At 49.8% G+C, this 141715-nt stretch overlaps 1 protein-coding gene across 9 annotated transcripts; it reads left to right on the top strand.

The window, feature by feature from the left end:
- The first annotated feature begins 24197 nt into the window (after nt 1–24197).
- On the top strand, nt 24198–123056 carry ZNF532 (zinc finger protein 532). Of its 9 annotated transcripts, none has more exons than XM_036010072.1 (12): nt 24198–24467; nt 26051–26132; nt 26228–26337; nt 45854–45857; nt 71052–73412; nt 84168–84349; nt 88689–88865; nt 94549–94711; nt 98725–99006; nt 116529–116641; nt 119004–119151; nt 121011–123056. In XM_036010072.1, exons 5-12 carry the CDS (start codon nt 71064–71066, stop codon nt 121500–121502), a joined length of 3906 nt encoding a protein of 1301 aa, XP_035865965.1. In that variant the 5' UTR covers nt 24198–24467; nt 26051–26132; nt 26228–26337; nt 45854–45857; nt 71052–71063; the 3' UTR covers nt 121503–123056. The 9 variants fall into 9 exon arrangements, with proteins under 9 accessions (XP_035865965.1, XP_035865967.1, XP_035865960.1 ...); XM_036010074.1 differs by lacking the exon at nt 45854–45857 and adding an exon at nt 30447–30630 and having other exon boundaries at nt 71047–73412; nt 121116–123056; XM_036010067.1 differs by lacking the exon at nt 45854–45857 and adding an exon at nt 30447–30630 and having other exon boundaries at nt 71047–73412.
- Nucleotides 123057–141715: the final 18659 nt, after the last annotated feature.

Here is a 141715-nt window from a genome sequence, read left to right as displayed (position 1 = left end):
TTTGTCTGTCTCATTAAACAGCTAGCATTGCGGGTTTTCTGTCTCTCACAGCCAAGCTGAATCATTACTAATTCAGTGGCAAATGGTGTAAGTGAAACACTCAAGGAGGCGGCATTTAATGATAAAATTGATAACTCTATAGCTTAGTTGAGATCGCTTCCTACGGACAAGAAAGGTGGGGATAGTAAAGGCTCGCTTTTCATAGTACTTTGTAATTCCAAAGCATTTTCAACTGTATTTTCTCTTTTTGTTTTTATTATAGTTGATATTGGTAATGGTGTTTTAAATATACCCTCCACCCACTTCCCCCTCCCCCCACAACTATTTTAAAGCAGGGCTGAGATACCGTATCATCTGCAAATATTTGACCACGTATCTCTTGAAGATAAGGATAGCTTTTATAACTATCTGCTTACATTTCTCTGACCCCCACAGTTGATGAGCTCTGTGAGAACAAGACTTCGCCCTCTTCTTCTTGTTGTCTTCCCAGAGCCAAGGCCAGGGCTGGCTCCCCGTGTGACATGTGTGTGGTTTCCCAGGGCCCTGGGCCTCACAAGGGTGCCAGGCCTGGTTTAAGGCTCTGCAGTCATCATCTTGACATTCTTAAGCATTTCTGAACAGGGGCCCCGCATTTTCATTTAGCCCGGGGCCCCAGAGATTATGTAACCGGTCCTGGCTGTGGCCTCACAGGGCAATAAACATTTGATGATGAAAGAGAGGCCCGGTGCTGGGCTGCGCTGGGAATGCAGCGCACTCGGGAGCCCCTCCCTCACCCGGCCTCCTTCCGCATTCCCCAGCGGGTGCGTGGCCACGCTCGCCTGCTGGCTTGCAAGTCTGAAACCTAGGTGTCCTCTCTGCCTGGTCTCTCTCCCCCTACCTCCCAGCCCCCCACTCTGCAAGCTATCACCGTATCCTACCTAACACTGGCAACTCCAGAAATTCAGGATAGGGCAGGAAAGAAAGGGAAAGCTAGTTTTGAGCTCTGACTTTGCAGGTCGAGGAATTTTATCAAGTTATCCGAAGGCAACCGGATTTACCGCTGCCAAATCGCATCAGATCAGTTCATAAGCCAGAATGCCGAGGTGCTCATGCCCAGTAATAGCTTAAGTGGTCAGTCAAGCGGACTGCCATGAAGAGTCCGCCGGCCAAGTCGCCAGTCTGTTCCCACGGTAGACACACACGGACGTGTTCTTGTCCTTTGCCACTCCCTTCAGAGAGTCCACGGGGACCCCCCTTTCTACAAACCATTCCTTTTTGAGACAGATCCCAGCACAGGTGTTTATGTTGCATGCTGTCCCTTGCGAGCACTCAGGCCCTGAGGACAGTCCCCTGGGCCTCCACAAGCACAGCCACGAAATTCTACGAGGGCAAGAGACCCGTGCAGGGGCTCCTCCCCTCTCGTGACTTTCGTTCCCCCGGGTGACTTTGAATCCATGTTCTGGAGGGAAGGGCATCAGACTCAAACGTTTGCAGGAGACAGACATGTAAAGGAGTAAAGCAGGTTGAGGCAGCAGGGAGTGGTGGGGACTGTAGCAACTTAGAGCTCTCTGGTCCCCACTTAGGAGACACCAACTCAGCTCCCACCTGCTGTGGCCACGCCCAGGTGCAGGCTTTGCTTCACAAGTTCTTTCACCTTCACACTGAGAAGTCAGAAGTCCAAATTATTTTATGCGAAGTATCTGAATTTCTAAACATGGGTGTTCTCACAATGTCTTTTATTTTCTGTATTTCTGAGGCTTTGACACCTAGGGCCTTGCTGAGTGTGGAGGGACTGTCCTTCTGGTCTTAGCCAATTTCCAGGAGAGGGTGGGCACGCTTTCAAATCCAAACAGCCAATCCAGGGCCCACCCCCAGCCACCTGCTTTATGGAGGCTCACCTCTGTAACCGTTTACCTGCCCTAATCACCCCAGGCAGGGACCAGACAACCAAGGACACCCCCCTGCACCATGCCCCTGAACATGCTGGCATTAGTCAAACTCGCCAATCCTAAACCTGCTGCCCCAGCCTGGCCTGCTCCTGCCTGCAGAAATCACCATCAAGGCTACCGCCCACAGTCACGCCCCACCCCCACCCCACCCCCACCTGCTGACGTAACCCACGGCTTCCTCACGCTCCTCCCCCCACCGTGGCGCAGGACCCCCCCTCCTCTTGGGGACTGCTGTAAGGTATCTTTTCCATGGCAGTTGTTTCCCGATCTGTTGGTTTTACTACACTTCAAATTTGCTGTTGTACGACTGCACTACCTCTTCTTAAAACAATGGGCAACCCTGCTGTTTTCCTTCTTTTAAATGGCAAGGACAGTGATGTCTATTCTGACGGAGGAAAGAGACAGACATCTATTAAGCAGGCCCAGTACCACTGGCCCTCGTGCCGGGCTGCTCTCCGAGACTTCATTCCATTGACTTCTCACATCAATCTTGTATTGTAGTGCAGTGTATCATTAGTTTCTTACGGATAAGGAAGCCGAGGCCCAGAGAAGTTCATTACTTGCCCAAGGTTACTGAGTAAGTGGCTTAGATGGAAACTGAATTTGAGTTTTGAAGTTGGAGACGGGAAGAGTAGGGCAGAAGGAGAAACAGAAACTCCTGAAACAGAGAAGACGAGGACTCAGTGATATAATAGGGGCCAAGAGGAGAGATTGTCCAAAGGAGGTGGCCAAATAGTAATTTCCATTTCTAAGGACATTAAGAAAATTTTTTCTATTAATGCCCATTGGTGATGGTTAAAAGTTGAATAAGATTTGCCTTGGTATAAGGTATGTGTCTTCCTTTGAACTGAAAAATATAAGGACTCTGTCAAATCGCAGATTAGCTATGGTGGAGGAGGAGGAGGAGGGTCCAGCCTCAGGGGGGGTATTACCCCAAGTTCATGAATCACCTGCTAGCCCTGAGCGGCCTGGCTTGGTGGGAATCCCGGCCAGGGCACAGGCCCGGGTTGCCGGCCGGGTCTCCCTGGTTCGGGGTATGAGAGCCAACCGTTCGATGTTTCTCTCCTTCTCTTTCTCCCTCCCTCTACCCCTCTCTAAAAATAAGTAAAAATAACATTTAAAAAAACCTGCCTGCTAATGCTAGCCTAACAGACCTGTAAGGAGCTGTTGTAGGCTCAAAGTCATGGCCGTCAGTTTGTACCAGGTGATGCAGACGTGCTGAGGTTGCTCAACGGTACCTTCGGAGTTTTCAGATTGACTGTTTGCACGCACAAAGAATGCATGTTTATTTTAAATTTTTAAAAAGATTTTATTTATTTATTTTAGAGAGATGGGGAAGGGAGGGAGAAAGCGAGGGAGTGAAACATCCATGTGTGGTTGCCTCTAGCACACCCCATACTGGGGACCTGGCCTGCAACCCAGGCATGTGCCCTGACTGGGAATCAAACTGGCGATGCTTTGGTTCACAGGCCTGCGCTCAATCCACTGAGCCACACCAGCCAGGGCCGAGAATGCTTGTTTAGGTTGGATTGTTATTTAATGCGCTGCACAGATGCCCTCTCAAAACAGAAGAAATCTGAGGCATCTCATTTCGGGGTTATCACTGAATTTCCTGCCAGGTAAAGTCTAGTTTCACCTCTCTGACATGACACCACTAGGGTCACGGAGTGGAAAGAGCGGTAGCGGTGGGGTGGGCCCTGAGGAGACGGGAACCCAAGGACGTGCTGAGCTGACCCTGGGTCTCCAAGCACGGCTGCCACGTGGAGACGGTGTCTGGGCCCCGGCCTTTCCCGTGGGGGTGGGGGTTTAGCCCCGTACAGCATGTTCACAATGTCGACGGTAAAACAAAAGCCAGTTTGGTATTCTGTCACCAGTAAGGATTTTCTGGGGACAAGGAAAGGATGGCAATCCTGTGCATGCAGCCTGGGTCGGCCACTCGGAGGTCCTACCCAGATGAAGATGGAGGAAGTACGGTTCGGAGGAGAAGAGGAAACGAAGGGAGGCGCTGTTGCAGCCACAGCGCCAAGTTGTAATGAACAGAGTTCTTTCCGTGGGCTCCCGGGTCAACATGGGGGGTGAGAGAGCATCTCCCCATTCCCGGCGGCGCTAAGGTCTCTGTCACAAACCTCGCCAGTGATGTTCACTAAACTGTGCTGTGGCTTGCTAGAATGAGTTCCACCGCTGTCTTCAGGTTGGAGGGGAGACATTAAACCCGAGAAATGCAGATGGGCTGACATTACCTAACGCTATTTAAAAAAAAAATCCCAGCCCCTGCAGTGTTAAATCAGGAGGCCGAGTCTAACTAAGGCTTTAACGTCAGCTTCCAAGCCCCTCAGGTCCCCTCCCCGGGACCCTGCAGATCCCAGTGGAGACCTCCAGAACCTGTCCGTGCAGAGGTATGTCAAAACAAACCCTCTGAGCTGTCCTTGGCTGAACCTTCCTCCACTCCCCCAGGCCTGCTAAGCTCTATTTTAAGAGCTTGCAATTTAAAGAAGTCAAGAACCAGCAAAGACGTAGGCTTGAAAATGAAAACCATTTTCTCCAGGGCTCAGCCAAGTCCTGGGGTTAAGACTTGTTAGTGGAGCCCACCTGCTATCTTTTTTAAATAGATAAAAGAGTTTGCAGGCTCTTGCCGTGAAAAAACTACATCCCCGCCCCGCCACCCCTTCCGCTCGCTCGCTTACACCCCGTCCCCCCAGCCCTCAAACCCTGTAATTAAAAAGGCTCTTTTCACACTGGCACACAATTCGAGCACAATCATTATGAAAACCCTGCCCCGTTACTGTGGTTACTGACAACTCCCTTTGTGTGAATCTCATTAGACCAAACAAGGGGCTCCCGGTGTTGCCACCATTCCTAGGAAGAGGAAGCTGTGTTGGTTTTAGAAGTAATGTTGCAAATCTCAGGTAGGAGACCTCTTTGGGTTAGGGAATGATATTATTTATCTCCCTGAAACCGCCAACAAATCAACCGTGGAAAATGGACAATGGTTTGGTCAGTAACCCCCACTTCCTCTCGAGGTAGCATTCTCTGGGTGTTTCCCCTTCCACGAGGAACCCGAAGGCTTTCCGAGACCCGCCGTCTTCCTTTCATGCCTTGAGGGAGACAAATGAAATAAATTACCCCGAGTCTCCCTTTAGAAAGTATTTTCCATTCACTTTCTTTCTATCCATTTTTGCTACTGGGGAGCAATTTGCTTCTCGTTTGGAGAGAAAAAAGGATTCTTATTTAAACCTTAAGCAATCGTGGGTTTTCCTTATTTCCTAAAAAGCTTGAAAAGTAAAATGGTTCTCATGTAAAATTAAAGGCAACGGTGAGATTTCCCTGTGTCTCACAGGGTAGCACACAACATATGGGACTCACACTGTTGGTCTGCGTCTAGAGGTGGTATGAGCTGCTATTAGCTTATTTCCCCCCCTCTTATTTTATTGTTTCCATTCCCATTCTAGAATTGCCTAAGCCCTCAGCTGTAAAAATGTCCCTCTTCCCTTGTGTCTTTCCCCCTCAAACGAGATGAGCGGCTGAGCCGCTTCCCTTCCGTCGGATGAACGAGCCGGCGGCCAGGCGGGGCAGGACGGGGAGAGCAGGCGGGTGGGACCGGCCGGGCCCCGCTCTCCGTGGGCCTGGGAACGCTCACGCCTCTCTTCCCGTGAACTAGGTGGGGCTCCTCCTCACCACCGTGCCAAGTCCTCGGGACTGTGAGAACCCGCTCCTCGGAGCTTCATTTAGGGATTAACTTCCCCTGAGTCACCGCTCCTGAAAGGCTGTTCCTCATGATTGGCCTTGCTGGAATTCTCGCCCATGTCCTAACTCTGCCCACGGTTGCGGCAATCGCCGGCAGATGGTCGAGTTAGGAAAGCGGCCGACAACCGAGATGAGGGTAAGAGACCTCGCGGGTAACTGTCCAGGTGCACAGCTGGACTGGAGGCTCGGAATGCCCCTCAGGCCTGAGTTGCCCCTCTCTCCAGGCTCCCCCGACCCCGCTCCCTGGGACCTTCCCCTCCCCCGCAAAGATGCTCCCAAGAGCTAGCTTTTGCCCTGTACTTCTTGGTGCGTGTGATTACAGAGCGTTGTTTCCTTTGTCATTATCCTGCGTCCCACTGCAAGGTGTTCCTGTTCTGGGGGGTTGGCCAGGGCCGGCACACTGCCCCCCCCCTTGCCCCAGGAGGCCCATCTGTAAATGTGAAGAGAGGCTCTCATCCACTTGGCGGGGGAGGGGAAGTATGGGAAGTACTGATGCTGGATCAGAACCAGCACCGTCTTTAGCTGGAATGAGATCCTGAAGACCTGGGAAGACCTGGGAAGACCTCCAGGGCCTAGGAGCAGGGGGAAGAGTACCCGACAGAGGGAGGACAGAGGGGAGGGCAAAAGGGAAGAGGATTACAGAGGCACGCCCTCTTGTGAGATTACACAGTGATTAGCACGGTGAAAATGAATATGTATGAAGGCGACACTGATTATATTATGGGGGATCATTTGAATAATCATGAATATGTCTCCCTGCATTCGGACCTAATGGTACGGTTTTCCATCTTTAATGAGGCATCGGTGCCTTTTTGAAGAGCCAGGGAGAGCGGAGCAGGAGCAGGGAGAAGGGAATGAACAGCATAGGTCACAAGGTGTCAGCGAGTATTTTTCTCGCCGGCCGTGCTCTCCTCCCTGCAGGTCTGTTGCAGATCTGGGGGAAGATGTCTCATCATGCACTGGGTGCCTGCCCGTGCATGAGCTAAAGTGGTTTGCTGTTTCTTCTAAACCTACTCTGCACTTCACGAAGGGGGGAACTTGACACATTGTTCTTAGCCGATTATGAAACTGATTTTTAGGAAGTTTTCCAAGGCCACACAAGCTATAGGCCAAGGCTTCAGAACCATCCTTCAGATGCATTCCCAGGTGCATAAGTGAATATATTTCTCCTTTGTCTGGTCAGGTCTGGGTTATGCCCACTCTCCTGGCGTAATTACTGATGGATTGTTCCTTTCATGCGAAAACTGTAATAGTTGCAATATTCAGTGGTTTGAGGAAAGCACCCCTTCACTTCTTTCGTCCCTAGCAGGATGCCAGGTGCCCCTAAATGGCAGTGGTGGTTTTGGAGGGAGAGAGCCCAGGAGGGCAGGTGGCAGGAAGCAGGGAAGGCACCCAGGGGCGGCAGCATTTATGGGTCCTTGTGGATTGTTTAATGGGCGAAGGAGGAGGGCTTCGGAAGCGTAGAAGTTTCAGTCTCAAGAAACCGAGGTGGACTCGCTTCTCAGGGAAGATGTACGTGAAATCAGCCCTGCACAAGGTGGGGGCATGCCCCAGAACGCCAGCTCGTTATTGTCTGCAAAGAAGAACAGAGCTGTCCTCGGTCCAGACATGCTCCTGCAGGCGGTGCAAGCAAGGGAGGGGAGAGGTAATCTTGCGCCCAGGAGCTGGACAAGCCTGGGCTCAAACCAGCTCCTTCTCCCCCTACCCCCGTATGTGCTGTTTGGCCTTTGGCAAGCCCCCGCGCTCTCCCAGACCTGGGATGCTCAGCTGGAAGCTGGGCGGTGAGGCTGACATGCAACAGGGAGTGTACCCGAGGTGCCTGGCACAGGATGCCTAGCAATCCACGGGAGCTATTATTAGGTTCTCCCTGTGGGCTGCAGCCCCAACCCTTTTCGGGTTGCTGGCTGGGCGGGAACGGCAGCAGGAGGGGGCGGGGAGGTGTGATTCAGCTAGGCGCCCTGGCAAGGCTGCACCTTTCACATCAACGTTAGCGGGCACCTCCTGCCAGGAAAGTTCTCCGGGTCAGGCGCTAGCAAAGCAGCATTCCCACTGGAGTTCATTTTCCCAAGCTTCCAAACGAATGCATCCCCCTTCTGATTGACGTATCCTTTCTTTATGTATGCTAATACCTTAATTAGATTACAATCCGGTCTTGTCTCGGCAGGCTTTGTCTCTTAAGGGGACTTAGCCTATTTCAGGTCTTTTACATTAGACTTTAAAACTTGAATTATTAGGGTGACACTGGTTAATAAAATTGTGCAGGTTTCAGGTGTAAGGTTCTACAACACATCCTCTGTATATTGTGTTATGTGTTCACCACCCCCAGTCGAGTCACCTCCAAGGAGCCTAACTCTTACCCTTATTTTCCAAGTTCCTGAAGCAGGGGTTTCCCCAGTCTGGAGACCTCCCACTGGGACCAGGGTCCCTTCATTTATCCATTCAACAAAGACATATGTAAGTGGCTACTGGGACGTTGGATAATTTCTTTTTTGGTAAACAGAAGCAACCACATTTTACTTTCCTAACCTATGGACGGGCTTGTTCAGTGAGTTGTTGTGAAGGTTTGATGAAGTCATCCTTGGGGACCATAGTGTATGGTCTGTGGTAGGCACTCAAACCCCGAGTGAAGGAATAACCTTGACCTATGATTATCTTTGCTCTTGCCATGTGCCAGGCGCTTTGCTCCTCTGTGGGGACATAATGGCGAGCACCACACATGAGATCCTGCCCTTGTCCCACCGTCCACGAGGTATAGGGACTCACGAGTGACCCCCTGAGGGTTTGGAATAAGGCAGCTACTGGGGAAATACAGGGTGTTATGGGAGATCCTGGTCGGGGGGGCCCTGAGTGCCCCGGTGCAGAGCCCTCCAAGCAAGAAAGACTTCCTTCCAACATGAGACCCTGAAGAAGCAGTGGGATTGTGTCTTGCCAAGGGATTGGGGTCTGAGAAGAGGCTGGGAGGTAAGCCATGGCTGGGTTTGGAGGGCTGAGTTAGTGAACCACATGAAAGAGCCAGATTTTATCCCAGGGGCCCTGGGATGTTTAGGAGACGGGTCCACGGGCTTGATAAAAACCAGAGTGTGGAGGAACAGCCCGAGAGGGGCTGTGGTACCCCAGGGCTTTCCAGTCTGGGCCCCACGTGAGTGGTGGTCAACGGCCACGGCATCAGACCGCCTGGAACTGAGTGCCGACTCCGTCCCAGAGGCTGCGTGCCTGAGAAAGTGACCTAATCTCACACGTCCACTGAGATGATCGCAGGACTCAGCTCTTGGGATTGTATGAAAAGGTGGGTCCAATGAGAGAATGGGTACAGAGCAAAATACGCAGAACATTACCTGGCATAGAGTAAGTGCTCCCTAAGGGTTGGGCACTGTCCTTGCCCCTACGGCTCACACACCAGGAGCCCCCGATCCTGTGGCCAGCTATTCAGGATGCATCTGAAGAATGGAGGGGAGGGGAGGGCTTACCAACCGCCAGAGGATGGACGGGCACTCCGGAAACCTGGTGCTCCTCCTCCTCTTAGTGGAGCCACAGTTCTTACAAGTTCAGTTACTCGGTTTCAATAGCTGATTGGAAAAGGAGGAGCTGCCCACAGCAGGTCCCCTCGGAGGGGACAGTTGAACTGCTGGCAGTTCAAGGAAAATCGAAGTGCCGGGAGAAACAGATGCGAGAACCACAGGAACAGAGCAACTTGTGCTGGATCAGCACAGAGGCTAAGAGTCCTGTGCACCCAAGGCACGCTAAGGCTTCGCGATGTTCCAGGGCAGCTCCGGAGAGCGTAAAGGCTCTGTCCAGAACACGGCTCGGCCGTGAAGACTGGAGAGTGTTTTAGGCGCTTTAGGAACAACTCGGTGTTGGGCAGAACAGAGTAGACTCACAGCCCAGGGGTCGGCATCTCATTTCTGCACCTCAGCTCCAACCTGCCTGGCTGTCTGGGTCTTGCACCTGCTTTGATTTTTCTCTTCCAGTGGTTGGTTTTTGGATCTTTACCATTTTCTTTGCAGATTTTCAGTGGCAACCTGTCCTCATTAACCTCGCTGTCTTCTTGTGTCTCACCCCTGTGTTGTTGGGATTTGGTCATTTACTTCAAGATGTAATGACGTATACATGGCTTGTAATTATGAGGTAGGGTTAAGGCAGGGCCAGGCCTAAGGAATTAGCAAGGTGGTGACGGAAGGAGACTCGACTTGGGGTAGGAACACGCAGTACAGTACACAGATGATGTGTTCTGGAACTCTACACCCGAAGCCTATGTGATTTTATTAACCAATGTCACCCCAGTGAATTCAATTTAAAAAGTAATTAGCAAGAAAAAAAGCGGGGGAGAAAACTGTACTTGAACAATGATTGAAATAAAAAAAAAAACTTCAAAAAAAAAAAAGAAAAAAGCATATATGGCCATTTATTTGTATAAAGGTAGACGTTTTCTAGGTTTTTTGTTTGTTTATTTCCTCCAGCGAGATGGGAAGTGGGACAGGCTGAGTAAAACAAAGCCTTGGTTTCCTGCTGGGTGAAAACAAAGGTCACACCTTGGCAAGAGCCCTGGCCAGTGTGGCTCAGTCGATCGGAGCTTCATCCCGTAACCCTGGGCACATACCTGCCAGGGCACATACCTAGGCTGTGGGTTCAGTCCCTGGTTGGGGTGTGTACGGAGCCAACCAATTGATGTTTCTCTCTCCCTCCTTCTCAAAAATCAATAAACATATATCTTTAATAAAAAAAAACCCTTGACAAAAGGCACTTATTTTCTGCTGCTGGGTAGAAAAGTTGTGCTTTTCGAGCTTCTAAGCAACTTTCTCGCCTCCTGCATCTGGAAAAGACCCGTAAGAGGAATGCCATGGGTCACGAGAGTCACTTAGCTGAGTAAACACACACGAGTGATCAGAGGAGAATTACAAAGACTGCCCTAAGTAACCGAGTCAAAACTAACCGTTCTCAGTTGTCGGGACAGCAAAGGAAGCTGCCCAAACTACCATCCTTGGCACGTCATCCACGTATTTTAAAGACTAGCTGTTGAGGACAATATTTGATGGGAATAGTTTTGTTTTCTAACTTGTGGGAACGACAGCTTGGTGGAGGAATAACTGAGTGAATGCAGTTGGGGAAGAAATCTGGTAACCATAGATGCAGGATACTGGGGAAGACAAGGAATGGACAGGGTGATGTTAAAAAAAAAAAAGAAGAAGAAGAAGAAGAAGAAGATTCTGCCCTGGCTGGTGTGGCTCAGTGGATTGAGTGCCAGCCTGTGACGCAAGGGGTCACTGGCTCAATTCCCAGTCAGGGCACAAGCCTGGGTTGCGGGCCAGGTCCCTGGTTGGGGGCGTGCAAGAGGCAACCACACATTGACGTTTCTCTCCCACACTTTCTCCCTCCCTTCCCCTCAGTCTAAAAATAAATAAATAAAATTGTTTTAAAAAAAAGATTATAATTACTGCCAAATTTACGGCTCAATTCTGATTTGTATCAGTTGGATTTATAAGCTGTCCTTTGCCTGGGGTTTGCCAATTTGGTACGTACTGGTGGTCTTAATCCAGTATCTGGACCAGAAAGCAAACGTTTTCATCCTTGGAATCCCCGTTACAATTGAAAATTTTCCAAGGAGACGGCGGAGGCCAGATGGAAACACGGCATGCATTGCCCTGTTAGCGCTAAGCCCTTAGTTGGCGCTGCACGGCTGTGCTCTTCCTTACTTCACTCCTGAACACTTGAGCGTGCCTACTGTGTGCTGTGCCTGACACGGCTGCAGCGCACTAGAGCTCAGGAGTCCAGAGCAGTGAATCCGACAGGCCACGCCTTTGCCTCATGGGGTTTGTGTTCCAATGGGAGGGAGAGGAATTATAGATGCAATGTAATCACAGTTCCTAGATTTAGCTAATAAAAATAAATAAATAAATAAAGACACTCAAATTAAATCTGAATTGCAGACGAACAGTGAATAATTTTTTAGTGTAAGTCGGTTCTGAAGACGGCATGCATTGATTTGGCAGCCTTCACTACCATGCTGGGTAGTGGAAGGTGCTCTGGGCCAAATAAAGCAGAGTGGAGCTAGGGGGGGATGGGGGGCACTGTTAGTTAAGGCGGTCAGGGACGCTCCATCTGACGCTGACCACTGAGCAGAGACGTGACTGCAGCGAGGGAGGGGACCGGGCAGGTAGGTAGCGATGGAAAGACGGTCCAAGAAAGCAAGGACAGCGCTGCAGGGACCCCGGGGTCAGATTCCAGGATTAAGAACCTGGACTGTGCACCAGCAAGCTTTCCATAGCTGATGTTAAAAAACAAATTTCGACCGAGTACATGTAAAGATCAAATGGGCTTTGTTCAACAATTCATGAATCAGGCAGCAGCAGCCCGTGCAGCAATCAGGAAGAAGCTCTGAGGAGCTGTGCAGAATGGAAAGCCCTCAGAGGAGAGGGTGGGGAGGGGCGGAAAAAGGAAGTTGCCATCAAAGAGTGGATTGTGCCTGGGAAGGTCACCACTCTCTGGGGGAGGGGTGGGAGCCATCCTGCAGATGACTTCACTAGTGCCGGTCAGGTAATTCCAGATCCGCCAGTTCAAGGTCACATTCCTGGGAGAAGCTGAAACTACAGTCAGGTTAGATTTCAGGTCTTGGTTTGCTGAAGTGTGGCTTGGCACAAGCGACTCCATGTTCGGCCTCTTGTTTCTCTTTAGTTCTTCAACACTGAGACGGGCTGGTGTGACTTGTGGGTCAGTCCACATTTCCAATAGCCACACGTATCAGATGCTCATTCTACAATATGCTTATCAAGGTTTTAGGTGGTCAAGGGTGGAAAAGGACAAAGAATGGGGAGGAAGCAGAGCAGTATGGGAAATTGTTGTGTGCTACATGAAAATGGGCTTTGGCCTCCAAGCTCTATACCCCGGGCAGCAAGGGTTCTTGGGGACCTTATGCTACCACATTGCTCCGTGCTAGAGAGCACTGCTGGAGTGTCCAAAGGCAGGTGAGCCTGTCAGATGGAAGGTCTGCTTTAAACCCCAACCTGCAGGCATAATATGGTATCAGTGTGAGTACCCCTGTTATTTCTATGTGTGCACGTACACCTCAAGGCCATAGCATCCACTGGCCTGGATGCCGATGAAGGATGATTTTCCAGCCCTGGCTGGTGTGGCTCAGTGGGGTGGGCATCGTCCTGGGAACCAAAAGATCAAAAGGTTGCTGGTTCGACTCCCGGTCAGGGCACATGCTTGGGTTGCAGGTCAGGTCCCAGGTTGGGGGTGTGCGAGAGGCAACCAACTGATCTTGTTTCTCTCCCTCTCTTTCCATGTCTCTAAAAAAATAAATACAAATATTTTTTAAAAAGAATGGTTTTCCAAATGCAACCTAGAGATCCACAGCTCTAAGACAAGGGCGTTTGCTTTTTAGTTCTTAGTGCTTACATATTCTCATCTTAGCTAAGTTTTTTTTTCTTGTGTGACAGTTCCCTAGCGGAAACAATAGAACTGTTTTAACACAAAATAGACAGGGTGAGAAGATGAAAACCCAAGCAGTTGTTCTCCCTGGTCTGCCTGTGAGTCCCTCAGCCCCTGCCCGTGTGATCACGGCGGCGTCTTGCAGTGGTCTTGGGGTTACAGGTGGCAAGAATTCCCTCCTCTTTCATGGCAAGACTGGATTCGCTCAGGATCAAGGGATCGGACACTTTTATCAGTAGTTTTCTCATTCATCCCAATGCTTTATTATTTAGTAGGTTCCAGGGAGGCAGCCTTTGGGATACTTCTGTGTATGTTCTCTCTTTCCTCTCCAGACACCTGGCTCTGTGGCCTCAGGCAGGGTGGGTGAGGTGGAAGATGAGGCTGGAGTCAAGTCAGCAAAGCCTCAGAAGGGGCAAAATCAGCCACAGCCAAAACTGGCTACCCTCCCCCCACCCCACTATGGCCTGGGCATGGAAAACCTAGACTACACTTTAGGATCCACATTCACATGACTTTGCTCTTCTATGATCTTAATTAGTATGTTCAAAAAAAGATTTTATTTATTTTATTTTTAGAGAGGGAAGGGAGGGAGAAAGAGAGAGAGAGAGAGAGAGAAACATCAATGTGTGGTTGCTGGCGGCTGTGGCCTGCAACCCAGGCATGTGCCTTGACTGGGAATTGAATCTGTGATTCTTTGGTTCACAGCCCGAGCTCAATCCACTGAGCTATACCAGTCAAGGCAGATTTTATTTATTTATTTTTAAAGAGAGGGTAAGAGAAGGAGAGAAACATCAATGATTGGTTGCCTCTCACATGTCCCCTACTGGGGACCTGGCCCACAACGCAGGCATGTGCTCTGACTGGGAATCGAACCGGAGACTTTTAGTTTCGCAGGCTCATGCTCAATCCACTGAGCTCCACCAGCCAGGGTTTAATTAGCATTTTAAAATTCTTCCAGAACTCACCTGCCCAACAAAATGGTTTGTTGGTGGTTCTAGAAACTTCTCCAAAGACCCATCAACTCTTCAATGAAGAAACATAATAATGCTATAGGGTTCTTTTTACAAAATGTATTTTATTGGTTATGCTAATACAGTTGTAGTGCTGCAGGGTTCTTGACATCCTGCACCTAAAAGTCCTCACCCCGCTGTTCCTACCAATCCCCTGGCTCTTACACCTCCTAGCCAATTTCACCTAAAACCCAGTGTCTACTTCTCAATAAATTCTGACCTTACCAGACTGCCTCTGAGACGCTGCCTAAAGTTTTTGACCTTCCTGACCACAGTAAGCCTTCAACACAACCTTGCTATATATCACCAAGTTGTGAAGATCCCATCTGGGGGGACAGCTTTTGAAAGGTGGGCCTTTTTCTTTCAGCGGAAAGACACAGCGTGGTTCATATGCAGTTAACGTGATCAGCCGTTGCTCAAGGGCTGCTTGGTGGGAGAAGCTGGTGGAAAAGTGGTTAGTGAACAGCTGAGGAGTGTCTGTAAGGGATCAGGTGGGAGGTCATGCTCCCACTCAGACATCCGTGTGGGCAGGCACGGAGGGCGCGCTTTCCGAGAAGGCTGTAGGGAGAGCTGGCAGCCGTCTCCTCCGGGCCCGGGTGTGGGAGGGGCAGTGTGATGGGACAGGGTGGGAGGAAGGACCCCGCCGTGGAGGATGGAGTGGGAGGAGGTATGTTTTCGGGCCTCCTGAACTGGAAGCAATTGTCAGTCCCTCGGCAATTCACTGGGATCTGCAGCTGGGGAGACATCAGGGCCAGATTTGGAAATCCAGAATACAGAGATACTTGAGCCCTGGCTGGTGTGGCTCAGTGGACTGAGTGCTGGCCTGTGAACCAAAAGGTCATGGGTTGGATTCCCAGTCAGGGCACATGCCTGGGTTGCGGGCCAGGTTCCTAGTTCAGGGTGTGCAAGAGGCAACCACACATTGATGTTTCTCTCCCTCTCTTTACCCCTCTCTTCCCCTCTCTCTAAAAATAAATAAAAATATCTTTTTTTAAAGAGAGAGAGAGAGAGATACTTGGAGCCCTGAGAGTTGAATCTGTTTTCCTAAAAAGTGGAGATTTAGAAAAGGTCAAAGATAGAACCTTGAGAAAGTCCCTATGTAACAGGGATGCAGAAAAGTCAGCTACGAAGACAGACTGAGAAGGAATGGCCTTCACGGATGGAAAGGAGGAAGGTGTGGAAGTTAAGGGAAGAGAGAACTTCAAGGAGGGGGTCACGTGGGGAGCCCCCTGCAGAACCCTCAAAGTAGGGAAAACCTTTCAGACTACAGTTTCCCTGAAGGCAGGCAGCCAGAAAGGGGCCAGAGGGTCTTTTATGGCCGCAGGAAAGGGGTCTTGATACCTTCTGACTCACTTTGTGTTTAGAAGGCGGGAGTAGCATGGACTAGGTAAAAGAGTCTCTAGGCAGGTGGGCAGCGCAACAAGACACACTCTACCATTTAACGCTCTCTTTGCCTGGCTGCTGGGTAGTGTGCCTAGTGCCCGAGGCAGCGTCACGGGTTGTGGGTCATGTCCCACGTTTCCCACGTGCTCCGGTGGAGCTGACTCCACTCCTGTGTGGGACGGACTGGGGTGGACAGGGTGGGACAAGGTCCCAGAAGAGGTGCAGCCGGGAAGGGAGGACCCAGGAGCTGGAGCTAACTGTAAGTGACGCAATCTGGTCCAAGGTTACATTTGGGGAGAGGCCTGAGGTGGAGGCTCAGAAGCGGTGTGATGATGCTTCTTGACCTGATACTTGGCGTGGGTTCATTCGGTGCCAGTGCATTTGTTTGACTTCCCCCCACCTGGGCCATCCGTGTGGTGAAATGAAGGAATATAGGTTTTCACTGCGTCCAGCAAAAGTTGAACCTGTCCACTCAAGGACATTTTTCATACTCGGTAGCTTTTAGACTCTTGATGAATCACATCTATATATTCACTTACAAATGAAACACAAGGAGGCCTATTCCAAGATCTCATGCACAGTACAAATCATACACAGAGTGGGTGTCAGAGATGGTCGAAATGATGATTGACTAAGAAAAGTCATCAAACTTGTAATTTTCTTTATTAGCAGAGTAAAGTATTATACTCTTGTTTTAGTTCTTAATATTCAATATGCATTTTTTGGGGGGGATCTTGATATCACATTGTAATAAAGTGATTTGAAGATTTGTTCTAAGTTGAATTTTCTTTTTCTAATTTTGGTTGTTTCAAATGCTGTCATAGTGGGAAAAGGTGCTTCCCAAAGTCAGGTGCCATCGGAAGGGGTGGGTTCCTTTCACTGCTTATGTAATGCTCATTTTTAACCCCACCTACCAACTATGCCAGCGGTGTCGTTGAAAGGTGGGTGAAAACTCCCGGTGTCCTGATGTCAGCCCATTGTTCCTGCCAGGTAACCCAGAAGATGTTGTATCGGATGGATATATTTTAGACAAATAGGCTCAAATACACTGAAAGTCTTCATCTGGAAGGTTTTTAATTTTTAACAGTTTAGAGAATTTTGTTTATGATATTTTGAGTGAACGTATCTGATACGTATGGAAGGTAATATGGTGACTTCACAGCATCTGTTTCTAAAATGCTCTCTCCATAGCTGGGCTTTCTCAAAAAAAAAAAAAAGAAGAAGAAGAAGAAGAAGCCCTGGCTGGTGTAGCTCAGTGGATTGAGCGCGGGCTGCGAACCAAAGCGTCGCAGGTTCGATTCCCAGTCAGGGCACATGCCTGGGTTGCAGGCCACAGCCCCCAGCAATTGCACATTGATGTTTCTCTCTCTCTCTCTTTCTCCCTCCCTTCCCTCTCTAAAAATAAATAAATAAAATCTTTAAAAAAATAAAAAAATAAAATATTTTATTTATTTTTAGAGAGAGGGAAAGGGAGACACACAGAAAGGGAGAGAAACATCAATGTCTTACACCCCCCCCCCCATCTGGGGATCTGGCCCTGAACCCAGGCAAGTGCCCTGACTGGGAATTGAACCGGCAACCCCTGTGGTTCGCAGACCGGCACTCAATCCACTGAGCCACACCAGCCAGGGCTTGACTTTCTTCCTAAACGCAGCCTTTTTTTGTAGTTAAATATTATCTTTGCCTCAAAAAGACACACTAAACATTTTTTATTCTCATAAAATATCTGCCAGATAGCATATTATAGACATTTACCAAAAGCAAAGGTCAGCAAGTTTGAAACTACTTTTAAAAGACAGTGAATAATGTTAAGTTCTTTACTATAACATAACCAGCAAACCACTGTGCGATACAAAAGATCGTAATGGTCACGCCTCATCTTTCAAAGTGCAGCCGAGTTTCTCTTGAAGGGACTTGTTATGTCCTTACGCCTCTGCCCCCTAAAAACACAATTAGCCTCGCTGATGAAATTCTGTAGCCATCTATGAACTTCTGGCTTCAATACAGTAGCTTATTTGTGAATGATTCAGGGAGAACATTTTTGTATGTGTGTTGGAATTTTTGTAATTTAATCCCAGAATGTTAACTTCCTGTATAGAAGCTGCTTCTTTAGTTGTTATTGTTACAGAGTAGATTGTTCTGATGTACAAAAACCATTTACTGTTGAGAACATATACTTTCTCTGCTCAACTTTTTTATTTCGTGGTTCATAAAAACTAAGTTTTTTCAGGTATGTCATCGTTGGAACAAGATCAAGCATATACCCTAAGCAACGGCATGTTAGAAATAGCTACACTTTTCTTTCAACAGCACGGCAATCCTCCCACACTGTGTAATTTATTCTGATACATGTTTCTTCAAATCTACAGCAATATTTCCTAAGCGTCTTCCAACTGTTTGCTGACAAATGAATGTATTTTATTTTGCAGTCACATTTTTCTGGTTATTTTCATATTTTAACATTTGTTTATATTTGTGTTTTCTACCTTTCCAGAAATAACCAATGTTTCCCCAGTGCCATGTGGCTTTTGGTCTTTTGGCATTTAATGTATCATTCAACTTAGCAAAAATTATAAAAGTATTTGATAATATCTCATCTTCAAACGCCATTGAAAAAAGCCCCGTGTAGTTGTTTAATCAATCTTGATGTTCTGAACACCTAATTTTTGAATGTCTTTCTGTGCGTGAGGACACTGGGGAGGCTTCAGTGAGCCCAAGTTCTCCATTGCCCTTGACCTCACAGGTTTCTTGTCTCACGGGGAGGGACTCAGATAAACATTCTGGGAAAAGAACAGCTTCGGGACACAGGTCGGGGCACCTGCACGCAGCTTGTATGAGGTCAGGGAAGGCTTCTCTAAGCGAGTGCCATAAATTCAGGCCTGGAGATAAATGGGAGGTAGGTGAAAGCAGCTGGGGAAGGGTGGGGAGAGTCTTCCAGAAAGAGGAGACAGCCGGTGGCTCTCACCGTCAGGAATTCAAAAAACAAAAAGTCCAACAAGACTGTATCTTAGAATGTGAGGAGGGAGAAGCCGGGCACGTGGCCGGGCACGTGGGTGGCATCATGGAGAGCCTTCTAAGTCACTGTTGCGGAATCTGGACCTTCTGTAAGGACAACAGAGAGATATGGAAAGGTCTGAGCAGAGGGCTGGCAAGATCTCTCTAGAGAGGTTCGTAGAGGGTTCACTGTGGAGGATGTTTTGGATGTTGACCAGGCTGGCGGCCTGGAGATCAGTGAGTGACCGGTTCCAAACTGAGGTGACAGGCCAGAGGGTGAGTCAGGACGATGGACATGGAGAGCAGGGGTCAGAATCAGCAGATCCTTGGGAGGTGGAACCTACAGAGGTGGCAACGGGGCAGATGGGAGGGAGTAAATGCCATTAGGGAGTGGTGCCAATGGGGAGATGGATCGGCTTGGTAGAGTCTGGGGCTGAGTTTCCTGGAAGCAGGCTCTGGAAATCCAGCTGTGAGGGAGGCAGAATTAGACAGAAGGAAACGTTGATGCCCTGGCTGGGGTAGACCAGTGGACTGAGTGTGGGCCTGCAAACCAAAGGGTCGCTAGTTCGATTCCCAGTCAGGGCACAAGCCTGGGTTGGGAGCCAGGTCCCTGCAGGCGGCACGTGAAAGGCAACCACACATTGATGTTTCTTCCCTTCTCTTTCTCCCTCCCTTCCTCTTTCTAGAAAACAAAAACAAAAATGTTGACCCACAATGCTATGGAGATTGAAACCTCAGCCAATTGATAGGGAACTCGGGAGCTCGGGTGGCCATTCAGAATTGGCCCAAATAAGGCAAGAGGGCCAAGCTTTTGTACCTTGGCACAGCCAGACATTGTGTGCTGCCTGGAAGGGGAATAAACTTGGGCAAGACAGGTCCCAGGAACTGACACAAGACAGTAGCCAGTTTGCAGGGAGGAGCTCAGCTGTGAGTAGTCAGCAGCTAATGTTCCCAGCCACTGGGGCTTGGGTGTGTACACCCTGAAGAGAGGGTCCGGACAAAGCACTACAGTACACACTACAGTGGCGGAAGATCTTATGTTTCCCTTAGGACATACTTATTTTTAGGGGTCTGGAGGTTTATTATCCATTCCCTAGTTTGCAAACAACTAGTTCATTTCAACTATGGGGTGTGCAGGGCGTTTTGCTAACTGGTGGGGTCTCGTGCGGGGTGGGGGGCGGGGTGGGGTGGGTGTTGGGGGCAGATGCAAGGATGAATAATCACATACGCAGCTCTCAGGCAGCCTCCTTACTGCCGGGGACCAATGAGATTCATTCTCAGGTGGAACTGAGTCCCCATTTCCTGTGGATTCTCTCCTTCTCCTCCTACGTTTAAGCCCGATTGCCTTTCCTTTTCTCGGGTACTTTTCTAGCTTTCTCTTCCCCTCCCTTTGGAATTGAAAGAGCCGGAAATTAGCCCAAACCCCAGTTCCTTTCAAGGAAGCCCGGATATAATGTGAAAGTCACGGAGGGTTCAAGAACCTTACAAAATTCTCAAAAGGCCTCGTCCTTGGCCCATAGCACCTGAAGAATCCTTTGTTGACCTCCCAACACCCCCACCCCCCCACACACTTTCTGGTTCTTCTGTGATTCTCCCAAGTTCATAAAGTGAGACTTTGGCTCGGTCCCTGCCCTCCTCTTCCCAGCATGTAGGCCTCTAGAGCTATAGGAGACAAAGAATCCTGGATCCATCCAGCAGCCGGGACCGAGGATGCCATTGAGATGCGCCTGACTCTGAACAGCTGAATTAATTAAACGAGGAGGCCATGAGACTTAGGTGGCTTTGGCGTCCTGGTGACCACCGGCAAACCAAACTCTAAGCCTGGAAAGGCTTCGAGATTACAAAATCAAAACGCTGAGGACAGTCACCAACAGCCCACAGGGCTTTCAACTGCAGGCAGTCAAGTAAGGCCCTTCCTTTGTTTCTGCGCCTCCTCCCCGTCCTTCATTCCTCGGCTTATGTAGGTGGAGCGCTCCAAGCCAGGGGTCCCCAACCCCAGGTCGGGGCCTGTTGGGAGCCAGGCTGCACAGCAGGAGGTGAGCTCGAATGCAATGCCCTTGCAGCATCCGGAAACCATCCCCCCCCACCCAGGGCCTGGGAAAAATTGACTTCCACGAAACCGGTCCCTGGTCCCGAGAAGGTTGGTGACCACCGCTGCTGCTCCTAACCACTGCTGGCTTGGCAACGCCTCATTAGCATAGGTTTTTGCTCAAATAAACTCTTAAAAAATTTTTCCTGTGCTCGGTGTATCTTTGAACAGAACACAACCCCCACCCCTCCAGGCAACTGAGGGAAAGGCCTCGGCATGCATTTCCAAAGTGAGGCTCAGGAGCAGGGAGGAGTCTCTGCCTCGGAAAATCTCCTGATGAAACTGACTAACAAAGGAAAAGGAAAATCCTTTCCTAGATCCCCCCTCTGTTTATTTCTGTTAGGCAAATAATAATTTAAATCTTGTTATCACGTCTTTCAAGGGTACAGTTGGGGGAAATAAAGTACATCCCCATAATACTACTGTTTTAAACTACTATGCTAAACATAAAAGATTGATTTTTTTCTCTTTGCTGACCACTCAGCTACAGATCTTTACATTATAATTCTAGTGTTGAACAGTGTAGTAATTCCCTTAAAAGCACGCCAACAAATTGGACATATTAAACTCTCTATAAACGCCTAGGCCTAGCCTCATTTAGAGCTAAAAAATGTGTAGTTCAAGTCACAGGGCGGGGCGGGGGGGGGGCTGTTGAGGAGGGTTTTCAAGGACTTTTGATGGTGGGATAAAGGCTTTTCTTGTTTTTCTATTCCTTTCCCTCAAGGAACGCACCTTTGTGTGCTCTGCCTAACAAAGGAATCTCCCAATTTCATAGTGGAATTTGAGGGTGGAGGGAATGTGATGTGTACACTGATATCTATATAGCCTGCAAAGCCGGCTTCAAACCACAAAAGGATTAAAAGAAAAAAAAAAAAAGCTGGGATTTTGCAATATACCGATTGGAGGAAAAAAAACCCCAGACTTACAGAGCTAGCAATAATAACAGCAAGGACCAAATCCGAAAGGGTTTGGAATGCCTTTAGTTTCTATTTGGTGTAAGAATAATATGATTTCTTTGTTCCGTCCCTTCTTATCTACAGCACTCCAATAATAGCTTATTCCATTCTCACAGTTAGCCCAGTTACTACTTCTGCTGTTGTCCAAAGCTGAGTGGTGCCCAAGATCACTTTACATATGCAGAACAACAGAAAGAACGTTTGCACTGATTTTTGGGGAAGTGGGGTAGTGGCATTTTTAAAAAAAACATTTGCACTAAAATTTTTTTTTTTTTTTTCTGCTGTGAAATTGAAGGATTTCCTCCAATGGACTAAGATGCATGCTCTGCTTTTAACTCTTGCTCTACCTGGCAGAGGGGTTTCTCCGGAGAAATCTACAGAGCTGAGACAACTGGCAAGAAATGATCTTTTACTGTGGGTTGTTAATGGTTTTTAAAAGTAGATGCCCTGTTATCTGTGGCTGCTTTTTTGCAGATGATGAATAGAGCTTTCAAGCTGACTTCCTCCAGCCTAGGTTTGACCAAAACACTGGGCTTTGCACCAAGCTCTGCTCAAAAAGTATTTGGCATTATGGAGCCTCCAGGCAGTTCTACACTAAGACACTTTATGCTAAGCAATCCAGACTTTAGTGTAATGCTAACCATTCAAAACGCTGCTGAGCTGTGCTTTCAACTCTTAAGAGAAGGGCATGGGGGAGGGGCAAGAGAGCGTTTGCAGTAAACAAAGATTCCGAATCCAGGGAAGCTAGGATTGACTCCAGTATGCCTATTATGAAATTCCATATATCGTAGTAGTAGTAGTACGGGTAGTGTTATCAAGGTTTCTGATAAGCAGGCCTTTGGATACTTTTCAATGCATGCAATGTTTTCACATGCATACTAATCAGGGCCCACTTCGGGGAGAAGAAAAAAAGGCCTCCTTTCAAATGAAATCAAGCCCAGGTAAAGCTGAAACTCAACCCACAGAGTACCCGCACTGTTTTCAGGCTAAAAGAAGATGAGTTTCTATCTCATCATCTTGCAACACTGATAAACGTGAGGCCGTGGCTGGCAAAATTTGCAGATTACATAGGTCTTTCTAAGCACGTGGAAACGTTGTGTCCCCGTTTACGTGCCACTGCAAGCAGGTTGCTGTGTCAAACGAGGGACCAACAGCTCTCCTGTTCGGCAATCATTTGGCTCATTTACATGAAAAGCCTTAAAAAGCAAAAATGGTACTTCAATTTACATCACACCGTGTCCCCATAACAGAGAACAATGGCTTCCTCCGTGGAAGTTAATGCAAAGGAGAGGCACACTGAGATTTAAAAAAACAACAAAACCAACTTCTCAGCACTTTGCAAATAGTAACCAATTAATCTCATTTAAAATAAAACACAGAACCGCTTCCTATGCTGGGAGTTTTCACTGCAACAGGGGCGAGCCTTTTGAAGAGGTTAAGGTGACATTTTTCAGATGCTTCTGTTTTGTGCTGCTCCTAGGGACGCACAATCAGTGTGATAGGAGGGTTCTCTCTCCCTTTAAAAGACCTGTCCACTGAGCGCAGGCCCGTGAACCAGGTAGGAGCCAGAGCCAGGACGCAGGACTGGATAAATAGCATACCTGAGGGGGGGGGTCAGATATTGTCTCTGTCGGATGTGTTGACGATGATACATCTTTGTGGGCTTTATGGGGTATGTGTATCCTTTTGTGTTCTGCAGGCCAGGACCACCTGCTGTATGCTCAATATGTGCTTGCTACCTTTGTACGCCACCTCCCCTCTCGAATTTAAAGACCTAGTTATTACATGTTGTTTACTCAATACCATTCCCCTATTTAAAAAAAAAACCCAACAACACCGCATAACAACCCCAAAACCCAAGCACATGAACAGAACATGCCATGTTTCAATTTGGCCCCAGAGGCTTTTTCTCTGCAAGCAAAATGTGTGTCTTTTACACCAGGGCTTTCTGCCCACCCTGGGGGGGTGTCTTCCACTCTTTTGTGGCTCAGTGGAAGGCGAGGAGGGCTCCAGACCACTAACTAAACCGAAGAGAGCCCCTTCTTGCACCTCCAGGGAGAATTTCAGATTGACTTTATCTGCAGATAGCGTGCTCTCTTCTTACTTATTTGCCACCGTTACGAGGATAACAAAACACCACCTTGGCTTCAAGATCCCGGGTAGAGGCTCACGGTCTTTCTCAACCATCTTTGGCGAGGCCTTGCTTCCTTCCACTCGAGTAAGTTGCGGCTTGGGGCCATGGAGAGGACTGGGTGAGCGCCTGAAATGTCGTTTGAAAAAAAAAGCAGCCCTCCCTCCATCCCCTCACCACCACCACCACCCCGCTCTCCGGGGCGAAGCTGCAATCCAGCAGCCCCAGATGGGCGAGACTTGGCAGGTCTGCGGGGCTCGTCTTCCCTCCGCGCCGCGGCACCGGCCGGCCGCGGGGCTTCGCGCTCTGGCTCCCGAAGCCTCCCTCCCCCCACCGGCCGCCCCCTCCCCCTCTCCCGCGCTCCCTTTTGTTCGCTCGCCGCTCGGCCCGAGCCACCGCCGCCGGGCACGCACCTCCAGCCGTAGGCCCCGGGCTCCGGGGCCGGCCCGTCACCGCCGCGCGGCCTAGAGCGCGGCGCCCGGGGAGGCGCGGGGCCCGGGCCGGGCGCACGGCGAGGGCGCACCGCGAGGCCGCGGCGGCGGCGGCGGGTCGGCCCGGGAGCCTGGGAGGCGGCGGCGGCGGCAGCTGCGGCGCGAGGCCGCTCCACCACACACGCACACACAGACCCCGGCAGCGGGAATGCAGATGACACGCCCGTAACATGGAAGCCGCCGCCGCCGTTACGACGACAGCCGCCGCAGCTTCAGCAGCAGCCGCCGGCGGCGCCGCGCTCAACAGAGGTCATCCGAGCTGCGGCCCAGACGCCCGGGCTTGACCGCTGTGAAGGCCAACCCCGGGAAGGGGGTGGGTGTGCGCCTGGGGGGCGGGGGCCGGGAGGGAGCCGGCTAGTGAGGGGCGTAGGGCCGTGGAGGAAGGGGCGCGCGGGGGCCCCGGGGCGAGCCGTGGGCGCGGCTCTTCGTGCCACCCCGCGGCGTGGAGTGAGCGTGTGAGGTTCAGGCCGTTTCGCCTGACTGCAGTGGCCTGTCCTATGCTGGCCTTGGGGAGAGCCAGCCCTCGCGCCCGGCCGGCTTCCTTGGGGGGCCGAGGACAAGCGGGTTCTGCTAGGCCCCACAGGTTCAGAGAGGGGGGCCACGTGAGCGCAGGAGCTTGCCTGCTCCCCCTCAGGGCGGGCTGAGCATAGAGGATTTTTAAAGGCCTCTGTGCCCCTCTTTCCCACTGCCCCCTTCGCTTGCCCCCCACCCCCACCCCAGGCATCTCTGCTCCTCTGCCCCGAGGTGAAAGGATTTGGACTTCTCCCCCCAGGTGCTTGAAAGAAGAGAAGGTTGGAGGAGGAGGAGACTGGGGGTGGGGGGGTTGCTGGTGGTGGTGACAGGGCTGGGAGAGGGAGAGACAGAGAGAGGGAGAGAGGGAGAGAGGGACGGGAGGAGGGGGCTGGGTGGGGTGGGGGTGACAGGCAGAGAGGAGCCTGGTCAACAAGCCAGCACCACTCAGCCAGGAGGCCGAGGCCGGCCGGCTCCCGCAGCCGGCGCATCCAGTGTGAGCAGGCACATAGATTGCTTTCTTGGGGGCTCTTTGTCAGCCACCAACACAGGGAACACACACTGACACACACGTACACAAAGATCTGAGCCAGGTTGTGGGAGGTAAGTGGGGGAAGGAGAAGGAGGGGGCACCAGTGTCTGCGGTGGGCTTTCGGGTGGAGGGGCGGGGGGATGGGCCCTGAGGGGCTCTGGGGTGCTTGGGAGGTGGGCATTTCCAAGACTGTGTGCTTGTGTGGCGGTGGGGGACACACGATGACCTTCCCCTCCTCAGGAAGACCTAAAAGGGAAAGGCAACCCCCAGCGAGATCCCCCTGTGCTGCTGATTTTCAGGGACTTGTTGGCAACTCAGCGAGGGTTGCCATAGCTTTTTTATGTAGGGTGACCAGAACCGGCTGAAACTGGTTTGAGGCAGATCAGCTCCTGAACACAATGCAGTCACTGAGCTACTACAGTGGGATAGCAGCTTCCTCCCTCCATGGCAGCCAAAAGCAGAGGAGCTTGCAGGAAGGTGCCATCCCAACACAGTATGTGAATGCACACTAGACACCACACAGCACTGGTATGTGGCTAATGGAGTCCTACAAGACTCTGTGTAGAGAAGATGGGGAAAATGTGCAGGTTTGCAAGGTCTGAGATTACTTGGGCTTTTCCTGCCTTTTTCTTTTGCTTAAGGGATGGACAGGGAGCTGAGATTTATGACCCTTATTAAAGAAAAAAAAATGTGACTTGCTAGGGTGGGGACACTGGTTTATGCAGTTTCTGTCTCTCTCTTTTCTGCTTTTAACAAAACCAAACCAAAATGAACTGATGGATTTGTAATGGTAGTTTGTTTGTTGCTGGAGATTGCTACTTTGCATGCTTTTTTTCTCTCTCTCTCTCTTGCAGGGTATGTTCTGTGTTGTGCTTTTCCTTTTAGAAGCTACTAAAGGGTGTTGGGGATACTTCTGACTATTATGAAGGCCAAAAGGTAACAGTATTGTTCTAGGAAATGAGCAGGAATGCTTTCCAGTGATGCTGTTAAGGCATACATGCTGTCTTTTTTTTTTTTTTTTTCCCTTGTAGGCCTGTTGACTGGGGCTGCTTTTAACCCTTTCATGTTTGCAGAGAATGCAACTGTGTGACAGTAACTGAGCACTGGTCCAAAGTCTTTCCCAAAGGTCAAGGTTCACAAGGTGAGATACAATATTTTGAGCATGAATTTAAGTATTTATTTGAAGATCCACTCAGACACAAACTGACAGTGGATTGGTACCATGGAGATAATACTGGGTTTGGAGTGGAGAAGAGAAGAAAGACTCTCTTAATGTTACCCACGTTTGATGGGATTAGGGCGACTTGACCACGGTTTTTTCTGTCCAGGTGAAATCAGAATGACCTCATGAAATCGTGTGTGTCTGGTCACTGGGGAGAGTCAGGCCTGGAAAGGAGCGAATTGCGAGGATGGTAGGCGGCAGGGCCTGGTGGAGAATGCATTGTTTTGCATAAGACTAAAAGCAATGCACAGGGAGCCTTTTCCTCAACGATTACAAAAAAGAAAAAAAAAAAAGCCAGGACTTTGCCAAATCAAGACAGCCTTGCCACCTTTTTGGGGGTTGAGGGGGCTGCAGGTAGATCCGTCCTTTGTTCAGTCACCCCCTTTCTTTTCCTGGGCTCTCTGTGTTAGCCTGACAGGTTTCTCACTCCGAGTCCAGTGGTGGAATGGCTTTTATTGATTTGGGGGGCTGCTGACGGGGAGTGTGCCACTGGATTATTTGTGGCATACATTTTAATGTGGAATCCTAATGCAACACCCGGAGGAGAGCGGGTGAATCTGGCTTCATCTGTGGAGATGCCTGTTCACGCAAAGCCTTACAGCCCTGGATGGCAGAAAATGTCTGATGCCGTGCGAGACTGCGGTTCGGTTTGAGCTGGCTTTTCTTACGTACACCCCCCAGAAGCAGAGGTTTTGGAGAAGGGAGAAGGAAGCAGTCATAAGTATAGCCAAGGGAAGAACAAAGGCAGTGAGAGCTTACAGGGGAACACTAAACATTTTGCCTTGGGGTTCCTTGTGAAAAGAACTTCCACTTCCCCAAACAGGAAACCAGCAGCTCCAGAATCCCATCCAACATGATGTCATCAGCAGAGCTGGGTCTGTCTTCTGGCTTGGTAAAAAGGACAGTCAAGGGGAGCCCATACAAGACGGGACTGAAAATAAATTTCTCCCCTGCTTTGAAGAGGGTATTTTGTTCCCCTTCGCGGTCAGCAGGACTGAGCCTTTTCAGAAATGCCCAGGATCTTAGAATTGGTTGTGTGCAGGCATTCGGTGGGCGCAGTATCTGCCCTGGAGGGTGACAAGTAGGCAAGGGTTTTTATTGTTCAGGAATGTTGCATATGATTGCAGAGCGTCCAGCGTGTGGGAAAGCTGGCAGAGGGAGGCTGGAGTGTACATGGTTAGCTCAGAGTACTTTGTGTAGCATTTAACAGAGAGGTAAATGTGATCTTGGGCTGGTATACCAGTTCATAGCTTACATGCGGGGACGGAATTCTTTACAAGTCCCTGCCGCAGTTGGTTTTTCAGTTCTACGACGGTTTGGACGGCCAGGGGTGCTGTGCCTGAGTGTGGGCAGGAATCTGCTTGCAAAGCAGGTCCTGGTCCACGTTGCATGATATGCTGCTCCGGCTTTTTCGGTGCCAACGAAAACTCAGATGGCTAATATGATAAACCTTCATTAGCTGGGTACAATAAGCTGTTTTATAATTGAGTCCTTCACTCCCATCTTTAGAAAGCCAGTGGCTTGTATTTAACTTTGACAGCTAACCCTTGGCAGGGACTCTTTCTTGATGTAACATGTTTAAAAGCTCTTTTTGTAAAGCATTGCATGTCACAGAATGTTCTGGTTTACTCTCTCTGTGGTTTGGAGCTTTGTTCCTCCCCCTCCAGCAGAAGGCTCCTGGAAAATAGCATTTGTTTTGCATTTAGGCCGGTCTTACCAGCTGCAGATGCAAGTGTGAGGCTGGAGAGCTGGTTCTCCGGGGCGGCCATCGGGCAGCTCATCTTGGATTGAGGGCTGGCTCAGGTGGCGGCCTCCTGCTGAGGTCTGACAATGGCAGCCCAGGGCCCCGGGGGAGAGGATCAGAGTTTTCTGAGCTTGGGAATGTGAATGTGAGTGTGGAGGGCAGCAACGGCATTAGCATTTTCTTTCCTGGAGGCGCTGGGAGGGAGCAAACCGGGTGGCACCCACACTTGGGGCCGGGGGCCTGTGTGTGTGGCCGACCCCCCATCCCCTTGGAGGCAGCCACACCTGGAGCCCGGAGCCCAGCGCCCGGTCGAGATTGCCTGCGGCAGTCCCCAAGGCGACCATTCCCTCTGGAGCAGGAATGTGTGGGTTTGGCTGAAGAGGGTGCACTGGAAAGAAAGTGTCACTGGGTGTCGAACCTTTGCTTGTTTTTGTCATTTGCCTACTGAGAATGATTTTTCCCACGTGAAAGAACAGGGGATCCAGGGCTTTTAGAGCTCTAGCATCCTGGTTCAGAGGCCTCTCCATCTCCTTTTTTCCCCTCTTGCCTCACAAAGAGATTCCCTGCCTCCCTCCACCCTTTTTTAAAGGAGGGCCTAGGAAGGAGGCAGCCAACAAGTCAATGGAATTTTCTGCTCACACCTTTGACCAGGGTGGGTTAGAATTTTAGGGTTTCTAGACGCCCAGCCCCTGGATTTTCTCCTGCTTGAAATGCTTTCTGGAGCATTCCTGCGGGGTGTCGCCTGTCTTCTGCTGGTGTTGAGTAAGCCCCCGCACGCCCTTGGTAGGATTCCATCTGGCCTCGCACAGCTGCAGCAGAGGTTACCTGAACTGGGGAGCCTCACCAAGGTGGTCAACACGCGAGAAACTGAAAGGATCTGGGAAAGACCTGGGATTGCTCCCTCCTCGAGCACCCAGTAGGTCTCTTCCTCATCAGTACAGTGCAGGAGCAACAAGACACTGACTGCAGCCACCCCTTTGTGTCCATTACATTTAGGGAATGGTCTTCCAACAAGTTATGATTGACTCATTCATTGTTTCAATTTCTAAATTTCCACACGGTAAAATTGACTCGGTGGTGGACAGTTCTCTGGGTGTGATGAGCGGATGGCCCCGTGTATCTGCCACCACTGTCCATAATAAGGAACCGTTCCATCGCCCCCAGAATTGTCCTCCTGCCGCTGTCCCTTTGCAGTTGGACTCTGCCCCCCGCCCCAGCCCCCTGGCAGCCCCTGAGTGGTCCTGTCCCGGCATCTGTGTCTGTTCCAGAAGGGCGTACCCATGGCTTCTTTCGCTTGGCAAAGCGCCTCTGAGGTTCACCCATCTTACTCTGTGTATCCATGTTTGGCTCTTCTTGATGGTCACGTCGTGGACCTCTCTGGGGGTGGACCTGGGTTTTCTGTCCACTCCCCGACTCGAGGACATCAGGGTCATCTCCAGTGTTGGGTGACTGTGAAGAAAGCTGCTGGAACCTTTGCCCACGGGGCTTTGTTTGAACGTACGTTTTGATATCTCGTGGGTAAGGACTCTGGCGTGAGGTGGCTGGGTCTCATGGCGAGAACGTAAGGATGAGACGTTTGGATGAACATACGTTCCGCTCTCTCAGCTCACAGAACAAGACCTGGCCTTGTCAGCTGGGTCCGGGCGTTCCAAGGAGGAGGTCGTAGCGAACATTATCTGAAGACAAATGAGAGATGTGCGTGATAATAGACCACTCACTAACAGGATGACATGCTTTATAACCCAGAACTAATCGGAATTAGCCAAAAGTGGAAACAAAAAACGGCAAGTGGTAAAATCTCCTTTATTTCCCTCAGCAATTATTTTCAATCTCCCCAGAAACGTTTGGCGGTTGGATTTTTACATTTGCCTTCAGGTTCGGTGAGACGCCAGACCGTGATTGAACCAGAATTGTGGAAAGTGGTACCAAAGATCTCTGTTGAAAATCTCAGTCGTACAAACAACTTAATTACAATTTGTCCGACTTCCTGCCTGCCAAAATATTGGTTGTGTTTTAATATTTGAAGTTATTATTCAGCTTTTATGCCTTTTAAGGAAGTGAAAATCATTGTGCAATATCAAAGCAATGAAGTGGGTAGATTTTGGAGGCAGGTGTGTGTGTGTGTGTGTGTGTGTGTGTGTGTATGTGGATAAAATAGTGTTAAAGACCGGGAGAACCCGTAGGAAGAACAAGCAGACCAAAGTTGGGGTGATGTAGAGGGGGGAGCCCAGAAAAGAAAGTGGGGAGCGATGTTTAATTGGGGGTGATTTCACCTACGTAACAGATGCTTATGGAGCGTTAGGCACTGGGAGCACTGAAGGGAGAGGGATCCAGAGGAAAATGAGTGGGAAGTGGCCTCCCAGGTGCTGTGACAGGCATGTGAATGGGCCACCCGATGCCATGTGTCCGGAGAGGAGCCCTTGAAGAGGTGGCTTCCCGGCTGGACTGGGAACGGCCAGTGAGGACAGGTAAGGCAGGCAAGACTCGGGGGGAGGGGGGGAGGAGGGTCTCTAGGGGCAGCGTGTGGAGGGCACTGAGGGAGTTGGTGTGGCCGGCGGTTTGGGAGGGTGCGGTGTGGGCGAATAGAGGAAGCTTAGGAGACGGTCAAGGGCCAGACGACTGAAGGTCAAGTCTGTACAGTCCATCTGTGCGTGGACTTCCTTGTCTAGGCAGCCTCGGCGGAAAGACTTAACTTCTAGCCCGGGCTGGGTAGCTCAGTAGGTTAGAGCGTCGTCCCGATACACCAAGGTTGCAAGTTTGATCCCCGGTCAGGGCACAGACAAGAAGCAAGCAATGGATGCATCAATAAGTGGAACAAGCCCATCTCTGTCTTCCTCTGTCCCTTCCTCTTTCTCTCTAAAATCAATGTTAAAAAGAGAGGCTGACTTCTAATCACAAAGGTCCTGGGTTTGTCCCTGGGAAGGTGAGGTGGGAGCGGTTCAGGCTGGAGGCAGGGAGTTCCAGCGATGGGACCAGGGCAGATCTGGAGGGCAGACCAGGGCCTGGTCCAAGGTGCAGGCAGTGGGGATGGGGTGACTGCTTTGGGGGCAGGCGTGCGGGTGGCGGTGCCTGGTGAGGGACAGGGCACGACAGGAAAGGGTGGCTAGGGGCTCTCGGAGGTGACCTGCTGGTGTGGTTTCGTGGCCGAGATCCGGAATTCAGAAGGCAGAAGAGATTGGGAGGGTGGAGGTGGTGGAGGGGCTGGATGCGGTGAGTTCCGGCTGCGGTTGGGTGGCCTGTGGGCGTGGCCTTTGTCTCCCAGATCTGTGTGGGCGTGAGGTCTAGATTGGGAGGGATTTGCATAGGCCAGAGATGACAGAGGAAAGGTGGCAAACGGGTTGAGTTTAGGGTCTCCTAGATTAATGGTTTCTGTGATAAAAACCATACGTGAAGTAGAGGGGTGGCCAAGGAACTTGAGATGCACGCTTCCGGAAGCTGGAGGGCCCGTCCCCGAAAGGCAGAAAGGAGTGGCTGATGTCTGCAGAGCCTGCCGCTCGGCCCGGGGGGCCTTCCCAGGTATTCTGTCATTCATACGGAGACCATGAGGTGAGCTGCGTCCCGTTGTCCCCTGTGGTGCCGGTGGGGAAACTGAGGCAAAGATCCCAGCCTGGCCAGGGTGTGCCAGCTCATAAATGGCTGTAGAGGCAGAATTTGGCTCCTGCCCCTTACCACCGGGCTCTTCAGCCTTGGGGGAGCACAGTTGGTGGACATGGGGGACCGTGGAGGGGGTGCAGGGGTGCAGGGGTGGAGAGAGGGCCCGGAGAGAGCTAAGCACGCCGGTGACGTCCAGGTGAGAAGCGGTAGGTGGTCAGGGTGAGAGTGTATAATGGACCCGTCGGAGCCCTGGGAAGGGCCCTTGTGATGAGCGGGTTTTCCTGACGAGTGTCACGCAGAGAGAAGCTGTGTCTATACCAGAGACAGTGCTGGGAATAGCGTGTTGAAAAGGCAGAGGTTGGTACCGGGACAAGGATGAGGATATACATTGGAAGGGAGAAGGAACAAAGAGGTGCTTTTGGTTTATTTATCCTTTGAAAAGGATGAGAAAATCAAAGTAACTCTGAAAAGTGGTGGCGAGAAAAACCTTTTGTTCTGACAATGAACGAACACAGGTTAAAGGATTCTTTGCATGGTCTCCGTTCTATTTAAGAATGAGGGGCGGGAGCTAATTCTGCTTAATCTAAACCTGAAGACTGAAAGAGCTATTTTTAGGCAAACTCAGTGGCCTTTTTCGCTCTCCCAAGCAGGCTTTGTATTGTTTTGTTTCTAGTCAAACATTATTACAACTTGACATAATTAGAGATTCCAGGCATCTTGAAGGATTCGGAGGCTTGAAGATAAAATCAAGGTGGTGCAGTTCTTGAATGTTTTCTCAACTCAGCCTTTTCCTTCCTTAAACCCCTGCTTCCCAAAGGCTGACTCAGAGTCTAATAATGGGTATTGATTTTGATAGTTTTCTTCTGTGAGGAACACATTCTTTCTAGGTAAGAATTAGATTGCTGGAAAACTTACTGGGTTAGAAAAGTCAAACATTTACAGTGATCCTCTCTCATTTCTACAGTGAGCCACGGTGGGGTGGAGGGGGAGGGGTCATCCAGGGTTGGATAGCAGGTCATCCCGGGGTGGAGGGGTCATCCCGGGTGGGACTAGAACTCGGCATTCTGGGCTCCCAGTCTAAGGCTGTTGGATCATTACGTTCTCTCTGCCTTCCGAAATTTATCACATGTGTTTTGATGGTCTGTAAGTCAGCTCATATTACAATCTTTATATCACGAGAAGCTGAAACCATGAGTTATTCAAATTAAGCCTGATGCAGGTAGTAGGTACTCACTGATAAGCCGGTCCTTAACACTTTTGCTGATTTAACCTAGCGAGTGTGGGAGAGGTGGTTTGAGGTTTGTAGCTTGAGAATGGATTGTGCCTAGTGTTGCAGTTAAATCCGGGGGGTAAGGCCACAGAGGTTTTCGGTTGCCTTTGTCCTCAATGACACTGACCTCTGTTCTGCCAGTGACCTTGAGCAAGGTACTTACATTCTGAGCCATACTTTTCTTGAGGGGTTTATTAGGAACGAAGGCATATAAAAGCACTTAGCAGAGTGCCAGGTACATGGCGTGCGTCCTGTAAAACCTCAGCTATTCTGTCTTCTCCAGCCCCGTTCTCAGAGAAGGGCATTTTTTTCCCCTGTCTAGAAGTGAGTTGTTTCTCCTGGCGTTCCTTTGATCTCATTTAAAAGTGGGTTTATTTTTTGCGGGGGGTGGGCACCGTAGAAACACATACAGCGAGTGTCCCCCGCCTGGTCTGCAGGCCTTCAGTTCCGGCTGCCCTGCATCTGGCTGAAGTGGTGAAATGTGGGCAGGAGGGTAGCATGCTTGCTCCTACTTGGCAGTACCTTCGTTTGTAGGTGGGAAATCTTGCATGAGTTTTGCGGTTATAATCTCGTTCTTCGGTGGTCTTTGCTTCTAGGGAAATGCAGCCCGGTCAGTGAGTGGCTGTAGTCTGCATCGCCTGTCTGTTGGTGTAAGGTAACTTACACTGCCCTGAGTTTTTTTTAAACAACTGGATCGTGCAGGTGTGGCAGGTTGGCTACCCCCTTGGATCCATCCCTTCCCCCTGGCACTTTGCTCCCCACGTTTGCTCCCTGGGACCGGGTAGTGATGGAAGATTGCGTGGAGAAGGCACCCGAGGAATGATTCCGTGTCTAGAACTGCTCCGCCCATGGTGGGCGCCAGCCACCCAGGGCCGTTTGGTTTGGGCACGTGCAGGATGGCTGGTCCCAACTGAGATGAGCCGTGAGCGCACAGCGCACGCCGGATTTCGAAGGCTTATACGACAGATAGAACGTAAAATATGTCATTAGGAGTTTCTGGTACCGACTACGTGTTAGAATGCCACACCGACTGGAAAGTAGGAGCTCCGATGGCATCCTGCACTCGGTGTACTCGGTCCTTCACGGGACACCCAGCGTGCCCTGCGTTGTCTCGGTGCCTGTCCCTTGGTAGAGCTAGGGTCCCTCTCCCGTGAGAGTGGCTGTCCCATAGCCCTTATATTTCCATGCCCGCCTTTATTTATTTATTTATTGTATTAAAATTTATTCATATATATGAAAAAATTTTAAAAAATCAGTTTGCCCCATGTTATTTAGTGTTAGTGTTGGATGTACAGCAGGGTGGCCAGACACTCACACACTTTACAGAGTGTCCCCCTGGCGTGTCCAGTGCCCAGGAATCACCACGTTACCGATGGTATCCATGTCCTCACTGAAAGCACGAGGAGACATCACCTGTGTGCCTCAGTCCCCCTTCTGGTTCTCAGGACCGAAAAGCTCCTTGGTCCTGGTCTAATCAGCTGTGGCTTTGGGTGGCAGGGTCGCTGCTCACCCTACACAGTGACAGTTCTCACTGGGCTTGTGAGACACTCCCCAGGGGGGGTCTGTAGAGTAGGGATCGTGCAGGCAAATGCTCCTAGCCATCTCCAGTGTCGAGGTATCCCGTATTTTGCAATGGGATGCTTTCTGGAGGGCGTCTTGCGGTCTGAGCGAAGTCTGGTGGCTGCCGTTGTTCAGCATCCTCAGAGCCGTCGAGGGAGGGAGTAAGGGCAATGAGAAATGATTTGTACATGTTCATGAGTGAAGTTGAACAAGCCGGAGGCAGTGAAAGAGGGGGCCGAGCTTGTGTGGAACGTGCTCCCGTTCCTACGCGAGAATGGCATTGTTGCCCCGTGGGAGAGATGGATTTCCTCGGTTTGTCTCATCTTCCCTCTCTTCCCCTCATGGCCCGGAGTGCAGCGTCTCTACATGACCACGCTGTTTGGGGGTGGGGCCTGCGGCTGTGCCTTAATTCATTATGCTCAGAAAATAGCTTACCCCTTAGTGAATTGAATTTGTGTCCTTCGTTTTTATACTGTTTTCTGAGATGCTCGCTTGGATTCTAGGGGTAGAGGTGAAGGGAAGAATCCAAAAAAAAATTAAGATTGACTCTAAGTAGAAATTTTGATAAAGGTAAATTTGGGGCAGAATTGTTGAAAAGAAGAGGGATGGACGGTGGAAGGAGGAAACGATGGGGAAGTTAAGACACTTGGCATGAGAAGAAACTATACGGAGGACGCTGAGCACAGGTTTCTGGCGAGGACAGGGATTCTGAGCCGGACACAATGAAACACAAGTCTCGGGGAAGATGAGCTGAAGGGTGGCGCAGCCGCCCTGGGCGAGTGCAGCGGAGGAAATGGCTCGGAGCCACTTTTGATTGCTGAGCAGTGGGGTCTCACAGCCACCCTGACGAGTGGGTGCTCCGGACCCCTCCTGTGCCTGAGGAACTTGAGGCTCTGAGAGGTGAACAGATGTGCCGAGGCAGGTTGCCAGTCTGTGGGGGTGGGCGTTCACACCTGGTCTTTCAGACCCCAAAGTCTATACCTCTTAACCGTTCTTCAGCATCGTAGCCAAAGGAACTGAGCTCTCGTGAGTGTAGGAATGGAATTTTTTCTGTTTACTCAAAATCACGAAAACAATGTTGAGCTTTTGATTTTTGTTTTGTAAATGCATATAGTAAGTGCTGATGGTCTGAGGAATGCATTGGACTGAGACACTGGGGGTAGGAAATTTGGCCAGACAGAGGGGTAGTTCATGCATAATGTTCAGGGTCTCGCCCATACACAGATGTGTATTTGAGGCCTCTTGTAGGGAGGGATGAGTGTTGTGTGTATGTATGTGTGGGCCTGTGTGTATGTTTGAGGCCCCCCGCAGGTACATATCCTGCTGGCGAAACGCAAGTCTGGTTTACGTGGCCAATGTTAATTTTGGGAAAGATTAAACACATAGCCCAGCAGTTGAGTAATAATAATAATTACACTTGAGTGGTTTTGATGTAGATGACTCACAGAATTAAAAAAAACTTTCTGTTCCTCTAATCTCGAGCGTTAGGATATTGTTGACCTCTGTTGGCGTTTCAAATTTAGCTGTAAGTTCTTTGGTTACAGGATGCTCTAATTTCAGGTCGTAGAGGATGGGACACATTTGTCCTGCATCTTAGAAGACCTGGCCAGGCTGCCTTTCTACAACAGGCACTTCGGGGAAGGAAACTTGGCATCATGCCCTGGTGGTTGTTGGGAATTCTGATGGCGTCTGTCTTATCGTCACCACTTTAGGAGCAGAGTTGTGGCTTGGTTTCTTGTAGGGCTCTCTCTGTGTTAGAACCTATTGCTGACCTTGTGTTGATGATATCATAACTCCAAATAATAAATATTTACTGTCTTCCCAGGTCCTGTGGTAAGCAGCTATCTGGATTGTTTTCTTTTCTTTTATGATTTATTTATTTATTTCTAGACGGAGGGGAAGGGAGAGAGAGGGACAGAAACATCAGTGTGTGGTTGCCCCTTATGCGCCCCCTACTGGGGGCTGTGCCCACATCCCAGGCATGTGTCCTGACTGGGAATTGAACCGGCGACCCTTTGGTTCGTGGGTTGGCACTCAGTCCACTGAGCCACACCAGCCAGGGCTGGATCGTTTTGTTTAATGCTCATGATAACTCCATGAGGTAGATCTGATTTCCATTTTATGCTGGAAAAATCCAGCTTGAAGAAGTGAAGGAACTTGCTCGGAACCAGGTAACTTTTAATCCGAAGAGCCAGGACTCGGTCTAGTGTGTCTTACTCCGAAGCCCGTGCTTTCAAGCAGGGCTGTGCACTGCGGGTTACAGGTATCGTTTCTGCAGCTGGTCGGCCGCGGGCTCGGGTGTCTTGGAGGTTCAAAGCCTCTGCTTCTGGGTCCACCGACATTCCCCCTGCTGTCACGATCCAGGAGGCATTTCTTGCTTGGTCAGTGCCACCGATGTGGCTGTGGCGACAGAAGATAGGTGAATGTGGAGAGACCTCCCGTTTCCTCTCCTGGTTTTCCTTCCTTTACCAGATGCGTGTGCGCCTGCTTCTGTGTGTGTGCATCTCACACCACAAATGGCTTCCTTTCGACAGTGCTCACTGACCCAGCCAAACCAGGTTTTGGACTCATTTTCACGGCATCCACGTGAAGGCAGAGCCCCTTTAGAAATAAATACCTCTGTGTTCTTCTTCCTCCATAGTGGGCCATTTGTCCCCTTGGGCTGATGGGGAGGTACCCCTGGGGAGGCACCGCCAGGAAAAGCGTGGAGGTAGAATTGTTCACACGCTCTCTTCCGAAGGCTTTCCTGCTTCCTGCTACCATTTCTCAAGGAAAACCCTTTCTTAAACCTTGTTTCAAGAGTCTCCTGAAAGCGTCCAGCCTCAGATAAGCTTGGGTGGCGCCCTCAGCAGGGATCCCGGTAATGAGATGAGATGCATGTCCAAAGTTCAGGGAAGCCTCGAGGAAAGAAGTGTGGGTGTATTGAGCCCAGCATTTCCCACATTCGTAGCCTGTAGTCACCCCTCTTCCCTCTTTCCGATGGGAAGTTGAGTAACAGGAGGAGCACTCCTGGGCCAGCGTTGCTCCAAGCGGTGGGCTGTCTCGGATGAAATAAATGACCCGCGAGAGGACCTTAGGAGGAGTACCAGCGAGCGTCCCCCATCCCTCCCCTTCGAAGAGAGCAGTGGTTGGTGGGATGACGTCATTAATTCTCTTTCTCTGTGTCATTTTGTTTTCTATCTACTCCAGGAAGAGAACTTTTGTAGGGGCTTATTTGTAACCAACAGCCAGGGGGCATGCTGTAAACGATAACCTGGAGGGGTGCTCTCAGTGGTAAAAGATGAAAGAACCATATTTCATAATTCCAACCACGTGGGAGGTGGAATGGGTATCTGGTGAGAACTGTGTAGTGATCAGGCGATGGCCTCACTTGGAAATGTAAGGAGAGTTGTGATGGCTGTGCAGGGAGCCCACTCGTCCACACCCGTCGCAGTTGGTGGGAGGGGCCAGGGGCGGGGGCAGTGAGCTGCTGCGGGGACTGGCCGCCATCTCCGCACTAGGAGGCTCTGCTGTGGGTGACCAGGGGGAGTAGTGGGTTTATCGTGATGGGGAGAGGACAGGACGGTGAGGAGGAAGTCTGTGCCTGCAGAGCAGGGTTTCCAGCGTCAGCCCCGCTGGCATGCGGGGCTGGGCCATTCCTTCTCGTGGGGGTGTCCTGTGTGCACGGAGGATACTGAGCAGCATCCCTGGCCTCCCCTCTCTCATCCACCAGAGGCCGGTAGCAGCCCCTTCCCCCTGCCACGTGGTGACAACCCAAGAGGCCTCTGGACAGTGCTAATTATCAGTGGTGGTGGAGGGGCTAAATCCCCCTCTTCCCACCCCTCCCAGTTGCTTTGGAGCAAGAACAATACTTGTAAACTGGGTAGTGAAATTCCAAAAGAAAGACCTCCCAGGGAAGCAAGCAAGCAAGCAAGCACGCACGCAGGCACGCAGGCACGCAGGCACGCAGGCAAGCGTCTTTGAGCTCTGAAATCCCCCAAGGAGTGGAGAAGTGCCTTCAGCAACTCATTTTCTCCTCCACGTTTTCTCATGTTGGAAGTCTCAGCAGTGCTTGCAATTATTTATTGATTAAATATTTTATCTATTTTTAGAGGGGGGAAGGGAGGGGAGGGAGAGAAACATGGCTTGCTTGCCTCTTGTACCCCCGACCGCGGACCTGGCCCACACCCCAGGCATGTGCCCTGATCGGGAATCGAATTGGCAGCCTCCTGGTTTGCAGGTGGGCACTCAGTCCACTGAGCCACACCAGCCAGGGCAGCTTGCAAATAGTTTAAATTTCGTATGTAACACCCAGAAAAATTCCTGGTAAAGTGAGAAAGAAAACAGCAAAAAGTAGAGCTGCTGGTTGGATTGAGTATTTCAGGGACAAAGGATTTAGGATTCGTGCACAGAAATGTAGAGAGGGCTTACTCAGGTGACAAAAGGAAAAATTACTTTGAAGTTCCCCTTTTTGTACTCAAAATATCACTTCTTGTTTAGGAAATCTATACTTTGCTTCCAGCTAGAACTGTAGAGATGCTACTATAAACTGTGGTGTTGATAACATTCTGACGGAAGCTTCTGTAAACCCTTAGGAATTTTCCTCCTAAACTGAGAATGCTATGCTTTTCGTCCTCAAAGGCATAGGTAAGCAGTTTCTTAGTTCTGACATACTGGAATTCACCAGGCATGCTTCGTTTGAAAAGGCAAAAAAAAAAAGAGGCAATTGACATCCAACAGTGAAGGAATTTAGACATTTTTTTCGGCCTTTCTCATCGTGAAGCTATTTGAAAACCCCAGTTCAAGCGGAGGCAGTCATGAATTTTCCTGGGGTTTATTAACGGTGACACATTCCGCCCAGACCCTTTTCAGAATTTCTCGTTGACGAATTCGTAAACCGCCAGCACAAGGGTCTTGCAGTTAAAAGAATGTCTGTCCTGTGGGAAGTGGAGCTTGTACAAAATCACCTCTGACAATGGCCAGGATGGATGGTTTTGACAGTCTAAATCCATGGGAAATTTAAACCTCCATCTCCTGCCTTGTAGATACAAGATTCTGAAAATATACACCTGCACTTAGGTGGATGAAGTTTGAAAAACATTTTTTTTCCTTGTCAGAATGTTTGGTGTTCATCCTAAGCCTTTCTGTGAATTTTACATATAGCAGTATATTTTATCTGTCTACATATAAACCTGTGAAATGCAGTGTACTTATTTTTAAAAATTTTAATGTAGTGTGTGTGTGTATATAGTTTTATGACCTGACTTTTTCTCACTAAGTGGTATATTCTGATTGGGCCACATCAGTGTCTAGAGTAGCTGTACCTTACTGTTAAGGTAGCACTCTGTATACCTTAGTGTACACATAGTACTCTGTAAAAAAGATGCACCATAAACAAGGTAAGTGTACTCAACACAATGGGATTGTATGCTTAAAAATGGTTAAGGTGTGCCCTGGCTGGTGAGGCTAAGTGGATCGAGTACCAGCCTGCAAACCCAAGGGGTTGCTGGTTCGATTCCCAGCCGGGCACTTGCCTGGGTTGCAGGCCAGGTTCCCAGTGCAGGTGGTGCGTGAGCGGCAACCACACATTGATGTTTCTCTCCCTCTCTCCCTCCCTTCCCCTCTCTAAAAATAAACCAAGAAACATCTTTAAAAAATATAAATGGTTAAGGTCCATACACTTTATATGACATGTATTTTATCATAGTTAAAAAAGGAATGTACCATAACCAACTGACTCATTTCCCTGTCGGTGGACATTTGCGTGCGTCCCAGTGTGTAGCTGTGTTACAAATGAATAACCTCACCACACACTTTATACGCTGGCCCCCCCACTTTGGACAATTTTGTTTCTTTGGTTGAAAACGTTGCCCTTGTGCCCTAAGATCAACACTGTCTCCAGACACAGCCAATAGCATCCTTGCCCCTTTCTCTTTGGAGTAACGAAGGAAAAGGCAGGTTTTTTCCTGGCCTTGAGTGTATGGGTTGTGGCGGTGTGGTTGGGGAGAGAGAATTCTGCAGTGGTCTCCTTAGCCGAGTGTTTCATTCCAGTAGCTCACAAACTCGCGTGGGGCCTGGCCCATTCCTGCTCTGAGCGCCTTTTTACTGCCCCAGACCAGGTGTCCACAGAGATGGTCAGCTCAGGGAGAGCACCCGCGCCCCAAAGGCATTCCTGGAGGTGAAAGGAAGGACGCCCCTAGGGAGAACACAGCCAGATAACCGGGTTAGGCGGCCTATCCCGTCACCCAGTTGTGCAGGCAGAGGAGGCTGTGGGCAGGAGGAACTCGGCCTGCCTTCGGGTCCGCCTGCAGTGGCTGCCTGCAGTTGAGTCAACTCTGAACTCCTGTTTTCATTGGCTTTTAGCGGAGCCATCTTTTGACTTGCTGACCTGAGGGTAGTCCTGCTACCCTCACGTTTACTTTCTGCTTTCTGAAGAAAAACACGGGGGCGTGTATTTTGGGAAGCTTTGTATATTCAGTAAGTAGATGCCCCACTGTTCAAGAACCCTAGCACTCATGGTAAGTCAGCACTATTCTATTTTCAGCTCTGCAGCCAGAAAAAGAAAACAGTGGTCACGTGGAATGACTGGCGTTGCTTAATTTGGGGATGCTGGATGCACGTTTGGTCACAGGCTGATCCAGGATGTGCCCTGCGTGTCACGGGTGAGGGGGTGTGGTGGGAGGAGAGGACGGTAAAGAAACTGTCCCGTCTGCTGGCAGCAGCAACCCCGGGACCTATCCATCATCTTCCATTTGGGCCAGAAAACCACAAAGCAAAGCAGAACCCCCACGCTCGAGCACTCAGGAGTGCCTGTCCTGCTCGACTAGCTCCTGTCCATGGAAGTGTCCTCTTCCAAATCCAAGCCCCTCTCTGAGAGCTGGAGACATGCTGAGGCCAGAGGGGGGGGGCGAGCTGTGGTCAGTCCCACTTCCTGAGGAAGTGGCCGCCTTTGTGAAAGCCGTGTCACCCGGGAGTCCCACAGGGCCGAGAAGGAGAGATTGCATGCAAATTGATTTTCCTTTGAGCAGGGGCTTTGGAAGGGAAGGAGCCCTCCACAAACGGTCTTTTTTGTTAGGTTAGTGCCTTTTCTCAAAAACGGTTTCTTACTGCTCTGCTCTTCTCTATTCTCGTTGCCTTTTGTGGGTGTCTTGCACTCCCAGAAATCAGAACCTCGACAGAGAGGACTTTGGGTCTTCTGTTAAGACCTTTTTGGAATTACGCTCTGATGTAAGTTATGAAAAGCCTAATGTATTTTAGGGGAATCTAGTCACTTGAATGATAAGACACAGTCTTTATGGGACGTTTAATTTTGTATAAGCAGACTTAGGATAAAAACTCTTGAGTAGTTCATTTATTAATAGAAATTAATAACTGAAAATACCAGAAAATTAGGAATTTGGAACTTGCATGTGATTTTAGCAAACTGCAAATGAAAATCAAATAGCAGTCACCACCGGGGGAATGTCAAGAAGCACTTGGAATGCACCCTCTCGTGGCTCAACATCACGGGTTTTCTAACCAGATATTTTCGTTTTGTGTTTTCTTTTTTCTTTTTTAAAAAAGATTTTATTTATTTTTAGAGAGAGGGGAAGGGAGGGAAAAAGAGAAGGAGGAAAACATGCATGTGTCGTTGCCTCTCATGCACCCCCAACTGGGGACCTGGCCTGCGACCCTGGCATGTGCCCTGACTGGGAATCGAACCAGCGGCCCTTTGGTTTGCAGGCTGGCCCTCAAGCCACTGAGCCACGCCAGCCAGAGCTTGTGTTTTCTTCTTGAAAATGAGCATGTATATGATTCATTCCCCCCTCGCCTTCAGCATATTGAGGGCCTGTTTTCTCTTTCCTCCGTTCTCCTTCCTTTCTCCCCCACTCTCTCTTAACACACCGAGAACTGCAGGCTCCAGAGGCAGCCAGGTAGAGGTGACCGCACTCCTCCTGGGCCTGTCCTTCCAGGTAGCAAATCCATCACGTGGTCGTGGTCTTTTTTCTTTCCCTTCAAAACAGGTTGTCTTTCTTGAGCCATATACCATATACCCATGTTACATCTTTTGCTTTTTCTTCATATCAGTCTTACTCTCCTCTCACGTATATTTTTTCATTTTAAAATAAAATCCAGTCATTAAGAAAACAGCATTCAGAATAATTTGTCCGCTGTACTTCAAAGGCCGTTTCTTCAGAAGTGGAGCAGGTGCTTAAGAAATCCCAAGTCAGATGAAACGGTCAGGACCCTGGGCTTATCTAAATTGCTTTCCTTCTCCCCAGAGGGCAGTTTCTGTGCTTGGGGCTCCGGTCGCCTCCCTGCTAGAAAGGGTGGTTATCACGTCTTTAGTGACTCTGGTTACTTTTTGACCTTTGAGTGTACCTAGTATCTGCTTGCTGAAATCTCCAGGATTCTGAAAAGTACTGTTAGAGGAATTCTTGATTCCTCTCTTTTTTGAAAATTTAAAATGTAATAAAAAGTATGGTAGAAATGACATGTCAAGTACTACCTGTATTCTTAGCAGCCACAATTTTAAATGTGAATTTTTTAAAAGATTTTATTTATTTATTTTTAGAGAGGGAAGGGAGGGAGAAAGAGAGAGAGAGACAAACATCAATGTGAGGTTGCTGGGGGTCATGGCCTGCAACCCAGGCATGTGCCCTGACTGGGAATCAAACCTGCGACATTTTGGTTCGCAGCCCGCGCTCAATCCACTGAGCTACACCAGCCAGGGCAAATGTGAATTTCTTTGTAAGCACAACTGTTCCCTTATCTTCCCCCTCTCCTCTTCCTCTTCTTGGGACCCCTCCCTTCTTCTAGTAGGTAAAGGGCTCCTTCCTTTCCTTATTGGGAAGGGACCTTATCCCTTATCCCTTATCCTCAGGGACCTGGGACCCTTGTACTTAAGAACATTTAAAAGTCACCAGGTAAAACAGATTATGTTTCATAAATGGGGTTAAAAAGGTTTCTTATACTTGGCTTTGGTCTGTGATTTTGCATGTTTTAAGGCTTTTCACTGAAAATGAGAATTTATAACAAGTTTGGCTAAAGTCACCTTGGGAAGTTGACCAGCTTCCTCATTCTGCACTTCTCACCAGCCCTCTTTGTCTTGTTGGCCACGCCGGTTTCTTCTCATCCCAGCACGAAAGGGCGTTGGGTGCCAGCCTATGTCAGGTTGCCTTCTTGAGGAACTTTGAGGTTCACACTTGCCTTGAGTTGGGGAAAATAATTTATTGTTTAATTTTTTTTTTAAGATTTTAAAAATTTATTTATTTTTAGAGAGGGAAGGGAGGGGGAGAGAGAGAGAGAGACAGACAGACAGAGGGAGAGAGAGAGAGAGAGAGACATCAATGTGTGGTTGCTGGGGGTTATGGCCTGCAACCCTGGCATGTACCCTGGCTGGGAATCGAACCTGGGACACTTTGGTTCCCAGCCCGAGCTCCATCCACTGAGCTATGCCAGCCAGGTATTGTTTAATTTTTTTAAAAAGTATTGACTTGAGAGAGAGAGATCGATTTGTTGCTCCCCTTACCTTATGCATTCATTGAATTGGTTGATTCTTATATATATGCCCTGATGGGGGTTCAAACCCCTAACCTTGGCATATTGGGACCACTCTCTAAACTACTGAGCTGCCCAGCCAGGGCTGTTTATTGTCGAGATAGGATTTCTTCCAGGCTAAGATACCTTAGGACAATGAAGCTAGAAGAGGACTGAACTATCAGGCAGATGGATAGTAGGTGAAAGCTGTCCCCCGGCCAGCCACGTTTACCGTGAAATCAAGGCCGTGGAGTTTGCTGATGGGTGGAATGACCGAAGTTTGTCTTTGAGACATGTTAAGTATAAGAGTTATGATTTAAGAGCACATAAGTAAATGATTTTAATGTCCCCGTTTCCCTCATCTTTCATTTTATCCGATGAGTTAAAAATACATCTTCAGAATTTTAAAGCAAATGGGTGAAACTCAACACTGTATGCCTTTAAGGTTATTTTTTGAAGTGTTCTTATTTTTGCAAGGAATCTTGAAGGAAGGTCTCTGGTTTCTTGCTTTGGCAAATGTCTTTGGAAAATACCACGATCTGAATTTCAGAGGGCGCTCTTAAACGAATGTGTGTGGTGAGTGAACGTGGTGGACATTATGGGACATGATGGAAACATGGGACGATGTCTGTGACATGGGGGAACATAGACAAGTCTAGTATGTTAAAATTACATATGTGTATGTGAATTTGTGATTATGTATGACTTTAGAAGTGTACACCCCGAAGGTTATCAGAGCTAATCTCTGACGAGTGGGCCTTCTGGAGACTTACTTTTTGTCGCTTATACTTCTAGGGTTTAGAGTATTAGCAGAAAGCATATACTATTTTTAATAATAAAAATGTTAAAAATCTATAACGTGAAACGGATCGTGAATCAATGGCAGCCTTTGGCTAAAATAAAGCTCTTTCCCTCGGTGCCGCATGGGCATCGAAGAGCGATTCTAGTGGAGTAGCAGCGTTCACGTAGAGATTGTGGGCACGCTGGCGAGGACGCCCCTGAATGGGGGAGTGAAACAGCGCAGCTGGGACGCCGTCACTGCAGCCGGACTCCACGGAACTTCTGCTGCTGGCGGACGGGATGATGGGGTTCTCGGCCTTCCCTTTCTGTCGTGTTCGGTACACAGAACGTCCTGAGAAGTGCTTATCAATAAACGGAGCAAGTGGGTCATTCCAGGTTATCAAGTCAGCAGTTTCTGATTTGTACTTCAAAGAAAAAGAAGGAGAGCTAGACGTTTCGGGGAGTTGCTGAATCTCGCCTGTAATGGGATAAGTTAATGATAGCTTTGAGACAGGAGGTAATTGGGAAGCTGTATGCCTTTTTGGACCTATGTGCTTGTTACTTAATATACTCGAACTGCCTGCGGGCCTAGCTCGCCTGGGAAGGGGTTGGCTGTGACATTTTGTTTATCTCGTCAGGGTTTGGGCTCTGCTTCTCGTGTGTGTAAGCAACGATGGTGTGGAGAGGGGCGGCTTGTTTTAACTTTACCTGTGGGTCAGCTGGGTGGTTCCAGAATATCCTGGTCCTTCTGGGAAGCCCCCAGAATGTTCGCTGCGTGTAAGGTGGCTTTTTCCTTGTCGTGTCAGTGCCTTTGGTAGTGACATAGAGGAGCCATTTCCTCTGGTTCAGATTCTAACACTTAGAGAAGGGCAAGGGCGAGATGCCCCCTAGCCTGTCTTGGCCTAGCCAGGACCTTGGTAGATTTCCGTGGTGGTCTCATCATTTGTGTGTCCACTGTGTGCCTGATCATCCCCAGCACGTTTGCAAAGACATATAAATGTGTGATTTTCACCATAGGAAGCCTTTCCTCTGTTTAGGAAGGGTTGAACATTAGATAAGTGAAAACGATATTCTTATTATCAAATCTAACAGACCACGGCTGGTGCCGGTGTTGGGCATTCATTTGCGAGGCGTTAAGATTTTTGGCCTCCTTATTCTTCCCCAAGGAAGGAATAAATCATTTGCCCTTTCTGCAGTTTTGATCCTCCCTTTTTACCCACTTTATTTCCACCTGACTTGAAGCCTTCCTCCGTTGTTAGGTGCTCCTCGGCGTTCTGTGAACAGAGCAGAAGTAACATCAGTGTTTCTAGCTATGCTGGCAGTTTCACCTAGGTTAATGCTGTGCCCTACCCAAGATATTTTAGGGTGCATGTACAGTAAGGTTTTGGGGGCTACTGGAATCGTAAGAGATGCATTGTGGGACTTGGAGAAGAGTCAGCATCCCCGAGGAAAGGCCAAAAGAAATTATGTCTCTACTTCCCCTGTCCTCCCTGTGGCGAGGAGCCCATGGGCAGAGGCTCTGCTGGGGTTTTCTGTGTTGTCATTCAAGCCGGACCCAAATCGGACTGCCCCGGTGGAACAGGACACACCAGCTGGTATCGGTGGCCCTCTGCAGAGGAGTCGGCATCTTGCGGGTGTCCTGCCATCTCTGTTCCCGCGGAGTGTCTGCGTATCGGCTGCAAACGAGTAGCCTCCTCTCTCACAGGTGGTGTTCCCCAGTGGACACACAGCACCTCTACCTGGAGGTCAAACAGATGTGGTGGTGGGCGTTAGGTGATTCAGAGTGCGTATCACTATAGCAGAGGTCTCAGAAGGGGTGAGGATAGAGATTTGGGGTAGTCTTATGGTAAGGAAACGAGTTAAAACTTCAACCATTTCTCCCCAGACTCTTCCTTCCCTCCTGATCTCCATGAGCAGGGACACATTTTAGGGGTGTGGTGGTGCAGAGGTGATCGGGGGAGTTGGCACTGCTTCACCTGCTCACCAGGTCACTGCAGGTACCTGTCTCAGCCCCACCAGCGACATGCTTTTAGTGGCTTGCAATGTGTCCTGGTGGGAGTGTTTAAATCACAGGCACCAGGTTCCCCACTCCCAGACTGCTGGTTCTTAGAGGTTACCAGCACTCCGCCAACACCTACCAGCCCAGTTCCCTAAAGACGTCGCAAAAAAAAAAAACATTAGAATACATTTCCGAAATCCACATTTTAAAATTCTGTGTAATGTGTCTTCCCTCTTCATTATAGCAGGTTTAAAAAAAACCTGTTAAAATCTACGCAACCTAATAGTTTTCATATCACCCATTCATTCATAAGTGTATGCTTCAGTGGTATTGAATACGTCACCCTCAACAAAACAATTCAGGACACCCCCCAACAAAAACTCTGAGCCATTCAAACAGTAACTCTCCCTTCCCCCTCCCCCAGCCCCTGGTGACTTCTCTTCTACTTTCAGGCTCCACGAACGTGCCTTCTCCGGGCACCTCACAGGACGTCTTTATCTGGCGTGTCCGGGCGTCTGGGGTGGGCAGGGGAGGAAGCAGGCGGAGCACACGCCTGCAACATTTTTCAGCCATGAGCCTCTGCGTGCGGATGCCTTTGTGTTCCTCTCCCGTTGCACGCATCTCGATCCTTCCGAACGAACGCCCTCCAGTCCTCCTTGATAGGCGTTACATATATATCCATGGATAAAACGACATGTGATGTGCATAACTGTTGACAAGACCAATACATTGGACGGCTGGGATTCATAGGTTAGAGAGGCATCTTCAGGAGGCTTTGCAGGGGAAGAAGGTAGAGTGAGGAGTAGAGCGTGGGAAGATACATCAGCAGAAAAACAGGTCAGAGGCCAAGGCCCCTGGCCTGTGCAGCCTGATGGTTTGGCATGGGCAGCCCAGTTCACGGGGCACAGAAGGCTGGCCCGACCATATTCTCCAGAGGCCGCGGCTCTGCCTTGGGGTCAAGTCTTAGGTTGTAAGCCTTTTTTCTTCCTGTTTCTCCGCCCCATGGGACCCCCCCCGCCGCCTGCCCTAGGGTTTGAACAGAGAGAAAAAAATGCTGTGGGTTGGAATTTCTCCTTGATATTGGCCCTGGTCTAAGGGAGAGTTGTTAGTAACATTTCATTATGTCTGCTCTTAGGTTTGCCGAATTTGACCCCACAGTTGGCTGTTTCTGGGTTAAATAATCTTATAAGCCGTGGACTTAATATAGGTAGGTGATACAAAAATAGTTGAATGCTGAAAGGTTTTCTCCACTCTTTTTTTTTTCTTTTATTTTTAACCCCGACAGAGTAAGGGTCTTCTGACTGCATGGAGGTTGGGCAGAAGAGACCTAAAAAAAGACACACACATTTAAAAGTTCTTCCTGAAGACTCATGGAGCCTAATTTTGCAGTCAGAAAGGACTCTTCCTGGCTTTCAGTTATGTAACATTTTCTGACAGATAATGGGATTTGCTGTATTCCCCTGTAAACAGCTTTGGACCGCACTAAATGCAGTAACACCCTAAGGGTTATAATTAGTGAACTATTTTCTTACTGTGACAGATTTGCATTTGCATGAGGAAAAGCCGTGAGTATGTCTTCGGCAGTTTTGGAAAAATGAGACTTGAGAAGCAGAGTAATTTTTAAGTTGTTTACACTGGGGAAATAGATACGGTGGTTACTTATCCACCACGGAGCCACACCAGCTGGGGCTACTGATCTCTTTTTAACAATTTTGACTTTTTTTGTTGAAGTCATAATATGATATGTACATGGGCGTTTAAAGCTATCAAATGGTATTTTCCAGTCCTCTTCCCTGCAGGCAGTTAATTTCAACTCTTTGAATCGTTCTTCTGTTAATTGACGTTCTTATTTCTAAAGTAATGTACTTTTACTAGATTTGGAATTTTTAAATTTGAGCTACTGTCTCCCGACTGTGTTCGTATAGCGCTTATGAGCTGGGCTGTGGAGGCGGAAGGTCTGGGTTCTGTCCCATCCTCTGCCACTTACTGGCCATATGTCCCTGGAGCAAGATACTTAAGCTTTCTTTGCCTAACATATAAAACAACAGTCATAATAACAATAATGGCTCAGGCCTGCCCTTAATGTTGCAGGGGCAAGAGTACAAAGGGAGACCAGATGGCTAAATATTTAAAAGGCATAATGAAATATTTAAAAGCTACATTTAAATATTTAAAAGGCATATACCATATGCCTAAATATTTAAAAGGTTTAAATCAAGCTGTATCTACAGCCTGGCCCCGGTGCCCTCAAAGGGCCCGGGAGCCTCCTCCTCAGGCGTCTCTCGATACCTAGAGTCTGAAGACACCCTCATCCTGGGCCCCACCCTGTGAGCTGAGGGGCAGCGGGAATCCAGCCCGGCGGGGAGCCGGGCCTGGACAGACTGGGCCCAGCTGCAGTCTGAGCAGCTCAGGGTCCCCAAGGAGGCTGGATGGGTGGGTGGTTTCTCCCTCCAGGATGATCTCGAGCTCCTCCCCCACACCTAATGTTTCTGATGAAGGACTTCCAGGCAGTTGTAAGCACCGCCCCAAACCTGTGCCATCTGTGCAGGGGGCCGTCCGAGAGCTCTGGCACCCTGGGGCAGAGTCTGGGATCTGCCTGCACCATCTCCCTTCCCGTCTGCTTTTCTGTAATTCCCACTCACTCAGCCCGCTTCCAAAATGAAACAAACAAACAGAACTTTTCCTTCCGTGAGACTGGAACGAAAAAAAAAGTCTCTTGTGTTTTAGCCTGTTGGACTGTTGTTAGACAAACGGGTTGTCTACGTCCCAGGCCCAGGGCACAGGCCGAGGCGGCTGGTGGGCCCCGGCTGTGGTGAGGATTCCCAGGTAACAGAGGCAAAGCTCTCCGCGCTGTGCCAGGTGCCGCGAGCCCTGACCCTTGCGCCTCTGCGTTTTCTGGTGGTGCCGTTTCACTGCGGTGTGGGCTTGCTTCCTCTGCTGTGCTGGGCTCTCAGAGGTGGAGGGTGGCCAGATTTAGCCAACAAACCAAAAAAAGTTACAAGATGCCCAGATAAACAGTGGAACACACACACAGGAAAAGATCACCACCGTAATCGTCGTTTATCTGAAGTTCAGATTTAACTGGGCGGCCTGGGTTTCCTCTGGCGGCCCCGGGAGGGCCCCTTCAGTCGAGACCTGGCTCCCTCCCTCGGCTTGTCTTGGGAGATAGTCCTGTGCTTTTTTTTTTTCTTTGATAACTTGCTCTCTGCGTTTTCTCTTTCTGAAATGCGATTAGATAGACGTTGGACCAGCTGGACTGAACTTTAAACTTTTATGCCGTTCTCTCCTATTGTCTAGATCTCTTTTCTAGAGATACCCTGATTTCCTTGACTTTTAAGAACATTTTATTTATTTACTTTTAGAGAAAGGGGGAGAGGAGGAAAGGGAGAGAAACATCGCTCGATTGCCTCTCGCACACCCCCAGCTGGGGGCCCGGCCTGAAACCAGGCATGTGCCCTAACTGGGAATTGAACTGGCAACCTTTCAGTCCGCACGGTGAGCTGCACCAGCCAGGGCTCCCTTGACTTTCTTTTTCTCTTACCGCTTTTATCTTTTATCTCCATTTTTAATGTTACCGCTGTAAGTTTCTTCTTGTGCTTTGCGTTCTTCTTCGTAATAACTTCCTCTTCTTCTTTTCCTCTGAGGATACTAATTATATATATATATATATATATATATATATATATATATATATATATATATATATTCTTTCACTCTGTGGCAGCCCTGTCGTTTTTTTGTTTTCCTTTTTTGGCTTATTTTGCTCTGGTTCGTGTGGGAGGCGTTCCCGCAGGCCTGGCGATCTCACTTAAGGATGAGGCTGTGAAAAGCTGATTGGAAGCTCTGCCCGTGCAGGTGGGACCTGTCCGCTGGGGCAGGCACTTCTCTGTGATTCTCCATGGCCTTCATTGAAGGACTCCCCCAAGTCAGCATATAGAGTTGTTTCACTGGAGCTTTTGCTTCTTGGGAGACTCGTCCACTCTCCTGCCTGGGAAGTAAACTTGGCTTGTAACTTCAGGGCTGGAGAGAACTGAAGGCTGGGCTTTCTGCCTCCTCCCTCCCTGCGGGGGCTCGGAACCCCAATCCTCCCTGGCTTGGATGACCCGGAGGTTTTTCCTCCTGCCTGTTCCTGGCTGTCCCAGGTTGCATAGGTGTAGGGGATCACACCTGTGGACTGACTCCTGTCCGTCCCTCTGCCCCCAGCTCACTGCCTCCCTCCAGGCCCGGCTACCCATCCTCCCGTGTCCGCGGTGCCTCCTGCAGGACCTTGGGACGCAGCTGACTTCTCCACACTGCTGAGCCCGCTGCCACGCCACTGTCCTCTTCCTTTTCTCAGAACTGGACCGGTGACTCAAGTTGGCTATGACTCTCTTCTCAGTGCCCTGTCCTTTGGGCAGATAGTATTTTGTGGCAAGAGCTGAACTGAGATATAAGCCACAGACCGTACAGTTGGCCTCTTTATAACCTGCAGACGCGTGGTTTGCTGTCTCTACTCAGAGTGGTGTGACTGTCTCTGGTCAACTGGAGGGCCTTTCCATCACCTTAGAAAGAAGCCCTGTTCTCCCTCCCTACGTCTGCCAGCCCACCCCCCACCAGCCCTCAGCTACCACAGATCTGTCTTATGTGTTTGCCTATTTTTATCTTTTTAAAAATACTTTCCACATCATCTTTGTAGAATTTCAGGAGGGAAGGGAAGGGAGCTTGTGAATTCGGTCGGCACGCTTCATGGGGAGCTTCTGCCCCGCGTGGAATGGTGAACCACCCAGAGCTCCGTGCCTGTCCTCTGCCGGCGCGTTCTGGGGGCCGGCTGAGCGCACACGTGGGGCTTTCCCTCTCTTCTCTCGCCCTCTCTCCTCCTCTCCCTCTCCCTTGTTTAACATCTCTGCTGGACTTGAACTTCGGATGTTTTGGGGCTGGGAATTGCCAAGCCCACAGCGGTGGCCATCATGTCCTCTTGGCTTCTAGCAATTTCCAAGTGTCTGAAGGGTGGTCGTACGTTGACTTGGGGGCCGGAAGGCCTACCTTTGAGCCCAGGCCCCTGGGTCTTGAGGACTGAGGGGGTGGGGGCTGTGTGCCGGGAGAAAGCAGAGGCTACTGTCAGTCCCCCCACAGCTCTGACTTGCGTGCATTCACGTTTTGTCAACACCTGCCCTTTGGAGAGTGTGGCCATGGCAGTTTTAGAAAACGGGTTTTTGGGCTCTGGCTGAACCAGTTAGGGGGAGAAGACAAACAGGAGCACCTGTTCTAAGTGATGATGACTACACCTGCGGGAGTGGAGGCAGACGTTACCGTATTTTGCTGAGTATAATGCGCACTTTTTGGGGCCCACATTTTTGAGGGAAAAATAAGGACGCACATTATACATGGGTAGTCTGTATAACTGTTTTAAATTATTCTATTTATACTTCAACATATAACTCTAGAAAACAGTGATACCCATATGTTCAAAAATAAATGCTAAAATTCCTTTACAATATAAAAAACAAGTATCTGAATATAAATAAATAAAAAATTGAAACTGGAAAGTCTGGGCCAAAAATGTGGGCGCACATTATACACGACAAAATACGGTAGTCCCGAATGAACAGTAACCGTTCTGGGGCCTGCTGCTGGGAGCGCTGTCCCCCGTTTCCCCTGGACCCCCAGGACTCCTGTGTCTGCTCTGCACCTCACCCCCTGCTTTCACAGCCCTCCAGGCTCTGGTCTCGCCCTTCCCTTCCTCCGGGGCTGCCTCCCTTCCCTGCAGAAAGGGCAGGATGGCCGCGGGTAGATCCTCCTACTCGACAAGGACTTCATAGCCCACTTTGGCTTTGCCTTTTCTCCAGGCCCAGCCTGTCCATTCCTGGTTTTCCGTAGCTTCTCTTGGCCTGTTGAGTGAGGAGTTGCGGCCACTCCTGCTGGCAGCCAGCCGTTCCGGGGCCTGGTCCGTAGCTGCCCGTTGGCTGTGAACAGGCTGCCGAGGTGTGGGCGGGGCCGGGGTTAGGCGCGGGGCCCTGGAGAATGCAGCCAGACCTTGGTTACGCTTGGCTGGAAAGACAGTTTCAAAAGTCAGAGAAAGGGTCATGGGACTGTCAGAGGCATTGAAGTATTTCACATTGTGAGTTGAAACTTTACTGCTGTTTAAGAGGAAACTGCATTCCTTCCCATGTGTGAACCCCAGTGACCCTCCCGCTGGCGGCTCCCTGAGGAGGCCTGGAGACACAGCCGGGGTAGGACAAAGGCCACGTGTTTTGAAATGGAACGAGGTGTCATTCGGAACCAGTGCCGCCACTCTGGAAGGAACCCAAGAAACTGCCTTCTCCTTTTCCTTCTGGCAAACCATCATCGCCTCGAATGGTGTCACTTTCATTTTGTCGTTGTTAAATTCACCTAATTTTTTTAAGTTTACTTTTCAGTCACAGTTGACCTATAATACCTACTATAGGAGTTTGAGGTGTACAACATGGTGATTAGATATTCATATGCCTTACAGAGTGACCGCCCTGGGTAGGTCCAGCGCCCACCCGACACGGCACGCAGTCACTCCAGTATTGTTAACCATATTCCCCAGGTGACACTCTCCATCCCCACGACTGTTTGTAGCTGGTGGTTCGTACTTCTCAATCTTTCCGCCTTTTCCCCCATTGCTCCGTGCCGCCTCCCAGTTTGGCGACCCACCTCACTTTCTTGTTTCAGAAACATTTTCTTTTTCTAAGATTGTTTTAGCATTTTAACAAACGGAGGAAGAAAATAGTGTTTTAATGCCTATGCGTTTGGCGCTGTCCATCTGTATTACTTATTTTCATTTCTACAGTAACCCTATTATATGGCAAGTATTTGTTCCCATTTCATTTATGTACTTTTGAGTTCCTGTTTTAACAAAAACTGTGGCTCTTCCTTCAGAAAAACCTGAGAAATGGGCTCTTCATACTCTGCTAATGGAGATGGGCGTGTGTGTGTGTGTGTGTGTGAGAGAGAGAGAGAGAGAGAGAGAGAGAGAGAGAGAGACAGTGGGTGGGTGTATATGACATTCTGGGTCAAGAAATAGCGTGGCCCAAGAAGGAAAGGGGCACCCACAAAAATGCTTGGAGGATGGAGGCAAAACCACGGCAGGCTGGGCTCCGACTGAGCAGGGTCCTGGGTCTCAGGCCGTGGAGTTTGGACTTCATTTGAAAAGTGATTCGAGGATGTTTAACGGAGGGCGTGATAGATGTGGTTAGAATGGAGTTGAGGAAGACCGATGTGGCAGTTCTGGGCGAGAGGGCGGAGAAATGGAGGACAGGGTGTCGCACTTGCCTAGATGTCCGGTGCGGTGGTTTAACACTCGCGGAGGGACGGGAGTCGCACGTGGAGGGACACACACCCCGTTGCCGCGGAAAACAAGTGGGCGGGACTTGGCGACACGGAGGAGTCGGAGGTGGAACCCTTGGTTTCAGTGACCGAGAACAACAGTGTGGAAAGAGGGACTTCTGGTTCTGAGCAATAATAGCGGGGTGAGTTCAGACGAAGGTGTTTGAAACAGTTGTAGGATGTGTGGCTGTGAATATCCCCTCGGCACTCTAACTAGGTATTTGAGGGAAAACAGAATTTTGTTGGAACCTCTCTGAAGCCAGAGACTGCTGTATGATGCAGGGGTGTGCAGTGAATATCTGTCTACACACAAATATCAGAAGTCTGAGGTCCTAGTATTAGATGTGTGTATTGAGGAAGGGCCCTTTCCAGGTTTCTAAAGAATTTTCAGCCCACCTTTGGGGACAGCACAACTAATTGTTTTTGATTCCTCTGCATCTCTTCAGTTAGGAATAGTAGGTGGCCTTTGTGCTGTTGGTGTTTTGTGTACTCTTCATCTAGAAATAGATTGTATATAGTTAAGATGGCAGATTTTATGATGTGTGTATTTATTATAACTAAAAAAAATTAATGTATATCTTGCTCTGTTTTCCTGTGCGGAGGCCATTCATTACGTTGGTTTGGTGACGTAGGTGGATGTTAGTATGTGGTTGGGGAATCACACAGGAAGCCAGGAGTCCCCAGTCACCTCTGCTTGTGTTTTGAATGGCACAGGCCAGTTACGTTGCTATTGTGGAAGGAAAGACGGGCCTTGTTAGGAGGTACGTGAAGGATGGCGAGAGGGGGAAGCGATTCATTTCCTTCCACCCGACCTGTACGACCACATCTTTTGGAGGGACCTTTTTATTTATTTATTTATTTATTCATTCATTCATTTTTAGAGAGGGAAGGGAGGGAGATAGAGAGAGAGAGAGAGAGAGAGAGAGAGAGAGAAACATCAATGTGTGGTTGCTGGGGTCCGTGGCCTGCAACCCAGGCATGTGCCCTGACTGGGAATCGAACCTGCGACACTTTGGTTCGCAGCCTGCGCTCAATCCACTGAGCTATGCCAGCCAGGGCTGGGAGGGACCTTTTTTTTTTATGGGCTCTTGTTTTATAGATTTAACTGTCAGTGTTCCGGTTGCCATGTTGCCCACCTTTGGGCAGAAAGAGAAACCAAATAATCATTTATCTTCTCTGGCCCCAGACTGCGGCTGGCTGCCGTGGCTGAGGACCCTTTGCATCCCTTTGTGTCCAGAAAGCATGGAGAACGCAAACTTGAGGAAACTCGGTTTCTAATAAACTTCGGTTTAAAAGTTGCTAAGTCGTTTGCATTAGTCAGTGGCTGACCTTGAAGCAGCTTATTGGTAAGAGGATAAAATGGAAAATTAATCTCTATGTATACAGAGTTGTCATTTAAACATTTTAGGGATCACTCCTTGTTTGTAGTGGGTATTCACCAGTCTTCCTTGGAAGCAGAGGGGTTGCAGTTCCCATCTCCTGCTCCTGACAGCTCTTTTTTTTTTGCATTTTTTTCTTTTAAAAATATTTATTTATTTTTTAGAGAGAGGGGAAGGGAGGGAGGAGGAAGGAGAGAAACATTGATGGCGAGGTAAACATTGATTGGTTGCCTTCCTCACGTCCCCAGTTGGGGACCTGGTCTGCAACCCAGGCAGGCGCCCTGACTGCGAACTGGTGACCTCCCAGCCTGTGGGACGATGCCCAGCCCACTGAGCTACGCCAGTCAGGGCTTTTCTTTGCATTTGAAGTCTCCCCGCCGTCTTCCCTGTTCATCGTCTGTCTTACGTACTGTTTGTAACACCCAAAACCCATGCTTTTTTAAGAGTTTCAGTTTTCTCCTAACATCCTTCGTTGGTGCCAGCACCTCATTCAGGGTATCGTGTCAACATCAAGCCCTCGGGTCTCCTGAGGCTTCTCCTGGCTGTGACAGTTTCTCAGGCTTCCCTGGGTTTTCCCGCCTTGTCCGTTGTGAGGATACCTGGTCAGGTGTTTTGCGGAATGTCCCTCAGTTGGGGTTTGTCTGATGTCTTTCTGGGGTCAGGCGGGGTAATGTTTCCAGGATGACATGTGCTGACATCACATCAAGGGCACCTGCCCTCCGTATGACTCATCACTGTTGGTGATGACCTTGGTCCCCTGCTTGAGGCAGTGTATGTCAGCCTCTCTGTAAAGTGACTCTCGCCTCTCCCCTTTCCACACTATCCTCTTTGGGACGGAAGCCACTGAGGAGCGGGACATTATTTTTCGCCTCCATGAGGGTGGGGCATCTCCACAAGCTCTTTGGAATTCTGCTGCACGGACTTGTCTGCCTCCCCCCATTTATCCAGTCATTTCCAGCACGGATAGCAGTGTGCACGCGTGGACATTTATCTCAGACTTTGGATTATAATCCAGTACTGCTTTGTTCATTGCTCGGTTATGTCGGTGTTGGCCATTGGGGGCTCTTTCTGTCGACCTCTGTGTCCCTTTGACCTGTTTTTTTTTTTAAGATTTTATTTATTTTATTTTTAGAGAGGGAAGGGAGGGAGATAGAGTGAGAGAGAGAGAGAGAGAAACATCAATGTGTGGTTGCTGGGGGTCATGGCCGACAACCCAGGCATGTACCCTGACTGGGAATCGAACCTGCGACACTTTGGTTGGCAGCCTGTGCTCAATCCACTGAGCTACGCCAGCCAGGGCTCCTTTGACCTGTTTTGCTTGTTTGTTTTGGAGCACTTTCTTATTCTGGCACCACAAGATGCCCCAGGCTTACTTCGTGCGTTTCCTGCCCATTCCTAGAATCCCTTTCTCGGGAGGAGCCCTGGCGCCTTGCAGTGGGGAATGGTGCTGGGCAGCCCCCTCAGTGTCTGGTGTTTGCTGCTTTGGGTCTCGGGACCGACGCCGGGTTCACCTTCTCACACGACTCCCTCTCTTCTTTTTCTTACTGGCTCTTTCCAGTAAAGATGGCCCGGATTTGGTTCCTAGAGCTGACAGGTTTTTAGAAGGCTAGATGAATGCAAAGTTACAATTCCTTAGATGGGGAATGAAGGAGGCTTTTTTTATGCGGCTTGAGTTCTAGCATTGACACTACACAGGACTCCTGAGTATCAAGTTAGATTGAATTGGGTTCCGTGATATTTTTGGTCTGTGATTTGTCTCTTTGACGACAGTTTTCAAGAATTTTACAGATTCACGAACCATAGGGAGATGGTTAAAAACTTACTCCAGTTCAATTGTGAGCATGTGGTTTTATCAAGGCCGAATAAGCAGAAGAACTGAAGCGGACTGGGAATTAGAGATGCGCATTTGATCTTCACCCGTTGAAGGTGCCGCTGAGATCGCAGAAGGGGCGGAGGGCCCGGAGACCCTTCCACGAAGGGGATTAACTACCGTGCGGGCAGCTGGAACAGCGTAGCAGTCACATCTTCAGAATACAACATCTCCCCTGTACTTGTCTTTTTTAAAAAAATTAAATGTATTGGGGTAACATTGTTAAGTAAAACCCCATAGGTTTCCGTTAAACAGCTCTATGGTACATCTGTATGTTGCCTGGTGTGTTTACCCCCCAAAGTCAGATCCCCCGTCGCCCTATATTTGACCCCTGCTACCTTTTCACACCCCCCTTCCTGTTCGTCTTTCATGGGAAACCCTACTTGAGAACCATTCCCTTGCTGTTACATGGGAGTAAACTGTAAGCCGACATGAATACACTCTTAACTCTGTCTCAGAACAGATAGAGGCACCGTATTTTCTTTTCTGTTTCTCATAGCATATTAATGATGGATTGATTTAAAAAATCTAACCCGAAGACTCAAAACTTAAGAGTTTGATACAGTTCTCGGGCTCCCTTGGGGACGGCTGACTTGCCAGGGTTCCGAGGATTGGAGGAGGCAGACCTCTCCGGCCTCACCTGCTCGGGCTCCCGCCCACCTAAGGCGGGAGAGAGCTCCGCCTTCTGCAGGGCTGGAGGGCGCCGGGCCTTCCGGAGGTGATTCTCAGCCCGAGCTGCTGCTGCTGCTGCTGCCGCCGCAGAGGCTGCATGTGGTGGTGCGCCCCGAGCAGTGCTGTGTCCGGGTAAGTTTTCAATTCTGTTGTCGTTCGGGGCGGTGGAGGTCGGGGGGCTCTGGGGAGCCTGGTGCTGTTGTGCCTCCCGGTTGAGCAGCTCCTCCGTCTGCCTCTCTGGTTCTGGCCCCTCGTGGGTCGTTCGTGTCTCAGCCTCTGCTTCTGATCGTGACCGAGGCGCACGCCCCGGCCCATGGGTTCTGCGATGGACAGTGTGAGCCCCTGACCTCCCACCCCAGGACCCTCAGTACCGGCCACCCCATTCCGGGAATGTGCTGCCCATGTAGCTTCTTTCCTGCTCTTCCCCAAATCCGCACGCCCTGGAGTGAGGACGGCTAATGATCACAGACTCCTCTCCAGAACTCCGTCCCCACTGCTCGGCCAGACGAGACTCCGGGCTGGTTGTGGCATGAAAAGAGTGGGAACCTTCTCTGAAATTCTCTGACCGCTGGTCAGTCCTTGTTTGAATTTTACGCTTTCTCTGCTTGTTCTGTGGTCTGTTTCATTATGACACGGTTCCCTCTAAATAGCTGAGGGTCAGCCCCCACCCCCATATGCCTGGAGTTGGGTGTACGCTGTTACCCTCACTTTTTTGGGTGGAAAACCTACCAATGCAAAGAAGCCGGGGGGCAGAGGGCACACCGGGCTGGACTGGAGGGGTACAGGAAAGACTGTTGTGCCCTCCCAGCGACTGTCAGTGTCTGTGTGGCCGGCACTTTGGGGGCTCGTTCTCTTCCCCAGGGGCTGTCTGTGGAAATGCGTTCATTTTCGGCAGCTGTATGGATGAGTTGTGTACGCTCTTCCGTATCACGAAGTGACAAGAGCGTAGGTCAGTAAGCTACTTCACGGAGCTGCAGGAGGAGGAAGTCAGTGGGGGACTCACCGTCTCTCTCCTCATCAGTCACTGCACTGGTGTTTCTTTTTCTTTAAGTGTATTTTGTTGATTATGCTATTACAGTGGTCCCATTTTTTACCTACCCATTATCCCTCTCTGCCCCGTGACCCTCCCCCTACTCTCTGGGGTTCCTCCCCACACCTCTTAGTTCATGTCCATGGGTCATATGTGTAAGTTGGTTGGCTTCTACATTTCCTATGCTATTCTGTTGGGAGCTGCCCTGACTGGTTTCAGAAGCTGTAATCCCCCATGGCTAAGGCTGAGTAAAGGACCTTGGGACCAAAAGCCACCCAGGAGACAAAGCTTATCTTCCTTGTAGGGGCACCACCTCTGCCCCCTTTCTCTTCACTCTGCCTGGCCCTGGGCGGATCACTGGTTAGCCAATCACGGGTAAGATTCCTGAAAAGAGGACAACCTAAGACAGGCACAGTCTTGAAGGGGCTCTCAGGGAAGGACATAGGGGGACATAGAGAAAGGGGGTGATGGACCCTCGCCCCTCGGCTTTGACATAACCTGAGTCCTCATTCTGTCTGCAAGAAGTCTTCTAGTCTCTTGGCTGCCTTACTTCCCCTGTCTGATTTAAGCCTGAAACAATGCTGGAAGTGGGTGGGCCCTGTGCTGGAAAGGGCGGGTTTCCCTAGGGCAATCAGGCCTAAGAAAGGATGCATAAAATCCTATGAAACCTACTTTGCTACTACTCTCAATTTAAATGATAAGGGTGGAAGCAGAAAGTGAGTTTGTCCCCCAAAGTTTTATGGCCATTTAACTATCTGACCCTCACTTAGAATAAGCCCTCAGAGTTCTTGGAATGTTATGTGTTGTTTAATCATTTCTGCCTGACAATGACTGACGAGCTTTAAGTATACACCCTGTATTCCTGTGTGAATTGAATGCAGTAAAAGCTTGTCAAGGCAAGGGTCGAGGTGCTCTCCTCTTGAGAGAGTGGCTGTGCTGTCCCTTTCCCTCCACAGGAATCAGTAGTCTGTGTGACTTTATCTCGTCTCATTCATAACGCCTCGGACCCCAGGGACAGGGATCCGAGTCACTATTCTTAACCTACACCCATCTGTCTTCTACCTACCATTTATGCGTCTCATTCCCTGTGTGTTTTTCCCCATTCTCCTCCCTCCTCCTCCTCCCTGCCAATAACCCTCCATGTGATCTCCATTTCTGTGATTCTGTTCCTGTTCTAGTTGTTTGCTTAGTTTTGTTTTCATTGTTTAGGTTCAGTTTTTGATAGTTGTGAGTTGTCATTTTACTGTTCATAGTTTGGATCTTCTTTTTTCTTAGACATGTCCCTTTAACATTTCATAGAATAAGGGCTTGGTGATGATGAACTCCTCTAACTTGACCTTATCTGGGAAGCACTTTATCTGCCCTTCCATTCTACATGAAAGCTTTTGCTGGATAGAGCAATCTTGGATGTAGGTCCTTGCCTTTCATGACTTCAAATACTTCTTTCCAGCCCCTTCTTGCCTGTAAGGTTTCTTTTGAGAAATCAGCTGATAGTCTTATGGGAACTCTTTTGTAGGTAACTCTGTCCTTTTGCTGCTTTTAAGATTCTCTTCTTACCTTTAATCTTTGGTAATATAATTATGATGTGTCTTGGTATGTTTCTCCTTGGGTCCAACTTCTTTGGGACTCTCCAAGCTTCTTGGACTTGATGTCTGTTTCCTTCGCCAGATTGGGGAAGTTTTTCTTCATTATATTTTCAAATAAACTTTCAACTTCTTGCTCCTCCTCTTCTCCTTCTGGCACCTCTATGATTCGGATGTTGGAACATTTAAAGTTGTCCCAGAGGTTCCTAAGCCTCACCTCATTTTTCTGAATTCTTGTTTCTTCATTCTGTTCCAATTGAGTGTTTAGTTCTTCCTTCTGGTCCAAACCGTTGATTTGAGTCCTGGTTTCCTTCCCTTCATTGTTGGCTCCTTGTACGTTGTCCTGTATTTCACTTTCTATAGCCTTCTCTTCTTCCTTTATTTTGTGGCCATTCTCAACCATTTCTGTGAGCATCCTGATTACCAGTGTTTTGAACTCTGCATCTGATAGATTGGCTATCTCCTCATTGCTCAGTTCTTTCTCTGGAGCTTTGATCGGTTCTTTCATTTGGGCCATATTTCTTTGTCTCAGTGTAGCTGTTACGTTGTAAGGGACAGAGCCTTAGGTATTCGCCAGGGTGGGGCAACCACATTGCTGCATTGTGGCGCTGTACGTGGGGTATGGGTCAGAGAGAGAACAGTGCCACTTGCTCAGCTCTTCCCCCGCTGTCAGTCACTTCCCCCACTACCCACAAGTGAATTGGTCCCTTTGGTGCTGATTCCCGGATGGGCGGGTTTGTGTATGTTCTAGGACCCTGTGGGTCCCTCTGGTAGACTGTCCTGTGAGGCTGGGAGTTTCTCCCACTGCCACAACCCCTACAGATATTTACAGCTAGCGATTTTGAGGCATTATTTCCTCACACTGGAACTCTGGGTTGCGTGGTTTGTGTCGCTCCCCAGTTGTTCCTCCCGGTTCATCTGCACGTGAATGTGGGACCACCCAGTCCGCCAGCCGCTGCCTTGCTGTGCATTCTCTCCTCCCCGGTGCTCCTTTCCACCCCTCCTACCAGTCTGGGTGAATGTGTTTTCTTTGACTCCTTGGTTGTCTGGTTTCTACACAGTTTGATTTTCTGGCAGTTCTTGTTGCTTTGTATTTTTGAATTGGTGGTTGTCCTTCTTTCAGTTGTGCAAGGAAGCAAAGTGTATCTACCTACACCTCTGTCTTAGCTAGAAGTGGCCACCAGTATTTCTTTGACACCTTGTAAGCAAGTCATAGGGGGAACAGTTTAAACTTTGTAATACTCAGTAATGCAGAAATTTGTATGTAATGTCACCGTTTTGCCTCCACGGATGTTAGGGGAGGCATAATCTGCTTACTGTATAAAGATGGCCACTGAAATTGGCGTAGCCTTTGAGGCAGTCATTTTGGCGTTTGTGTTCATGGATCAGAGCAAAGTGACCCGTGGTCAGGTCAACTTTGGGAGCTGTTGCTTCCCTCTTCCCAGAGATTTATCTGCCTGAGCGCAATCTGTTCATGGTAGAAAAGTTCAGCATTTCCTCTGTGCATTTTCGTCCTGTGTTGGTGGGAAGGCTAGTACGACCTACAGAACTAGTATCTCTGTGTTGCAGTGTGTGAAGCGTTGCCTGAGGGTTTTTAATATTTTTCTAGAGGAGGTTGAGGGTCACTGACGTCACACAGCCGGGACTCGGAGGAAGAACTGGTTGGGAGGGGGAGGGAGGGCTTTTGTGTGGGTGGGACAGACGGGCGAGGGAGTCACATGGGAAGCACAGCCTGCTTCCCAATTGGGAAGGGGGCTCTCAAGGTAGAATTAGGGCCGACTGTAGGAGTATGTGACTTCCGTGAATACTGATGATTGTGTGACCTTTGGAGTGGCTGGGGTTGCCTCGGCACGGGGGTAGGCAACAGTCTGAAGGGGGACCTCCACGGGAGAGGGGGACGAGCCAGGGAGACGTCGGCTCCCGACAGACATGCGGCGGCGGGCGCGAGAGGAAGGACTCCTGGAAAAGGAAACTCGGCTGAAAAGGCCACGGGCGCAGAGAAAGGCCACAGGTAACAGCACAGGCGAAGGGGACAAAGGTTGGGAATGGACACTTTGGGGAGTGTCCTGAGACACTTGCTTTATTTCATTTAGTAGCTTGACCCTATTCCATAGCATTTAACTTTTTATTTTGAACTCATGGGAAAGTTGCAAAAAATAAAAAAGTTTGTTGCCATGTTCCCTTTCCCCAGCTTTCTCCCACCACCTGATGGGATGGTAGCACAGTTAGCGGAGCCGAAAAGCTGGCGGGGGCGCCCTGCTGCTAAGTGGGTCACACACTGTGTGTGGGTTCTCCTGGTCTCACCGTGTGCGTGGTCACAGCGCTGTCTTCCAAAGTGGCCCGGCCCGTTCCTCTCTCCCCAGCTCTCGTCAGCCTCGTGACGTCACTCCCTGGTGACATGGTTTCGGTGCAGCTGGTCTCTCAGTTTGGGCCTCCCCTCGTTTCTGGTTGCCCTTTTTCTTGATCTTCCTCCACTTACATGCAGTAAAATTCCCTTGGTTTAGACAAACGCAACGAAGTGTGTGTCTACCCCCACGGTTGTGATAAGAACAGTTCGAGCAGGCCTCGAAATTCCTTCTTCCAGCCCGGGTCAGAGGGTGCATGGCCAGGGGGCTGGGGAGGAGCTGGGGTGGTCAGGGTGTGTCCCGGTGGACTAAGGGCAGCATGCTGGTGAGACCGCAGGGGAAGGTTGGGGGAGGTCTCTCCGTGCCAGCCGGCAGGGGGGAGCGGAGTGACCGAAAGCACAGGAGGAGGGGAGGAAGGCCTGCTTGGCCGGGCCAACTGCAGGACCGGGCAAGATCTGTAGGAAGGAAGGGCGTGGGGAGCGGGTTTGCCTGTTATCTGGGAGGCTGACTGCAGAAAGAAAAAGGCCCAGGCGTGGTGGAGTAGGTAAGGGGAGGAGATTAGAAACAGCCTCTGTCTGCTGGCAGGGTGGGAGTTCATGTGAAGGGAAAGAGGATTGTGGAGCTTAAGTGACACCGAGGACCCCCCAGGGAATACGGAGCAGGGATTTGCTCAGCCTTCTCTTGGCAGCTGCAGAGCCCGAGTGGGAAAGGCAAGGGCTCTCTCTCTGTGGCTGAGCTTTTGTTTTGACCTTTGAGCGCTTGGAGCTGGGGCTGGGGTGGGTGAGAAGGAAGCCGGGAGTTGCAGGTTGAGCTGAAAAGGCCGAGGTGTGTAGGGACCATTTGGTCACGTGGTAGCTGGGTCCCCAGGGTCCCCAGGGTCCCTAGGGAGTGATGGGTGGAGGAGGGCAGGGAGGACTTGTGGGAGGAGGGTAAGAATAACCACAGGGGAGGTCTGGGGCTGGTTTTATTCCTGTGTTTCCCAGGGTTGTGCCCTGATTACGTGACTCAAGTTTGTATTCCCAGAATCAGCTTGAACTTCCACGTAGGTTACAGTCACATCAGGAATATCATATGTTCACCGAAGCAGGAAACACACTACTTTGGCCGAAGTGTCTGTGTGTGGGTAGATGCTACCATCGGGATTTAGTGAAACAAGTCAATATCTATTCTGGATCATAGCAGTTGTATTTACTAATTTCTTGTTAACGTGTACAGAATTAACGAAATGTTTGCCTGCTGTTCACTTCACCTGTGTATGAACTGTTTGCATGCAGCATGATCCCCGGTATGTGCCGTCCGGCAGAAGTTCTGCCCTCCTGGGCGGTGTCATCAGGGCCCCCACCCACTGGAGAGGAAGTGTGAGACCTACAAGGCGCTGGCTTACTGTCCGGAGTCACACGGGGTCTGACTTGTGTGGAGGACAGAGGATATAGGGAGCCCTTTCTTTGGCCTTTGTCACTTGCTTGGGGCCTTCCAGTGACATGGAATTCTTAGATTCCTTCTGTGGTTCCATTTACTGTTGCTTATTTTTCCTCAAAGCTATACGCACTTGGACATTCATATTTGTGCATATATGCATTTGTGTTGTTATTTATTATTCTGAAACGTACGTGTCTGCCAGTTTGGGGGTCCAGTCTCCTCATGTCCCACCCACTTTCCCAGAGACAAGCCCAGAGGCGGGCAGAGGTTCTGAACACGTCCCGTGACGGACACCTTCTGACCCGATTTCAGACAAACACACAAACAGACCCCCTCCCCCCAGCTGGTGTAGGAGACGTGGAGAAGCAGGAGGCAGACCTCTCACTGCACCTGCTCCGTGTATCTGGAGACAGTCACGGCGACAGAGCGGTTGCCCTTAGGAACAGGTCGGATGGAAGCAGAGTAGAAGCAAAAGGTCAGCTTGGGAAAAAAAGATGTGGTTCCTCCCTCCCCACTCCACTCCTTCCTTTTTGTAGTTGGAGAGATGTAACGATAGGGGGCCTGGAGCTGCCAGAGATGGAAACGATCAAAGGTCTGCGTACTGGTGTGACGGGAAAAACGAGAACTTCCCAGGTCCCAGGCCAAGAGAAGCCCATCCCAGGAAGACGTTCAAAAAAAGTGGGGGCACTGGAATCACTTTCTGTGAGGAACAAAATAAACGGGAAACATTGCGTAATACTAACGTGTCATAACATTTCATATTTGAAGGAAAGACAGTAAGCATCATAAATGAGATCTATTAATCTGTTGAATTGTTATTCTTTTTTTTTTTTTTTTTTTTGAGAGAGGGAAGGGAGGGAGAAAGAGACCCATTAATCTGCTGAATTATTATTCTTTTCTTTTTAGAGAGAAGGGAAGGGAGGGAGAAAGAGAGGCAGGGAAGCGAGGGAGAAAGAGAGGCAGGGAAGCATCGATACAAGAGAGAAACATTAATTGGTTCCCTCTCCTATTTGCCTGACCAGGGGCTGAACCTGCAGCCTAAGTATGTGCCCTGACTGGGAATCAAACCAGCGACCTTTTGCTTTGTGGGACAATACCCAACCCACTGAGCCACACCAGCCAGGGGGAATTATTTCTTTAAGAAGGGCTTCAATGGCCAGATAGTGCTAGAAAATGGTGATAAGTAATAGTCCCCAAAGAGAATAACAGACCTTGTATTATTACCACTATTTTGTGGCAAGTGTGTATAATACTGTCCAGGTGGTCAATAGACTTTGATTTGTTTTTCTGTAGGATTATTATAATTTAGAGTTTAATGATTTTCGTTAAAGAAAATGTTCGTTTCTCCAGGATTTCCTTGGGGGAGCTGATGTGTTTTCACTGTTCAGATTGACCTTGCGTACGTGTTGGAGACGGAGCCTTGGCTGGGTCCAGGCGTGTCTGGGATTAAGTTGGCGTCCATGGTTACGTAACGCCTGGGCCTTTCTCGCTGCCTTCTCTGGTTGGAAATTGGGAAACAGCTCCTTGACACAGTTGTTTTTAGGTTTTCTTTTTTAATTGCAAAGCAGAAGTATGAGTAAGGGGTGAATAGGTTTTTCTTAAGGTTTTCTTTTGACTCGAAAACTTTTGACTTTTGCCAACAAAGATGAAATAGCTTTCTGTGATTTTAAGAGGCTTTGGTAGGAAAGGAAATGTTTTGTCTGTGTCATGGGAGGGAATACAGTGATCATGTGACACACCAGAGTTCTTTCAATTTCCTTTTCAGTAAACAGGCCTTGCTTTTCCCCTGAGATATTCTCAGGGCCTTTGGGTAAAAGGACATTCTCCGTGAAGCACAACTGCTCTTAGTAGAGTACAGGTCATCAAAATGGGTATAGTCTTAAATGAGAAGACTCTTAGTGCTTTTGAAGGAAGATGTATTTTACAGTGAATAAATGACATGAAAGACATTGTTACAATAACGAAAGCTAATTCTGTTTGAAAATCAAGCTGTTGAGGCCAAGAGAAGCTCAGATTTTGACATGTTTTTATGTTATCTTTTAGGAGAGAAGACAGATTTATTTTTGTAATGTTTTGAAGCAAAAGGGTCTAATTTTAAGAGAGCGATACTTAGAAATTAGGGGAAAATGAAGAAACCTTGCAAACATACACATTTCTCCCTGTACGTCACATAACTGAGCAATGAAGTGAAAGTTAAAATATCCCTCTCCCCCCAGTGGAAACTTTGTTCTCATCTTCCCGAATGTGGGAAGGTCATGGGTAATAGGACGATGTGATTGTGGGTATGAAACACATTTCTAGAAACCAAAAAAGAAGTGTGAAGTCACGGAGAGCGGTGTTTGTTAACATTAATTACACAACCCAGAGAGGCGAGGCCGCCTCCCCCCGCGTGATCTTGGGTTTCAGGCAGAGTGACGTGCTGTCGACAGGTCCCCCGCCCGCGCTCAGTGTTTTATGCTCACTGGGCATTTTCCACTCGGTCAGGATTCCACCAGGTGAACCGGGAGGGCTGACTCACAGCTAAGACACCGCTAATTCCCTCTTACCTCGAGGGGTGTCTCACTGGCCCACCTTTTTCCCCCAAGAGAAAGCATAAGGGGATATGGGGGGGTGAGACAGCAGGGTGTGTCGCTGGATCTCTACAGAGAAGGAGTTGCCCCCGAGTCAGCGATGTCTTCTCCCCCCTGGGGGTTTGCAGGCGGGCGTTTCCCCAGCCTTAACTCTGCTTCGCTTGGGCGGGCAGGAGAAGATAAGGGCAGGGTGGTGACTCAGGATTTGCTAGCTGCTCTGGGGCACCTGTGCGTGGACAGGCCAGGCAGGTCCCCACTGTGTAAACGGAAGGAGATACTAAGAGTCACGTGTTAATCTTCCAGGTGTTCAAGAGAATACCTGCCTGTTGCACTGCTGATCTGAACTGCCAGTCATTGAAGGTTTCACCTGGCGACCTTTTAGCATTTCCTGTGGTTGCATCTCGGACCTGCCACAGATGAGTGCTTGAATTGTCTCATGATCTTTTTGCTCCTTGTCTGACGGTCCTCTGGGACATGAGCGATGTGAAACTGGATGATGTCATTTGCTTAGAGGGAGGGCAGGTGACACATTCCATGTATCTGTAGAGGAAGGATGGAGGCACTTAGGAGGAGCCCCAGTCCACTGTGACTTCCAGAGCCCGGGTACAAGCTGTGAATAAGCTGTGGCATTAAGAAAAAAAAAACACCTTTACCTTGGCCAGTGTCGCACAGTTGGTTGAGCGTTGTCCCATGGACCGAATGGTCGCAGGTTCCATTCCTAGTCAGGGCACATACCTGTTGCGGTTTGGTCCCCAGTTGGGGTGCATATAGAAAGGCAAACAATCAGTGTTTCTCTCTCTTATCAACCTTTCTCTCTCTCTCCCTTCCTTTCTCTTTAAAAATAATGAAAAAAGTCCTCAGATGAGGATAAAAAGGAAAACCGCCCACCTTCAGCCCTGATGGTGGGGGTTGGGGAGTGGCTCTTGATTCTGTGTCCTGAGTTCTCTGAAAACAGGGATGTCCCCACTTGGATCACATCACTGTGGTTGGTGAAGACAGGCCATGGGGATGCTGTGCTAACTGTGGTTTTGTTGTGAGTGTTCGATTTAGAACCACACTGCGATGCTTACAAGGCAAAGTGGTGACATTCAAGGATTATCCCTAAGTAGGCGGACCCTAAAGTAGACATATTATCTGACAGGTGGAGTTTTCATTCCCCATCTTTTGTAGGTTAAATGTGCAACTTCATTTTGAAAAGAAAACCCTGCCCTGGCTGGTGTGGCTCAGTGGATTGAGTGCCAGCCTGCAAACCAAAGGGTTGCCGGTTCAATTCCCAGTCAGGGCACATGCCTGGGTTGCGGGCCAGGTCCCCAGTAGGGGGCGTGTGAGAGGCAACCACACATTGATTTTTCTCTCCTTCTCTTTCTCCCTCCCTTTCCCTCTCTCTAAAAATAAATAAATAAAATCTATTAAAGAATCCCTCATGAACTTCTGCTCTCAGTGGGTTCTTGTACAGGTACTTTCAGATCGACATGAACTTAGAAGTGTTGTCTAGTTTTCTCTGACCCTTCTGTCTGAGCGGTGGTTCGATGCTGAGGATACGCTTTTCTCTGTCTGGTTGTAGACACCTGTCTGAGGGAAGAGTGGCTGTGGGTGTTTTCTCCGAGTGAAGTAAACCGTTTAGAGAAAAGTACATGGGCTTGAGTTCTGCGTTAACTGAGATATGTTCACGGAGGGTGACTTTGTTTCCCTCTAGCTCCCACTGAACTGCGTGTATTTTCACCTTTAACAGTAGCTGTGCCTGACCAGATTCTTCGAAGTGTTTGGCTGTGGTCCAGAGGGAGTGAGTGTGCTGAGGGTGTCCCAGCAGCTGCTGGCGGATTTGTGGCCTGAGCTCTCATTGGTGTGTGGTCACCCCAGTGAAAGTTCAACCTTGACCTTGGTGTTGGAACTTTCCTGAGGAATGTGTGATCCTTGACAGATCGGACAAGAAAATAAATGATTAAATCCATCAGCAAAATGTGGAAGGCCACTTCTTAGGGATTTGAAGCAGATTTCAAGGAGGCATAGCAGGAAAATGGAAGAAGAAAGAGGTTAAGAATATGTGTCTGCAAACCAGTTCGGCTAAGTTTTCCAGTGAAAGTTGCCCCAAATCAGCGCTAACCCTCCCTTTCTCCCTTCTGACACGATTGTTGCCTCTTGTTCTTTCCTTTCCTGTTTTTTGTCCTCCCTCTTCTCTTTCCTTTTCTTCCCATCTGCTTGCCTCCCTCCCTGCGGGAAGCAGGGAAGGAACCGACCCAGAGAGACTCCCTTGCTCCCTAGGGTCTCAGAGCTGGCTCTAGCCCCTCCCTCTGTTAGAAGTCCGGCCTTCTGGCCCCTGACTTGTGGCCTGTGAGTTATGCGGCGTCGATGGTGTGAAGGTGAGTGCTGACAGGCGAGTAGGTAAGAGGAGACCAGCGCACACATTCTAGCGCACACCAGGGTCTAACAGGGTGTAAGATGGCGTGCTCTGGGGGCTCAGGGAGGACAGACTTCTCTCTCACAGTGGAAGTTTGATCTGCACCCCCCTATCACGCATCTTCTGCAGGTAGGGTCAAGGGTGCCCTTTCCAGGCCCCCGGCATTTTGTGTCTTTATATACCCTTCATCTTCCATAGTGACTGTCCATTTTTCTAAAAGGGTCCTACCATCCACGGCTTTGTAGGCACGGATGTCCTCCATCCATGTCTAGCTCAGGGGTGAAAGGGAGGACCTTCCCTCTCCCGGGCTCTGCAGTGCTGCGGCCCAGGTGGTTGCACACCGAGATTGTGGCGGGGTCTTGCTCCGCCGCCACAGCCTCTGGCACAGCTGTGTTGGATGTGTGGTGGTCAGGAGACAGCTCTGAGTCACCTTGACCACTGAAACCGCCGGACTGGGGTGGGACAAGGAAGGGATGTTACACTCTTCTGCCAGGATGCCATTTTCCCCCTAACATAATAGAGAAAATTAGGATTAAATAAAAACTGATGGAATCGGCTCCTTAGGGAGTTTTTTAAAAAAAATCCTAAGTGCGCCCTGGCTGGCGTAGCTCAGTGGATTGAGCGCAGGCTGCGAACCAAAGCATCGCAGGTTCAATTCCCAGTCAGGGCACATGCCTGGATGTGCGGTTCCCAGCAACCGCACATTGATGTTTCTCTCTCTCTCTCTCTGTCTCCCTCCCTTCCCTCGCTGAAAATAAATAAATAAAATCTTTTAAAAAAATCCCAGGTGGAACTTTATTAACAGTGGCTGTGCCGTGGTGGGTTGGGGTGCTTATTTCTTCTATGGGTAAATGGTTACCTGTAATTTTTTAAAAAATATTTTATTAATTTTAGAGAGGGAAAGGGAGGGAGGAAGAGAAACATCGATGTGTGGTTGCCTCTCATGCGCTCCCTACTGGGGACCTGGCCTGCAACCTGGGTATGTGCCCTAGACTGGGAATGGAACCTGTGACCCTTTGATTTGCAGGCCAGCACTCAACCACTGAGCCGCACCAACCAGGGCTATGATTGTTGTGGGGTTTTTTGTTTTGTTTTGTTTTGTTTTTTGGTAATATATTTCTCTTAACCTGATGTCCTGAATCTGCTGGTGACTCTCATAGTGATAATTTTGCCAGTGGAAATAAATGCTGTCAAGATCAAAATGTGTTTGGAAGTAGCTTTTCGTGAAAACAGGATGATGAATCCAGCCATAAACAACAGAGTTTCTAAGTGTTACACCAAAACCCGCCTTTCTTAAACTAACAGCTTTGCCCATCATTATTCTCGTTAGAGAGGGGCCACGCAGATCATGCTGCATATGGCACATGGAGGAAAGACTTGGAAGCTACAGGTATCAAGGTCTTACGTATATATTTCTGGACGTTCGCTCACTTCTGTTCAGAATTTTATGGTTACAGTGATTGTGCAGTGGATTGACTTGCTCCTCTTGGTAGTCATCCCTGTGTCAGTGCAAATCGTAAGAGGGATACTTACCTCGTCCATTACAAAGCGCCACTCGCTGACGCGGTTGTTTCTGTCTGTTTCACAGGGTACCCGAACAAGTCCATGACCATGGGGGATATGAAGACCCCAGACTTCGATGACCTCCTGGCGGCGTTCGACATCCCAGATATGGTCGACCCGAAGGCCGCGATCGAGTCGGGACACGACGACCAGGAGAGCCACGTCAAGCAGAGCGCCCACGGGGACGACGACTCCCACACGCCCTCCTCCTCCGATGTCGGCGTCAGCGTGATCGTGAAGAACGTGCGGAACATCGATGCCTCCGAGGGCGCCGAGAAGGAGGGCCACAACCCCACCGGCAACGGCTTGCACAACGGCTTCCTCACGGCGTCCTCCCTCGACGGCTACGGCAAGGACGGGTCGAAGTCCTTGAAAGGAGACGTGCCTACCTCAGAGGTGACTCTAAAGGACTCGGCTTTCAGCCAGTTCAGCCCCATCTCAAGTGCTGAAGAGTTTGACGACGACGAGAAGATAGAGGTGGACGACCCCCCCGACAAGGAGGACATGCGTCCGGGTTTCAGGTCCAACGTGTTGACGGGGTCCGTCCCCCAGCAGCAGGACTACGACAAAGGGAAGGCGCTCGGAGGGGAAAACTTGGGCAAAACTGGAATCTCTGCTTCGGGCAATGCAGAGAAAAACAAAGTCGTCAAGAGAGAGACAGAAACAAATTCCATAAATCTCAGTGTTTATGAGCCTTTTAAAGTCAGAAAAGTGGAGGATAAGTTGAAGGAAAACTCTGAAAAGGTGCTTGAAAATAGGGTCCATGACGGGAAACTGGGCTCCGAGAAGAACGACATCTCCCTTGGCGGCATGGCCCCGTCAAGGTCAAAGCCATCCTCCAAGCTTTCTTCCTGTATAGCTGCCATTGCAGCTCTTAGTGCTAAAAAGGCTGCTTCTGACTCCTGCAAAGAACCAGTGACCAATTCAGGGGATTCTTCTCCACTACCAAAAGAAGTAAACGATAGTCCTAGAGCCATTGAAAAGTCTCCTGAATCCCAGAGTCTCATCGACGGGACAAAGAAGGTGTCCCTGAAGCAGCCGGACAGCCCCAGGAGCATCTCAAGTGAAAACAGTAGCAAGGGATCTCCATCGTCCCCCGCGGGATCGACACCAGCAATTCCCAAAGTCCGCATCAAAACTATCAAAACGTCATCTGGGGAAATAAAGAGAACAGTGACGAGGGTCTTGCCAGAAGTCGATCTCGACTCTGGAAAAAAGCCTTCAGAGCAGACAGGGCCCGTGGTGGCATCGGTGACATCACTCCTGTCGTCTCCCACCTCCGCGGCCGTCCTCTCCTCTCCCCCCAGAGCCCCTCTGCAGTCCGCCATGGTCACCAACGCAGTTGCCCCTGCAGAGCTGACCCCCAAACAGGTCACTATTAAGCCCGTGGCAACTGCCTTCCTCCCAGTGTCCGCCGTGAAGACGGCGGGCTCCCAAGTCATCAATCTGAAGCTCGCTAACAACACGACGGTCAAAGCCACGGTCATATCTGCTGCGTCTGTTCAGAGCGCCAGCAGCGCCATCATTAAAGCTGCCAACGCCATCCAGCAGCAAACCGTCGTGGTGCCGGCATCCAGCCTGGCCAATGCCAAACTCGTGCCAAAGACTGTGCACCTCGCCAACCTTAACCTTCTGCCTCAGGGCGCCCAGGCCACCTCTGAGCTCCGCCAAGTGCTCACCAAACCTCAGCAGCAAATCAAGCAGGCAATAATCAATGCAGCAGCCTCGCAGCCACCCAAGAAGGTGTCTCGGGTCCAGGTGGTGTCCTCCCTGCAGAGCTCTGTGGTGGAAGCTTTCAACAAGGTGCTGAGCAGTGTCAACCCCGTCCCAGTTTACATCCCCAACCTCAGCCCCCCTGCTAACGCAGGCATCACGTTACCGACCCGCGGGTACAAGTGCTTGGAGTGTGGCGACTCCTTTGCCCTCGAAAAGAGCCTGACCCAACACTACGACCGCCGCAGCGTGCGCATCGAAGTAACGTGCAACCACTGTACAAAGAACCTCGTTTTTTACAACAAGTGCAGCCTCCTCTCCCATGCCCGCGGGCATAAGGAGAAGGGGGTGGTGATGCAGTGCTCTCACCTGATTCTAAAGCCCGTCCCAGCAGATCAGATGATCGTTTCTCCGTCAAGCAATACTTCCGCTCCATCTTCCGCGCTGCCGAGCTCCGTGGGGGCCGGCACACACACTGTCGCCAAGATTCAGTCTGGGATAACTGGGACCGTCATATCGGCTCCGTCCAGCACACCCATCATTCCAGCTATGCCTCTAGACGAAGACCCGTCCAAGCTCTGCAGGCATAGTCTGAAATGCTTGGAGTGCAACGAGGTGTTCCAGGACGAGACGTCGCTGGCCACGCATTTCCAGCAGGCTGCAGATACGAGTGGACAAGTAGAGTATCATTTACATTTTGGTGTTTCAGTGATGAATCTGTAGACATGAGTGCTCTATGCCATGCCCTTGCTTTTTTTACGGGTAGGAGCTCAGTTAACTAACCGGAAGGGGGTGCAGGGGGGTGTGTGGCTGTATGTGTATGCACGTACACGAGGGAGGAAGGATTGTTTCCGTAGAACAGAACAGTATGGAAATATGAATCTTACTTTTTAAAAAAAAATCTTCGGGGTAGCTGATTCTTCTAGACGGACAGGACCTCTATGTACTAGTTGAGTTATGGCACCTTAGATTTAGGGTCAGTCACGGATTTAAGTGTTGGATCATTGGAATATAGGTAGGGAGTCTGAGATCCAGCCAAGTTCAGTGTCGCCCCATTGATGTAAGGGTTCAAGTCGGGCTGTGTACCTAACCGACGCTCCTTAATTATTAGGGACAATTTTGGTAGTTGAAAAATTCCTGTTTTTACTTAGAGTTACTCTTTTTTATAGTTAAGTGTATATAACTCGTACCCATTTTATGGTTTGCCTGCTTGGTCCTGAACTGTATGGAGTGGTACACTTGACTACAGTGAATTTCAGCTACAGGTGGAAAACCTACCTGCGTTAAATAGGATACCTCTGCATTCGTTTGCAGCCTTTTGGTTGTTACCGGTTCAGGGAAGTGTAGGCTGATGTTGGTGAAGTACATTTCACCACGGGCATCAGTCAGCTTTTCATCCCCGTCTTTGCCTCTCTCCACGAGGCCAGTTTTTGGCTAACAGATAAATGTGTTTTACAGATACATGATACTCTATCATCTCAAGTAGCTGGACATGTTGAATGAAACATGTTTGAGCTTAGAGAGATCATATGATTTATGATCCAACCCTGAAAGCTTAAGAAATTGGAAGGGGCCCCTGGTTTGGGCTAATGTACTTGGACTCGAACTTCCGTTCATGAAGACTGAACGGTAAACCGATTCTTCTTTTATTTGACTCCAGTATATCCCCATGGTAGTTGTCCAACGGCAACGACTAAGTTCTTTGCAGAGTTGTGACTTTGGGGAACAGAAGCTCAAGTGTACCTCCCTCACGTTTTTCTCTCGGGTTTTCAGTGTAGCGGAAATGGAAGCGAAAGCATTCCTGCCAAATTGGATGTTAAACGTTTCGTTGGCTTTGATCGTGAAATACTCAGAAAGATTCAAGTAGCCAACAGGTTCAAGAAGGCAACGATTATGTCGCCCTTCCAGCGTGTCCTTGGGACCGTGGTTGGGCTCTGTATGGCGTGCCCTCTTAGCTTATCCCCACTTCAGCCAAAGGGCAGTACTTCTTTCCATCTTAAAAGGAAGCAGGGAAAAAAACCCACACATGTCTTTAGGTCTCTTTCTTCTGTTGCCTCGTTTCCCCATCCACTGGTGTTGTGTATGTCCTGGCTTCTGTGGGCTCTCCCACCTGCTCCTAGCTCCTGCGTGCTGGTCAGTGTCCAGCGTCTTGGGCTGCCCTCAGGCGTGTCTGCCCTGCATGGGATCCCTCCTGCTCTGGCAAGGAGGAAGGACTTGGGTAGGAAGGTGGGAATTTTCCTTCTTCTCCGTACTACCCTAGTTTCGGGTCTCTGTTACCTGTTCAGGCTCAGTAGGCAGACTGGGGTCAAGGAGGGGTGAGTCCCTTTGTCAGGGAAGGAGGTTAGCATCGCTTCCTGAGTGTGGTGCTCCTTTGCCTTGACTTGCGCGTTGTGCCGGGACAAGGATACAGCGCAGCTCACCTGTCTCACCTGGAATACCAAGCAGTGAGTCACGGCCAAACATACAGTAACTCTAGGGCCAAATAAGCACGAAGCCCGACATTCTTCCCCTGTTCTGTGTCTCATCTAAGCATCAGAGAATCTGGTGAGCTCCAGGGGCTGGTGTCCAGGCATCACCAGGCTGGCAACACAATTGCTCCCCATGGTACACTCTTCCCGCCCCCTGTCCCCCCTTCTCTCCCTGAGATCTGTCCCAGAACACCTCCTCCACAGTTTCCCGTTCTTTTCACACTCAGCCAGCGGCTTCTCGTGCAGACCCCGGCAGGTGGCCCGGCCTCTTGCTCAGCAGCCCAGCCCGGGCCAGCTGTCTGTGGAAGGACTGTCCCTTGTCCAGCATGCCGAGTTACATTGACCCCACCTCAGACGCTTCCATAGTACAGGGGCTTGGCGGGAGCCTGTGGCTGCTGCTGGACTAGCCTCCAAGGTAGCGAAAGCTGGGGTGGTCCTCGCCCACCCATGTCACCTGGTCTGGTGTCAGGACCGATGGCAGTGGGAGGTGGGCTGGAGACAGGAAGAACAGTGGGAAGAAGAGAGAAAATTCTTCATCTCCGCTTCACCACAAGATCATTGGCTAGTTCACAATCTGTGAACTTAAATTCAGTTGGGGGGGAAAATCCACTCATGAAAACTTTCTTCCCTGCAAACAGCACTTAAGCACTCAGTGTCTCCTTACTGAATTTAGAAGCTGAACCAGTGGCACCCCAGGTACCAGTCTTTCCTGAGCACCTTCTTTCCCCTGTTCACAACATTCGTGTATGTACAACTTCTGCTTCTCCTTCACCTTGACCTCGACCTTCTCGGAAACTGGCTGGTTGACTGAGAAAGAGTGGAGCATCTCTCCTTTGGAACAGCTCCCCGAGGAGGCTCACACCCGGCGGTCCTTCCTTGAGCGGGGCCCCAGCGCCGTGGAAGCCCTGGGCCCTGCCGCTCCCGCTCCTCACCCGGCTTCCCGAGGGTTCCCTGGGGCAGGGCTCCCCAGGCCTGCACAGCAGCCTCGGTTTGAGAACCACCCTCACGGACTCCTGAACTGGCCCCACTGCCCCTGGTGGTCCTGAAGGTTCAAGTGTGTGACCTCAGGGCCCGAGCAAGCCTGAGCTAGGCTTGCCCATTGCCTTCCAGCTTTTGACTTGACGGGGCCCAGAGGGAGGCGCACACTCCCTCCCTGACCGGCAGCGGGGGTGGCCCTCACTGCCCGCCTCCTGCCCGCTGTCTCCCTGCAGTTACCCCGATGATTTTAAAGTCTCACCCGATAGTGCCGAGGGGTCCTGTGCCGATGTTCTGGGTCTTCTCCAGTCATTCCACTGTTAAAATTAAACCTCTTATTTTGAGATCATTTTTGTTTCATTGTAAGAAGTAATATAGAGAGATCCGATATACACCTTTTATCCACCTTCCCCCCAGGGTAACTTCTCGAAAAACATGGAATAGTGGTATAACCAGGATGTTGACAATGATGTGGTTGATACAGAGTATTTCCATAACCACAGAGAACTCTTCTGGTGTCTTTTTAGAGCCACCGCGCCCCTTCGTAAGCCACGGCAGCCCCTAATCTATTCTCCATTTCCAATTTCGGCACTGCGGGAATGCGGTGTAACTGGAACCTTCCCTTTTATTTTATAACCTTTGGGGATTGGCTTTTCTCACTCGCTGTCCATCCCCTGGTGGTTGCATGTATCAAGCTCTTCCTTTTTCTTGCTGAAGAGTGATTCCGTTCTGTGGTGGTGCCTGCAGGGTGTCAGCTGCTCAGTCCTTGACGGACACATGGCCGCACCGCCTCCAGTTTGGGGCTGTTGTTACACGTCAAGGTGCTGCAGACATTCGTGTGCAGGCTTTCGTGGGAACGCAGGTGTTCGTTTCTCTGGGGTAAATGCCCTGGTGTGCGTGCAGTGGCTGGGTCGTCTGGTAACACTTACTTACATTTCTTTTCCGGAGCGGTTGTCCTGTTTTTTGTCCAATGAGCAGTTGTGTGAGTGGTCTGGTGTCTCTGCATCTTCGTCAGCGTTTGGTGGCGGTCTTTTTTGTCTCAGCCGTTCCGACGGGTGTAGTGAGAGCGCTTTGTGGTGGTGGTTCGTGGTTCCCCAGTAGCCAGTGATTTTGAACATCTTTCTGTGTGTTTACCTGCCATCTCTGTGTCGTTTTGGTGACATGTCTCTTCACGTCTTTTGCCCTTTTCGGATTAGATTTTCCCCACTGTTGAGTTTTAAGTATTCTTGATGTATTTTAGCTGCTAGTCCTTTGTTGGATGTGTGGTTGGTTGTCTTTTTTCCCCCCAGTCTTGGCTTGTGTGTGTGTGTGTGTGTGTGCGCGCATGTGTGTGTTTAACTTTTTAAAAGGTCTTTGATAACGCAAAAGTTTTTTAATTTTGCCGGCATTCAGTTTTTCAATTTTTTTCTTTCATAGCTTGTGCTTTTGTTCATCTCTTAAGAACTTTGTTCTAGATCCTAAAGTTTTTCTCCTGTGTTTTGTAGTTTTTTAAAAATTTATTTATTGATTTTAGTTGGGGGGGGAGAGAGAGAGGAGAGAAATATCAATTTTATTTGTTGTTCCACTTACTGATGCATTCATTGGTTGCTTCCTGCATGTGCCCTGACTGGGGATCGAACCTGCAACCAAAGTATATCAGGACAGTGCTCTAACCAATGGAGCTACCCAGCCAGGGCCGTAGTTGTCTGTTTTACATTTAAGCCTGTGATCCATTTGGGGTTTTAATTTTTGTATAAGGAGTGAGACTTGGGTTGAGGTTTATTGATGTGGTTCATTTCTGCCCGTGCGTGTCCTCTTCCTTTAATGCTGTTTGCCATCTGTCCTCATGGAATTGCCTTTGCCCCTCTCTCTGGAAGAAGTTGGGACTTCTAGTCCGTTTTCCTGGAAGAGAAAGTTCCACTCTGTTGTCAAAGTGTCAGAAAGTAGCTGTTTTCAAGGAGAGACTCCTACACGGTCGGGCTCTGCCTGAGGCCTCCGAGTGCGATGCTCAGTGGTTGCTGGACCTCAGGGTCCTGGGAGGGCGGCATTCCATTGGGCCCCCCGGGCGGGCGGGCGGGCGGGCGGCTCTCTTCCCTGAGTCGCCGACTCTTCCACTGCCGAGTGCAGGTCCCCTTTTTCTCAGCCCCGCCTGGGAAAGGATGAGGCCAGCTCTTCTCCCCTCTTTCACGTTGGTGGGGTCCAGCCCCTGGAGGCCTCCGCTTTTCTCTTGGGAGCCACCTTTTCTCCGTTTGATGCAGCCACTGTCTTCCTTCGCTTCCCACTTGTTCACAGTCCGACTCCCGTTCATGGCGGGTGGGGTGTTTCAGAGTGTTGTCCGAGGGAGTGTGTCTGAACCCAGCAGGGGATCTCTCCTGGTGACACGGCCTGTGCCTGTGACCGTCCGTGCCACGGCCCCTCCGCCTGCGTGGCCAGCCTCCCGAGACGTGGCCGGTGTGGAATGGGACAAAGGAAGGCTTTGGCGGCATTTGCTGAGCTCTGCCTTGCCAGCCTCGCCTCCGCCCCCTACGGGAGTTCCGTGGACAGTCTCTGTGAAAGTCGTGATTGCATTAGGGAGACCTGGCCCTGGCAGCAGGCCCTCCGGGGCAGGTCTCTGCTAAGAGCTGGGCTGGAATATATGGTTTAGCCTGAATCATGGAATTCTGCCACACTCTGGTACACAACAGGGGACTGTGCCCCATGCGTACTTAGGTCCGGGTTAGACGGCCCTGCCTGCATCTGCTTACCCTGCAGCGGAGTGGGCAGCAGAAGGAGAGGGTGGGATGGTGACACTGTGGGGTGGACAGGGGCCACTTCCCTTCCCAGCTGCACAGGACCAAGCGGTGCAATACAGACGGAGCCCCCGGGCACTGGACTTCTAGCACCAGTAGGTCTGCCCTGGTTGGGGGTTTGGGTTCTGACCTCTGATGAATAATCTTTGGGGCACGTGGAGGAAGAAGAGTGGACGGAGGGTCAAGAGAAGCTTTCCTCTTCTCCACAGTGTATTTGAGAGCTCACAACTTTAGTTTCAATAAGTGATACTTCAGCATGTTGGAATGTCATCGCCTCACCTCTCTGCAAAAGCGTGACTAAATCCAGCCGAGCGCACCCTGGAAGGGCACCCTGGGGCCCTTTGAATGGCGAAGTCCCTCTCCCTCGTGTGCAGGCTCCATCAGCTGTAGGGCCGGTGGGGGGGGGGGTCAGTCCTGTGGTCAGCCCTTTGGTTTTACACCTGAAGCCACAGGTGCCCAGTGAGTGGCTCAGTCGGGGCTCAGGGCAAGATTTTCCTATCGCTGGTTCACCGTTCCTTCCCCGGGTTGTGCCGATGGCCTGCGGTGTAGACACACAGCATTCTACAGTTGGGGGGCCCGACTGACTGCAGACCAGCTGCAAGAGCGCAGGTGAAGGTGACTCACCTGTACGGGTCCTCGTCTTCAGCTTGGTTTCAGGAACTTTCCGGAGGTGCCCTGCGCAGGCAGCTTCTGGGAGCCACGGAGCCACCGCAAGTCCCTCGCCCGCCTGAAATACCACGATGAGCTGAAGACTCGTGACTTGTAGCTGTCGGTCCTGTTCTCTGAAAGGCTTGATTTTAATTTCGGTCAGACTAGGCCTGTCCCAGTTTTTTATTTTCTTAAGGACTTTGTTTACTTTTGAAGGGAAGGGAAGGAGAAAGAGAAGGAGAGAGCGTTGATGTGAGAGCGAAACATCGATCTGTTGTTGTCTCTCGCATGCGCCTCAACCTGGGCCCGCACCCTCACCCCAGGCGCCCGCCCGGACTGGGGATTGGACCAACCCAGCTGAGCCACACCGGTCCGGGCTGGCCCGCCCCAGCCGATGTCCCAGTGTCATCAACCTTTGATTTAACCCTGTTCCCCGCTGGTGATCATCTAAATAGACCATATTGTTTTCTGCAAATTGGCTCACTTAATTGTCAGCTCTTATCAGGGATTTTCGCTGGTGCAGAATGACTTCAGGAAAAGTCCACCACAAGCAGCGGGCTTTGGGAGCAGAGGTGCAGAGCGCGATTTCTGCTGCAGTTCTTGCTTTGGCCCGTTCCCGTTGAACTGGGTTCTGAAACGCAGTGCTCTCTCCGTGCTTACCGTGGGGCCGTATGAAAGTGTACGCCAGAAAGCAGGCCAGTGTACTTGATGAATTGCTAGTTTTGGTGATTATACTGTGGACAGAAGATTGGGAAGCTGCTGTTCATGAGGCGCAAACAGTTTTCTGCGCGCCTGGGCGGACTGTGGAGCCGGCGGTGTACTGACCTTACGATCCGGCGTTTTAGGCTGTTTCAGGCTGTTGGGCTCTGAAATTTGAGCATAAATATATGCTGTCTTGACTCACACGTTGTTACCCTTTGTCACCTTTCCCCTTGTACCATTCCATGGTGAATTAAAGCACACGAAATTGTTTCCCTTGTTACTCAGCCATCTCTGAGGCCTTCATGGGGCCGGAAGGTTCCCCTGTCCCCTCGTCCCCCTTCCCCACAGCCTGAGTGGCAGTGGCGGCACTGTTTTGGGTGCCAGGATGGGGCAGAGAAGGCGCAATACAAAGAAATAGGTGCGGATCGTGATAACCATTCAGCTCTCTTTTCCTATAGCTTTCTCCTGTTTCCTGACTTTTGAAAAGTACTCTCTCTTTTTTGGAAAAGTAACAGTTCTCTGAGCAAATGAGTCTGCCCCAGAGCAGAAATTAGCTGTTTGTTACTTCAATACTGAAAACGTGTATCCATTTTTTAGATGATGCAAATAAAATGTCAGGAGATGCTTGAAACCAGTGAAGTACTTTCGCTTGTTTCTATTCAAAAGGCAGGCGCCCGTCCTGTTGAATCGTTTTCTCCTTTTGTAAATAGCCTCAACTTGTAGAGAGTTCGCGTTTGAAGATATGTTGTAGTTTCTCTGACTTAAAAAAAAAAAAAAAGGAAGGAAAGGCAGGTTCCTTTAGACCGCAGAAATCCTGGCCGGCACCTCGACTCAAATATGTCCCCCAAATCCAGGGACAGTGGGTTCTGGCCACAAATGCCAAGGATCCCAGAGGAGCTAAGGGGATGCACGCCGTTGCGTTCCCACCCTCTCAGGAGCGGGGAGGACAACGTTACCTAAAACAGGTGCAGTGACGAAGATTCAAGAACAGACAGCTAGGTAAGCTGTGCTCACGTGAGTTTAAAACTACGGCTGTCCCGCCGGGGATGAAGGAGGAATGGATGCCTGCCACCCCCACGGCACGCGGTCTCTCGGAGTGGGGTGGACTCGAGGAATGGAAGCTGGGGAACGAAGAGGGACGTGGAGGAGCAGATGCCGTGCGAGCACAGACCTCTGCGTCTGTAGGTGTATACACTGAGCCTCAGGTGTGCAGGCGGCGCGATTCCCCAGTGACCGAATCCCCCCATTTCTGTTGTGGGGGCCATCGTCTGTCCTTGTGCCCACTTTCTCCCAGAACTTCTGCCTGGAAGGTGGGTGGGAGCCTCAGCCGGTGGATGTGGAGTGAGCGCATTCCTGTAGCCAGGCAGTGGCTGGGGCCAGGGCTGGGGCTGGGGGTCCTGGCGGCCACCAGCTGTCACAGAGCCCGATAGGGGCTGGGGGACCCCCCCCCGCCCCCACAGCCCATCTTGAAGGGAACACTTCCCTTTCCAAGAAATGGTAGGAGAGAGGCTGGCATTGAAATGTGGGTGTTTAGGCCACCCTGTTCCTCTCAAAATAAATGGTTCAGTCTTTGCAGTCAGAGATTTCTGTCCTAAAGAACACTGAATAGTTGATAAAACCGATTTTGAATTGAATTGTTTTTGATCCTTTGTTGTTAACCTTCCAGAAACAAAGCCTTTTCAAACCCATCAACACCTTCACAGCTATTTATATAGTTACATGTGTATGATAAACATGAACATGTCTACTAGGGAAGAACATTTAAGCAATTCATTGTGAATTGTATTTGTATTGTGAAGTATCTATATCTTGGTGAGAGATCATGTAAAAAGGTTTTCTGTGTGGAACACATACACTTTGTCTCCTTTGCGGACACCCTCCTTTTTGTCGTCGTTTCTCCCTGTTAAACACGGTATAAGCACCTCGCTTCAGAGAGAAGCAGCCGTGGAGAGGGCGGGTCACCTGTGACCCTAACACATCGGTCACCGCGGGCCCTCAGGTGTATTTGCGAATCGTCTCTCCCCTGTGTATTGTGGTCTGTGCAATCCGTGTGCCCCCCCCCCCCCCCCACGCCCCTCTGACACGCCCTCCATCACAGGCCTGGGACGCAGTCACAGTCCTGTTCAAATCCCGGTTTCTTAACGCCACCACCTGTGGGGCCAGGGGCGTGTCCTCACGTCTCCACACCTGATTTCCTCATCTGTAAAATGCACATAATATTCTCTGCTTCAGAGATATGATGAGAATGAAATGAGATGTTGTATTTAAATGTATTTATTTGGAGTGCTTATTTAGTTCATCACTTGGCTTATGGTGGAATGGGGTCACTATCTATCTAAATAAAATTTGTCTTCACTTTAGTATAGAATATATTGATTTTACTCCTAAGTGAGTGCAAGACATTCTATGGTGCTTGTGGAAATTCAGTTATTATAATTCACTGCCTGGGATTAATAACTGTGTAAGTAGAAGACTTTAGTTCAGAGAAACAAATGATTACCTGTGATAAGGTAGATGCCAGCAAGGTCTTACAATTAATTAACGAATCTGTTGATTGGTTTTCTTTGTTGTGGCTTGTTTTAACCTTTGGAATATTGTTACTAGAAAAGGAATGCTATTTTTTTAATGATGCTAACCTCATCAAAGCTGCCTGTACTGTTCTTATTCTGTGATTATAATAAACATTTTGTGGGATAAAATTTGTATTTTAGTTCTTTCAGGAGAAAACCAAAAGCATTTCCAAGTGAGTTTCTGATTTTTCTGAGTCTGAGTCACTCAGAAGTTTAAACCTTAGTTTTTGGGTTTAATTCAAAAGCTAAAAGAAAAAATCTTTTTAAAATGTCATAATTCTGTCATCAACATAAAAGATCATTTTAAATCTTAGAGTCTATATTTTGAGGCTTTTGAAAAAACACGTTAATGCAAATTGTACATGTTAGAAGATAGTAGACACTTATTGCATGAATATCCAAATAGTATTCAAACACATTTTACTTGTGCCGTGTTAGATTTATTTTTGGAATGGAAGCGGTAAGTCCTCCATTTATATTTACTTTAAGTTTTAAAAATATGCCATGTTTAGTGCTTTCATCGAAGGGATGAAAATAGTGTGTTTCAGTTTTTCCTGGTTCGTTAATAATGTAGGGCCTTTTCCAAAGAGGAGTTCAGTCCTAATTTTATTTTTATATATGACTAGATTTTAAGCTTTATATAAGGTTTCAATTGACTATCTAAATTTATATGTACCTGAACTTGACTTCCTTGGCTTTCATTACGAATCAGGTAAGGCCCAGTTCATCCATTTAAAGGTCAGTGACTGTGCAAAACAGAACAACTGGTGCTGTGGCCGTTCTTTGGCTTTGCTGTCTCTCCGATTTCGAACAACTGAAGGGACTTAAAAAAAACGTAGAAATTGGATTAGACTCCAATGCATTTTTTATTATTTTGAAGAAAGTTTTTTGAGTTGTGGGAATGTGACTACCGTCAGCATAGACGCCCATAAACTTGTACTTGAACATGGATGTCGATTTGCTTGCATCATTTGCAAGGATACCTGTCTGATTCCGCTCCCTTACATTTAACAAAATGCCAAGGTAACACAATTGGAACTCTGCCTAAAGCCAACGTGTTCTCTTCATGCCTTGGGATGAGCCCGTACTACTTAGTATGCATTATTTTTATTTTACAGGGGAAGGGATTTTCCGCTGAACATGTAACGTTCAATTTTGCTTTTTCCTTGGGCTTAGAATCAATTATCGCCGTATTTGAAATGACGGCTGCGTAATAAATAATTTTGAGGTTTAACCAAGCTTCTGTGCGTGCTAGAAAGTACTTCGTAGGACCAACCCTGTCTCCCCCTTTGGTTTGTTTAGAAGACTTGCACTATCTGCCAGATGCTGCTTCCCAACCAGTGCAGCTATGCCTCCCACCAGAGAATCCATCAGCACAAATCTCCCTACACCTGCCCCGAGTGCGGGGCCATCTGCAGGTCGGTGCACTTCCAGACCCACGTCACCAAGAACTGCCTGCACTACACGCGGAGAGTTGGTTTTCGGTCAGTATATCGTTCGCTTAAAGTGCAAATAAAGCTCGTTCGCTTAATAACCTGCACAGCATCTCGAGGGGTCTGTGCATCTGGTGGTCCGGGTCACACAGTGATACCTTGATTAACATCCCCTGGGAACTGAGCTCGTTTGTGGTGGAGGTGATCTGTTTGAATCCTTTCCCGGGGTCTTGGCCCTCTCTCTGATCCACATGAACCTGAGGGTAAATGGAGCCCCTCCTTTCAGGCAAAAGTGTGCATGTGGCGAGGTTTGGCTTAGACCGCCTGTTCAAGCCTCTTCTTTCTGCACCCCTTCTTGCATACTTGTATTGTCTTCCTCTGCATTTTAACCCCTGCAAGAACACCACGCATGTCTGTGCCTCTGAATCCTTCTTCTCCCCTAAACCAGAAAGGGTGCAGCGGTTCCTCACTTTTATTTTGGAGCAATAACGGACTGAGTGAATGTTGTTTCCTAACACCGCTCTTTGTGGGAGAGCCTTCCACCCCAGGTAGCCTTCCCCGATTCCTTCTTTTTCATTGCTTCTGCCCAGGCTCCTGCCTCTCCTCACGCACCTTGACCGTGACCCCTTTCCCCGTCCCTGAAGATGCTCAGATGCGTCTTTTACAACATCTGACAAGTCTAATGTTAGTTTAGCTAATAGCGGTTGATGATGTGCTTGAACTTGACTCTCCACTCTGTGACCTTCTGGCATGCATTCCTGTGCCTTTTCTATTTTGACCCAGTGAAGGGCCCACCAAGAAAACCTGTCATCGGTACACTGTGTCTTTGTTAATAGAGGTATTACTGTATTGTCTTTATGTTTTTTTTTTTTAAAGATTTTATTCATTCACTTCTAGAGAGGGAAGGGAGGGAGAGAGAGAGAGAGAGAGAGAGAGAGGGAGAGAAACATCAATGTGCGGTTGCTGGGGGTCATGGCCTGCAACCCAGGCATGTACCCTGACTGGGAATTGAACCTGTGACACTTTGGTTCGCAGCCCGCGCTCAATCCACTGAGCTATGCCAGCCAGGGCTGTATTGTGTTTATCTTAAACTTAAGTGTTTGGTTGCCTAGCATCTTTCATGGTAGACTTAATACACAGTGACTTTTTTTAAGCTGTAATATACAGTTATGATGTTTTATGAAAGGAAAGTCTAGTGGGTATGATTTGACAGTTGTATTTCGGTTACATTGAGGGGAATGCATCAGCAGTTCCTAGGTGGCTCTGCCCGTTTTCTAACAGAGACTTTTTTCACATTCTCATCTCATGCCTCCAGGCCTGTGATGCTCTGATGTTTAGTGGATTGGGATCTATCCTAGTAGAAAACCTGGGGTTTGGAAGTTAAGAAACCAGAGTTCTGGGTACAGTCCCGCTGCCAGTGTTGTGGCACTTCACGTGTTCCGCCTAGCAACATGCTGCCCTGTCCGTGCATCGGTGGGGGGCTTGCCTCCGTCTCTGCTGGAGGTTGGGGAGTAGAACAGGGTAGTCACACCGCATGCCTGCTGGGAGCTTGGAGGGGCAGGTGCACACCGGAGGTGCCCTTGCCTCCCTGGAAGCTGCACACAGTGTCACTGTGGCTCTTACCCATGATTAGAAGCTCTCATTACTGGAATCTTTGTTTAATACCGACGGAAAGCCGTCCTGCGGCATTTTCTGGGCGCTCTTCTTGTAACAGAGGCCAAACGTTCTTCAGGTGCTAAGTTTATTTTCCTAATACATTGAAAGTAAACTTAGTTTGGAACGACTACAGGAAGTAGGAGTCTATAATTTGAGCCAGTCCTGGTATCTTTCCCAAATTGAAACAAAGGCTCTGGGGACCCTTGCTGCTATTTTTTCTTTTTTCCTTTTTTTGCCAGTTCACAGAGCTGCTTAAATTTGGGGCCTTGAATTTTACCTAAACTTTTTGTGTTTAGTATAGATTTTTTTCCTAGACACGAGGCTTATCATAGATGTAAAATTATTATGTGTCTGTATGTTCTGAAGTTAAGTTCACGTTTACCTTTTTAGATGATAGAAAATAATTTGTCCGTAGTTTTTTTCCTGCTGTCTTAAATAATTATCCAGTCTAATGTTCTAATGTTTGGCTGGGGCTTAGCAGCCCCTTGATGTTGTATATTTCCCCCTTTTTTTTGCTAATTTTTTTTTTTTAGGCAGAAGAGTCTTTCTAACGGCTTGCATATTTTACTTTTGCTCTTTTTGATTCATTGTGCCTCAGTTTCTCTCTCCTTGATCTTATTGCATCTCCCACACATTGAGGAAGGGGTCACTTCTAGCTTCTGGTTGATTTGGTAAAAGTCAAATATTTCTCTGAATTTTCCTGGTTCTTGAGCTATTGGCTCTGAATTTAAAAAGGGGAATTCCAGGATTCTGTACTGTAAACATTTTTTACATTACAGAGAAACTCGATTGATACCCAGAACGTAAAGGGTTTTGGGTGTATTAAATAGGAACAGACTGATTTTTAGTAGCATTAGGGTACTGTGTGACCCCTTCAAACTCCGACTTCTTTCTGTCTTACATACATGCACCATCAGCCTCTTGTTGCCCTTGAAAGTTCTTTCTACTTTAAGCAGGTATTTTACAACTTTCTCTTTCCTTAGCTCTTTCTAAATTCCCTCCTTTCTTTCCTTACATTAAAGAGGGTTTTCTCTTGGCCTCCATGATACTTATTGAACCAAACCTTCAGCTGCCTCCTTCATTAGCTGTAGATTCTTTAATGTCCACTTTATTTTCTTTAGGATTAACTCTTTCCCTCCCTCTAGGCGACTTCAGAGAATGAGTGCTTTGTTCCTTTCGGCCCTTCCTTGGTCTTTTGCCCTCTGGACGCTCCCCTTCTAGCCTGGATGGGAAAAATCTTTAGTGGATGACTCATGAGGATCCTTCTGTTTCATTAGTAACCCATCTATTTTTGTTTTGTGTAATCTTTTTCTTTCTTAGGAATCGCAGGCTTCCAGGGTTGGGAAGAACTACAAAAAAAAAATCTCATTTTACACATGAGCAACCAGCCCAGAGAAGATCAATAATAACCCGTTCAAGAGAGTCCAGGCTCAGGCTAACCCAAGATGACTTCCATGTGCTTGGGTGCCTTCATTGCCTAAAACAGAGGGAGATAGGATGGGGCGGGGGGAGCTTTTCTTAATTCTTGTCCTGTTTTTAGTGAGTGATCTCAGTGTGTACTCTGCTGACCATTGGGCTTTAAGTCATTTAAAATGCTAGCGCACTAATAACGATTTTTATAAAATGCTTGCGGAGCCTCACGTGGCATGCTTTGTAGAACACGTGTCATTCTGAGCATGCCAGTCCCCTGAGAATCTGGGCGTGCCTCCATGAATTCAGAAGGGGGATCTAAGAATAGAAGCACCTTAGATTAATCCAGAGGTTGCTGAGCACTGCCTCCTAGAAGGCGGCCCGGTCCGCAGTCCTCTCCTCACGTCACTGTTCCTGTTCACAAGGCCAGGCGTAAGCTGAGAAGGACAGCTGGGCCCTCCCTCCGAGGGTCACACACACGCTTAAGTGTTGCTGACAGCCCTTGAGTGTTAGCGACAAGGTTGGGGGGAATGGATCTCCGAATTTTGGAGTTTGTTTCTGTAAGGCTGGATTTGAACGAGGAATGAAGGAGCTTAGTGGGACCGGTGATTTATGTAGAGATGTTGATTTGTCAGAAGTTTATTCTTCATGCCATTTCTCAAACAAATTGGAGTGGACTTCAGTTCATACTTCAGGGGACAGACAATCTAGGTGGTTGACCTTGCCTACCTGATGGGCCCCCAGAGCTGACAGATACATCAGCCATACCAGTGGCTGCACCAGTGTGCCAGGGAGCAGGACCTTGGCTTGAGAACCGATGTCCACTTGTTCCTCTGTGTCCCCCTGTTGGTGGAGTGCAGGATTCGGTAGCGAAGCTCTCTTCTCTTGGAAATGCTATTTGGGTAGGGGGGTGGGGAGGAAACCCAGGGTCCTAGTGTCCGAATTTGGCACATGGGAGAGTCTTCTCCAAAGCCAGGAGTCATCCAGTCTTGCTGTGTTCGTGGCCTTGACGATGGCCCCCATGACCCACTGGTCTCGCCACAGTCTGGAGTCTGGACATCCAATCCTAGACACTTTAAAGTTGCCCAAAAGGCAGGCCATTTGAGGTTTATGTTTCTTCTTCATGATCTTCCTTCTTACCTACGTAAAAAATATTTTGGCCTGCGCTCCTTAGGAAAAAATGAAAATGAAACCTGCTTCCAGGAAGCTATTAGCAACCCAGAGGGGCTCCTACAACGTGTCCGTTTTACCCAGTTTTTACGCAGTTAAGTTACCCATGGTGCATGGTCCCGTGCTAACGACTCTGTGTTTATCTCCCTAACAGATGTGTACATTGCAATGTTGTGTACTCTGATGTGGCCGCCCTGAAGTCTCACATCCAAGGTTCTCACTGTGAAGTCTTCTACAAGTGTCCTATTTGTCCAATGGCGTTTAAGTCCGCCCCCAGCACACACTCCCATGCCTACACACAACATCCGGGCATCAAGATAGGAGAGCCAAAGTAAGTCCTGCGCCTCTGACCGCCGCCCCGCTGCCGTGTGCGTGCCTCCGGGGAGGTCGGCGTCCTGTGGGGTCCCGTGTAAGGCAGGCGCGAGGACGCCACCGGGCAGACCCTGCCGCTCGATGAGGCTCCACCTCTCACAGCCCCCAAAACCTTTTGTTTTGCCTTTGGGGTGCCTTTGTCCAAAAGCGTCCCTTAGTGTGTTGATGCTCCTGCCAACCAGTTTGTAGGAAGCAGGTGAATACTTATTCGTTTTGTTCTTTTTTTTTTAAGATGATTTTCACAAGCTCTAGGAGAACAATAAAAACCTGTCATCCTTCCATTTTTCCGCGGGTTCTTACAGTACGCACTTTTCGTAGTGACATTTGTAAGATGAAGTCAACTTACGGCCCTGGCTACTGAATTTAATTTCATCGCCACTGTATGTCCTCGATTAGCAAACGGATTTTATTTTTGCCTTACCCTCGTTCATCATCTTGTTGTCAACTTTTGCTTTTTTGTGTCTTCCCTAATGAAGCGGGGCTCCAGCCAGTGATTACGGGCTGCCTGCCCACCCGCAGCTGAGGCGGCTCAGCCCAGAGAAGGGCGTGTGGGTGCCCGAGGCGCAGTCCCACCGCCCACCCACCGGCTGTGGGCGTGTGGGCATGGGCTGCCACTCACCCTGTCTCGGTCTCTTTTTCCCCGCCCCCCGTCAAGTGAGGACAGTGCTGGTGTCCCAGGGTCTGAGTGAGGGACAAACCAGGTGATGTGTTTGAAATGCCCCTCCCGCCCATAGTCCTGTGTCCAGAGCGTGAGGGGCCCCGTGACGGCAGTCCCTTCCCACAGCTCCCTTATCCCCGCGAGGAGATGCAGGCAGGACGCGGGTGAGATGCCCGAGGTCGTCTGCCTTTTTTCTGTATTTACTGCCATGTGGAATTTGATGATTCTGGGAGGCTAGTTTGGCTGCCTCGTATCTGTTGTGCTTTTGCCCATACCTGCACGTTTTCCGGGAGAAGAAACGCAGAAGTGATTCTGTTTACTAAATACTATGATAGTGGAGTTTTATTCGAATAGGATCTTCACTCTGATTTCTGTAGATGCTCAAATGAGACAAACTACAATGTAGGGGATCCGTATACAATTTGACGTGTGGATTCTGAAGACAGACACTAGTGAATTTTAGTTAATTTTCAGTGTTCATGGTAGTAAGACCTCTGGACACTAATGTAGTCATTTCCCTCCAGTGAGTAAACACTTTTGATTTGGTTGTTTATTCACATTTTAAAAGCGGATTCTCCGAAATGTCAATGAAGTCTGGAACAGTAGTTATTTGGAAACACAGGACAGCAAATGATTTTAATACTTTCAGAAATGTATAGGAAAACCTAATTCCAGTACTTTTTTTATACCATGTTTTTTTCTGCATGGTTCTTTAATAAGTGCCAAGCTTAAAGATGGGCATGGATAACTATGTTTTAACTCTAAAACTGAAATAGATTTGCAAATGCAACAAAACTCCCAAACCAGTGAAAACTAGGTTACTAGCTAGGTTACTGGGTTGACTCGGGCTGACGGCCCAGCACCTGGCTGAGTGGAGGCCCCGCCCGCAGCCCGGCTGTTGCTCCCCGGGCTGTGTCATTGTCACGCCTGTCCTGCAGTGTGCTTTCAGGATATGCTACCTTGACACCCTCCCCTGTTCAGGCTCCTGTGCCCCCTCCTTCCTGTGCCAGGCTGGAGGGCCAGCAGGCCTGCATGTGGGCCCAAAGCCTCCTTTTGACATTAAATCCATGTCTGTCCTGTTTACGTTGGCCCAAAACGCGTTAGTTAGCCCCATGGCAGTGGAACTCCGGGCATCAAAATCTCCTGGCAGTATTTGGGTAACAGGTGGTTTTATGCAAATGAGTCAAAACTGTGCAGATGACCTCCATTAACTTTTAAAGATAACTACGGAACCCCCATCCCTATTTTCTTTAGAGAACACAGGGCAGCCTGAAAATCTTCCCATAAAGCCCTGCAGCGCCTCCCCCCAACACTCCCCCAGTTTGAAAAGCACGACAGCAGAGATTTAGCAAACGTTGATACACTGTCACCAGGTGCCAGGTGTCGTTCCAGTGCTTCCGTGCGTGTTGTCCAGGGTAAGGCCAGGCACGCTCCCCTGCTGGGGAAGAGGAAACTTCAAACAGCTGGAGTCTTTTCTGGGTGATCGGAGGTCACTTTCAATGACCACTACAGGCTTCCACGGTGATCCAGTTTTGTGTCTGTTCAGCTTTGTATTTTCCTTGATGTCGGACGAACAGCAGTTTCTTTTGCTGCTTTGGGCCTTTCACTTGCCAGCGCTAAATGTATCTGAGTGGCTAAATGAAAACTCGGGAGTTTAGAATCGTATGAGAGAGAGAGAGAGTTTTTAACCAAGTTCCTAAGGAGTGAAATGTGTGAAATTATAGTAGCGGCACGGTCGAGGTCCTGGGAGCTGGCTGAAGCGGAGTTCGAACCACGACTGTGGGGTTACCATGGTTTCCACCCCCTCAAGCCTGTTCTCCAATCCGAGTCATAGCACCTGTCCCTCTGCAAAGTGGCGGCCGAGGCATGGGGACTGCAGGGTGCTCAGGACAGTGCCCTGCACCTAGCTGGGTTCAGTTTGTGATGCCGGAGTTTCGTGGCCGTGATGGCAGAGCCAGGGACCCTGTATCCGCTTGTTTTCACATCCGTTTCAGGGGTAGCGCTCTCTTCTGGAGAGTTCTGGTTGCTACAAGTTGGAGCTGAGTGTGGGTGTTGGGTTTTAGCGTTCTCTTTCTTTTCTTCCCCTTCCAGCCCACCCTGCTTCCTTCCCCCCTTGGCTGTGGTCTAGTTGCTCTCCCATTCATTGAACCCTGTCACGTCTAGGACTGAGTCACAGTTTTAGGTTTGCCGTCCCCACACCCCCAGGAACCCAGCACACCGAGTGTCTCACTGCCTCCCCACCACGCTGCGCCCGGCGAGACTCTGTGCACCTGGGTCTCAGTGTCACCCTGCTGGGTGGGCTGCTGCGGTTTCTTCATTGTGTTGGTTCCCTCTTTCATGTTCTTCTGTCCCTGTGTCTGTGAGGGCCCTGGTACCTTCGTCTGGGCTTTGCCTTAACTTCAGCAACAGCTTTTATGGTTTGATCGTTTCCGTCCTACAGAAGCGTGGGAAGAGCCCTCTGGAGCACTCGCGCCTCCCCTCGCCCAGACCCCCCTCAGGTTGTCAGCAGCTGTCTTGCCCCTAGTGGGGCGCCCTGGGGCACCGGGGCTTTCTGCCACGCCTCCGTGAGGACGCTCACCATCCCGGGCACGAGCCGGGATCGGTCACGTTCCCATCCAGTTAGTTCATAGAGCCCTCGGACATTTCTCCGTTGGTTGTCCGTTTAGAGAGTTCTGGTCCAGAATCCTACCCGGGAGCCCGTTTTACGTTGAAGCGTCCTGTCTGGTCGGTGCTCTTCCACCTGGAGCAGGTGCTTGGTCTCTCTGCCTCCGGTCTCTGGCCGTCCCGCCTGTCATTGGGAGGGTGGCCCTCGAATCTGCTCATCGCTTCCCACTGGGGACACGCTGTGGCCGCCTGTCCTTGTCATGCTGCCGTCACTAACATCCAGCCTCTAGTGCACTCGGCGTCCCCATTTCCCCTTTGTATTCTGAGCCGTTTGTGGGGCAGAACTCTGATACAATACCAGTAACTTCTTCCTCCGAAGGATGCCCGAGTACATGCATTCTCTGCTGTCCTACACTTTTCTTTGCTGTTACGTTCTAGAAGGCGACAAATCAGACCAAACAAAACCCCGCTCCAAAGGAATGTAGCAGGAATAAAGGGAGCCGTGCTGTGTCTTTTCATGAAATAGTTATTTCTGAAAAAGTAAGAATAGAATCTTGAGAAAGTTCTTAGCCTGCCTAGTGAATCGTACTTCTTTTCTTCAGGCTGTTTTTTTCCCCTTACTGCTCTATGCTAATTATAGAAAAAAATCAGGAAACCTAGACAAGCAAAGCAATAAACGGGATCCATAGATTATCACCCCGCAGAGATGATGACAGGTACATGCCATCTGTATCATTTCTACACTCCTTTAAAACACGTGGCCACGTCCTACATACTGTCTGGTTACCTGTCATTTTAATTTTCATGAAAGTCTTCCCACGTCCGTGGGATACACCTGCAACATAATTAAATTTTTCACACGGTTGCTGCTGTTTAACTACTTACGTTGCTGGGCTGTTTAAAAAGCGAAGCTGTGTCCCACGGCGAGGGAACGAACGTCTTTGTCGCACCTGGTGAGGCTCGTGAGGACGCGGGAGTGTGCCGGTTTGGCACCGTCCAACCAGACAGCGGTGTGACCTAAACACTGTCCCCGCCCCCGCCAAGGGTGCTTGTGCTCTGTGCTGAAATAACATGTCGAGGCCTTGTAAAAACATGTGTCACTCGGTCTGATTAAACTGATAAATCTTCTGGGGGAGAAAAGAAAATAGTTACGTTAGTCAATGCTGGACAGAAAAAGACAAAATGAGGTTCGAAGGAACCGGAGAACTGCTCTCTTGAAAAGACCCCAAGGGGTAAGAAAGGGGCTGCGAGAGGCAGTCCTTTCCTGAGCTTCGCTCGCAGCTGCAATACCGGGTGGAACCTCAGTGTCGCCTTTTGCATCCCTGACTTTCATCTTCTGTCACTGCTTCTCTGACGTTTTCCCGAGCTGCTCCCTAGGATGCTTTGTGCCGATTCTCATCACTCTTCAAAGGAGACACAGGTCTTCCAGGGCCTCCCCTAAGGACCAGGGCGACCTGGGACGGTTGAAGAAGGGGTGACCTGCTGTGTGGGCAGATGCTGTGGGTCCAGTTCACAAGGGGCCCCTCTGATTCGCTGGGGCCGAAGGTTGCCGCCAGGAGTCTAGGAGCATGCACTGCCCCAGACGACGCTGGCCTGAGCGTCCGCGGGAGGTTGTGGATGGACGGAACGGATGGTGCTCTGCAGGTTGAATCTGCAGAAGTAGCTTAGGGCTGCTTGGCAGGTAGTGCGTTAGGGACGGAAATGGTTTGTTGTGGATGGTGAGCGGTTTTAAGCCAGTGAAAGTGCAGCGGGCATTCAGTTGTTGAAGTGTGGATTTCTCTTGTCTGTGGGGCTTTCTGTGTTAAGAACCGCATGTTGACTTTCAAGTGTGAAATTGCTACCAAGCCTAAAAGAAAACTTGCAACAAGTGAGAGCTTGTGCAGTTTTGGGGGTGGAGCAGGCCTGCTTATAAGTTCATTCATCAAAGCCTTTCTCAGGTTAGGGTACCACCCTGGAGCCGTGTTCCCTGTCCGATCTTAAAAAACAGCAGCAATAGCAACAACAACAACAACAAAAACTAAAAAACTAAAAAAGAAAGCGTCCAGGGTGCTTTGCCGAGTGTTAAAGTAACAAGTAAAGCCCTTATAAAAACGTGTCACTTGTTTATCTCTCAGTCATAAAATGGTCCTCAACATAGACCTCTAAGCAGATATGCCTGAATCTTTACCCAAAATGTTAAGAAGCATCTGCCCTTGAGTGATGCCTTCAGAAGTTTGTTTCAAAGCTAAACCGTTTTGTTCTCCTTACCGTGTGTGTGCGTGTGTGCGTGCGTGTGTGTGCGTGCGCTCACTGCTGCTGCCTCCTGAATTCCTGAGATGCAAGTGCCTTTGGCGGGAGCCTCGAGGTCTGACTGACGTGTCCATGCACTTCTCTGTTTTAGAATAATCTATAAGTGTTCCATGTGCGACACCGTATTTACCCTGCAAACCCTGTTGTATCGCCACTTTGACCAACACATCGAAAACCAGAAGGTGTCTGTTTTCAAGTGCCCAGACTGTTCTCTTTTGTATGCACAGAAGCAACTCATGATGGACCACATCAAGGTGTGTGCGCCTCTCTCTGTCTTTTCCGTGAATCCCGGACCCCTTCATCGGTCGCGAGTCACGGCCGAGCCGCAGGTCCGGTGGAGCATGGGGGGCTATGGAGGGAGGGGAAGGTTGCTGGTCGTGGGTAGGGAGCAGGGTACACAGCTGGGTGCGGTCATCTGGGTACCTGACTGAGGGATGCCTTTTGTTCCCGAGTCCTGATGTGCATACGAGGCACAACCAACACACAGCGACACACCCATGCACTGATTTTAAAAGCGGAATGAAGGCATTAAGGGTTCTTTTCTTCGGCAGGTGAAAATGGTGACCGTGACATCTACTACTTTTTAAAAAAAGACTTTTATTTATTTTTAGAGAGAGGGAAGGGAGGGAGAAAGGGAGAGAAACATGGATGTGTGAGAGAAAGATCGATCGATTGCCTCTCACACGCCCCCCGACTAGGGACCTGGCCCGCAGCCCAGGCATGTGCCCTGACCGGCATGGAACCAGCGACCTGTCATTTTTCGGGATGACACTCAATCCACTGAGCCACACTGGTCGGGGCTGAAGTTAATTTTTTTTTGAAACTTGGGGTTGTGTAGGGTTTAGAAATTGACAAATTGTCTAATTTGTATACATATCGGAGTACTTAGAAAAATGAAGGTGTTTCCCTTGAGACAGAGCAGTCCCGTTTGCACTGTAATGGATGTCCTGGACCTTTCTGTGTTTTTCTTTCTCTTTAATCAGCGTGCACACTGACTAGGACAGGTCCAGCATATGGCACAGAGTCTGGCCCCTGGGGGGTGTTCAGTTAATGAAAGGAGTAAATGTCCAGTTTGGATGACCCAACTCTCCAGCCCCCAAAGGGGACACTGAAATCCCTTTCCAGCCCTTTAAGCTCCCTGAGGGCTGAGCTTAGTCCTAGCCTCTTAGCTGTCCCCTGTGCTAGGTTAAGCAGTTTTATTCCCCCGTGATTAGGAGAGAAGATCCATTAGCTTGCAAGGGGTGAAAGTGACTTGACTTTTTAAAAAGAGAAACGGCAGACCCACTATTGTCGTGATGTCAATCTCTTTCTCTGAGTTTTCCCTCTGTTATAATGCATTACACTGAAAGGTCAGTTGAAAGAGCAAAGCAAGTCCGAAGCAGCCCGTTCTCATCTTAGTGAAATGAATGGACTGCTAATCCTTGGGATTTCCTGTGTTGGGTGGATGTGAGCTTCCATGGCGTAATCGCCTGTTGCAAAGGCCGTGTCTGGTGCCTCGGGGTCTGCACAGTAGAGGCCAGACAAAGGTGGTGGCGCCGTGACGCTCCTAGTGCCACACTGGTGCCTGGGCGGTGTGGAGCATCGTCCCCACTTTAAGTCAGATGCAGTCCTCTTAAGATCGTCTAAAGGTTTCTGCCAAAACTATAAAACTATCTTGACAGTAAATATGTAGTTAATGAGTGATCAGGAAAAATTGAAAACCGCTAATAAAAATATAGGGACATTGGAATGAGACCCAAATATTTTAATACGCTTATATGGGGCGGGGGAATCGAGAAGAAAAGTCACTCCTCAAGAGGGTTTTAAGTAAGCCATTTGCTTTCTGGAACTCCTCTTTCAGTCTGGAAGTGGGTCCTTGACCTTCCAGTGGTTAGGGTCTTCCTTGTGTTAACAGTGAACTTGGAGGAACACAAGGTCCCGAGAAATAAGAGACCAAGGAGGCGTGGTAAAATCTTGTGGCCGCAAGGAGGAAAGAACTGTTTTTCTCATCCGGATTTTTGTGGGTCCTAATACCCAATCAGTGGCAATGCAGACTGACGGTCTCATTTTAGGTGTGTTCTGTGCATTTCAAACACGACCCTGCCTGTGATGAGATGGGTCAGAATGAAGGTCAAGTGTCAGGGGCACCCTGCTGTCATGTCTGAGATACGCACTTACCTCTCGTGAGTGTATTTACGTGTGCCCAAGTACCTGTGCTGTTCAGTTTGTCGGAGGAAGGGAGGAAGGAAGGAGGAGGAAGCAGCACAGGAACGGCATTTCCCCACCGACACGTTTCTTTAAAGGCGGGTCTCTGTCGGCCGGTCTGGCCCCGCCCGTGTCATCGCTTAGCTCCTGCAAAGACAGGTGTTCTCACGGTGGGCCCCACCCTCCACGCAGGCTTTTATACGCCATGTAAACTTCCACGTGGCGGTCATTCAAGTTCCTGTTAACCGAGGGGAAGGAACACCCACTCTGAGAGCATTAAATTGTGTTTCTGTTATTCAGAAGATTTTTTTGAAGTGAACAATCTTATTTTTACGTATAATGTGAAAATAAAAAACATTAAGTTAGAAATTCTCTCTCTGGCACACATTCCGTTGCTCTCGTTACTGCAGAATTTTTTTTTTGCTGCTTTTCTGTAATTTCTGTGGCACGATAAGCTATTTATAAAGGACTACTTTTTTGCTCTTCACCTTTTTAGTTAGTAAAAACATATTTGCCTAGAAACTCATCGAAAGCTTAACTAGAAGATTTGGGGGTTTAGGTTTATTTGAGGGGGGATTTAAATAGTTAACAATGTAAAAACGTGGCTTGTGTTTTGAAAAAAGCCAGAGGCCCCTGCCCTGCGTGGCAGAAAGAAGGCCAGAGCCCAGAGTTTCGCTCTCAGAAATCTCACCCGATTTCTTTGCAAAGGAGCATGGGATGTGCAGCTCGGGCCCTGTTTACGGGATGGACCTGTAACCCATGCTCCTGAGACGATGCGAGAAGCCCCGTTTCCCTTCTGGGGTGAGACAGTATGGGAGAATCTTGGCTCCTCCTCGGTACTGTTGAGAGAAGGCCTTGCCCTGAGAACGTGAGAATGTAGGCTGGAGAGTACGAGGAAGGGGCAGCCGCTCACTCTGATGCTCAGGAGGCAGGTGGAGCCGGGTCTTGACCCAGCGCTCCCGGGGCCCAGGAGACCTGCAGGTGCTAAGGCAGGAAACGAGCATGGTGTCCTGCCTTTCTGCCAGCTCAGGAACCCAGGCCAGCGACAGCCTAGTGCTAATAAAAGGAGGCCCTATTCAAAGATAAATTGTGTCCAGAGATACAGAGCGATGTGCTTCCTTGGTTTTTTGTTTGTTTTTACTCCATGCTTCTAGAACACAAACAAAACAAAAACCAGAGTGAGCCGGTCTTTAGAATCACATGCACTCCTTTTACCCCCGTGGAATTTGAAATCCCGAGATTTTAACTAGAAGGTCACTGCTGAGGTTAATGAGAATAAACAGCTAAGCAGTTTGAAAAGGCTTTTTGAGTCTCTTCTTATGTGCATGGTTCACCCGTCTGGGTGCTGTCTGCCAGAAGGAATGCATTCAGACAGGGTGCAGGGAGATGACCCTTACCAGCCCCTTCAAACCTCAGACTGTTACAAGTCTCCCAGGAGTGGGACGATGGGGAGAAAGGTTCGCTGTTAGCGTAGTGGTACCAGGTATTTGTGAAGTAGCTAAGGGCCTTTACTTTGGCCAATACGTGAAGAAAGTGGGGTGCTTTCCCCAGAGACGGTCTGTTACGGAGAAGATTCGCTGTGTCGCACTGGAGTGTCAGGAATAACCTGGATTCAGCACAGAAGTCTTGAAACAGTTTTAACACGCCACAAACAAGTTTTCAAAAATAATTTGGACCTAGAATATTTAGTTGACCTACAAACCATACTTCTTTATCTCTTTTTTAAGCATATATTTTGCGTAGGTTTTCTTCTTCATCGATTAAATACTTCTGACTGAATACAAAATCGTGTGCCCAGTGCATTAAGAGGGTCCCCAAGTGCTCCCTTTTAGTTGTGTGATTTGTGATAGATACTTTTCTTTTTTTTTAAGATTTTACTTGTTTTTAGAGAGGAACGGGAGGGAGAAAGAGAGAGAGAGAGAAACATCAATGTGTGGTTGCTGGGGGCTGTGGCCTGCAACCCAGGCATGTGCCCTGACTGGGAATTGAACCTGCGACACTTTGGTTCGAAGCCCAAGCTCAATCCACTGAGCTACGCCAGCCAGGATTTGTGATAGATATTTCTTTTGTTTTTGTGACGCAGTCCATGCACGGGACGCTGAAGAGCATTGAAGGGCCCCCAAACCTGGGTATAAACTTGCCTTTGAGCATTAAGCCTACAACTCAGAACTCAGCAAATCAAAACAAAGACGACCCCAGGTCCATGAACGGGAAGGACAAATTGGAAAAGAAGTCTCCATCCCCCGTGAAGAAATCGATGGAGCCCAAGAAGGTGGCCAGTCCCGGGTGGACGTGTTGGGAGTGTGACCGCCTGTTCACGCAGAGAGACGTGTACATTTCCCACGTGAGGAAGGAGCACGGGAAGGTAAGAGGGAGAGCCCCGCCCCCAACGCCCTGCCCCCCCCCCCCCCCTCACCTTGGTGTAAGGACGCTCATGGGACAGGCCGACCTTGGGCCGACCTCCTGGACGGACAGACTTCCAGGATTTGGGTTCCTGGCTTGGCTCTGTCCGTGATTAGTAAGGTGACACCCCTCAGTGTCTCTGAGCCTCAGTTTCTTTAGCTGTAAAATGGAATTTCCACGTCTTCCCAATCTTCCTGTGTGAGTTGGCGAACCGTTGCCTTCAGTTTCACAGCCGGGGCTGGCAGCGAGTGATTTACCACGTTCGTGCGGAAACTGAGAGCAGAGGTGACCCACAGTTAAAAAACGTTTGAGCTTGCCGCTCAGCCCCGTGACAAATGGGGGGGAAAGTAGGAGGGGAGGAAAGTGGCTGTTTTGAAAACTGCTAGTAGCATTTTATGACTTCCGTGATTATTTCCTGAGTTCGGTAGTGGGGAGAGGAGGCCTCCTCCTTACAAGTGTCTAGGAGAAGTTCTAGAACTCAAAAATCACTGAAAAACCTGAGTTACAATATGTATATTTTTAAAAATTTTTTATCCTCACCTGGGGGCATTTTCTCACTGCTTTTAGGGGGAGAGGAAGAGAGAGAGAGGGGGTAGAGAGAGGAGAAGGGCGGGAGAAAGAGAGGGAGAGAAACATTGAGAGAGAAACATCAATCAGTTGCCCCTCGTGTGTGCCACTGACTGGGGCCAAACCCTCGACCTTTTGGTTTGCCAGACGATGCCGAACCAACTGAGCCATACCAGCCAGGGCTGGTCTTTCTCTTTTAAAAATAAGCACACATCTCCAACTAATAAAAAATTTTAAATGCTCCTTAGTAGACTTAATGAATGAGCAAGATAATTTTTTAATATTATTATGATTGTCTCAAAGTTGGTTTGTTCTGGTCAGGATCCAGAGAAGAGTCTGCGTTACATTTGGGCATACAACTTAAGAATTCTACAGTAATTTTATTTTTTCATGTGCTATTCAGTGATTGGAAAAACGGTGTATATATGTTCCTCGAGTTTCTGGGTTTGGGTCATGGCTTCCTTTTGGCATCGTTTAACTTGTTTTCCTGTATCCCGTAACTCTTAGCGATTTGGTTACATCCAGGTTGAATATTTTTAGAGGGGAACATGACATAGGTGAGATCTTCTTTCTGCCCCGCATCCCTAGACACAACATACCAGCTCGTCCCACTTGTAGTGACTCCGGGATTGATTCGGGGCTTCGGAGACATGACGCGTTCAAGAACCCATTTCACTGCTTTGACTCAAGCCAAAGAAACCAACTAGCCAGCCCTGGAAACCTGTGTAGAGAATGCACAGGAACTGCTTTGTCATTATTGATAGTATGCACTGGAGTCTTGTTACATGAAGTGCTTAAGCATTGCCTTGTAATCTGATTTGTTGAAATCGTTCATTTGAACTAGTCATGAAGTTTGAGTTTTAACTGGCTACCATCCAGATCTTATAAACTTGCCTTAAGAACATCAGTCACAGTGATCACAAATTGCACAAAAGATATTTTTATTGGATTAGGTCTAACTGTACTTAATTCAGCATCTCTTCATGTAAAAGTTAGTGGCTTATGGAATAGACACGGCTTCAGGAGCCCGTTGTTGATTTCATCGTCTCCACTTCAGGCTCCCTGAATGGGCCGCGATAGGCATCTTAAACAATGTGCATTGTTAAGGATCGGGCAGTGCTTGAGGGTCAGTACTCCACAAGCCTCCTGTGTAAATACCAGCAGTTCTTTCAGGGCCTGATGTGTTAATGATTCTAGAAGTCTTTTCGAAGCACCCAGACCGGATTTCACAAATATTTAAACACCAGCAGACCTCAATTACCTAGCAGCTCAATCCTTGCGTCTCTTGTACATTTGAGACTTCTGTAACTGTCTTAGAACATTTCAGAATTCCTTCTGTTTATTTTTTCCCCCTAAACTGTCCTTATCTCGCGCATCTGACAATGATTGGATCTAGACTCCGAGAAGAAATTTAACACTGATTTAAACTATTTGCTTTGGACTGGCAGCGCGGAGCCCACCCGGAACTGGCGTGTGCGCAAGTGTGCTGTGCTGTGCGAGGCGTGTATACACTCACAGGGGATGCAGCCATTCATCACCGAGGAAATGTGAGGCTTAGTAGGATTTTGGGATTAGCTTTGAAGAGGTTGAGACCCTGCCTTCTGGAATGAGCCACATCAGATTCGATTACAGTTTCAGTTCAGTTCAGGCAGCCTCCTGAAGGAACTCAGGGGAGGTGGGGGAAGGGGGAAATGTCTTTATAAACTGGTGAGCTGAGACCAAGGTTGGTTGAACTCAGTCGGAAGCCAGCGGGTGAGTTCTGCCGACTGGAACCCTCCACTTCCAAACCTGCCGGCAGACACTCGTGTGTTTCCTCCCGTTCTCTTTTCCCCTCCTGTCAGAATTCTTGCGTGGCCTCGGCCGCGTTTAACCCCCAAACTTCAAATCTCCTCCACTCTGTCCTTTCTCTTCCCTTCACACAGCCACGCAACATTTTTCCATGCCCAGTCACCCCTCCACTGACCACCTTGGGGTTTTCAGCCTCACCTGTGACCTCATTGTTGAGTCCAGTGGACGTTTTTTTGGACTTGACCTTTATCAATTCCACTGCTGCGTTTCAGCCAGTGGGAATCTCTTCCTCAACCCATTTTCCACCGTTAGTGTTGAGCACTATACCTGCCCCTGGGTTTTCTCATGGTGTCTGTCCTGTTAACATTTCACGGACCCTCCCTGGGGAATTTCAGTTGCTCTTACAACGCCACTTCTCACAGAAACGTGCAGACCACTTCCCAGCCTCTGTCTCCACTTGCTGTGGTTTCTCACCTGCATTCCAGGCTCCGGAATCCAAGCGCGTACCAAGTGTCTCAGCTTGTCGGGTAACTCACAGAAGCTTCAAACCCACGGAACAAAGAGCCCACTCCATTCCCCACCCTCAGCTCCTGCAGCCAAATCCTGGTGGCCAATGTGACTTGGTGTTTCCTTCCTTCTGTCCAGCCCCCTCCCCATCTCTTCACTCAACACCCTTTAGTTCCCCCATTCATCTTTGTTCTCGCCCAGACGGTTGTCCTCACCCTGCAGTTCTGATTGTGCTGAGTGTTATGTCCCTATTGCCCACAGTGCAGTGGCTTCCTGGGAGTCCCCTGGTCTACCCTTTTTCTCTGGTCACGTATCCTGTCTCCTGGTGAGGCTGGCTGGCAGTGCTCTGACCATTGCTCATCTGCCTCTGCGGCATTTCAGGTGACAGTCATTCGTTTGAAGAACCGCACCTTTCAGGTGGCTGACGTCTCCTACTCCCTCAGGCCTCGGCTTAGACAGCAGCTCATCTGGAAAGCCGTTCCTCGCCCCGTCAGACTGAAGGAGGCCCCCTTCCTGCATTTTCCACGTTGGTGTGTGCTCCCTGCCGTGTCCTTGAACCACTCTCTGGAGGGCGCCTCTCCCGTTAGACCCTCAGGCCTTCCTCCTCCCCCAGCTCCCCTGCACGCAGCCTCTGGGAGCCTCTCTCCCTAGCTCATAGTAAGCCAGTAAATATTTCTTCAATGGCTGGATCAGGAACGGGTGCTGATTTGGGAGACCTCAAACCATCTTAGACGGAACTTCCTCTTTGGAGCTGGTGTCGTGCATGCTTCGGTGGCCATGGTGTTCTGTGTTGCAGGCACCTTGGTCAGGGGACCTGCTTGTGAGGTGAGGGGCCGCCTCAACTCTCTCTGGGTCTCAGACGGTACACCTGTGTAAGGGGTTTGGAAAGCGTACGCGGCTGAACGCCTCGGGAGAGCATAGTTGTTTACGCCACCAGGCGGGACGTTCTGGAAAGACCTGGTTTCGCGGTGCACTGTGGCGGTACGTGAGTGTCTTGAGCCGGTGGGCGGCAGAGGTCGCCTCGTGGCTGGCTGATTGTGGCAACGTGTGCTAAACTGGGCAGTAGAGGGTGGTGATGACGGCAGGGCGGATCACGCTGATCGGGGGCTCGCCACGCGCTATTTGGTGTCTCGCTTGTCCCTGAGATGGGCTCATGGGGTGGATGCTGTCGCCGCTACCGTTTCACAGACGAGGAAAGGAAGGCGGCCCGGGGGAGGCTCAGTCATTCATCACCCCCCCCCCCCCCCCGCCCCGGTTCCACACCCTGTGAGCAGCAGCCGTGGGATCCCGTCCAGGCTCCTCAGACACTCTGCCGAGCAGTCTTCTCTTTGCAGAGCCGAAAAGCTTAGGGTTTGAAAAATTGCTCGATTCGAGCCTCATTGAATCTTTCAACGTGGATTAGGAACAGCTAGCAAATACGCGGCTTTCCATCCGTCGCCGCTGTAACTGGTTCGGGTTGTTTATGGTGGTCGGTGTCGGTTAGAGCTGTTTATGCCATCGTGGAGTGAATGAGTGTGTGTTTGTGGTTTTCGAAGAATGTTGAGTGTAACAGCCTCACAGTCCTCCCTTGGGACCCACGGCCTTACAGGGGTGAGTTGGAATCGTAGTAAACAGTGTTGTGATGTCATTAGTTTATCGCGTAAATCCTCCTGCCTACGAGTCATGGGTGTCTTGGCCACTGCCTGGGGGGTGTTTGGGGCTGGCTGGGTCGTGGCCGGAGTGGGCTCCCTGGGACAGAGAGCCTCTCCCTACAGAGAGAGTTCAGTGATCTGGAGAAGTGCCCCAGAGAGAGGCCCCTGCCTGCCTCCAGGAGCTCTCAGAAGTTCTCAGTCCATCCTGCAGAGTGAATTAACCAGATATGGTCAGTTGGGCTTTCCCAGGCCTGTGGCGTGGCCAGTTATGCTCGCTCTTCTTGGTAACCAATGGGTGCACCCTCACTTTGACCAGCCGCCCGGCAGGTGGGAGCCTGCAGCCAGGCGACTGGCCCGGAGGGACAGGTTCCACACGGTCTCTTGAAGCAGGTATCAGAAGATGACGGAAGGTGCTGGCGCTGCAGACGTACCACATTGTGTCTTTGCACGTGTAGCGCAGCTCCTGTGGCGGCCTGAAAAGCCGGCCCTGTGCAAGGTGCGCAAGCAGTGGCTGGTTCCAGCTGGGGGCTTCCTGCCCCCGCCGTGACGAAGGTGTTTACAGACACGCCAGCTTCTGCAGTGAGTGCATTGCCCGCCACAGCTGCTGTTGTTTTGGAGACTGACGGAGACGCTTCCTCCCCGGGCCCTTCCTGTTTATCTCTCGCAGGGAGCTCGGCCTCAGGAGGTGGAGGCCGTCCTGAGGCTGGGCCGGTGCCATCTGCCTACGGGAGAAATATGAGATTTGGCCCCCGTCTCCGTCTGCTTTGGGTGAATGTGCCGGGACTCGGACTCACTGGCTGAAGAACATTCTTGTTAAAAACATCGCCTGCAGCCAGGGACAGACTCCCTCACTGTCACAGATGAGCAGTTCTCCTTCTCTCGGCTTCACCGCTTGGCTGCCATGCCTGGGTCTAGCTCCTGCTTCCTCTCCTCCTCCTTCACCTCCACAGCTGTCTCCTCCTCTTCCTCCTGGCTCGTTGGAGGTTTGGTTCTGCTGTCTCTCCATGCTGCTCAGAACTGGCAGCTTGCCTTATGGCAAAGTCTTGGCCCCGTCGCCCTGCTCCCTGCCCTAGACCCAGCCCCAGCCCCAGCCCCATGCTCCCAGAAGCCCCTGCCCTTGTGCTCCAGGTTGCCTGCTTGCCCTGCATCCCTGGCAGGTCGAGTGTGGATCCCATGGGGCAGAGGGGAGAGGTAGGGAAGCAGCTTTTTTTATGACACGAACCCAGATTTGCCGTCGGCTGCGGTGTTTTCATTAAACGGGTGCTGAAGCCTCGTCAGGTTTTAAGAGTATCGCTCCGGTTCTGTAGTTCTGTTTTTACGTGGGGAGGCTTCTGTGTGCTGGCCCAAGAATGCAGCACTAATACGTGCTTTCTTTAGGAAAATAGGCTCCTAAGTCCAACTGGCAGACCAGGGTTTCAGGTTTTAAGAATTTAGCACATGATTGTGTCTGTAAGCTGATACTGCCTCACCGTCCCCAAAAACCAGACAATGATTTCACATGCCACCAGCTGGGATGTCAAAGGAGATTGAAGGCCATTCTGGCTGTGGTCGACCTAATAAGGCGTCGTAACACCGACAGCAGGAGAAGGTGACGCAGAGGTCGAGACTCCCCACTCTGTTTACAGATGGGAACACCTCAGACCCAGAAAGGCTGCCGGCCTTTTCCAGAGTCAATCAACCCTCGTGCCGAAGGCTGCCTTAGAACCCAGGGGCCTCCACCCCGGGCTCAGGGTCCGGGTGTGGGGGTTTTTAGCGGCCACCCCACGTTATGAGTGGGAACAAATGCCCGTTTGGCAGGGGAGGGGCCTGGGGTGAGACCGGAGCCAGGCGGGAGGTTCTGTGTGTACGGCGTGCTGCACGAGGGGCTGCAAAGAAAGAGTTGGAAGATTGTCAGGGAAGCGAGAGGCAATATTTTCTCTGCAACCCCTCAAAGCCACGTCATCGCAAAACTGGGATGAACAGCAAGAGAAGAAGAACAGAAGAGCCTTTCAGTAGTTGTAGGACAGACAGTGCTTGCACGGGGACGAGGACTGGCTGCCTGGTAATGCTCGTGGCACCCCGTGCCCCTGCACACACCGTTGGATCCGATGGTCGATGATGCCGACCCGTGGTGCCTCACCGCTGCAGCTCAGACGGTGGGAGAATCGGTGTGGCGCGCAGGACTGGGACAGATGAGAACGCTACCGTCATAATTCAGATGTAGTCTCAGCTTTTTTATACTTGTGCTTGTTAACGTTTTGAAGTTATTAACAGATTTCTTACAGATCGTCTGATAAAAACAGTGATTCTCTTTTTTAAGAAAATTTTTAAAGATTTTATTTATTTTTAGAGAGGGAAGGGAGGGAGAAAGAGAGAGAGAGAACCATCAATGTGCGGTTGCTGGGGGCCGTGGCCTGCAACCCAGGCATGTACCCTGACTGGGAATTGAACCTGCAACACTTTGGTTCGCAGCCCGAGCTCAATCCACTGAGCTATGGCAGCCAGGGCCCCAGTGATTCTCTTAAAAGGAATGACTAGTTTCCTTGATTTGTAGAAATAATATCACAAAGAATCTGCTTATGTCTTCAGACAGTATATTTTAATTTTTTGTTCTGTAGCAGTATTTAAAATAGTGACTGTCGGAAAATAAAATCATTCTCAAGGACCTCTTTTCTTTTAGATTGCTTTTTAATTAAAAAAGGGCAAGAGGATTGTATTCAAAATCACGTTAGAAGAAAAACATTCTCTGCATTCCTTCCAGTGGTCCCTCTTTGAGGACCGGATTCTCTGAGAACAGAAATGATAGAGAAATACTGTCACCCTCTGTAGGCACGTGTTTCAGGGACCAAGAAGCCTCAGTAGATGACTCTTTAAAGTGAGTAGAAGGGGAGTGAAACAGCCAGACCCAGAAGAATTTGGCAACAAAGGATTTGTTCCCATGCCCGTGTCATCTCTGGCTCCTGAATACTCAGAGTCAGTGAGATGCGGTGGCCCACGGCACCTGTCGGTCCGCCCGGTTTCTCCTGCTGTGAGCTGTGGAGGAGACAGAGGAGCAGTGCATCGGGTTTGCTGGGAGGGCAGGGCCTTCCGTGGGGTGGGCCGCAGGGCAGAGGGGCCCTGGGGTCTGTTTAGGGCCTGTGGCAGGACCCCCAGCCCCTGGTGCATGATGCCACTGGTCATCGGGGGTAGATGCCGAGGTCCCAGGTGGCCATGTGCCCATGGTGACCCAGTGGCACCCAGGCAGGCTTGTCACTGCCCTGGTCCGGGTGGCTGTGCTAGGAAGCCAAGCTTCCTTTGAGCACTTGCCTTTTCCCATGGGCCCTGAGCGCCGCAGCTGCGCAGGGACACCCTTCTGTCCCATCTGCCCTGGGCTTGGCTTTCCCTTATCGTGTGCTGACGGCTGTTCTGCATCTTTTTTTTTTTTAGATTTTATTTATTTATTTATTTTTAGGCAGAGGGGAAGGGGAGAGAGAAAGAGAGGGAAACATTAATGTGTGATTGCCTCTTGTGCACCGGCAACTGGGGACCTGGCCTGCAACCCAGGCATGTGCCCTGATTGGGAATCGAACCGGTGACCCTTTGGTTCGCAGGCCCACGCTCAATCCACTGAGCCACACCAGCCAGGTCTACAGTTCTCTATCTTAATTTTTCGGTTGTGCAGTGTCATCAGCAAACCAGGTGGTCTCATAACCAGAAAGTTAGGACACTGGCTTTGTTTGTTGCTGTTTAAACAAGCCTAGCAACAAGCAAGCACTGGTCTTCAGCACGCTGTCACCTAAACAGCACAGGACACGTTCTGAGCGTGTCACCTGAAAAAGAATCCTTTCTCCTTGCTTTAAAGGTACGACTGGTGTTCACCTCGATCGATTGCCTGCTTTCTGAAGTAGACCTGGTTCTGAGTGATGGGGACCTGGCTCTGTTCTCTGCAGCACGTGAGAGCATGGTCTAAATCGGGGTCAGCAAACTGTGTTTGACAGCCTGGCCACCTGTTTTTGTAAATAATTTTAGGAAACCACAGCCACGCCCATCCATTTATGTGTCATCGTCCACGGCTGCTTTGGAACTACAAGGTGGGGCAGTTGCAACAGGAGCTTTATGGTCTGCAAAGCCTAAAATATGTACAATGTGGCCCTTTATAGAAAAAGTCAGCCAACCACTGGTCTAAATTTATTCTCTGTGTTTAAATATTTCCCCCAGGCACTCAGTTCTAATTTGTAGAAACTGGGATCGTTTTAGCACTCAGAAATTATTTTTCTTGGTGCCCACACACGCGTGTAAGCTGAGTTTCCTATTCTGTGCTCGTCTCAGTGCCCATTTATTCATGTGTTCTTGGATGTCGTGAGACAGGAGCTGCAAAGACGTCACGAGTGTCCTAGGCATCGGGTTCTCCCAGTAAGGACTTTGGAATTTATGCGCCACAGTATCCCACGCTTCAGGGGGGTGGTGGGCTAGCTGCCCGGGTGTAAACGACCATGTTTTAAGGGGGCATGGGTGCGTTAGTGTGCAGCCTCATTTCTTAAGATTTACCCTCTGTAACTGTAGGTAACATTTTCATGAAGGGAGTGAAAACCTTCAGTTTTGAGGCACATACGGACTATATCCAGATCTAACATATGAGAAGAGGAAGAAACTGAAATATACCGTATCTTCGGACTATAAGACACACTTTTCCCCCAAATTTGGGGGGAAGAGTGGGGTGTGTTTTATAGTCCGAATGTAGCTTACTTGGCTAGTAAATGTAGTTTACATTTACATTGGTGAAATACTACATTATTTATGTCATTAAATATTTTACCACATTTTACATTTCGACATTTTTTCCCCTATTTTCTTCCTCTAAAACCTAGGTGCGTCTTATGGTCCTAAAAATATGGTATATAAAACAGTATATTTTAATTTATCCTGGTGAGAGTTGCCACAATTCTCACAGTGAAAATAATACCTTTTATCTCTGGAATAGGTATGCTAATGGTGTCATCCATTTTTTTCAGGGAATTTCTTTTTTTAACATCAACTTTGCTGAGTTATAATTTTTAGGTAATCTTAGCATATTTTTATTCTGTAGGAGAACTAAGAGCCATAGACTGTAGATTTTTTTAACGTGTTCATGATATCAGTCTATTCTTTGGTGTGTCTGGATACTTGAATATTATAAGAATAATGTACAGTCATGAAACTGTTTAGATCAGCCCATTCATTCATACTTTGGGGATGTTTAACTTTTTTTTTTTTTTTTAAGATTTTATTTATTTATTTCTAGAGAGGGAAGGGAGGGAGATAGAGAGAGAGAAATATCAATGTGCGGTTGCTGGGGGCCGTGGCCTGCAACCCAGGCATGTGCCCTGGCTGGGAATCGAACCTGCGACACTTTGGTTCGAAGCCCGTGCTCAATCCACTGAGCTATGCCAGCCAGGGCGGGATGTTTAACTTTTAACTACGCTTATTTTTTTTTGTATTTACCTTTCTTTCAATCTATAAATATTTATCAGTTTGCTACGGAGGAGTACAAATGAAGTTGAAAGCACAGTTCTTGCCCTGCTTACAAGTGGGTAGAATAAAGAAAGCATAAATATTTTAAAAGCCAGAACTAGTAGGAGTTTGGGTGCAAAACAAGCGTCCCGGAGGAACCTCGAGGTGGTGTGATCCAGTGGTGGGTGAGAGGTGCTTTGAAGTCCGGTTTCAGCTCAGGTCTTGTCGAGGGCCCTGTGCACAGAGCAAGCAGCAGAATCTGTCGCAGAGATCGGTCTTTGAAGAGGTTGGAGGAGGACAGAGTGAAATGAGAAGTGAAAACAGTGTCTGGCGCATGGAAGGGGAGACTTGGACTGACATCTAAGGTCCGGGGAAGCCGAGGTCAAACATCCCTGTTTCGGGAGAGAAGGGCAGGGGCTGGGAGATGCGGGGGAAGGTCCACAGAGGAAATACTGCCTCTGGGGGGTACTTGGAGGTCGCACAAGGGGAGTTCGCGCCGGGCACAGTGCAGCAAGAAGCGAGTGTGGTACAAATCAGCAGGGCAGGCTGAGCGACTGCCACCAGGTCATTCTGGGGGGTGCTGCACCAGGGGGTGTTTGAAGGGAGGCTGGCATGTCCGGAGGCCTTACTCCCTGAGAGTGAGGCTGGGTTTTAGGCGGAGAAACAGGACGAGCTGGGCGTTTCCAGTGGTTTGCTGTGGCCGTTGTGTGGGGTGTGAGTGAGAAAGGAAGGGGGCGGTGGCTGGACAGGCTGGGAAGGCCCACCGCGGAGCTGAGAGGTTCCCCAGGCCGAACAGTCTCTCCCCAGTCTCCTCACCGGCTGTTCTCCCCGCCCTCATGCCCCTGAAAACTGCAGAGAGGATACGGTGGGGTGCTTCACTGGGGAAACCCAGGTGGCCAGGGAATGCATGGGCAGATGTCTGGTACCACTGGGCGTTGAGAACAGCAGAGTGGGTGTGGTGTTTTACCTGTCACCGGCAGAGTCGGTGAGCGGGAGTAGAGGACTCTTAGGGAGCTCCTGCTGACGTGGTTGGTCTCCGGTGTGAGGATGGTTTTGCTAGAAGCTTCAGAGAGCCATAACATTCTCATGATGTCTGAACTGGGAGGGCTGCTTTCAGAAATGTGTACAAAGGAGACAATTGGCTGATGACTGAATTTTCCACCTGTAATTACTGAAAAGCTGGAACAACCTAAATCATTAGTAGAAAATATTTAAGTTATGGTTCATTTATAGAAGAGAACACTGTGCATGCATTGGGAAGACTGTAGAACCATCAAAACGTTTGTAGCTCTGTGTGTTTTATCAGTGAAAAAAATCAGGATACAAATCAATATGAATAATCTAGCCTTATTATAAATACACATAAATGTATATTCATAAAAGAAATTAATGGGAAGGCTATATAATAGCTAGAAATTGACTTCAGTGGGTGAGATTAGAAGGAGCCATTTTTACACTCTCATTCTGCAATAAGCATTTAGTATTTTTACAATTGGAAAAGACAAGAGAAAGGAAGTGCAGGCTGCATTGTCTGGATGCCCCATAGAGTCCTCATTGGGAAACGGAGGCCTCGGAGCAGGAATTCCTTTAATGCAGGAATTCCTTCAATCCCCGGTCCTTTCCTCACCCGCCCACCGCCGACCGTAATAAGCACTGCATCTGTCTGTGGGTGGCACCTGGTCTCCGGCCGCACCGGAAGCCTGGTTGGCTCTTCCTTCTGTCTGAACCCCTCCCTGCTCTCTGCCCCATCTCTTGTCTTTGTTCTCAGTCCTTTGCCTTTGTTGCACCCCAATATTTTCATAGGTTTGTTGTTTTTTTTTTTGAAATAGGCTCTTTCTCAATGGGTATTTAAACTTGCTCGTGGCTCCCCATTTTGCAGAATCTCAGCAGTGCTCGCTGAGTGCCCAGCACTTTATCCTGAAGGTGCTCCTCTCGGATGACGCGGTGGAACCTGCTCCTAGTTCTCCAGTAGATACGTGTGCGTTCAATGACTCCTTCCGGTGCTCGTTCACTCACACAGGGGGACCCACGGAGTGTTTTCTGAGTGCCGAAGGCCAGGCGCGTCTCCCGTGAGGTTTCAGAGGGGTGAAATTCACTCGTTAGAGGAAGAGGTGTACTAGTAGGTGTTTCGTCTGTTAATTGTTCTGTTTTCAAATCTCAGTGCTATTAGTCATTAGAGAAACACAAATTGAAAGGACAGTGAAACCCTGAGGACCACCCTCTGCAGTGGCTGCGACAGGATAAAGCGGCAGCACCGGCTGCAGGCGGGGGTGGTGGTTGCAGAGCTGCCGGAGTCCGTCCGTTGAGGGTGGAAAGGCAGGGCACAGCCAAGCTGGGAGCCCGTGGGAGAGTTTCTTACTTAATGTACCGTGTGACTCGGTGGTCCCATCTCTAGGCGATCACCCAAGAGAAATAAAACCATGTGTTCACACCAGCACCTGCACACGGATGTTTCTAGGGGTTGTACTTCCTGATTTCCCCCCACCGGACATAACCTAGATGCCCTGCACCTGGTAAATGAACAAACAAATGGAAGTATAATCCCTGCCGTGGAGTACGGACTGCTGCACCGGGAACCGGAGCAGAGCCTGAATTCTCAGCAGCATGGACGAATCGTGGCATGTGTGACAGTTGTGTTGTGCCCAGCGAGAGGAGCCAGACCCAGCCGCCTGCCTGCTCCGCTCCTGGTTCCATTTGCTGACGCAGAGACGGGAAAGGGGAGTTGAGAGCGAGCTCGATGGGCACCAAACGCTGGGGGTGGGCAGAGGGGTTGCCTGGGAGCGGGCACGTGGGAGTTTTGCGGGGCGATGGAATCGTTCCGTGTCTCAATGGTAGTGGCAGTTACTCAGCTGTATCCATTTGTCAGAACTCACAGAACATCTCTACATTAAAAAGTGAATTTTACAGTTTGTAAATTGTACTTTGGTAAACCCAACTTAAATTTTTTTTAAAGATTTTATTTATTTATTTTTAGGGAGGGAAGGGAGGGAGAAAGAGAGAGAGAGAGAGAGAGAAACATTAATGTGCGGTTGCTGGGGTTCATGGCCTGCAACCCAGACATGTCCCTGACTGGGAATCGAACCTGCGACACTTTGGTTCGCAGCCCATGCTCAATCCACTGAGCTATGCCAGCCAGGGCTCCAACTTAAAATTTTTTGAGGCAGCAAAATTTTTTTGATACATGCTGTATTCACGTTTCAGAAATCCAAGCCACACAAAGGAATACGGTGAAAAGCCTCCTTCCTACCCTGCTGCCCACAGCCTCCAGGTTACAGGCGTCGTGAAGTTCCTCTGTATGAGCACCACCATATACACCTAGGTGCTCGTTTTTACCATTTCTGACATGGAACACAGCTTGCTAACCTGATTTTCCAGTTCTTTCTCCGTACCATGCCGTAGTATATGTCCCACTTCTTTCTCTCCGTACTAGTGTGTGGAGACCTTCCATTCCTTTCTGTGGCCACATGGCAGGGATGGTGTGCTTCGACGGCCCCCTATCTCCCCCCCCCCCCCCCACGGTGCTGCTGCAGCCAATAACCTTGCACACATACTCAGTGCTGTGAGAACTCTTGCGTTGAAAACACAGCTTTGTTCCAGGGCAGTGGACACATCAGGGAATCACTGCAGCACCACCCCTGACATGGAGGTGGCTCCTGTGTGACCTCACCCCTGAGAAACACTAGGTAAACACGGACAACTGGGCCATGGAGTTGTGTCGGAGTAAACAAAACACAGTTTTGTTTTGCCTCGCAGTTCCACCCGCGGCCACGTGTCCCCGTGCCGAGTCGCGCTGGTGCCCACCTGGCGGTGCTGCCTCCCTCTGGCCCTCCCCTTTCAGACCACCCTTCTCCCACCACTTCACGAACACGCAGCAAGCCACACCCTCTGGCCAGCTGCCATGAGCAAATGGCAGGTTGTTTTCCAGATAAAGTGCCATTTTGATTTTGCAGTATCTGTGTATTTCTTAACCATAAGACTCGTGTAAAAATCATGCTCCTGTTTTATTAAGCAGACCACTGACCGAGTTTTTGAGTGTTATGCCCCTAGCTTAATTTTTGACGGAAGCCCTGTGGTTTTTATTGGTTATGTTTTGCAGAGTGCAGTGATTTATAGCTTGTTGTATGTGTGTTGTGTTATTACAGCCGAACCTATTGGACTGTGTGTGGGTCCATCTATAGAATAGATTTCCAAGTGGGAGGGGTCCAGAGTTTAGGAGTTAAATTCTGAGAGAGGCTGCTGTGATAAATGTATAGGACATAGTTGGTTTTCCCTTTTTCACGAGAAAGGGTGGAGCTGAAAAGTGTGTCCGTGTGGTTTGGGAGTGAGCTTAAATTTGGGGGTGTTCCTGGGTGTGTGGGGGTCGATGAGGAGTTTTGCACATTGGTGCATGGCAGGGGCCTCTGGGCGGGGGGCAGGAGTCCCAGGAAAAGGTGAAGGGGGCGTCTAGCCAGTTGGGTTTGTGAAGCTGGCACTTGCCTCAAGCCGAGAGACAAGAAGGGACTAGTTATCCGCATGGGAAACGGCGGACTGTGACAGAGCCGGTGGCAGCACAGGGCACACCCACTGGGTGCTGCCCGGATGCAGGGGCCTCGGGCATTTTCCGCCCCAGCACTCGGACCCACCACCCCCGTGAGCCCAGGGCCACAGCCTCCCTTGCGGAATGTGCCCGGGAAGCTGATGCTTTTCTTCCTGGTCCAGCGTGTGGGGGTGAAGAGTCAGAGCTGGGAGACCAGGGAGAAGGTTTAGGAAATGTACCCAGACGTTGATTTGATATTTTTCTATAAGGTTTCACAAAGTTCTCCAGACCTGCCAGCTTACTACATTAATTCACTGTTTGTTCAAAGAGCTCTGCTGAAAAACAAAATAACTAACAATGGAGGGGGGAAACGTGGATTTTCTGAATTTAGTTAACTGTATAAGAAGCCCCTGGAAGGCCATGGTTTCCTCCAAGGTCAGCTCACACCCCACTGGAACCAGAAGGAGGTAAACGACCTTCCGAGTTTTTGAAAATAGAACAATGGTAAACTTTATGCTTTTCTTAACACTGGTTTTTTTTTTTTTTCATTTTTGATTGACTGACAAAAATGACAGCAGTGTGAACTATCACAATACTGAAGATGCAGTTATGAAAATAAATGAGGTTAAAGCATCTCTAAGTAAGTTAGTCCGTATTTAAAATGTAGCGAAGAAGAAAGGCATTTGTTTTGTGAGGCGGAGATGACCTGGAAACGGATGTTGAAACCTGTGATTTTCTCGTCCCCATCGATCCGGAAACGCTGCTCCGTTGTTGTGGGGTTTGCACAGTTCATTCCTGCGTTTTCGAAATAAAGATGTTGAGAAGGAGTATTATCTCACACATTGTCAACTCTTTTTGAAAATAGTAATTATTGATTCAGCTAAGCGGAATTTAATTTATCATCTCCCGAGGACTCCTTTATTGAGATTTCTCTGTTAACATTTTGGTTTGCTGATGTCACCACAGCACAAAGAGGAATGGGGTGTTGAGCCCTTCACCTGAAAAGAAGATGCAATTTACATTTCTCTGAGGCCCCTTGTGTGCTTAGATATGAGTATATTTCAGTTCTCTGTGTCTTTGAGGATTCTTTGCTGCAACTTTGCGTTTGGAAATGTGTCTTGTGTTTTGATTCTTCCGGGTGATCTTAACATTGCCCATCTTATATGTGCAAAGCTCAGAGGGAATTAGACATCAGGAGATATTTAAATAACCTTATTGAAACATAGGAGAATGATTCATGACTCTCACTGTTCCTGGTTGAGAGCTGGATCCTGAATGTCACCTCGTCCTCAGGCTACGTAATCTGAGAGACGAGGATGTTTTGCTGGTGTGTGCTTTGCGTGACCGCAGTTTTTATGGAGGAATGCCTTTGGGAGAAGGGACAGCACGTCGCAGAGCCCCAGCTGGCTGTTGGCTTTGTTCTCTCTGTTTCCCAGAGATTATGTGCTTTAGGAAAGCAATAAAGGCTGCGGTCTGACTTTCATCCTTAACACAGCGAAGAACCTCCCTGCTTTGCCTTTATCTGGTCCAAGGCCCTTTGGAACACCTGCCAGACTGGTTAGCTTTCTTTAAAAGACAATATTTCCCTCTCTTTCTAAATGAAACGTGGGCCCTGACAGCAAAGTATTGCGGGTTCGATCCCCAGTGAGGGCACATACCTGGGGTTGGGGTTTTGATCCCTGGTCGGGGCACCTACAGGAAGCAACCAATCCATATTTCTCTTTCTAGTCATCCAAGTTTCTTTTTCTCTCTCCCTGAAATCAATAAATGTGTTTTTTTCAGGAGGCTTGGATGTGTAACTTGACTGTTATCAATAGGAAAACATGCACTGAGGATTTCTCGTGTGTCTCATGCTCTGTGTTAACCTCTGCTTTCACCCCCACTCCTACCCCGCCCCCGCTGAGGTGTGGTCTCCGCCTTACAGCTGGGGGGGGGGGGGGCGGGTGTTTAAAAACTCGCAGCCCTTTCCATCTGCTTTCCCGTTTGACTAGGACATACATGTTTGTCAGGGGATGTACGAGTCCTTTTTAAAACACATTTATCATTCCTTTATCACTTAGCTCCCAACCGCTTGCTTGCTTCTCTCTTCCTAGTGCCCAAAATAGGGATGTTATTTGAGAGACCGCATTCCCACGAGAACGTAATCCTGCTTCGGCCTTACTTTTCCCGAGGGCCGAGCGGCACCCGCCCCGGTCCGGAGCCGCCCGCTCCTTCCTGCCCCGGGTTACTCGTGACGCATCCTCGATCTCACGCTGCAGTGCTGCTCGAACCCGCAGGGTGCCTTCTCAAGTCAGGCCACTGATTTTAGTCCCTAGGGTCTGCACGGACATACATCGAGGTGACAAGATTGTGTCTCAGCCAGAGTGGGAAATTTTTAACTTAGATTTTTGTGGAACCTGTGATCACTTTCTCAGGTGCTCTCGCCCAGCCCGCACCACCACACTGCACCCTCTCTCTGTCTCTCTGTCTCTCTCGCTGCAGATGCCAGCGGCCCGTCTCCATAATGAGGTTTCATGCGCCTGTGTTCTTGACACAGCCCCGTCGTATTGTCTGCAACAAAAGGCCTTCTTTCTTTACATAAGGGAGAATTATATAAACCCTATCTTTATATAAGGAATATATACAACTCTTTCTTTAAGGAATAATTACTTAGTTATTAAGTGGGAGAAAGTTAAGAGGTTTAAAATCAGCCAGAGATTTAATTTAAAAAGGCACATTGGATGAGGTGACATATTCTTTCTGGACATAACGAATTAAAATGATGGCTCGGCTTGGTCATGACTGAAGAGTTACGTTTTCCTATATCGTCTGCTTTTAAAAACAATGCTTATTGTATCTGTTTTGCAAAGAGACTTTATATAATGTTTCTTCTTTTAAACACCTGGGCGATTGTGTCGAATCAAAAACGTAAGTGTTTTTGAGAAAAAGCAAAATGTTGTTACTCTCAGGACAGAGTCCTTAGCCTTTAACGTGCTTCCTGGCCGTGCTCGCTCACGTGGCTCTCCCCCTCTCTCCCCCGCGGTGAAGCAAATGAAGAAGCACCCGTGCCGCCAGTGCGACAAGTCCTTCAGCTCCTCGCACAGCCTGTGCCGCCACAACCGGATCAAGCACAAGGGCATCCGGAAGGTGTACACCTGCTCGTAAGTCGTGGTTTCTCACGGGAGGGGCGCGGGGAGAGGACTCAGCCCCACGGATGCTCACCGAGGCTCCTCCCGGCTTCCCCTGCCTATCCCATCCCATTCCACCCCACCCCCATCCCCATCCCCATCCCATCCCATCCCCACCCCACCCAACCCCACCCCACCCCGTCCCCACCCCTGTCCCATGGTCTCTGGATGCCCTGTCTTCATGACAGCCTGTAGTTTTGACATGTGGTGTCTCGATTGGACAGGAGCACTTCAAACTGTTGAACTCTAAGGGCACAGTTCCTCGCACCCCCCGGGTAGGTAGGTTCCTGGGCTCTGGCTGTTGCCTAGAGGCGTCACCGTGTCAGGAGGATTCGGGAGGAGTGAGCGGCCACGGGGGCATGGTGCAGTGAGCCACCCGCCCAGGCATGTGGGTTTGTCTCCTTCTACTTGACCGACTCCTGGGTTCAGAGAGGCCCTGGTGGGGCCCGGTCCTGGAGTCGGCCCGAGGCTGACCGTTGGCCCCGTGGCTGTCGTGTGCCACCCCAGGCAGGGCGGCCTGTCCCGGCACACGCTGTTGGACAAGGGACCAAAGGCATGGACTGAGTGGGCCGGCACACCGGGCCCCTCCGGATGGCCATGAGCTGTTTAGTGTGTGGCGACCATAATTCGGTATGCTCTTGTTAATGAGAAAGCTTTCTCCTGTGTTCAAACAGAACACGCCTGAAGTGAGTGGGTGTAACAAGGCCACGCACTTGAAGGCACTTCTCATAAAAGAGAGAGAACTCAGAGACAGGGAAGCCACGTGGCCAGCCTGTGGCAGGTGGCACCAGAGATGCCTGAAGTGTGGCTGTGTCAGATCAGCGGGACGTGGCCGGGGCGTGGTTAGCCGGGGGTGGTTTCTCGGGTAGAAAAACGGGGATGGAGTGGACTCTCCTGCAGGGAAATGGAAGCTGAGAGCGGTTGTGGAGAGACGAGAACATTCTGTGAATAGAGTCTGTGTGTCGAGATCGTGCAGAGAGAATCAGAACTTGGAGGGGGGGGGCCTGGGCCGGGGCGGGCGGAAGATGACAGGGCAGCGGGGCGTGGCAGCACCCTCGACGCGGCGGGTTTTGTTTGTTTCCCCGTGAGGTCACCGCCAGGCAGTGAAATGCTGGGGTCGTCGGGCTCATCTCCTGTGCTGCTCTGTGTGGGAGCGGGTGCCGCCGCCCGCCCCCCCCGCCCCCGGTTCCGGGTCTCTGACATGGACTCAGCAGGGCGTGGGGCCAGTTGTGACAGAATCCACGGGAGCTTTACTGGAGGCGGCACGTTCGGTCCTTCGTGCCCCTCCCCAGCAGGGGAGTTCTCTCTGATGTCTGGCTCATGGTGCCCGCCATCGCCATGGCCCTTAACTTTTTTTGTTATCTTGTTTTGGGCCTGTTTTAGTAAGAAAACTGTGAATTCATGTCTCCCCAAGAAAAACCATATTCATCATCTATAGGGTATTTTTGCATAAGATAAAATGAACACTTTTTTAAAAAAAGATAATTATTTTTTTTTTTTAGATTTTATTTATTTATTTTTAGAGATGGAAGGGAGGGAGAAAGAGAGAGAGAAATGTGCGGTTGCTGGGGGCTGTGGCCTGCAACCCAGGTATGTGGCTTGACTGGGAATCAAACCTGCGACGCATTGGTTCGCAGCCTGAGCTTAATCCACTGAGCTACACTAGCCAGGGCAAAATGAACACTTTTTAATAATTGACCTATTTGGGGCATCCGTTTTCTACGTGAGTCTCTGGATGGACACACGTACTTGAGTGCTGGGATTCTGTGCTGGGACTCTGACCGGGCACGTTGCGTTTGTGCCTGGGTGAGGGATTGGACCGGGCGAGACACTGTCCCCTCTGTGCTGTGGCAGAGTGGACAGGAATGATTAAACTCAGCACGAAGGGGTCAGGGAGGGACTCCACAGTACAGGGTCTCTCATGACGCAAATCCTGAGGGAACGCTCTGAGTCAGGGTAGAGAAAACTTTTGAAATGGAGCGTTCTCCCTTTTAAGATTAAAGCCACACCTAGAATTACCAATTAAGTGACACTTGAACCAAACCTAGAAAATAAATATTCCATCTGAACCAAGTCAGGCTGGTCCTGCGAGGACACAGAAACGGGCAGAAAACTTTCCGAAAGCTGCGAACACTTTTTTTTTTCCTTTGCCCAAATCGGAAACTGTGATTTATAGCAACATTTTGCGGTGTCACTTTGGGCCACGGCCGTTGATTGACACAGATCACCCTGACCCCTCTGAGCGTGCGGCCGGTGGCGACGGTCCCCCGGGACGCGAGCCGCTGTTCTGCCCGTGGTCACCTGTCCGCGTCCTCTCCTCTCCCCTGCCCCGCAGGCACTGCGCGGACTCCAGGCGGACCTTCACGAAGCGGCTGATGCTGGAGAAGCACATCCAGCTCATGCACGGGATCAAGGACCCGGACCTGAAAGAGATGACAGAAGCCACCAACGAGGAGGAGGTGGAAATCAAAGAGGACGCCAAGGTCAGATATTGCAGCCGTCCTCTCTACGGCGAAGTCGTGTTGACTTGGTGTTTTCAGTTAAAAGCTCCTGCAGTTAGTTACATGGTTTTAAAAATTCAGACTATGGATGGGGGTGTGAAATAATAGGCAGTCTCCCTCTACACCCGTTCTGACCTTTCCTCTTGCTCCTAAAAGGGAACCTTTGCTGGGTTTCCTCTGTGCCCTTCCAGGAATAGCCGTAGGCCTCTGCCTACATAAGTAAATGTAAAGTGGTGGTGTGCATGCACAGAAACTGCCTCTCAGCAGAAGGAATGTGTAGAGCCGGATTCTTTTTCCCTGGCAGCAGTACCGGGCGTGGTAGTGCCCTCATAAAAGCCGTGCTTCCCTGTAGCTTCTCTCCGTAGCGATAGTAGCTAACACGGCGGACCTGCGCCTTATTCTTACATCGGTGGACAGTGAACTTGGCTCAGACAGCAGTGTATATAATACTAACGTGTGCACGAGGCGTGTGTGTGCCGAGTGCTCTTAGAGTGAAGCCCCAGCTGAGCAGACTGTGTGCTCCAGGAGCTTCAGAGCTCCTGCTGTCTTTGGTGCCGGGCCGCGCCTGGAGTGTGCCTGCGTAAAGCCTACGTGTGTTTTCAAGGAGTTACGCACGGAGTCAAGGCCCATCAGACCACTAGTCAGACCAATATCCCGTTAGATTGTAATCTTTTCCCTCAAGTGATGTCCGAGGGGAGTGGGAGGCGGGGATTCAAGAATGTAGGTGGAGCCCTGGCTGGTGTGGCTCAGTGGATTGAGCACCAGCCTGTGGAGCAAGGGGTCACAGGTTCAATTCCCAGTCAGAGCACATGCCTGGGTTGTGGGCCAGGTCTCCAGTAGGGGGTGTGGGACAGGTGGGAGAGGCAACCATACACGGATGTTTCTCTCCCTCTCTTTCTCTCTTCCTTCCCCCCTCTCTAGAAATAAATAAGTAAAATGTTTAAAAGAATGCAGGTGGAGGGACAGCTTCAGGCAAGGTGCCCGCAGTCATAGCTTCAGGTCAAGGTGCATATGAGAGACACCCTGTGAACAAGGCAGAAAATGGGGGCCATAGAACTGGGAGGAGGGAGATCCCTGTGGCTTGGATTTTTGGAGATCAGAAAAGGCGTGGGGATTGGGCGCGGCTCAGATCTAGAAAGGCAGGAGAAAGGCAAGGCCTGTCGAGGAAGGAGTATGACAGAGGTGAGCGGGCAGGACAGGGCAGTTATGGGACCAGCTGGGCTTCCAGGAGGGACTCTCCCTTTTGGTCACACAAAAGGCAAAATTCCTGGCCTTTTCTCTGCCACAAGGTGTTTTTCAGTCCACCCAACCCCCGTGTCTCCCCGGCCTCCCTCCCTGCACTCGCCTGGCTGCCCTGCTCCAGCCCCGCTGGCCTTTCTGCTGTGCCCCAGGCACAGGTCCCACCTCAGGCCTTTGCCTACACAGCTCCCCGTGTCTGGTCCCTATTCAGAGGTCACGGTCACGCCACGTGTGACCTAACAGCCCCACCCCACCCATCCTCCCTCGCTGCTTTGTTTTCCTGTGCGTGACACTGTCCATTGGCTCCTCGGTTGCCACTTGTCACGCTCCATTGGAGCCCCCCTCCCATGAAGGCAGGGACTTGTTTGTCCCCTGCTGGGCCCCTGGGCCGGAGCGCTGCCTGGGACGCAGGGACGCTCAGATTTGTGGAGCCGACGAAAGGCCTGAGCCTCGGGTGGGGTGGCAGGCTCGCAGCCGTGACAGAGCCCACGCCCCCAAGCTCGCTGTGCACGTTTTCCCGGCCACCTTGAGCCCGAGGGAGCTGGCCACCCGCCACCCAGCCAGCCCGATGGCTTTCAGTTGTGTCTGTTTCTTTCTCCAAGGTTCCCAGTCCCAAGCGGAAGTTGGAAGAACCAGTTTTAGAGTTCAGACCTCCCAGGGGTGCGATTACTCAACCGCTGAAAAAGCTAAAGATCAATGTTTTTAAGGTTCACAAGTGCGCCGTGTGCGGCTTCACCACCGAGAACCTGCTGCAGTTCCACGAGCACATCCCGCAGCACCGGTCGGACGGCTCCTCCCACCAGTGCCGGGAGTGCGGCCTCTGCTACACGTCGCACGTGTCCCTGAGCAGGCACCTGTTCATCGTGCACAAGCTGAAGGAGCCGCAGCCCGCGTCCCAGCAGAACGGGGCCGGGGAGGAGAGCCAGCAGAACCCGCCCAGCCCCGAGCACGAGGCGGCCGACGGCGCCGCCTCCGACCGCAAGTGCAAGGTGTGCGCCAAGACGTTCGAGACGGAAGCGGCCTTAAACGCGCACATGCGGACCCACGGCATGGCCTTCATCAAATCCAAGCGCGTGAGCTCGGCTGAGAAGTAGCCGCAGACCTGCCGCGAGGGAGAGCCCCATCCACGTGCACGTGGGGATGAAAAAGACGCTTTTGTTACAGAAAGGTTGCAGTATCGCAGAGTTAACAGCGCTGTCTAGGCTGTTGCAATATATTCTCTCCCAGCGTCCCTCCTCCCTTCTCCGCCTTCTCGTGTATATCCTCCATAAGTATTAAAGCAGTATTTGAGTTCAGAAGAGTTTGTATATATTTAAATGAATAACTTTTTATACTCTTTGTTACATGTTTGTATCAGTATTTAGTAGAAACTGTTTTGAGTTTGGGTTTTTGTGTTTTGGATTTTTTTTTTGTTTTTATTTGTTTTTGGGGTTTGTTATTTTTTTTTTTTTTTTGGTGGGGGGAAGATTCTGATTTTTCTTTTTGTATCGTTCCTTTGAAGCAGAGTTCTTAGTAACGGGCAGTTCCTGAATTCAAATAAACCATTTTGTATGTTACAGACTTAAAAGGGTTAACTAATTACGGGCTAAGATAACGGCCTTTTTTAGTGTTTTTAATTTTTAGAACTTACTACATCAATTGTAGGTGATCGTGGGTCTCAAAACACCTGGGGACTTTCAAGTGTCTTAGCGCTACCCTCAATGTGCCTGCTCTGAGTCTGGGGTGGTGCGTCTCGGACACACGCGCACTCCGGCGGCCCGTGGCAACTTTTCTGGGCCATGCCAAAGGGTGTTGAAAGCGGCAGCCTTGCAGGTGAATAAAAAACTTAGTCCCGAAATCCGGTAACAGATGAGGGGTTTCCTGATTTCCATCTTACGGGGAAGAAAGGTGTCTATCCTGAAGGGCAAAGCAGGGGCCGGTGGTTTCCTGGCTGGACGTGCAAGGCTGCTTCCCAGAGCACAAGGAAATAAAGTTACGCAAGGGCTGGACTCCTGTACACGTTATAAACACGTAGTTAGACCAATAGATTTATACAGTCAAGTTTTTGTCACGTAATTTATTAACGATTATCCAGACACACCTAAAGATACCAAGTATTTCTCTGGCTCTTGACAGGAAGACAGAAATCCAGGTTGACGTAACCCTTTGCTGTCTTCAAGAGTTGGCATCTCCTGTTCTGGGTGCTACTGCCAAACGTCCTGGTACTTAGAGTCGGGAAGCACAACTCCGCCCACCGCCTCGCCGGTGTGGCCCCTGCGCGAGCGCCCAGCCACCCGGGCTCCGGTCGGTCATTTCCACGAGTCCGTTGACCGTCCAAGGTTCTGCTCCACGGAAGCACAGCGGACACGTGCTTCCGTCCCTTCCGTTTATAGTTCTCTGGGAGAGTTATATTTTTTTGGTTTTCGTTCTGTGTTTTCTTTGGCATTTTATATCTTGTATTTATCCCTAAACATGTTTTGTACTTTTTTTTTTTTTTAAGAAAAGAAATTTGTTTGTGTATATATAGATACTTGCATGATATACTGTAGTCTGCGTTCGGTTCCTCACACAGGTCTCGCTGCTGTCAGGGGTTGCGCACCACACCCATCCCACCTGTGTCACACTCGTTTCCTCTGTAAATAAACGTGGGACGTTTGGCCCTTGTGCTTCTGTGCGAGAGTCATTGGCGGCGGGACTGTGACATCTTCGTGATGACGTCTGGGAAGTGGTTGATTTCAGGGGTGGGCTACGGGATGTTGCAGAGTTCTTCCTGCTCCGAAGCATGGCCTTTTTCGTTCTCATGAGAAAGCAGCTCTTTTGTCACTTTCCGGTTGACCCTGTCAGGACATCGGTGTCATCTGGGGGCATGATGAAGTCTTCCCCAGCTTGAAATTCAGTGGCTGTTCCTTGTTCCACTTGTATTGCCCTATGTTGTACTCATACACGTCCACACGTGTCTCCATTTGAGCCTCCACAACAAACCTGTGCGGTGGGCCGCCCAGGGCTCGCTCGCCTAGTTGCCCCGTTGAGGAAGCGGAGCTCCGCTTCTTCATCTCTGGCCTGAGCCCCCATAGCTGGTAAGTGGCTTCGCGTATGAGAACCGGATATCCTTGCCCTACATCTAGTGCTCGCTCTCTGTGTTTATGTACATATGGACAAATATTCACTTATTCAACAAATAAAAAGTATGTGCAAAACACGGTACTAGATTTTTTGTTTGTGGCACGATAGCTTTTATAAGGTGACCTGGAAGTCCATCTACTCTTCAGTACCCAGAAATGCTTAGTGATAGGAAATTAGCATCCATTAAATGCCTAGTCGAGCCTCCAGAAAAGTTTTTTTTAGAATTCCCAGGGGTCCACGAGGAAGAACTCCCAGGGGTCCAGGGTCTAAAACAGCACAGGTTTCTTCCCCCCAGGAGGAAAACCGGGTGGTTCTACCCAAGAGAGAGTCGGTGAGCTGGAAGGTAGATTGTGAAGATATTATGGAGAATCCGCAGAGATAAGGAGATGAACTACATGAAAGAGATTAGCAGTCAAGAACAGCCGAATGAGAAGACCTAGCAACTTGAACAGGAGTTCAGAGAGAGGGAACGGAACTGGTAAGGGCCACTGCAGGAAAAGCCACTAATGAAAGATATGAACTCTTTGGTGGTTAACATGCTGGGTGCTGAGTGAACACCCACACTGGGACTTGTGAATTCCACCTGTTCTTTAGTTGTAGATGCTGGGCAAGGTGGTAGGTGTGGGCATTGGAGAACAGGGTACAGTCAGACCCAGGGCGGGAAACTGGGGCTTCCTTCCTGAACTCTCCGGAAGCCCATTCCCTCTCTCTGGTGGAAAAGAGGTGGCCGAGGCTGGCAGAATAGGCCGAGGTCAAGTAGCAGAAAACCTTGAGTGATGGACTAAGGAGTGTGTATGTCAGCAGAGATGAGTTCTTTGGACAGGAGAGGGATGTAACCAGACTGATCGGTGACGGTGTTTAGGGTGGGTGGTGGGGTAGTGTATCAGGATACATTGGGCTGTGCTGTGGTCACAACCTGAATCTTAATGGCTTGTGACAGCAAGACTTACCCCCTGCCCACACTCCATCCCCACGGTGGGTTGGCTGGAATCACGGCTCCAAATCTGCTTGTCCCCTCACCTCACTGTCCCCAAAGTTCCTGGTTACTGTAGCAGATGAAAAGGGCAATGAAATGCCTTGACCCAGAAGTGGCAAATGTCCCTTTCCACAACTCATTGGCCCAAACCATTCATATGGCCCCACATAATCATGAGGTGGCCAGGAAGTGCAATCCTGCCACGTGCCCAGGAGGCAGAAAGCTGCAAATCTGTGAATGGCATCCATGACCAGGGGAGGACTAACATGGAGGACCTGGCCTCCAGGGGCGGGCGTGGCCCTGGGCAGAGGCGGTGGTGGTCAGCAGCACTTAAGAAGTGGCATCAAGGTGATTTCGGGTGAGGGAGACAGAAACAAACGGTGAGTGTGGAAGTTCAAGCCTCGGTGATTTCCTAAAAAGACTTCTCCAAGTTTTACGTTACTTAGAGACGCAGAAGTCAAAAGGAGAGGGTGGTGAAGATTGCACTTGAGATACACGTACAAGATACGTTCCTGTTTGATTGTGTGTGTGGTTGGATAGTTTTTATCCGTCACGGAGTGATAGTGCTGCAATAAAGAATGCTGGCAAGGTGAAACAGATTTACAAAATGAGAAACAGGAAGTTTGTGGACTTGGGCAACATGGCCCAGACCGCCACTTCCTCCCAGGGACCGTTCCTGCAAATTCTAGAGAACAGCTCACTGTCCCACTCGAAGCTCCAGTAGGCGCTTCTGCCCTGGGTGAGGGGGCGGTTCAGCTGCATCCTTGGGGCCACTGACCAACAGGCACATTTCTTTTTGAAAACTTGGGCCAAGACTAAGATGTTATTTCATACTAATGTATTCATGGTGCTGTTGAGCTCTCTGTAAAATGCCTACGTGGAAGAGGAAAAGAAAACTGTTGGAAGAGCTTTGCAAAATAAAATATGACTGAAAAGAACCATTTGTTTATTCCAAAAATGGTCTGAAAAGAGGGGCGTGTCAAATGTGGAACGCCATCTGTGTCAGTTATGTACACACACACACACACACACACACACACACCAGGTGCTGTAGGGGTTCCACAGCGCAGCTCCGAGTTGTAACCATACAGTTCCTTAGGAACTGGGCTCCTCCTCATGCACAGTTCATTCTTTGCTTAAATGCACACTTGAACCTTCTTGTTTACTTTGAGTTTCTTTTTGAAACAGTCCCACAACCCTACAGAAGTCATCGTAAACCATTGAGATACAACAAAGCAGACTTTGGTTTCTGCAAGGAGCCTCTTCCAGCTACCAGAAGTTTCTGGACTCACCAATTACTACTCTGTGGTCAGCTTGACCCCAGACCACTTCCTTGGAGTAGCCCAGCCTCCACGCACGGGGTTAGGTGGGAGGCTGACCTAGAGACAACTTTCCCTTTCCACATCCTTTCCCCGCCCTACGGTCCCAGTAGATTTTGGTGACCATTTCAGTAAAGGCTCAATTCCTTGGATGATGAAACTTCCATCATCTTCGCCTGTGTTTTTCTGGGAGTTGGCTTCTCCGTAGTTGCTGCCCTTGTTCGAAGGGCAGACCTGAAGGTGCCCAGTCTTAGGGACTGTCTATATGACTTAGGGACTCAGCGGGACACGGATGGCACACTAAAGGACCTTCACCTTGACGGAACTTGAGGGAACTGTATACAGAGCCGCGGTCTGGAATGAAGGATGCTGAGCCCCGTGGGGACTAGCAATGGTGGGGAGCCACTGCCACTCCCAGGGGTGGAGCTGGAGCGGTGCTCCCGGGCCTCTCCGTAAGAGCCAGAGCCCTGGTGAAGTAAGGAGAGGGTGGGAGGGGGATTACAGGGAAGCTGTCCATCATCCTCAGAGATTTCCTGCCTGCGTCCCCCACGGGCCTAAGCCATATAGAAGCTAGAGCACAAGGCAGCCTCAGAAACAGTCTGTAATGTTAGCAAGCGGGGCACAGAGCAGGGTAGAGGGGTGCATGGTGGATCTGGGGTGCCGGGTGGGGGCGGGGGACAGTGTGATGATCACAGAGGCCCAGCACACGCTTTCAGAAGTGTGCTCTGGACCTGTCTTCTCGTCCGCACGCATTTCATCCCCGAGGGCAGGCCGTGAGCTGGAACAACTCTGCATGCCATGCTGGTGTTTTCTAATTACCTCAGCAGGTTTACCCTGGAATTACAGCCTTTCCCTAGTGGCTATATTTTACTTAAGGAAACAGAACAGCAGTTCCCAGAAAACACTCTTTGCTAGTTTCTAAATTCAATCTGTGAGGTTGGTTCTGACTCCAGGCAGCATGGTGTATAATGTTCCGCAGCATTTAAAGGAACTGATGACTCAATTTGCTTTGCTGCCTTGCTGCACGCGGCTCTTCCTGGGGCTCCCGTCCTCGCTGCCGTGGTAAGTGACACCCCCGTGGCGAATCCGCTTCCCACACGGGGCTCTGCAAGCACGCAGTTCTATCCGGGGGAGCTCTGTGATCAGAATCCACCACGTCAGGCCTCCAGCTCAGTTCCAGGAGGTGTGGGTTTAGCCCGAGGGCAACTTTCTGACTTCGGGTCTAGTCAGCTTTAATTGGGCTGGTTATTTCCGGAGAACACACGTCAGGTACCCGATGAAAAAGCGCAGGGACGGCAGAATCAGTTGGTGGGAGAGGATGCTGACGAGTCAGGAGGAGGGGAGCTGCATGTGTCAGAGGGAGGAACGGCCCTCTCGTGGGCAGGGTGGCAGGTACCTCTTTAAGTGGGGGTGATGGACATTTGTCTTCATTCTGTCAGTTCCGCCTCTGATTCCTTTCCAGGGTTGGAGAATCAGCCACTGTATGACTCTTGGCAGGAAATGGACTTTGTCTCCTGCTCTGGGAGCCAGAAGCTCACTGTCCCTGACCCCTGGTAGGCGAACCTCAGGCAAGGGACGGTCAATACTGGGCCCATACTGGGCTCCTGCTTGGGCTCTCCAGCAGATGATGCAAAGAAGTGTTGCGGTTGCAGTTTATTCATTCTGGGGGCACGGTGGCGGTGGTCGTGGTGATTACAGATGAGCATGACTACCTCGTGACTTGTACTTGCGGTCAGGAAGGGGAAGGACCGAGACCTGGGGCGGGGACAGTGTGGACCTCCCTCAGCCTCTCCACCCGCTGCTTCCCAGGAACCGCCGAACCGTCTGGGACCAGGGAGCGCCCACGACGTCACAGGGGCATGTCTCAGTGCTTAGACGCTTGCCTCCCTCTGAATGACACATGGTCCCAGCGACAGGACACCATCAGTCACCCTAGAGGAGAGTCACCGGAAGTGTGTGCCCTTCCGTCACCACGAGACCCCAGCACACCTTCCGTCCCCGAGTCCTGCCACCTCACCAACCTCATCATCTACCCAGTCTTCCCGGTTGCCCCTTGAACTCGCTCCCCCCTACCCCGAACCGGGCCCCTGCTCTTCCTCGGCCTGGAGTGCCCTTCCCTGAGTGGCTCTTCTCCCGTGGATTTCTTCCACTAATTCCTGGTTGGCTCAGAACTCACCTGCGCAGAGCCAGCCTCTCTGGGTCGCCTTGTGCTGAAAGGTGCCCGCCCCCACCAACAGCACCCACGTGCTTCATTCGCCACTCTTCACTTCTTCACGCGGCGTGACTTTTCTTCCTAGCACTCACCACTGCTGACGTAGGCTTGCTTGCTGACAGTCTGCCATGCTCCGGACAAGTGTCCTGAGCCGGCCCGTGGGCTCTGCCTGCTTCCTCACCTGCAGTCTCCATTCCCTCTCGTTGCAGAGCGTTTTCCCTTTGGCCGCTGCTAGGTAGCCTTTTCCCATCACCGGGTGGGTCGATCCTCATTCTTGTCCGTGAAGACAAGTCCTTGTCGCTACGGATTCATGGCCAAAGGATGGGAGGCCTTGTGCTTTTTCCTTTCCCACAGAGCTGGCTCCTCGGCTGAAAGGACGGTGGCGTTAATGGCAGAGTCAGCAGGCTGCTTGCTGCTGCCCCGGGCAACGACCAAGGCCCGCTCGCGGGCAGGGCAGGCATTTCGTATTTTCCCGCCCCATTTCTATGCCCGGCTCATTGCCTTACGTAAAACCGGTGCTTAAAGTATCTTTGCAAAGTGACTGAGTCTCTTTGAACTTGATTGGTCTTGATTTTATTTCTGAAGAGTCGGGACAAGCAGGAGGGCCTTGGGGTATTTCGTTTCCCAAAAGTAAGGCGATCCCTCTGGCCGCGTGGGTCAGTTGGTTGAAGCATCATCCTGTACACCAGAAGTTCACAGGTTCGATCCCTGGTCAGGACACATCACCAAGGTTGTAGGTTTGATTCCCAGTTGGAAGGCAACCAGTTGACATTTCTTTCTCCCTCCCTTCCTCTCTCTCTCAAATTCATAAAACATACCCTTGGGTGAGAATTTTTTTTTAAAGTAAGATGGTCTGTTTCCTTTTTATTCAGGTGGTATATAAAAATCACTTTCGGTGTTTTTTATTACACTAATGATTAAAATGTGGGATGTGTTCCACTCACGATATTCTCCCCGCTCCCGCAGTTGACAAAAGATGGAATATTTAACACTGACTTCTAAAAGCAGTTTCATGTTTTCAGCGACTACACCATATCAACAACGGACTTGAAAACAAATCCAGGTTTTAGAGATGTTGTTTCGTTTAATTGCCCAGAAGCGGGTCCTCATCAGAACGTGACGGCGCTGGCACCTTGATCTTGGACTTCCGGGCTCCAGGAGAGTGCGCAATAAGTGTCTGTTGTTTACCAGGCACCGGGTCTGGGTGTTCTGTTCAGCAGCCCCAGGGGACTCAAACAAAGGGGCGGGGCGGGGCGGGGCAGGGGGCGGGGCAGGGGCGCCACAGGCCCCTGGGAAGCCCAGGAGCTGAAGGAGGCCCAGCGGAGCCCCAGCTACCTGCAGGGGCGGGCTTGTGTGCATCCCGTTTGAAATGTAGTTAGGGAGCTTGCTCCTTACAGAAACCCTTTCTGGAAGGACAATATTTACACCCTGAGACACCCAGACCCACACACTTTATTTTATGCTGTCTTAAAGTAGATGAACACCACCCCTGGGGGCGCTTGCAGCTTCATTTCCTTCCCAGACATAGGGTCTAAGCCCCGTGAGACGGTGCGTGTGCTTACTTGTCCCCCCTGCACCAGGGCTCTTTTGAGGGGCAGGTCATCACTCCGACACCGACCTCACTTCCCAGTCTGGCCTGCACCTGAACAGATGCACGAAATACCCAGATGGGCCCTTCTTTGCACATCACTTATTCGAATGTTTGAGAGGTTGGATTCGTAGTCATTCTGGGGAAAACCCAAATACTGCCACTTCACATTCTCAGGGTTTGTGTGTGTGTATTTTTTTAAACCCAGAAGTACACGCAAGAACGGCTAACGAGAGAAAATCCAGCCTTATCCCTGTTAATCTGCATGACTAAAGGAAGCCAGGTGGTCGGCGGCCCCCGCAGCCACACGATTTCCCTCAACAATAGTGAGTTGTGTGTAAATCAGTTTCCATGGTTTGTTCATCTCGGCCGCTTTGCAGGTGGCCAGGGAGACACAGCTTGTCACTGCGTGTTAAGGACCGAGCAATGTCACATACCCCGCCCCCCCAACATGTAACAGACTGGTGTTCCATAAATATGAGGATCTTTGTCTAGGAGGGGAGTTCATCCTGACAGGTGAAAGGACAATGATGGTCCTGACTTTATTGTTTTGTTTGCTTTCTTTTCCGTTTCAACTACCCTTTGTTTTGCCTGCAAGAAACATTTCCCTCAAGTGCATGCAAGACACCGACCAATTCCTTTCTGATCTGAATTCAGTGGAGCCCAAAGAATACGCTCTGAGAAGTAAGTAGGTTCTCTGTTCCGTGGGGGAGCACGGGGCAGGCTGAAGTTCGTGCTGGGGCATTCTAGAAAAACTCTTGAGAATTAAAAGCACAGAACCAAATGGGGAACACGAGACGAACCTCAGTTTACAAACTGCACCAGGAATCAAGGCGGGAGGAGGGATTTTTCTCCCAGAAAGCAATAGAGGAAGTGGTATCAATTCGATAGAAGGAATCTCATGAAGACCAGTCTCCCAGTAAGATAAAAAGGTTTATGAAGTGTATGATGCTGTTATTGTCATCGAAGCTGATAATGTTTCACTGTTGTATGAGAGAGCTTACTTTATTTCTTTTTGTAGACATTTAGCTTTGAGAATGAATTGTTCAGGGACCGAGTCTTGCCCATTATGTGTCTGATAGTAAATTCCGAGGCATGTGTTAGTGTGTAGACTGGCTCAGACTGGAAAAAGTTCAAGGTCACCAGACCTCTTCGTGTGTGATAAGGATGGACGTCAGGCTGCCGTATTTATTTATTTTTGTAGTTTCCCCAAAATTATTTTCTTTTTTTTAAAAGATTTTATTTATTTATTTTTAGAGAGGGAAGGGAAGGAGAAAGAGAGAGAGAGAAAGATACATCAATGTGCGGTTGCTGGGGGCCGTGGCCTGCAACCCAGGCACGTGCCCTGGCTGGGAATCGAACCTGCAATGCTTTGGTTTGCAGGCCACGCTCAATCCATGGAGCTACGCCAGCCAGGGCTCCAAAATTATTTTCTTAGCTAAAGGGACCAGCACCTTCCTCCCAGAAGGGGGCAGGATTCAGACTCGGGGGCAGGTGACTTCTGTGGGTGAGTGAGTCATTATTGATGGAAACCACTAACAAGGAAAAATGTAACAACTCGCTCTTTCCAAAGCCATAAAATCGACCATCGCAATTTCCATTTCTGTTTTGGACACCTTTATTTTGTATTGGAAAACACCCAGTAGCCTCAATATACGTCATGCAGATAGATAAAAGTTTGGCTTTAATGCTGGTTGGGAGCCATTGCTGTTCGACACTGGATTAGATGTCCTCAAATTTAATGAGATGGTGGGGAAAGGTAAATCCAGCTGCTTCGTTAGCCATTTTCAAGTCTCCTGCTGGAGCCGATTTTGTTTTGCTGCAACACTTGATGATATTTGCAGGGAACATTCTGACACAGCCAGGCCCAGTGAGCTGGCCAAGGGAATCCAGAAGGTACAATGACCGGCTCAGACTCACGGTGGGGAGGAGGGGGCCTGCGGTGCCATCCTCAGCCACAGCTTTACGTGTTAGCACTTCGTGTGCCTTAGAAGTTCCTCTAGCCGTGTTCCACCTGTAGAAGCCTGCAAATTGAAAGTCTTTATTTTTTCAGTTAAGAGAAGTTCCTTCAGATGAATGGTCCAAGGAAGAACTGAGTGATTCACATAAACAGACTAGAGGACAATTGCTTAACTTAATAGATGGCTACTATTATCTCCAGCTCTTACACCGATTTTCATTCTAACACAGAAAACACTCGACTTCCTTGCTTTGACATTTTGCCTGATTTCTGAGCCCGGTGCGTGGTTCTGACCTTTGTTCTCAGCACGGTTTTCCCGTGGATGGAAAAATAATGAGTCAGTCGTTAGAGAGTACTTTCTCATGACGGGTACCGTTCTCCGGGCAGGAGTTTTCTCATTTGGTTCCAACCCCTGCCCCCACGGGGAGGGTGTTTTTGTCATCTCTGTTTTACAAATGAGAACACCGAGCCACGGAGATGTAAAGGATTTCGCCTGAAATAAATGGCTGGCTTGGAGCCCAGGTCATCTGTCCCTGAGCCGGGACTTTCCATCACCGCCTGAGATGAGTAACGGGAGGAACAAGTGAGAAACAGCAGCCACACAAGGAACAGGGCAGAGCTACGTGTATCAAGATGGAGGGAATACACAGAAAGAACACAAAGAAAAAACGTTGTAGCAGAATACATACATCAGTTTTCAAAGATGCAAATGAAGGAGCTCTCCTGCTTAGGGAGACGAGTGTGAACTACTGATGGGAGGAATGTCTGGGAATGAGCTCCGCCCAGTGCAGCTGGAGGTTGCCTTGCAGTAGGTGGTGCTTGGGGAAGCGGGGGGAGGCAGCTGGGGACACATCAGATTTCAAAGGACAGGCTGAATTTTATTTTATTTCTTCACCCTCACCCAAGGACATTTTTTTTATTGCTCTTAGAGAAAGGGGAAGGGCGAGAGAGAGACATCGATGTGAGAGAGAAGCATCTGTCCATTGTCCCCCATGTGGGCCTGGGTTGGGGATCGAACCCATAATCCTTCAGTTATGGGATGGCACTCCAACTAAATGAGCCACACCGGCCAGGGCTCCTGCTTTACATTTTAAGCATAGATGTCTCTTATTTTTTTTAAAGATTTTATTTATTTATTTTTAGAGAGGGAAGGGAGGGAGAAAGAGAGAGAGAGAAACATCAATGTGCAGTTGCTGGGGGCTACGGCCTGCAACCCAGGCATGTGCCCTGACTGGGAATAGAACCTGCGACACTATTTTTTTTTTTCTTTGTGCCTTGTTCATCTGTTAAAAATATTGCATACTGTGTTGAATCTCCATCCCCAGTCCAAAGCGTGGAGACGATGAGAAGCAGGATCTCTAGTAGTGCGTGGGGCCCTGAGCACGAAGGTGGAGAGAGAGGGTGGACGAAATGCATGCGGAGGTGTTTGGCCTTGCAGGAGGGAACTGCAGTTGGTGTTCCCTGACTTCAGCTCCCCAGGACTCTCCTCTCTCCGTGAACGGGCCACACCCTCCGTGAGCACACAGCGGCTGCCTTGCGCCAGGCTCCGGGCCTCGGCTCTGCTGCCTCACACGCCGACCGCAGCCTTGTAAGGAGACCCACTGGGACAGTGCTGTGGGTTGAACTGGGGCCTCTAGATAGATACAGGGGAAACCCTAGCCCCGGTACTAGTGGGTGTGGCCTATTTTGCAGACAGGATCTTTGCAGACCTAGTCGAATTAAGAGAAGGTCAGGCTTGATGAAGGAGTGCCCTAATCCAGTGACTGGTGTCCCTGTAAGAGGGACGCTCAGACACACAAGAAGGCTGTGTAATGACCGAGGCCGAGACCGGAGCGATGCGTCTCTAAGTCAGGGAAAGCCCAGGAGCACCGGGGATCGCCAGCCCCAGCAGAAGTCACGCGTGGGCGTGGAACAGAGCCTCCCACGGAACCTCCAGAAGGAACCGATCCTGGCGGCCCCTTGAGTTCGGACTTCTGGTCTCCAGAACTGTGGGGCAAGAGACTTCTGCTTTTCTGAGCTGCCCTGTGTGTGAAGGTTTGTGAAGGCAGCCCTAGGAGACCAACCCAGAGCGCTACGGCATCTCAGACACAGACAAACACAGCGTGTGTTTATGATCTGCACTGAAAACAAAAAAAAACAACAAAGCAGTCTCAGGTCCGGGAACTCCTTTCTCTTGAGATGGACCAGATGTCCCCACAGCCATTCCTTCAAGCCCAGCCAGACCCGTCTGTGACACTGTCTGCAGCAGGGCCCTTGCAGGCCGAAGCTGTTTTTTTGTGGAATTAACACTGCGCTCGCCATACTGGGGCCCTCGTGGTTTCGTGTGATTTCTGCCTTTTCCTGCACTTTATTCCTCAGGGACGAATGCGGGGGAGGCAGGGGCCTCTGGCTCCCAAGCAGCCTGCAGGGCTCTTCATTTCCTGTTTCCTCAAATCTCGTAACATCCCTGACATCTTCCCAGGCAGCTGCTTTCATTGTACAATTTTCTTTCTTTCTTTTTTTTTTAAGATTTTATTTATTTATTTGTAGAGAGAGGGGGAAGGAGGAAGAAAGAGAGGGAGAGAAACATCAATGTGTGGTTGCCTCTTGCACGCCCCCTACTGGGGACCTGGTCCATAACTCAGGCATGTGTCCCACCTGGGAATTGAACCAGTGACCTTTTGGTTCGCTGGCCGACACTCAGTCCATTGAGCCACACCAGCCAGGGCTCACTGCAAAATTTTCTTACCCCTTCAGGTCCCTTCTCCCTGATCCTACTCCCTTGGGCGTCATTGTTTAGCTCCTGGAAAGATTATTTCACGCTTTTGGTCGGGGTGTCTCCTCTCCCGTCCCAGAAGCCCAGTCCTGGGGTGGGTAACCCTGTAATGGGAGGCAGTCACAGGGAGCCTCTCACGGGGCTGGCCGGCCACGGGCCCCAGCTGAGCCTTTGTCCGCCTCCGGTCACCAGTGCAGGACCCTTTACTGACCCTTGATTTGCCTTCTCAGAAGTTGCCTATTTTTCCATCAGCTGTCGTTCTGGCCAGCCCTCACCACCCACCCAGGTGCTGGAGTTGGGGACAGACAATGACTCAAACCAAGGGACTCTCGTCCCAGAGAAAGGGGGACACAGCGGGCCCCACTGGAATTTCTGGGCTAACCAGAAATCTGATGTCCTTGCTGCAGCAGGCTGAAACAAGCACCCCCCACCCCGCCAAAAAAGATACCCACTTTCTAGTTCCCGGGACCTGTGACTGCTGCCTTCTATGGAAACCAGGTCTTTACAGATGTGATGCAGCTGAAGAATTTGAGGTGGGACTATACCTTGGATCACCCAGTTAGGCCCTAAAGGCAGTCACATATATTCTTCCAAGAGGGAGGTGGTGGGAGACTTGAGACACAGAGGACAAGGGGATGGGACCAGAGAAGCAGAGGCTGGAGGGATGTGGCCACAAGCCCAGGGCACCAGCAGCCACCGGGAGCTGGAAGAGACAAAGGGCAGATTCACTCCCCGGAGCCTCGGGAAGTGCATCCCGGCTGGCAGTCTGATTCCAGTCCAGTGATGCTGGGTTTCCGTGGTTTAAAGCCACCATGTTGCTGGACATTTGTCACAGCAGTCACAGAAAACAAATACACACCCTGTCCTTGTTCTGCAAGCCCGGGATGAAGGGCTTGACCAGACCCGGGGGCACCCCCAGGAGGTGTGTGCAAAAAACCTGCTTCAGGAGGTGGCAAATCAAGTCGATGGCACATTCTGCTTGTTTTCTTACCAGCAAGGAGATCTCTGGCAACAGAGGGGCAGCGTTGTGTGTGTGTGTGTGTGTGTGTGTATCCTCTGTATCATCAACTACAGGGCAAAAACGACTCAATTTTCACTTTTAAAACTCTCCAGTATAACACAGCGATCTGTGTGTTTGCTGTTAGTGCTGAAGATAATCGTCATGTTCAGGATCTGTGTGTAGCTTGGCCTTGCAGAAGCTTCTGCAGCCTTAAACTTCACGGTACTTGTGCATCCATATTTCAACAGTCAAGACCACTCATGGGCCAAGGTCTTGCTTTCCTCCATTCAAACCCAGAAATTAATCAACTGTGCATTTTAATACCCGTATATCATTGCCCTCATGTGGGAAAGAGAACGTGTCTGCCAATTAGCCCGGCAGAAATGAAACAAGTTGTTTTTAATCTTTTCATAATGAAAACTTGGGACAGCTGCCCTGCGATTGGAAGGAGCAGGTGGGACTAATCATGAGTGTATCCTGCCCCTCCCGCCACGGCAGTCACAGAGGATTTTGATTTGGACGGTGCCCACGGCCAGGCATCTCAGGTCCTCGAAAGAAACTAATTAAAGATAAGGCAGGAAAAGGGCAACCTATCCGCTTGCGTCTTTAATCAGAAAGGAAGCTAATGTAATTGAAAAGTTGCATGGCATACAAAATATCCATAAATGCAATCCAAGAAAGCCAGTTCGCAAAGCAAAACACCAACTGGCCAGAAAACTGGAATTTAATCTCCTCAAGTGAGAATTGAGTGTCCCTCTGTAGTCACCCTTCAGTTTTACCTGTCAGGGTGAAGACGAGCTCAGTATTGGCCCCTCTCTTGCTTTTATCTCCTTCAACTCTGAGAGTTCCAGACCCTTCAGTTCCAGGCTGCAGAGCTGGGGTGCTCAGACAGTGACGGAGAGGGGAATTTGCAAGTCATTTAGTCTATTCATAACAAGTACACCCAGCTTTCCAAATTGTCGTTTTTCTTGTCATGGGGAAGACCTCAGCCTACTGTCAAGGCATTGGATTTTGGGCATTGGAACTTAATTTTTTTCAAAGTTTAGTTCAATTCAGAGAATGGTTATTGAGCTCTTCCGAGATACCCATGAGCGCAGAGACACGGCTGCTCTCTCACACGGGAGACAGACTGGTGGACAATAACATGCCTCACGGGGCGATACGCTGAGCCAGGGTCTGGAATGCTTCCTGGGGAAGCGTGCCCTTCGGCCTGAGTCCCAGGATGAGTCGGCATTTTCCGGGCAGGCGGGAAGGAGGGCCGTTCCAGGCAGGAGGACAGACAGACGAGTGGGGGCCCAGTGTGTCCTGTACGAGGAGCAGGGGAAACGGGCGTGGGGGTGGGAAGGTGAGACTGGGGAAACAGGTCTGGCCACGAAGGGCCTTTGCAACGATGCTCAGGATCTGGCACTAACCCACGAGACCACAGCAGCTGAGCCTGGCTGCGCATGGGATCACCGGGGAAGTTGTGAAAAACAGTTCACGCCCAAGCCCCACCCTGACCACCTCGGTCACCCTCTGTGAGGGTGGGGCCTGGGCATTCAGATGTTTAAAATACACCCCAGGTGATTCTCATGTGTGCCCAGGGTAGAGGACCAGCTCTAGGCCAGAGGTCTGTCTGCAAAGGTTTCCTAAGAGACCAGAGAGTAAAACATCTTCCCTTTCGTGGGCCACACAGCCTCTGTTGAAACTCCTCGGTCCCTTGCAGGCGCACCTCGTTTTATGTTCTTGGCTTTGTGGCGCTTCACAGATGTCGCAGCTTTTTTTTTAAGATTTTATGTATTTATGTATTTATTTAGAGAGGGAAGGGAGGGAGAAAGAGAGAGGGAGAGAAACATCAATGTGCAGTTGTTGGGAGTCATGGCCTGCAACCCAGGCATGTACCCTGACTGGGAATCGAACCTACGACACTTTGGTTCGCAGCCTGTGCTCAATCCACTGAGCTACGCCGGCCAGGGCAGATGTTGCAGTTTTTACACGTCGCAGGCCAGCCCTTCCACTGGCCAAAAGACTGAGACTCGCTTTACGGACACATTGGCTTTATTGCGGTGGCCGAGAACGGACTTGCCACGTCCCTGAGCTCCTCCTGGGGTTGGGAAAGCAGCTTGGACAGGGTGTGAGTGAGTGAGACGGCCGTGTCCCAGCTGTGTGCACGTCCCGTGGTCGGTTAGAGTAGTCTCTCCTCATCCTCCGTTCCACTTTCCGAGGTCTCAGGCACCTGCGGTCAACCTCGGTTACAGAATATTAAGTGGGAAACTCCCAGAAATGAATAACAACTCATAGGCTTTACATTTGGGGCCATTTTGAGTCACGTGGTGAAATCTCTTGAGACCCTGCTCCGTCCCACCCAGAAGGAGGCTCATCCCTCTGTCCGGGCGGCGTCTCCGTGCTGCACACTGTGGACACGCCCGCCCCTTAGTCGCTTACTCGGTTCAGCGGGTCATCAGATCGACTCCTGTGGTATCTCAGGGCTCGAGTTCAAGCCGCCCCCATCTGACTTGATGAGGCTTCAAAGCGCGAGAGCAGGGATGCTGGCAGCGCGGGTATGCCGGAGAGAAGCCGAGAAGTGCTTCCTTCAGTGAAAAAGAGAGAACAGTACAGTCAGGTATTCTGAGTGACCACATTCACATACCTTGTGTTGCAGTATATTGTTATAACTGTTCTGTTTCTTCGTTATGAGTTAATCCTCTTAACCTCTTGCTGTACATAATTGATAAATTAAACTTTATCATATATGTGCATGCATGGGAAAAAAACATAGTGCTATAGATAGGGTTTGGTACTGTCTCCAGCTTAAGGAATCCATTGGGAGTGGGAGAGTCTTGTAATATATTCCCCTACGGATGAGGGGGGTGCTCCTCTATCCCATTTACTAAATAATATATGAAGCTATTCTCACTGTAAAGGAATCAGAACAATAGAGGCAAAGCTCATTTTTTTGTTCCCTTATTCATTTCTCCATCCCCTTCCTGCATAATGGCAGTTATCAGTGGGTGTGTCTATTTCTAGAACTTTCTGGAACTTTCTCCTTGAATTTTTGTACATATTTATCCACTAGAAGGTATTATTTTGTTTTGTAAAATTGAAAAATATATTTATTGTTCTTAAACTTTTTTGTACATAATAATATGTCTTGGAGCACTAACTGCCAACATTAAACTGTTTTTGTCCCGTAAAATGGAATTTTCACGTGATTCAACCCGAGAGTCTGTTCCCGGTTTTTTGCCTCAACACGCATCACTGCTGCCAGCACCTTGCGGTGTGCACGCGTGTGTTCCCCGGCGCAGGTTCTGGGGGGTCGTGTGGCTGGTCCCTGGGAACAGCAGCTTCAGCAAGAAGCAGAGTTTGTCCGCCAGCTACGGGCAGCTCGAGGGTGGAGACGAGGACCAGGGACCTGCAAGGCTGAGGACAGTTGGTCCAGGCAGTCCCCGGGATAGGGGCCGTCCTGCAGCCTCTCGGGGGACCGCCATCGGGGGAACGAAGGCCGGGCTGTGCTTTGGGCTCTGACGCACTCACGCCACACTCGTCCCGGGAGAGGGTTGGTGACCTGTCACAGTGAGGGGAGGGGAGGGCAGGGTGGGAGCAGCCTCCAGAAACCAGCCCGGAGGGACCACGTCAGCTTCTGTGATGACAGGGCAAAAAAAGAAGAAAAAAAAAAGGAATGTAGGGATCAGAGAGGCAGAAATGAGGGCAGAACTAATAAGAAAGTTCAGCAAATTTGCCAGAGACCAGAACAAATTACAAAAATCAATAGAGTTTTTCCACACCAGCAACAATCGGTTGGCAAATATAATTAAAAATAAAACACCAAGGAAAATAGCCAACTATTCACTATCTAGGAATTGTCGTGTAACCTGTTTTGAGATTACCCAGGGAAAATGTAATATTATAAATAAGGACACAAAAGATTTGAGTAAACTGCGTGATATCTGATGTGGCTCAGTACAAAAACGATGCCAATCCCCGGCCATCTAAATTTATAAATGTGAAGCAATATCAGTCAATATTCTAGGTGGATGTCTTGAGGAGCTCAACAGACATTTTCTGAAATTTTTGAAAATGTTCTGAATATGAATCTTCTGAAATTTGCGTGAATGATTTAATGGTGCACAAGTAGCCAGCTCACCTGCAGGGGGAGCACAGGCAGAAGGCAGAGCACCAGCCCCCTACCCGTCTGCGGTATTAAAGCCACGTGGTGTTGGTAGTGGAGCCAGGACTGGCTTCTTCCTGGACCTGTGGCCTTTGCAGCCCCGTGGCACGCACACTTTAAAGGGCCCCAAGCCTGCATGCAGTGTGATTTGCTGGCCCCCGTCTTGAAACTCTTAATAATTTTAAAACCAGAGGCCCTGCCTTTTCGTTTGGCACCAGCCCTGTGAGTTATGTGGGCAGTCTTGACTGGAACAAAGGTTGTTCAAAGACTAGACCAAAAATGCAAGCTCAGAAGAATGGATTTCTGTCCCAGGAAGGACGCCACAGATAAAGAACTGCCAGATAGCGGACTGAGAGTAAATATTTCCAATGACTCAGGTAGGCAAGGACCAATACACTGAATAAGCAGCTCTTGCAAATCAAAAAGAGAAGAACCATTAAAAAATGGGCAAAGGATACAAAGTGGCATTTTGCAGAAGAGAAAACTTGAATGGCTAACTGACAAAGATATATCATGGCTTGATTGGAATTAGGGAAATGAAAATTAAAACAACAGTTGGATATTCTTTTATACCCACTGTCTGTCAAAAAATGAGAAAGCTAGACCATGCCAACAAGAGATAAGAGCCTGCATCCTACGAGCAGTCCTTCTAGGGTGTAGTCCAGTGGGGTCCACCCAGTGTTTGTGTCCCTTGTGACCCAGGCCATACCTGTGTCTGTCACCTGGGGACACACAGCTGAGTATAAGATGGTGACGAATGATTACACAGCAGTTAGAATCCCTGGACCCGAGGAGCACAGCAGCACCATTAGCAGCATGAATGTAGCACTGAACAGCACAGGCAGACGCAGGGGAGCTGAGGCACAAACTCATGCAGATACATGAAACATGCACCACAACGGGAACACCTGCAAGTGAGAGGCTACACATCAAGCAACAGGGGAGCATGCACCACTGTTCTCCCCCAGCACAGAGAGGAGCCGGGGCGGGGGCTGCGGAGTGCAGGCCCAGAGAGTGGCATCAGGAAGTGGCATGCCTGTCTCTCTTTCGATTATTTAACTTCGATAGGTTTCAATGGTGGAACCTACAAATTCACTGGAAAGTGACACAAGAAAGCTAACTTTGCCCACTTCTTTTGTTCTGAACGCCAGTGTACGACTCCGTCGGGAAACTTGGGAGCAATGTCCTCGGCGGGAACGTGGACAGGCTGGGATCTTACAGCGAGTGTCTCTCCACCCATGTGCCCTCGAGGGGCTTCGGGGGGCGGTACTGCAAGCTTCACATCCAGCAGGTGAGCCTGGGGGGCCTTCGGTTGCTCCGAGGGACAACCAGGCCTCATGATATGGAACCCATTAGGACTCCACTGATTGCTTTTCTTAATTGAAAACAATACTATTAAGATGTCTTGCAAAACGTTAAAACTAAGTTTTAAACAGTGGCAGAAATTTGCTTGCGTGTTCTGAGCATGGGACATTATGGGAGGCGATGGAAATTCACAAACCACATAAGGCCTTCAGATGTTCCTTCTGTGGTATTATACAGGGCGAGACCTCTAAAGGACCTTCGTGGGGAATCCAAGGTCAAGTCCCAGCCAGTGTCCTTGGGCATTAACTTCTGACTTACCATCAGGTTTTGGAATATCAAAGGGAGGGTGGGCTTCCTGTTACCCATAATCCTGTCCCAGACGCAGAGCTGCAGGACAGGAAGTCGAGGTTATCCCAGCAGATGGGCTGGGGCTTTTATGACTACATCGCTAAATCAGTTGTCTGAAGCCACAGGGCTCACTATCTTCAAAGCACGTTACTTCTTTCACTGCCAGGGGGGAAAAAAACTAGTAAAAGCACAGCCTCCTGTTAAATAGAAAGGTTTTGTGCATGTCACGACATTGCTGGTTGGCTAATCACAATCGTATAAGATAATAAAAAACCCAAGCTCTCTGATAGTAATAACACAAAATGGTCTAACGAAGGAAGATGACCACCCAGCTGCATTTGTCCCTGAGAGAGCTACGAGGATCGCTTCAGGGTATATATAATCCGTGTGCACAAATGTCACATTCTATTTGCAAAGCAGATTAATGGGTTTTGCATCAGAGCAAAAGGTCAGGGCTACACACGTCTGGCAAGTTACATGTTCAGAGGCATCCCAGACATCCTTCTTTAGAGTTTGATCTTTGCTTTATTGGGACAGGCACGCTAATCTTGGTTTGATTTATTAGTGAAATCTCTCCTTGATACTTTTTGCCCTG

Source organism: Phyllostomus discolor, chromosome 9, assembly GCF_004126475.2.
Source record: "Phyllostomus discolor isolate MPI-MPIP mPhyDis1 chromosome 9, mPhyDis1.pri.v3, whole genome shotgun sequence".
NCBI classification, from domain to species: domain Eukaryota; kingdom Metazoa; phylum Chordata; class Mammalia; order Chiroptera; family Phyllostomidae; genus Phyllostomus; species Phyllostomus discolor.
This window is presented reverse-complemented; position numbering and strand designations above follow the sequence as displayed.

Bases quoted from the DNA above. Each gene is read 5' to 3' on its own strand.
- ZNF532 (XM_036010069.1), top strand. From the start codon at position 30,546: ATGGGCCACCCGATGCCATGTGTCCGGAGAGGAGCCCTTGAAGAGGTG. The intron at 30,631-71,046 runs GTAAGGCAGGCA...TCTGTTTCACAG, and splicing joins GGAACGGCCAGTGAGGACAG to GGTACCCGAACAAGTCCATG. The intron at 116,642-119,003 runs GTAAGTCGTGGT...CCTGCCCCGCAG, and splicing joins CGGAAGGTGTACACCTGCTC to GCACTGCGCGGACTCCAGGC.